The sequence below is a fragment of the Thermobia domestica genome, chromosome 10 (genome assembly GCF_964235325.1).
Source record: "Thermobia domestica chromosome 10, izTheDome1.hap1.1, whole genome shotgun sequence".
Lineage (NCBI taxonomy): Eukaryota > Metazoa > Arthropoda > Insecta > Zygentoma > Lepismatidae > Thermobia > Thermobia domestica.
The window spans coordinates 112,478,384-112,590,518 of NC_137463.1; the positions used below are offsets into that span (position 1 = coordinate 112,478,384).

The window sequence follows — 112,135 nt, forward strand, 5'->3', positions numbered from 1 at the left end:
GTAAAGGATAATATCTCGAGGAGTAATCTGTTTAGTGAAAACATATAGTCTACCAGAAAGTTTACAACAAATTATTGCCTATAAATCGCCTTGATTGAGATAGTTGGTCACTCCTTTCCTGTACCTTTCATTGTTTCTATAACACGCTTATACTTAATCTTCCCTTTAGACGGTACATATGTGTGTATTCCTGACTTATACACTACTTCATTTTTACAGAGAACTATCGTAGTGCTGCATTGTAGAACATACTTACAATATCTCTTATGTTTCACTTCTGTCTATACGATACATATATTCCTCTAACACAAAAGCTTTCCGAATTTTATGCTGATCAGAAATAACAGAGACATATTAAAAAATAACAATAAAATGTTGCTAAGGATAACAATGATAACCAATCTTCACCACTGGACTAGCACTACTTAACGAAACTGACAGCTTTTTAATGTTGTGTATAGTATTTTGTCTGAATACGAAACAAACATCTCTATATACATAGGTATCAGAATGAAAAATGCACACGATTGGACAAACGACCTGATGTTGCAAAATCATGGACTACCTTCTGTTCATATTTCAGAGGTGAAACAAACTGTGACTTTAGATTGGCTAGTTGTCGTGAAGGATCAGTTCTTATTACAGATAAGCAATTGCATTCAGGGCAGATATCAATTCTTAATTTATGTATTTCAACAAAATACACACAATATAGACGTTTTCATTTATTATTTTATTAAGTTCTTTTTTATTCTATATTCTTTGGTGTTCATTTCACTATCAGACCTGGTGTTCACCCGCTGCAATTCAAACATATCCCAGATGGATTAGAATGTAAAATATATGGCAATATGTTTGTTCAGTTAATTATGAAACTATTAAAAAGTTTAGATGTGAATGTCGTCTTGTAATGCTGAAGAAAACAAAATCGAGAAGTATTTCGTGATAATTACAACTTAAGTCAATCCGGAGTCTAGTTGTAACGAGTGGCAGTATGAAATAAATATATAGGTAAGAAATTGATAATCGTTGTTTTCGTGAATAAGGGATTTTGTATGTGAGTTAATATATATGTTGTAATGTACTATATTATATAGCAATTATATATATTAATTTTTATTGCATTCAAATATGAAAGCTCATTGCAACTAAAACGAATAGTCGTTATCTATAAAAAATGAAAAACCTTTCCGACAATTTCTTATCCTCTCGGACACATGTTAAAAATAAACACTAGTACAAGAGTGCATTATGTTATTCCCTAGACGAAGAGTGTATGACCATTAACCTTTCCGTTTGTTTGTGTTATTACTCGCTTGACAGTTCGCTTTCTATGGGTTTAATCTCTATGTTGCAGTATGCAAGTTTTTACTTTTATATTCTTTCTTGCCATATTTCGTGAGTGTTTTCAAAATGCCACCTATAAGTATTTACTTCAAGGTAATGTCCAGATGGTCTATTTCTGTTAGGTTATATTTACATTACTCTGTAACAGTGTGGAGAGAAAATAGTTTTCTCTCCTAACATATCCGAGAGACGCCAGGATCTGGGTTTAACTGCTTAGTCTTAAGTCTCTGGAAGACGGTTAATTTGTTTTGTGATCACAAGTATACCATCTTTCAACAAGAGAACGCTTGTTCATACATAACATGTGTCTCTACGAATTATGTGCATCACCATCAAAACGCCGAAAAGGTATTTTAGACTTAGACCGTTTCTCATTTTGAAAATGCTGGTGTGTACACTATAAGAGATTACTCGCCACTTGCGTATCACATAGTTATTAACAAATCATTTATAATGACTTCCTTTAAGTAAACTTATTGAAACTCTAGGGTTGCGAAAGAAGCGAACAAGAAAAATTTTACGAAATAGACAACAATATAATAGGATAAATTTACTTGGGGTGTGCGTGCGAAAATTTCCCAGGAAACTTTCTTTGGGCACTGGCTAGTTAGTTGCTAAGTGGTATAAGAATGTTCATGGTCTTGGATGGCAACCGGCTGTAGAAACAAGATGAAACATGTTGTTTTCTTTTTCTTCTTCTTCTAGTTGTGTATTGGGTAATTACTTTGGACCCCTCCGAGGGGCTCTTCTTGTGAGAGAGCATTATGATTCGACTTCGAGTTCCACCTTAAACCGTAAATTCATCTCTCTCTCTCTCTTTCTCTCTCGTACAACATTTCTTACATATTATTTTACTTCATTACATTACCAAAGCTATAATCCTGATTGAATTTTCTTGGGTTCGATTCTCGGTGAGAGAGCATTATGACTCGAGTAAGAGGTCCAACTAAGGACACCATGCAATAGATGTAAGTGCTTTCAATTCTCTCTTACGGGGGGCATGATGTCTCAATGATAGAGTGTGCTTAGGATCAGTGATTCTATCTCCGAGCGAGTACATTTGTGATGGACAACATCGTACCTGTGGAAAGACATATTTGTGAGATTTTAAACTGAAATATTTCATATCTCTCTTATATTTCAAATTAACTTGAAGATGAACGTCCCGCGATTATAACCCATCACGGAGAAACTTAATTCAACTCTAGATCGTGAAGTACCAAAATCGATTCCAGCTCCCACCAAAATGGATTTTCTGCTTAGAATCTTAAATCAAGGTTAGTTGTCTGCTTGACTTTCACTCCCCAAATAATAATAATAATAATAATAATAATAATAATAATAATAATAATAATAATAATAATAATAATAATAATAATAATAATAATAATAATAATAATAATAATAATAATAATGCGATGCTGCATTTCTTTCACTTTTATGATTGTTATTTTTCAAAAGCAATTATGCCAGGTTAGAGGAACATGTATCCACATATATCTTTTTATCACTTATATTGTTCTACTCACAAAATTAAATGGATTTCAGGATGCATGATGGCTCAGTGCTAGAACGCTCAATTCTAATGCAAGGAGTCTCTGGATCGATCCCTGGAAATGAGAGGTCATTGCTGATAACAGTGTGTTCACTCGTTTTCACATAGTTCTCATATTCTCATTCCACTGTAAATTTTTAAACGTGAATTTTTTTTAAACATCAGTATTGTTCTGATTAGAGCATATATCTTACGTACCTACAAGGATCCTGGTTCGATTCTCGGTGAGAGAGCATTATGATTCGAGTTCGAGTTGCACCGTAACTCTCTTTCTCGTACATTTCTTACGTATTATTATTTTACTTCATTACCAAACATCTAATCCTGAATGAATTTTCTTCATTTCAATCAGTGTTCAATATTTCATTTTAATTTTTGATATTTCATACAGGTACGCAAATTTTGAGATTTCCTAATTACAAAAGTTCCTAATGCATACTTTACGCATATGTTTCGTAATGTTATGAAGCCAGTAATAATGTGGTGATTCGAAATGAGGAGCTTCGAACGATGAATATCTCAACCATATTTTCACCTATCATATACTATAGTACAGGGTAACTAAGACCAATCAATATATAAGTATACAATACTATATCACATAGGAATTGTTCCCTTTAGCAACTAAGACCATTTAGGTCAAAGGACAAATCACGATCTTCGCCGGAGGGGTCCAAAGTAACTACCCAATACACAACGAGAAGAAGAAGAAGACGACGAAGAAGAACCCAACATGTTTCATCTTGTTTCTACAGCCGGTAACCATCCAAGACCATGAACATACGTGTGCCATTTAGCAACTAACCACCCAGCGCCGAGGGAACGTTCCCATGGGACATTTTCCCAAGCGAATCCCAAGTAAATTTTTCCTACTAATATTGATTTAACAGGGCGCGAATAACTTTTCGGAGGGACGCATTTTTAGCTATTTCCAAAATTTTTCCTTTCTTCTTTGTTCGGCGCCTTCTTGATATTAGCGAAAGGGGAGACTGTCCTGTGGAGACCCCTAGCTACGGCTTTTTAAACATTTATATGTTCTTGGTTTTTGTAAATCAGTCATAAATCGTTTAAATGTCGCTTTTATATTTTTTCATACATTCAAGAACATCAGCAAACTTTCCGACAGTAGAGAAAGGTCAATGTTATTTTCAATTTAGAAATTAAAGCCAAAATGTTACGGCTTATGTAAACAGAGAGGAGTAAACTTTGAAACTTCATTTACGGGCTCCAAGGTTAAGACTTGTTGAAGATGTTAGTACTTAAGCATGTAAATGGAAACTAATACACAAAGAATATGAAGTATTTACATAAAATATGTTTATCTGTATCGTCTCTTGAATGGTGGCAAGGACTATGATTTGAAGCATTAAAAACGGAAAATCTTTAATATTTTTGAAAGAGACTTTTCAATTCTTTTTATAAAATTTTCTAACGTTGATCCCTTTGAAACGGTAAAAGATATTAATTCACAGGTCCTAAAAAATATCCTGTTAATAGGGTTGTGGTCGGGCACCGTTTCAAGAAAATATAACAAAATAAAAATATAACAAAATAAGATCATATTTCAACAATTTTGAAACAAATTCTCTAAATAGAATGCGTTTTTCTGTCAGAAGAAGGGGAATTAATTCAGTTTACATAACAGTAGACCTGTTTAAATTTATTACTGCACAGCCGAGCTTCATAACTACTCTATACGTAACAAGCAAAATTTCTGTTATCCGCTTAAATCCTTCCGTTTGTTTGTCTGTCCGAAGGTGTCAGATCAAAATGGTAAAATATAACATGATACAGATATAGATTATACCCTTTCCTTTGTCTCTCTACGAAAGCTGAAAATAGTAAAAAAAAAAAATGTTATGGTTTTTATATTAGTCTCCAAATAGGAAGAAAAAGTCTGGGATAGAGGAAAGTTTTCTTTCTGATAGTTATTCGACAGATTTCAAAAGTTTTATCTCTACTCAAAATTAAAGTGGAGGAAATGTACTATTTCAGGTTTGAATTGACCACTACACTTTTAAAATTGGAATAGGTGACGATAAAAGTTTTCTTATAAGTTTCAGTACTCCACTGAAAAGTTCCTTCTCTGCTTTTATTATGTGTCTATATTGACCTAAAGTGGTTCGAATCTACTTCAATTCCTAGTTTCATTATAAATATCCTATAGTGCACAAGCGGTAAAAGATATGGCTAGATTGTAGCAAGAGTAAGTTACATTTCGATCTATATCTATCTACCCAATCCGAACATGGTTAAAATAAATGATTTCCGGTTTCAACAATAATCGCTATAGTGTAAACGAAATAGTAAAACGTACTTAGCTTTCGATTTGATTCGTTGAATGTTAACGTCTATTGTCAGCACTCATACTTTACGAGATCCCAGCTCGTATCAAATTAACTTTGTGACATAAAAATATCATGTGGGAGGGTTTTCTTCGTGTTTTCCAGTTTCCGCCCACTTTCTGCATTTTATGAGAATTGCTGTCCACGACTGGCTACAATCTCTATCAAAAGGATTCTTCCACCGAGGTATGCATGCACTTCCGAAAATACTTGCCTTGAACGTCAAGGAGACTACGTTGAAAAATAAGAGGTAAGATTTCCTTTTCATTGTTACATTTTAACATTTATTGCAGTATTAAGGTTTTCATTTGATCCACCCTCGTAGAATTTTATTCAACACTACCTTCCATAGACCGAAAACATATTGTTAAATTATATTTGTAAGAAAAAGGGAGAAATTGCTTGTGATAAAAAGTCAGCGTCTCAAGAAAAATTTTGTTCCTGATTTCGTCCTTTATTGCAATCGAAAATTACAGACCTATTGCTTTCTGTTTGGATATTGAATTCACATAGGTAATTACCAGCTCCCTTAGCCTCTGAATTCATTCGTTGGACTTTAAACAAAAAGGAATTTGCGCAGTTTGCAAGGCCGCTATAGCATTACAGTAGAATTACAGTCTGAAACTTAGCTCAATTGTTTGGGAATAGATATGAGTCTGGGCGGGGAGTGTATTGAAAGTTAGAACATAGTATGTAAAGGAAGAGTTGTCGGATAGTTAGCCAGTGTAAAACAGACAAAAAGCATTGAATGTTAGATTATTAATAAGTATGTAGCCACAATTCTAAATATAGACGAAGGTATTTTGATGTGTATTCGCTTCATTAGTTAGTGTTGTACGAAGACACAAAAATTGTGTCTATGATAGAATCTAGATGTAAATTCAGAAATTCAGGAATCTAGTCTTCGTGTTATCCTTGTTATTTCAGTATTTTTTACTTAGAAAAATATGCCTTTAGTATAGCTTGTAACTTTGAAGTTAACAATACACTTGCAACAACAACAACAAAAAAAAAGTTTGAACTTTCTTCTACAATTTACTGTACTTTGTATAGTAACAAATAAGGAGATAGATCAATTATATGCTAGTTACACGTTAAGTATAATGGTACAGATATTGGGAGAGCGCCATACAAATTAGTTAGGTGTATAGAAAAAAAAACTTGCGTTATGGAGATATCAGTCTATGAAACCGACTGGTACATACAGTGACACCAACAGACAGATACAAAATTTACCCCATTTATGCCTACAACCTTTTGTCACGATTTAAAAAATATATCACAAATCTTTTCATTTAACGCTAATAAATAACAAAATTATTACTTTGCCGATTTTAAAAAAATCAGTGGCGGGAATTCGCATGGGTCGTTAACGACCCGCTGGGCACTAGCTGCATAAAATAAATTTGTACATTGTAAATATGAGGTTAGTTTGTTAGTATATATAAGCTTAGGGTTATGCATACGTATTTTTATATTCGATGCTAAAATATGGATATTACAAAGTGAAATTTATATTATCTACTAAGCCAAAAGAACAACATTCTTTAACATAGTAATATACAGTTGGAGATCAGAAAAATGGAAACACCTGAACGAAATTGCAACTTACAAGATTAATATGGTGTCGGCCCACCTTTCGCCTTCAGAACAGCCTTGATCCGACGTGGGATGGAGGCATAGAGGTCGTGAATGGTAGCAAGTGGAATTTTACATCATTCCTCGTGCAGGGTATCGGCCAGTTCTGTAAGAGAGGATGGAGGTGGAAGTCGTCGCCGGAGTCGTGTTTCTAAGACGGACCACAGATGTTCAATTATGTTGAGATCTGGGGATTGGGCGGGCCAGGCTAGGTGTTGAACTTCATCCCGATGTTCCTCAAACCACGCTGCAACAACGCCAGCTGTGTGAATGTGTGCATTATCATCCTGGAAGATGGCGTCATTGTCCGGGAACAACATCCGGACCATAGGATGCAAATGGTCTTCTAAAATTGCGACATAATCGTTGGCAGTGATTCGTCCGCTAAGTGTGACTACAGGACCCAATGAAAACCATGGTATGGCGGCCCACAGCATCACCAAGCCGCCGCCATGTTTCACAGTTGGGCGGAGACACTGCAGATCATAAGCTTCTTTGGGCGTTCTCCACACATAATCACGGCCCGTGGTTGGGAATAGGGTGAAGGATGACTCATCCGACCATATCACACGTTTCCACTCTTCAACGGTCCAAGTTGCATGATCGCGGCACCATTTGCGGCGTGCGAAAGCGTTATGGTCCCTGATGAGCGGTTTGGCCCGTGCAACACGACCCCGTAAGTTCATGTCATGTAATTCGCGGCGGACTGTGATTGTCGAAACAGGGTGGGGGAGGTGCTGATTGAGTTCCTCCGTCACTTGCTCCGCAGTGGCACGACGGTCCTGTGTGACAATGCGCTTTAATACCCGGCGTGACCTGTCACTCATGATCCTCTTCCGCCCACTGTTCAGCTTCCCCGATTTGGTTTGTGTAGGCGTCATCACCTTCGACACTGTCCCACGCGACACACCTAACACAGTAGCCATTGCCGTCACACTCACTCCACATAACTGCACACCAACAATTTGCCCTCTTTGAAAATCTGAGAGGTCTCCCATTTTACACTACCTCCGTCTGGTGCAGCCACTGGACATTGCTGTTCCACTGCGCCTGACGTAGTATGGAGACCGACCTAACACACCACCATCAGCAGTCCGGCGCTGCGGGCGCCACGACACCACTGCCAACCCATACATCTGACGTGTTGCGAATTACAGGTGTTTCCATTTTTCCGATTACCTTCTGTATATACTAGAGAACACAATAATATAAATGCTTTCATTTTAATCTATTACTACTCTCGCTTCTTTTACTATTCGTGATAACAGTTGAAGCACCCATCATGCAATGGAACTTCACATCTTTTGCATTCTGGTCGACAAACACCGTACTCGTGGGTTTTCTCGGGGTTCTTCCGTTTCCTCCCACTTTCTTTATTCCACCATTTCACTCATTTCTCATTATCACCGTCTCCTTTAGCCTAACCGGCATAATCGTGGGACGTTAAACTTAAAGATTTCATTTCATTTCATTTGCTTTTGCATTCTTTCAGTGTGCTGTTGCTACAAATTTTGAAACGACGGCGCTTTGACCTCTAATGATCAGATGTCCCATGTGGTGAACTTGAGTTGGGTTTCCATCTTCATCAAGACCTCTTCATGAGCTTACAGTTTTTGGTGCTGCTCCGTACCTCTCCAGAAGAGTCCTAGTGCACGTCCCCCTGAATCCAGGAACATAAAGATTTTGCCCTTGAGTTCGACTGATAATAAACGCGTTATTCATCGTAACATCGAATAGCTAGAACAGCACAGGCACGTACCATTTTTTCTAATTGCTATACGAAGGTTTGATATGTTCTGATCCGCAAAGTTTACACCCCCAATGTTGTGGTTACTCGTGAAAGGCGTGGAGTTGTTGCATTGTGATTCTTTATCTTGTAAAGAGTATCAAGTTACTTTGTTTAAAGGTTTCACGCCAGTGTCATTTCACATAATAATTACTACACCATTATCTTTCCAAATAACTAAAATAAGCCTTTCAGATTTGTCAATCATGGATTCAAATTCACATCTTCTACGCTTATTAATTTCTTTTCCTGTGAGAATTGGATAGTGTTCTGTACCATTGACCCTAACAGTCCCAGTTGCATTCATGTCTTGATATGTGAAAGCATCCAATAATTTACCACTGCTAAAAAAATATCGAAAAAGAAATTGAACCTTACTCCAGGAAATTCACATTTGATTATATCCAGAAACTTCAAAACCAAAAACTCTCCCAGTCACATGTTGGTTGGTCTCTCTTCTCCTCCTCCTCATCGGCTTTGATACAAATCTGTTTGTAGATAATAGCCGTTTCATTGAGCTGCAACCAACATTTGAACCCAAACCTAATTGGCTTACAGCAGATTAATTGCGTGCATCCATATTTTCCAAACTACGGTATCATTGATTCGTCAACAGAAATATTTTTCTTCTTTCTTGCGTTTTACAGAAACAAATCATAGCGGACGAATTTCCGCAATTCGATCACTACCATGAATCGCTTCATTATCACAGGCGTGAATATAACGAGATTTCTTCTAATCGATTACATTTCATTAATTTATATACGAATACATTTTGAACGTCCTCACTTGTTCCCCAATATACTCTTCTAAGCTTCAGTGGCACATAGTTGCTTGGGTATAATATTCCTATAAAGCAATACATCTTTTGCATGCTGATATCAAAACAAGCGTTGTTTTTGGAGGAGCATACGTAACCCCATATTTAACAAGTTCTTCGATTACATCTGTACTCAAAACATTTATAAGATATCAATATGATACAAAAATCTCTTCCAAAATGGAAGATTACATATTTAATGAATTTAAGATTACATATAAAGATATTAAATTATGTTGCCTATAAAATATATACAATTCTCCCTTAAATTACTCGAAATGTACAATTCAGAATCGATGCAGTTCATGCTGAGCGGATCGTTAGCGGCCCACTGCAAAATAATCTATAATTTCGAAAAACTTATAAGTATATAATGATTGCTGTTATGTCAGTATTAACGTCTCATCTCTTGTGATTATAAATGAACCACTGAATGTAAGGTATCATCTATGATAAGATTAAAAATTACCTTGAAACATTTTTATATGGACTGTAAAATGAGATTTTGCAAACTTAGGCTTCCTGTGAATCAGCAAGTCACCCAACTAGAAAAAATACCACTTATTGTTTGGTCTGTTTTAGCAACACTCCGGTCTCATTTCAGTGTTGCAAACTCTGAAACATGAAATATCGTAAGTAGTTTTTGGGTCGATAACGACCCGATAATGAGTTAAGAATCCTAAGAATAATTTCGGAGAATGGCAAAGTGCTGCTTTATTTTGATATTTGATTAAAGTAAGCCGCAATTTCAGGTTAGCATACGTTACGCCCATCTTTAAAAGATAAATATTTAGAATATACTGGAATTATGTTGTGTATTATTCCAAAAACGAAATGTAAATATTTCAAGTAAATTTCTTTTATTTAAGTTGTTAAATGGTTCTTTTACGGGAGAAGTCATAAAGGGCATTGTAATTGGCAATTGTCCGGCCTGCCACTCCATCCCTACTCCGAATACTTTGAAAATGGATAATTTGGAGTTTAGCGTTCTTTTTCAGCACAGAGGCAATGTGAGAAAGAATCTTCTGCTTACAGGTTTAGGAATATGCATGCCGCCGAGGCAAGATGGATCAGAACTTACCGCCGCCGTGAGGAGACAGAGGTGTTCGAATAGACGATTCCATGTCAGAAGGGCCCGGACAAAAGGGCGAGGACAGAAAGGCCCGAGTCAAAACGGCCCCGCGTCAAAAGGGCCCGGGTCAAAAGGGCCCCGCGTCAAAAGGGCCCGGGTCAAAAGGGCCCCGCGTCAAAAGGGCCCCGGTCAAAAGGGCCCCGCTTCAAAAGGGCCCCGGTCAAAAGGGCCCGAGTCAAAAGGGCCCCGCGTCAAGAGGGCCCGCGTCAAAAGGGCCCGCGTCAAAAGGGCCCGAGTCAAAAGGGCCCTGCGTCAAAAGGGCCCGGGTCAAAAGGGCCCCGCGTCAAAAGGGCCCGGGTCAAAAGGGCCCCGCGAAAAAAGAGCCCGAGTCAAAAGGGCCTCACGTCAAAAGGGCCCCGCGAAAAAGGGATTGAGTGGAAAGAGCCCGGGTAGAAATGGTCCCACGGTCAGAAAGCCTGAAATCAAAACAGAAGTGGAAATCAAAGATGCACGAGGGGATAGTGCCACCTTAGTAAGTAGAAGTGATTGTCCAATAGAAGGAAGAATATCAGTGGTTATTAGAAACAAAAGGAAACTTGAATGGTGATCTTAATTTTGTTTGGTTGCTGTTTGTTCTGCAACAATCCCTATCGCTTAAGTCGGTTCTCGATGAAAGTTTGCTTTCAACCGCGTCTCTCTGAGTTTGTAGACGTGGAAGACCCGGGTTCGATTCCCGGTGGGATCTCATGTGGTTCGAATTCCACGTTAATCAGTAGGTCCACATCTGATACAGCCTCGCTGCTGAAAGGGATGCTAAAGTGAAAATCATATCATATCTCTGAGTTTGTATTCTCAAGACCAAGCCCAATCAGACTATGTATTAATGACTGTTCCCTTAGTTCTAAAATTCAATTTCTGCTTCTAAATCAAAGTAAAAAAAAATACGTATTATATGAATAATATTATCTTGAAAACATTTCTTTAATTTTGGTGTAAGAACATACATGTGGATCTCCATACAGTGTTAGTCAAAAGTATTGGGACAGAACAATAATAACGACACGCGTGGACGGAGGAAAATCAAATGTTGCAATTGGTGTTACTGCAAAAACTGCATTGGCTTGGAGTGTGGTCACCGTGGAAGCCATTTTGAATTACACTATACTGCGGATCGTACATTTTTTAATAGAAAAGGCTATAATCTTACACTTCAGTTTAGGCTTATATTTCCACAAATGTGAATGTGAACTCATTTTTGACACATTACCATTTGTTTATGAGACAGGGTGTTTGACATATGTATCTAATAGAAAAAAGTATCATGACAGGGCAGTAACAAAGACACAAATGGACAAAGGAAAAGTAAATGTTACAGGTTGGTATTGGTGTTAAAACTGCGTTAAATGATCATGGCACCCAATTTGAATTCCGCATATTATATACCATAAAATATTTTCAAATAGACAGGGGTACTTGTATCACATAAATTTAGGCTAGAATCTTGCTACAAACAATAATCTGAATTAGGGATGCGCACGAGACAAGATTTGAGGCTGTCTCGTCTCAAAAATGTACTGTAAATGTGATGTCTCGACTCGAAAAATGTGCATTTTTCTATTGGAAGAGCTGTCGACTCGGATATTCTCAGGAAAAGTCTGTCTCGACTCGTCTTGTGCGCATCCCTTACTGAGTCGACTTTTGACCGATCTCTATTCATTTACGCGATAGTATGTGCTAAGTTTGACATTTGTTTCTAGTAGAAGAAAGTATTTAGACAGGTAACTAATAAATAGTACTTCATTGTGTTCTTAACGTTTCTGTTCGTTTGCTTGCGCTTGTAAAATATTGAGAAGTTACCACATATGTATAACATATTTTAATAGTAAGTATATTTGTGATTAATTATTACTTTACGACTATAAAGCAATAGAATGCTTTTAATGTACAGTTTCGAATATTTGGTAGAGTTCAACAACGTCGTTCAAATAGTAATGGGTGATATCGATGTTTCTTCTGGTCAGTGTATTGTACCATGTAGAGTTAATACGGGAAGGATATAATGGTAGAATTGCTAGAAAGGAACCATGTATTACCCAAATTAAGAAATATAAGATACTTAAATTTTCTAGAGCTTTTGAAATTAAACCCAAAAACTGGTGGGAATGTTTTTTATCGACGAATTTAAGTTAAACCTGCATGAATATTACGGTAGAATAATAGTTTTTTGACAAGTAAATACAGAAAAAAATTTCAAGAACTTCCAGCCTACTTTAAAATACAGAAGAAATATGTCTTAACGTTCTTAGAAGGACTGCTAATTTTATCAAGATATTGATCCCAAACAAAGTATATGTTGTAAAGAAAAGATTGTTTTAAAGCTGCCCAAAAGTGCGCTAAACCCCACCACACAGTACCGGCTTTAATCCCATTGAGAATCTTTGGAACGAATTGCAACGTAAGGTCAACATATACGAGTTACGGTGAAAGAAGGTTTCAGAAAAGCATTACGTACAGATTAGAACAATATTTCCCCACACTACACCAGGAAAATTGTAACAACGATGCCGAAATGCGTAAAGAAAGTTTTAAATCGTTGTGTGTTTGCTATTAAATACTAACTGTATTAACTTGGAGGGATAAAATAATTTTAGAGGACATTTTATAGTAGTTTGTTTAATAATATCTGAATATTTATGTGATCAACAGTGTCCACATCCCCATTCAATGTAGTTTTTGCAACAACACACACTTGCAACATTTGCTTTTCCTCAGCCACATTATTATTTTATTGTCCTGATACTTTTGTCTACTACACACTAATGTCAAACATACCCCATTTTCCTCGTAAAAGAATAAGGATTGGTAAAGAATGAATCATATTCTCGTTTGTAGGAAAATTCAATCCTAAATTGATGTGCTAAACATACTCCTTACCATTTAAAAATATTATGTGATATCCAATATGGCGGAATCTAGGATGGCTGTCATTATGTCCACGCCCTCACTCAGTGCAGTTTTCGCATGAACACACCTGCAACCTTTTACTTTTCTACGTCTACGTGTCTCTTTGCCTGTTCAGATACTTTGGTCTACTAGATACAAATGTCAAACGTAGCGCCCTATCTCGCAAACGAATGAAGATAGATTTTGTTTTAAAAAATGAGTTCTTCTTCTCATCTGTGGGAACATTCTAGCCTAAATTGATGTGTCAAACCCACCTCTTTCCATTCAAAAGATATTGTGTGATATCAAATATCGCAGAATCCACCATCTGCAATATTTACTTTACCTCCGTCCACGCGTATCGTTATTACTCGTCTGTCGTAACATTTTTACTAACCCTATATATTTTTTCCACATATATGTTCTTTCAAAACAAATAAACAGGTATGTCCACGTAATATTTTTCATCTAATAAGTATTTTTATACTTCTGAAGTTTTGCAGGCTATATCTCAGATTTCTTGACGTGGGGCCTTTCTGTCAGGGGGCCCTTTCGACCGGAGCCCTTCTGACCAGGGTCCCTTTGACTCAGGCCCTTATGACTGGGGCCCTTTTTACTAAGGCCTTTCTGTCCTCGTCCTTTTGTTCGGGTCCTTCTGAAGTGACACCAGTTATAGGATAGGAAGAGATCATATACAGAGGTACAACAGTTATTTAATGCTACATTTCCGAACGTAACCCAATTTCGAAATCAATTGCCTAAGAGACCATTGAATGTTTTGCAGAAAGGTACCGCATGCGATCAGCAAGGCCGAAACAATGTAGCAATTTGGTAGTTTCTTTGAATTTACAATCTTTTGTGGAAATTCCGCATTCATTGATAACCAAAGTTGCTAACAAGCTAGGTGTTTCCCAGAGTTCAGCGCAATGAATTTTTGTACGCTATGCTCTTTATGTAAAGTCATTCTTAAGTATGATTAGTGCCATACTAAAGAGTTCGATTAACATATGTTAATTGCAGTAGTCAAACCTTTAGTATGACGCTAATCATACGTCAAAACGACTCTGCATAAGGCGGTATAAGTTTAAACCCTAGGAGAATGCGTTTAGTGCATGAAATAACGGAAGACGACTTTGATCACCGCATTGAGTTTTGCGAAGTAATGATATGAAATATCGATGACAACAATATTGTCGTAAATAACATGGTATTCTCTGGTAACTTTCAGACTGTCAGTTTAACGTCCCACATTATGCCCTTTAGGATGACGATGATTAAAGCAAGTGAATGATGATGAAAGAACGGGTGAAATCAAAAGGAAACGAGGGTACCCCGGGAAAACTCACGTATACAATATTGTCCACCACAACCTTACTTGGCCGGAAATAGAACCAGTAGTCCTACACACCCGAGCTAAGCGTTCTAAAACTGAACCACCGTGCCCCTCCGTCCGGTATTCTTTGATGAAGTGATATTTACCTTATATGGTTTGGTGAACCGAAAAAATTATCACTATTGGAGCGATGAAAACCCACATTGATGGGATGTTATTTCCAAGAACAGAAGTGCAGAAGCTACTGACAGAAATAAACTACATTCTTAATTAGAAATATTACGAATGATATAAGAGAGATGTTAAATTAAAAGTAGGAATGCAAAATATTTTTTGAATACGAACTGTGGTTTAATTAGGAATACAGATGGTAAATAATAATATTGGACTACAAAGGTATTCAGAAATGTTGCTAGAGGAAATATAAATATATTGAGATTATTATTATTATTATTATTATTATTATTATTATTATTATTATTATTATTATTGAATTGAAAATTCAATGGTGCATCTGAAATCAGGTAAAAGATCAGAAAAAGTACGTGTAGCCAACAAGCGGTAAAAATGTGTGAAGTATTAAGGGCTTGCATTGGGGGTGACAGGTAAACATGATTGGGAGCCACTGATATACGATATTGCATTGAGGACGACCCCTTCTGTACACGTCGTTCTTTGTCTAGGCCTTACTGACATGGAATCAAATAAAAAATAATGAAACAAGAAGTATATTATAAACAAAAATCCTTACTAAAAATTATTATATATATTTTCTCCACTAAATCTCATCAAATTGTATATATAGATATATATAATAGTAACAACTTGACTTCAGTGAACATTACATTATTCTTATTATATATTAACGGTGCTAACCTAACACGAAGCCTTATAATAAGGATTTAAAAACGGCTGAAAGACAAATGACAAACATTACAAACAAATAGCATTTGTTTGTATTTTCTGTTGCATCTGATCAGATTTTATACGTATATAATTATTTTACATTACAGTATATTTTTTGAACAACTTGACTTTGATTAACATTACATTATGATCATTATATTTTAGAAGTACCAATGTTGCATAAAGCCTTACAATAAGATAAAAAAAAGTGAAAAAAAATACATTACTAACAAAAAGTATTTTTGAGATAAACATATTACATTTATTATATTTGAAAAGTACTTACTTAACATGAATCCTTACAAAGAAAAATCTTCATATCTTGTCGATTAAATTATATATATAATATGTGATTCGGGTCTAAAAGGGCCAGTGTCACTTTTGGCAAAAAATGAGATGTTCGTCAAATTTTAGCGCCTATAAGTGGATATTTTCTTTTGCAAGAAAAGCAAATGTTAATATTAATAGTATATATACTCCAAACTACTTCGTGTTGACATTAGCCCTTTTAGTACCAAGTCGCAGATATATAAAGTATGTGAACCTACATTGAAAAATTCTGGCTACTTTAATCTGTTTTGAAATTCTTCCAACTTATATTGGACATAAGTTTATTATCATTTTTGCTTAACTTTCCAAATACCAAATATGGTTGACATTTGTCTCAAACTGCTTACGTGGATTGCAAATTAAAATTGTGAGCCAAGCCACGAAGATAGTTCTCTAAAGGTCTTTGAGCATACTCCTGTACAATAGTACGTATTCGACTTGCAGTTACTCTGTATGTTTTTTCTGCCGGTGGCCAATACTTGTCTAGCAACTTCTATTAATTTGATCAACAGAGTGCTGCATTAACCGTGTATATTCGACAAACGTTTGCGATAAGATAAAATTCGTTGCGCCATATAATTTTATGATAAAATTACAAGCACCTCTTTACTTTATATTTCATAGTTCTACCATATTAACTTTTTAATATTCGGCGACAGTTGCCATCGAAATTCATACAGTTATACGCATAATAATAATAATAATAATAATAATAATAATAATAATAATAATAATAATAATAATAATAATAATAATAACAGAATTACAATATCAATTACGTAAACAATACCTTCGAATAAAGAAAAAAATAACTGTCATGCTGGGATTCGAACTCGGGTCACTGAAATGGCAGTTCTCTGCTTTCACACTTGATACAAAGATAAGAAAATAAACTAGTAGCTATGTTACATAAACATAGCACACAATATTTCTACACATTGATGCAATTCAGAGAATGCGAAAATAATGTCTGCCGGCTTTTCTTCTTTAGAAATTAGAAGTTACGGTGAGGAAGAAATGCAGTAATATAAATCGGGACCAGTTAAAAACAATGAGGTAGCCTCATCTTGAAGAACGCTTCGCGATATTTTCCTCATTGACGAAGGTCTATATCACTTGTTTTTTAGTTAAAGAAGGAAACCTCGAGTAAGTCATTGTGACACTCATAAGGAACGTCTCCTTATACGAGTATTAGTACGAGTATTTTGTGTATAGTCTTACATGCAATGCTTTTAACTAGCTAATAGTTTAGGCGGAAGATGAAGTGACGAAGTGGGTAAGTGTTTAGCGCATTGAACTTATATTCGGCGGACCCGCGTTCAAATTCCGGTCAGGTTCTAACTTTTTCAAATGTTTCAATTTCAATTTCAATACATACTCAGTGTGACAAGCAAGATTTTCTCTCCTCCAGAAAGAAAAAAATGTTGGAATGAGGAGAATTGGAGAAGGTCTCTCAATGAAGGCAATCATTTACTAACTTATTTCCAGTAGTTGTTCTAGATTTGATATTTTCGTCTACTTTCAAGCATTTTCTGATTCATGTGTGATCAGTGTTTTTATTTCTTTGAATATACAGTATATAGTGAAATAATACATTACATACACAACAATATTGAGATTAACATATGATGCTCATTGGACAACAAGCTCTGAACCAGAGAGTTACATCTCAGAATGGAGAAATGTTTAGGGCGTCATCTACTCACATTTTTACTTGCATAAAGACTGGATTCAGTGCTACCAACTGTTGTCAGTGCCGAGAAAAATTACGTGTAAATTGGGTTGCATCTATCCAGGCGTTCTCACAATTGCAAATTACCTGGACCCCAAGTTATGGAATTAGAGAACTTAGGGGGAGAGACTTTTGTGGTTGGGTGTACATAGATTGTCCTAACACTAGTGACACTATCTGCTATTGATGTAAAATATTCCAAGTAATTTTTCCTCTTTCTTTTTCTTTCCTTTTTTTATTTCTTACTCCCGAATTTTGAGCCACCTTACTTCGGCAGTCAGGGCTGTTGCCCCTCTCACCCGCACCATGACACGGCACTGATCAATACCTACCTGCAACACTTTTCTCTGTTCACATGAATCGTAACTGGGCTGTCGTAATAACTTTGACTAACACTGTATACAGATCCACATGTACGTTCTTTCAACACAAATCAGGTGGTGTCCACTGAATACTTTTAATCTAATAAGCATTTTTATATTTCTCATGCATTTCAGGCTATATCTCAGGCTTTTTTGACGTGAGGCCCTTTTATCGCGGGGTCCTTTTGACTCGGGGTCCTTTGGGCGCAGGGCCTTTTTGACTCGCGCCCTTTTGCCGGGGGCCTTTATGACTGGGGCCCTTTTGACCCAGGCCCTTTTGACGCGGGGCCCTTTTGACTCGGGCCCTTATGACCGGGGCCCTTTTGACGCGGGGCCCTTTTGTCGCGGGGCCCTTTTGACCCGGGCCCTTTTGACGCGGGGCCCTTTTGACGCGGGGCCCTTTTGACTCGGGCCCTAATGACCGGGGCCCTTTTGACGCGGGGCCCTTTTGACCCGGGCAATTTTGACGCGGGGCCCTTTTGACGTGGGGCCCTTTTGACTCGGGCCCTTATGACCGGGGCCCTTTTGACGCGGGGCCCTTTTGACCCGGGCCCTTTTGACGCGGGGCCCTTTTGTCGTGGGGCCCTTTTGACTGGGGCCCTTATGACTGGGGCCCTTTTGACGCGGGGCCGTTTTGACTCGGGCCTTTTTGTCCTCGCCCTTTTGTCCGGGCCCTTCTGACGTGACACCGAATAGACACATATACACTTCTATGATATCTTTCAAGAAGAGACAGTCCGAACTCTTTCTTTTGTAGGCAAGGCTAATCAGAAACTTTCTTTACGAGTTTGTGCTCCACCTTAACTCGAGATCGAAGATGAAAACCACATGGTGGAAACAGGTGTGCAACTTACAAGGGAGGGTTACGACGTAGCTCCGCAGAGATTCAAATGAGATAATTGTGTTTGTATTTGATATATTATAACTAGACAAATCTCAAAGTTATACGTGCCACCATTATATGTCGTGTTACAACATATTTTGTAATGTAAAAGCTACAAGGCTGGCAGAATAGTTTGAATTTTGTCATTTGTTCGGAATGTGTTGGGTAAATTGAAATCTCGGCAAACACCTATCCCGGCATTTCAAGGACTCACTTTTTGGGATAAAAAAGTTTGCCCCAGAGTCCCAGACGGAGTCCAACTCAAAATTTTCAAATTGCAAATTTTGACCCACCGCCATTTTACACAAGTTGTTGTAGGAAGTCGAGACTTGCTTCATCTTCTTTCATTTAATGATAGCTTTCAAACGATATGCTACTTAACCAATCTTGCTAATTAAAAGTTTTTAGTTGGACCCCACCTTGGACCCCGTGGGGGCTCAAGGACAAGACGTTTTAACTTGAATCATTGTAATTTAAAAATAATACTACACTTCCTTTCGTGTTTTCACATTTGTCTCATCGTTTCTGATTTGTAGGGGTGGCCGTGGGCTTTTCAATTAAGTTTTCCTTAACATTTTGACCCACCGCCATTTTGCACATGGTTGTCATAGAAAGCCAAGACTTGCTCCATTTTCTTTCATTTTACAACAGCTTTCAAACGATGTGCTACTTACCCCCTTGCCATTTGAACATTTTGAGTTGCACCCCGTCTGGGATCCTGCCGGGGACCCTGAGACAAAGCTTTATATCCCCAAAAGTGTGTTCTTGAAAATGATGGGATATGTGTTCGCCGAGTTTTCCATTTTCTCAACCGTTTCCGAACAAATGAATACATTCAAACTAATCTGCCAGGTAATTTCTTGTAGTATTTTCTTTACAAAATATTCTGTAACTCACGACATTCAGCCCGGTGCGACGTATAACTTTGAGATTCGTCTAGTTATAACATATGAAATGCAAACACAATTGTCTCGTTCGGAACTTAGCGGAGCAACTTCGTGACTCTCCCTTGTTGGATAGAACGTTGAATTCAACTCTTCACTGCTATTCGTTAAAAGATCACTGATATTTTTCCGATGAGTAAAATACGTAGTGCTGATTTTCAGTGTTTGACTTCCCTTTTCTTTTAAACTGAAATAAGCCTGCAACATATTAGATGTCTGTATAAAAACAGCATATGGTGTTATGTCGTTAATCTTAAAGTAAGTTGCTTCAAGTGATACATAACAGAACAAACGAAAGTAGATTTGTGAACTTCTCATCTTGGCTAAATTTGTGTGGAAAGTGAAACATTGTCTTGATATTTTCTTTCTGTGTAAGTGAAAACTATCTGAGATGTGTATATTAGGTATCATTAGTATATTTGCGTTGTAGGAATGAGGAAAATAATTTCAGTGTGAACTCGAAAAAAGGAAGACAGGTATTTTATTTCGCTTTACACTATAATAGAGGTAAGATGAAACATTTTTCTTCAGAAATCAAAAAAGACACTTTCTAACTCATTAGCCATAACCAGAAACTTCTTTTTCTCCTGATAAGGAATCCATAAATACAAAGAGAAGAGAATAAAATTAGATTTTTTGTAAGAGCAAGTGTGAACACTCTACATCTGGGTAAATGAAACCAGACGAGAATTATACAACTACTAAACGAGACGAGAAACTTCTTTTCTTGGAATTGGAAGCATAAAGGTACCTTATCTTTGTTGGGTGAGTCTTTGGTTTGATCCCTGGTTAAGTAAATTTGTGTTCAGTCCAAAAGATTTCATATATGTAATTTCCACTTGAGAGCTCAAATAGTTCGAGACAAACTAAACCAAATATACAAGTTTCTCCCATTCTACCAAATTTAACTTCACTTCAAACACAAGTTTCGATTCTTACGTATTCTAACGAAAGAATTGGTTAGATGGTCCTGGAATACACCCCTTATATTTTGTTTTGTTGCAGGTATGATTTTATAGCAAATACACCATGTTCGTATCTTTATTTGGGCAGGATTATTTATTGTACCAATTATCGATGTAGCTTAAGAAGCGAATTTTTTTGACTTAACGTTTTCTGAGATGAATAACGATGAATGCCTTCAAATGTTCAATGCTCTCTCAACGTGAATCGAACCCGGATCCATGTAAATACTGGAGTTAATTGAATGAAATTTATTGTCACCTTTCGGTACCGTGGATAAATTATACAAAACTTCTTGCTTGAATGGGGTTTAAAAGATTATTCTAGTTTTATCCAAGGTTTGATACACTGTGTGTGTCGAGGTTGAACCAGGAACAAATCCGAAGAAAAAAATGTTTGTTAAAAATTTAACTATACTACTCTATTAGCTCTATAGTGAACAATGAACTTTAAAAAATTAGAGGAAATATTATGTTGTAGTGATAAAAAATATATTTTGAATTTCTCAAAATATATTATGAGGTTATTGATTCGAAACCGATACAACGAGATTAGAACAAGAATATGATGAAGATGATGCAAATGAAACTGAGACCGTATGTCATAAAGAGAGTTTCTTCCGAGATTTGATACACGCTATAGGCATTGAACCTACGAACAAGTCCGTAGAAAACACATTTGTTACCAACTTAACTACAAAGAAATATTAGCGCTACGCTATTTGTTCTACAGTGAGCAATAAACTTTAAAAAATAGGTAAAGTAATGTGTTACTGAATAACTGATCATGATGATCAGATCAGTACTCAGATACATTGATTTGATCTTAGTAGCAAAGGGGAATATAGCATTTCATATTTTTTGAAGACTTAGGATGAGAATTCGTATATTCAAGTTCCCCATACGCATTGAAGCTGGCCTTGGTTTGCACGTGAATATTATTTCAAATAATGCATCATCGAAATTTAGGAGATTGTAATATATGATGATGACATTATTGTTCACTATTTTGAAGACGTGATATTTCTTGAATCTTGTCCCCATATTAAAATTAGATGTTGCTATGACTAGTTTTCAAAGTCACTTTTGCAGCAAACACCGGATGAGAATTCGTGTACTCAAGTAGAATATTTTGAAGACCTTGTTTCACTATGAAAGTTCATGTGTTTGTTGAGAATCCTCTTCATAATAAGTTCTCCTTATCTTCGATTTCGTGTACGTTTTACTTTCTCCAATTGGTCTTCGATTTCGTTTACCTTGAATGTATATGTAGGTAATGAATGTGCTGTTTTTCTCGTGTTTTCCCGTGGTAGCATAATCTGAAAGATGTGAAGGAAGGTGAATATGCGAAAACTGGTAAGCGAAATATCATACCTAACAAAAGATAATTTTTAAGAAAGCTAAACCTTTACATTCATAATGGCATTGAATTGTAGTGTTAAAAAAAGACACACACATACAATACAAGATTAGTTAGAGGTTTGTGCGTTAGGTAGACTTCGTTGCTGTGTCAAGTTGCATCAAGAGAGAGAGAGACAGAAGGAGATTGGAAAAAGAATTCAATGCCGTAGCCTTTCTGATTACAAACTAATAGTAGTAAACATGATGTCAGGTTTGAGACCTGCTTTTATCATCATCTGAGCTCATGTATAAGAGATAAAGAGACTCATGTATAAGAGACTTTAAGAAAGCCAAAAATACATTAGCGATTTTTATTCGAATATTAATAAAACATTATAATCTTATTGAGATAAACAAAGTAACATTAAAAGGTTTTATTATTAAATCACTGTGCCCCTTGTTCTGGCCCATCGGGAATCAAACCCGAAGCAAACGCAAACAGTCACCTCTTCATTTATATAAATAAAAAATGCAATGTTTATTATTAGGCTACAGTTTAAAAATTGTTCCAGTATAATGCTTAGAAGTTAAGGAACACTGCAATACTATTGACGATTTAAATGTGAAAGAATTCCACGCATGTGGTGTTTGCTCACTACAAAGCTCACTTGGTACATGCTGGGATTGAACTAGAAATCTCACACACCAAAGTTGAGCGCTTTATCATTGAACTACTGCTTCCCTTAGATTGATTAATACAGCTATTTCAAACAAGCTTGGGGCCATGGTGGCTATGACAGCTTTCGTTTCCTCATTACAGAGACGGTTCTCAAGGAAAGTCAAGGACTCTTATGTAATTAGCGCACACATGTCACTGAAATTTGTCGTGTTCTCTCTCCTTGTATAATTTTGAATCTGCTGTCGGATGACAATCGACAAATCAGTTGCAGAATTTTAATCCATTCTCACTTACGTATATGTAAGTCAAAGATTTTCAGATATATTGAAATGTTCTCGTGAGACAATTTATTAAGTTGCATGCAGTGGAACGTATAAGATTGTACTGTTAGTACGTTCGTTACTCCACAAAAAAATCTTGATCTAAAGAGTTTTGCAACAATTATAGCTAGAAGGATTATCTCGTCCATTTGATTACAGAGTGAATCCATTAACATATTGACGGGTAACGATGACTACATCATATTTAAAATGATCATACCTAAGTGAATTAATAAATCATGCTAGTTTTCAAGTGTCCTTCTTTCTTTTTAATTTCATAAATCTGATCCGCTATATTAAATTTAATATGTGCACTCATGTCCAAAATGATTGTCGCATATCTATAACTGTCTTCTCGTAAGAATATAATTTGATAATGATTTTGCAGAGTACTTTTAATACTAATACTATGTGTATAATCGTTAAATGTACATTTGTGGTAAATTTGAGTTGTGCTAAGACGAAAATTAGAATGAGTAAAACAAAATGTTTTTTAAATGGACAAGAAAGTTTTATTTTCGTTTTAATGTTCTTATTTACTGCTCTTTTGAAATGAAATTTACCACATACATGATTTTGCCGATTATACACATACTAACATTATAAGAAAGACTGTCGAATTCGTTATCCAATTATATTCGTGCAACAACATATTTATAGACATGCGACAATAATTTTGGACATGAGTGTACCTTCATTGAATTTTATTATATAAAGCAATATTTAAGTTCAAATTACGTAATGAGAATTTATGCTCAAGCATGTTATTTTGTTCAACCCAATATCAATAGATATAATTGGTTGTCTAAAAACTATGGAGGGCAAAATTGAGAATACAATTAACGTGATTTGCAAATAACATAAGAAAACCACATATGCACCATTTTGATCAATAACATACTGTCATTCCTCCGGTAATACCATAGTCCCGTCGCTATAGAATCTAGTCACAAAGGTCTGACACATGGTTTTTATTAGCTTCTTTCGAAACAAACTTCATACCATTTAGGAAGTTCTACTTAGACCGAAACAAATGATAGTCAGACAGTGCAAGGTCCGGGCCTGAAAGAAAAACTTTTCATCTTAGTTGGATTATGTTGTAAAGAGAAATAAAAAATAAGTTACCTGTCTTCCTTTGTTTAAAATGTTTTACAACTAAACTCAGTAAACTAATACTCGAAAAGAAGTGAGAATACAATATACATGAACATCAATTATTTATTGACTTTAGAAAGGCCTACGACTCGATTATGAGGGAAACATTGTATAACATTGTTACAGAATTTGAAATACCGGTAAAGTTAGTTACACTAATTAAGATATGTTTAAATGAATTCCAAAGTAAGGTCCAAGTAATAAATTCTTGTTCATGAACTTTCACTTTGAGAATGGATTGAAACAATGAGATAAATTGTCATTATTATTTAACTTTGTTTTGAAGTACACTACAAAGATAATCAAAGACGTGTTGATAATGTAGATACACTAGGGGACGATAAAACAATAGAAATAAATGCAGAAATCTTCATTACTGTTTGCGGTTATATGGGCTTAGAAGTAAGTACAGAGAAGACTAAATACATGGAAGTTAGTGGGTTTCATAGTACTGTATTTTATGGATGCATTAAAACATCAAATAACACTTCGGACAAAGCGAATATTTTCAAATATCTAGGATTACTAGGAAATTTGTGTCGACTGAAAGCTGGGATTTCGTGTTATTATTCAGTTAAAAATATTTTCTCGTCACGATTACTGTTTAGGAATTTGAAGCTTAAAATATATAATACGATAATAAAGCCTGCTATGCTGGGTGGGTTCGTAAACATGATCACTGATTCTGAGAGAAAAACGCAAACTTAGAGTGATACCATTTTTGCATTTCTACTTTGTGTCACGCTGTGATAACTTAAGGAAAGCTATTGCTGCCACGGTGATACAATGGATGGTATAAAATGATGAATATCACAAAATGTGAGCCATACTTGTAAATATGTTTCCTCTCTTTCCTGAAGCGATTGTTCACTAAACGTGAATTCGAACCAAATGAGTTCACGTCGGGAATAGAATCCAGTCTCCCATACCTAAGGGGCATACGCTAACCGCCTAACCACGAATGAGTTCAAAGTGAATATTCGAATAACAAAAATTCTAGTAATTTAATAGCACTAATTTGAATCCAACGAGTTCGTGTTTTACACATTACTCAGCAATGTATTGTTCATGATATTTCTTGGTAATTTTTTCTAAAGACACTTACTGATTGGATTCATACTAGTACTGTTAAATTATTCGAATATCAAGTACAATTTAATTGTTCTACGTACTGGATATATTTTAACATCTAGTTTTAGCGAACTGATGTGAACCGGTTGAATAGCATCACTGTATGCAAGAATAAAATGGTCAGATGATATGGAAATTCTAGCTTCTATTCAGCATTTCATCGCTCCAATAGTGGGCGTAAGGTAACTGACAACAGATAGTACTTAGAAAATTGATTTACTCAAATTTATCTTTTAAGATCCAAGTTATTGCAGTGGTCATTCTAAGGTATAATTATATATACACGCAATAAAATCATAGGTCCCAAAACTGTCTGTACTCCTGTTAGAAAGTAACAAAATTTTTAACTCATCAAGCTTATTAATAAGACTTAATATTAAGATGAGTTGAAAGCAAGGTAATTCAGTGGTAGAGTTCTTACCTTTGTTGTGTGAGGTCCTTGCTTCTATCCTCAGTCAAGTAAATTTGTGATGAACATCATCGTGTTTGTGAGTTTTCCCTGATTGCTACCGTTTCCTCTCATAATATCATTCAGTCGAGTCTTCCATTATCATTCACTTGTTTCAATCATATCCCTAGCTTAAAATTAAATGAAAGATTTCAATAGATTGAGATGAGTTACGCAACACATAGAAGCGAGTAGAACAAATAAAGTTCATCAACAATGAATGGAAAAACAAACAATAGAATTCAGTCTATCAAATATTGTTATTCATCTTTCCTTGGAAAGAATTTGTAGGAGTAGGATTAGGAATTAAATTTCTGAGTTTTCTAGATCTATGGACATATTATCCCGTCGCGTATGAGGCAAGACATCCCTCAGCTATCACATTATCCTGGGAATTGTGGGGCAAGAAAAGAATTGGAAAGAAGGGCAATGGTCTTCCGATATTTGTGTAGAGACTTTTATTGTGAGTTTGTATCATTGTCATTATATTTGCATAACGTTTCTTTTTTGTTTTTAAAGGTGTGTGTGAGTGTCAGCAAGTTGAGCACCAAGAGATCCATACAAGACGGTCCTCCGGAATTCGTACAAAAAAGACAATATAACAGTAAGTTGTAAGTGTTTCAGTTGTTGTGTAGTTAGTGCAAATAAACATTTATTCATTCATCACAATTAAGCCGTTTTGTGAACATTTATTCAACAAAAGATAGAACATTGGTCAGCTCCGACCGGATCACAGTGAACTAGCGTTTGATATAAACTGTGAATGTGTATGTGAACAATTGTTACATTGCTCTTTGTTTAGTTTTGTTCGTGTGTGCAGTAACATTTATTAATTCTTCTGGAAACTATGTGAATAGACCTAAGTGATAACACGTTCATCAGTGTGGACTTGTGTGTGGACTTGTGTTTATTAGTTAGTGTGGACTTACAATATTTTTCAAGATGGAGGACTCAGACAGAAGCAAGTTAGTGAAACAACGTGGTGTGTGTAAAAGTCAACTGACAAGAATTCAAAACTACGTAAGTAATATTAATTCAACAACTACAATTAGTCAGATGAAAGTACGTAAGACTGCAATGATTGAGTTATATAAAAAGTTCGATGAAGTGCAATCACAGTTAGAAATAAATTACGAACAAGTAGAGGACGATGCATATAGAGAGGACTTTGAAACCAGTTACTATGATGTATTAGCGCAACTAGAGGATTTTATTATTCAGCGTAGCCAGGAATCTCATTCAAACAATTCCTCAAAAAATGAGAATCAGGTGTCAAATGATCAATTAAAATTGCCTCGTGTTGAATTGCCATCATTTGAAGGACGATACGAAAATTGGCTTTCATTTTCAGACAATTTTAAAGTTATGATTCATAATAACGATAACGTGTCAGTGTTGCAAAAGTTCCATTACCTTAGAAGTGCATTGAGAGGGGAGGCGTATGATTTAATAGCGAATCTGCAAGTTACAGAAGCTAATTATAAAATTGCATGGCAATTATTGAAAGACAGGTATGAAAATAAGCGTTTGATTGCAGCTACTCATGTCCGTAATTTGTTACATATTAAATGTATCACAAAGGAAACTACATCAGAATTAAGAGAATTTATTAATACAGGTACTAGTAACTTGAATGCATTACGAGCTTTAGATTTGCAGACACCACTAGAAGAGGTTTTGTTAGTTCAACATTTCGTTTCTCAATTAGACAGTAACACTAGGCGTGCGTGGGAGTTACAAATCACAGATCATTCTTTCCCTCCCTTATCAGAGTTCTTTGCTTTCTTGGAACGTAGGTGTCAAGCATTTGAAACTATAAAAAATACACCATCGCAGGAAGTGGTGTCAAGGTCAAGGGGCGATAAAAATAGACAGAGTGCTGAACCAAAACAAAAAGAAAAAACAACCAAATCATACGTGACAACAACTCAGTCTTTCTGTAACTTTTGTAAACAAAACCTAATACATCAGTTGTTTGAATGTCCTGCATTTTTAAACGCTGAAGCAAAAGAAAGACAAGACTATGTTCGAGGTAATTTATTGTGTTTCAATTGTCTCAAAAAAGAATGTAAGGTAAAGACGTGCAGATCAGGTGGCTGTAAACGATGCTCCAAAAGGCATAATACCTTGCTGCATTATGACGTAATGTCAAAATCAGATGAGAAAACCAGTGTTGCTAATTCACAATCAAGAAATTTTTCGAGTCATTCTAATACGAATAGGGAAAATATGACACAAGGTTCTTATTGCATTTTCAAGGGAAAACCAAATGTTACTGTTATGTTATCTACTGCTATAGTAAATGTACGAGATGCAAATGGTAAATTACATCCATGTAGAGTATTATTAGATTCTGCCAGTCAAAGTAATTTTGTAACTGAAGATTTAGTTCAAAGGTTGCGTCTACCTAAAAATAAACACCGAGTTCCAATTCAAGGTATTAATAGTGTGATTAGTGAAACAAAGCATTGTGTAGATGTACATATAGAATCAAGAATTCGTGAATTGGCAATTGATGTAAACTGTTTAGTTTTGCTCAAAATAACAGATAACATTCCAAGTAGGCCAATAGATCATGTGGATTGGAACTTGCCGACAGACATAGTGTATGCGGATCCTAACTTTCACCAACCAGATACTATTGACATTTTGTTAGGCGCGGAAGTGTTTTTGGACATTTTGCGATCACATAAACTAACTAGACCAGGGAATTATCCAGTAGTACAAGAGACTGAATTTGGGTACATTTTAGCGGGTAAAGTTCCTACAACAAGAGATTCTAGTATACCACAAGTGTCATTTTTTGTGCAAGAAAGTAACCTTGATAGACAGTTACAGACATTTTGGGAGCTCGAAACTATACATTCAACAGTCATGACTCAAGAAGAAAGGCAATGCGAACGACACTTTGAGGAAAACACTACCAGAGATAGCAGTGGTCGATTCGTTGTACGTCTGCCAATTAAGCCAAACCATAAACCATTAGGGGAATCATATAATTTAGCTCTCCGTAGATTTTACCAGCTAGAAAGACGGTTGCAGCAGTGTCCAGAAATTAACGAGCAGTACTGTAACTTTATGAGGGAATATGAAGAATTAGATCATATGAAACCAGTGAAAGAAGAACATGAAGATAGTGGTATGAAATGTTATCTGCCACATCATGCAGTATTGAAACCATCCAGTACCACAACAAAGCTAAGAGTGGTGTTCGACGCTTCTGCAAAGACTTTAACGGGGGTTTCATTAAACGACATACTTATGACAGGACCAACAATCCAGCAAGATTTACATTCAATTGTCACGAGATTTCGAACCTTTCCTATTGCTTTTACGGCGGATATTCAGTCAATGTATCGAATGATTAAAGTTCATGAAGATGACATTGGACTTCAAAGAATTCTGTGGAGATATTCATCAGTGGAACCAGTCAAGATTTATGAGTTGCAGCGGGTCACATATGGTGAAGCATCATCACCATATTTGGCGACGGCGTGTCTTCGAAAGTTGGCGGAAGAAGAAAGAAGTAAATATCCTCAAGCAGCGACAGTATTGGAACGTGATTTTTATATGGATGATGTAAGCTCAGGATGCCACAACGTTGAACAGGCGTTAAAGCTTCAGAAAAAACTTATTCAATTATTGCAAAGCGGTGGGTTTACTTTAAGAAAATGGTGTTCGAACGAGCCAGCATTGTTGGAAGCAGTGCCAGAAGAACATAGGGAAATTAACTTACCGTTTGAATTTGAGTCCGAGTCAGGTGTTTCAACATTGGGTTTATCGTGGAATCCTGCATCAGATAAGCTTCTCATCACCAACAAGTCAGTTAAAGAATGTCTCACGACCAACATACCAACCAAACGTCAAGTGACTTCGACCATAGCAAAAATATTTGATCCTTTAGGACTTATAAGCCCTGTAGTTACTCCGTTCAAGATTTTCTTACAACAAATGTGGATCCATAAGATCAATTGGGATGATCAAATACCATCAGAGCTCTATCAGCAATGGTTAGACCTGTGTCATCATCTTCCAAATGTTAACGAAATACTAATTGATAGATGTGTAGTATTGAAGAATTATGTTCATGTCGAGATACATGGGTTTGCTGACAGCAGTCAACTTGCGTACGGCTGTTGCATTTATGTTAAAACTGTGGACATTTCAGGCAAAACTACTGTTAAACTTTTGGGTTCTAAATCGAGAATAGCTCCTATTAAAAAGGTAACGTTACCAAGACTTGAACTTTGTGCGGCAGTACTTTTGAGCAGGCTGTATCGGAAAATAATTCCGATATTAAACATTTCAGTGAATAGTACTTACTTCTGGACCGATTCAAAAATAGTGCTTGCATGGATATCATCTCCAGCTGCCAGATGGAAGGAGTTCGTGGCAAACAGAGTTGCAGAGATACAGGAGATCACATCAGTCAACCAGTGGCATCATGTGTCGTCAATGGACAATCCAGCTGACATTATTACACGGGGAATGGATCCGAAACAGTTGAAGGAAGCAGATATTTGGTGGCATGGACCCGCATGGCTTGAATCATCTGCATGGCCCGAACAATCAGAAGTGGTAGACGAAGATGTTCCAGAAGAAAGGAAAGTAACGACCATATCTTTAGCCAGTTATGAAGGTGACATAAGCTTTCTGGAAAAATTTTCATCATTGTGGAAACTATTGCGAGTTATTTGTTTGTGTCGTCGTTTTATTTACAATTGTAAAAATCACAACGAGAAGAAAGTAGGAACTATTTCCACTACTGAAATTGGTGATACTTTACAACAATGCATTAAGTTAATTCAACAGATCAGTTATTCGCAAGAATTCAAGGACTTAGCTTCATCAGGCCAAGTTTCATCCCAAAGTGAACTTAAATCTTTGTATCCATTTATAGATAATGAACAGTTGCTACGAGTGGGAGGACGACTAAAAAACTCCGACTTACCGTATGATAGCCGACATCAGATCATCTTACCACCTAAAGAGCATCTCACCAAAGTGATAATTGAAGCGGAACATAGAAGATTGTTACATGCTGGACCGCAGTTATTGATTTCATCATTGAGGCAAAAATATTGGATCCCACGAGCTAAACAAGTCGTTCGATCTATCATTCATCAGTGTCTAGTTTGTTTTAAATTGAAAGCGTCAGCCTCAGAACAACTCATGGGTCAATTACCATCAGCACGAGTACAGCCAGCTCGAGCTTTTATTCACGTAGGGGTGGATTTCGCCGGTCCCCTAATGATTAAGCAAGGAACTAGATCTCGTAAAGTGACAAAGGCGTATGTTGCAATATTTGTGTGCTTAGCAACCAAAGCGATTCATATGGAGTTAGTGAGTGATTTGAGTAGCCAAACATTTTTAGCAGCTCTTCGAAGATTTGTATCCAGAAGAGGCAAATTTTCGAACATCTATAGTGACAACGGAACCAATTTCATTGGAGCTCAGCGAGAACTTAAGGAGCTTCAACAACTACTCAGTTCACAACAATTTCAAAACTCAATTCAAGATGTTGCAGTGCAAGAAGGATTTACATGGCATTTCATTCCACCCAGAGCAAGTCATTTTGCAGGCATTTGGGAAAGTGCAGTGAAGTCATTTGTTTCATTTAAGAAGAATAGTAGGTTGCACAATTTTGACATTTGAAGAACTCAACACAGTTATAACACAAATAGAAGCCTGTTTGAATTCAAGACCAATCACCATTCTATCCAATGATCCCGATGATCCTTCATTTTTGTCGCCAGGACATTTCCTTATTGGTGAGCCTTTGATGAGCATTCCTGAACCAGATCTAGTGGACATTCCGACCAACCGATTATCAAGATGGAATCACCTTCAGAAGATGAAGCAGCATTTTTGGAAAAGATGGTCTCAAGATTATCTACATGAACTCCAGCAGAGAAGAAAATGGACAACAAAACAACCTAATATTTCTATTGGAGATGTGGTTCTAAGCAAAGAAGACAATTCTCCTCCATTGTCATGGAAATTAGGTGTCATTCAACAAGTGTTTCCGGGAAAAGATGGACTAGTGAGAGTAGTGAGTGTAAAGTGTAAGACAGGGACTGTTAAGAGACCAATTACTAAAATTGTACCTTTACCAAAAAATGATCATGTGGATTGTGTGTAAGTTGATTGACTTGGTTCAATCAAGAGAGGGGAGAATGTAGAGACTTTTATTGTGAGTTTGTATCATTGTCATTATATTTGCATAACGTTTCTTTTTTGTTTTTAAAGGTGTGTGTGAGTGTCAGCAAGTTGAGCACCAAGAGATCCATACAAGACGGTCCTCCGGAATTCGTACAAAAAAGACAATATAACAGTAAGTTGTAAGTGTTTCAGTTGTTGTGTAGTTAGTGCAAATAAACATTTATTCATTCATCACAATTAAGCCGTTTTGTGAACATTTATTCAACAAAAGATAGAACAATTTGTCTGGTGTAACGAGGAAAACCCCGGGAAAACTCACTCAGGATGCTTGATCTGAGAAATTTTTATACTTTTTCTATCGAGTGTCCTCATCGGGATCAAACCAGGGACTATGTAAAGAATCTGTGTCTTATACACAAAGAAAAAAATATGTTCAGAAATGTGCGAAGATTATAAAATATGATGGAGCTATGTTTATATTTATTAGAACACATACAATCTCTTTCTTTTTTTCTGATATACACTGTGATCAAAAAATAATACATGAAAATGATCATAATCTGTACGATAATCATGTAATATGTTATGCTAAGAATTGCAAAAGACGACGTGTTTCGTACTCCTTGGGCTACCAATAATGTTAATGTCAAAGTTTTCGTTCCAGCAATACATGTAAATGCATATTGTAACTGAACTTCAATATAACTGAAAACCTTTCAGTAATACTAATTGTTCCCCCTAATCCTTAGGCCTGGTGTACATTTTACATTAAAACTGTAGTTAATAAAACGTTCTAATTGCACACTAATTATATTTCACTTGTTTTAGTTTGATCTCCGAACATCTCAAACTCGATCAATGCCATGTATCAATATGCAATTATTGAAGAACTTACAGTTAGTAATACCCATTGTGTGTGTGTGTGTTTTTTTTTTTTTTTTTTTGGTTTGGTTTGTTCTAGTTTAATGTCCCACGTCTTGCCATGGCGGCAAAATGAGATGTGGAGCTAGTGACTATAGTGGAATCCAAACGACTTCAATCGTCCAATGTACCCCAACCGGAAATCGAACTATGGCCACGCGAACCGAAGTCAAGCGTGTTAGCCGCTAGACCAAATCTGGAGTCCTCACATTATATTGATTAAATCATTGATTCCGTCTAGCCAGAGCCGAAGCTCAAAAAGTAGTGTGACGTTGCTCCGAAAGTAGGGAATTTGAACTATTTGTAGCTCAAATATGATTTGACTACTATGACTGGTACTAATCAAATAATTTTTAACATGGACTGGAGCATGCGCAGGACATATTCCAAGAAGAAATTATAATCAATGTATAAAAACAACTCTAGACTGGATACCACGAGACAAATGAGCCTAGGCGACGTCCGCATACAAGAAGGTATGACGAAATCTAGAACCACTGGGGAGTAACCTGGAAAATAATTGTCAAAGATAAATAGTTGTGAAGACTTGGAAAGACCTTCATCCAGCAGTGGATTGGTAACGATTGATTATGATGATGGTGAATATTTTATTATATCTGATAATCTAAATCAAGTGATAATTTCGTACTTTTACAGGAGAAGCGAAAAACCGGCCAAAAGTGACTTAGCATACTCTACCTCTAAAGTTCAGGTGTCTTTTTTATGAAAGGTAGCCTTAAAAAAGGATCCAAAATTTAATGTCGCACAGCGAAAAGAAATTTGACTATTCAATCCTTCATGTTGCAGCAAAACTACGAAAATTAATACAAAAGAAAACTACAAAGAATCGCATGCTTTTTATTTTTTATTTAACAATCATCAGATACAGCTCACAAGGGAACCTTCCGAAAATGATAGTTGCAGTGAAAGATGTGACCTATGCCAATTGAAAGAGCTGTAACAGAGATGTTCATTCCGAAAAAATTAGCTGCCCATAGCAATAGGTTCAAGAAATATAAGGGGTGGAAGTTTGGGAAACAGCAAGGTTGGACAAGGGGGGAAGTGCAAATTCCGCAAAAAAGGGGAACACGGCAAAATACAATGCTGACAGGTGATGTATAGAAAGAGACTTGTCAGAATAGGGAACAAATGAAGGCCACCAGTGGGGTTAACAGTGTTGCCAACTGCAATGAAAAGTACATGTTTTGCAAAGAGCACTATATGAAGTGAGTGCAATATTCAGGGTCAATATGTCATGTAGAACATAAGATATGGCGTGTATAATCAGTGGTACAATCTAACAAAAGAGAATAGAAAACACAGAAGTACGAAAAATACGGAAAAGACGGAGTTGGCCATAATGTGCCACATTTGATCACGAGCTGTGCATATTAGAATGAACAAAACAAGAATGCACCAACTATGCAAGAAACCGACGTACCTAGAGTCGAAAAGAAAAACGAGTTCCAAAGTTGGCAACAATGGCCATGAAAATCTAGACAATTCTAATATAGTTAGGCCACTCGCTTCACAGAAAGAAAATTCCGGCAACAGGCATTAGCCTTCGCATCATTTGTACATGCTCGTCCACATTGTACGTGCAATTGTTCGATGGACAATGGTCCAAACAGAAGATACATTTGCAGTGAGCACAGCGGAATACTGCTAATCCGTCACAATGATCGCCTGTGAATGTCTCGAAACAATACTCTAGAGGTGTCGGAACCTTTTGTAGTCTTTCTATCACATATACACACCTGTAGAAAGCAAACATAATCAAAGGCTTGATCTGCTGTGTGTTGCTGTCTGCAGTACTATCACCGCCTATATGATATATCCAGAGCGTCCCACCTAACTCTGCTACTGAAATAGTTTCAAAGCGAAAAAATGTGACACACCCAGTTGTGCAGGAATGTACCCATGTCAGCGGGCGACAAACTTCTGTGAGACTCAAGTACCCCCAAGTTCCCCATCATAGGGTCCCAGGGGCCAACTTCAAAATTTCAAATAGCACCATCGGTCAAGTTATATTTCTTTCGATAAATCTTGGAATATGCAACAACGCATATCAGAAATATTTACTATATGGGATTTCAAAATGGCCGCCAAAATATCTGCTCGGTGACAAGAACAACGTGCATTTTTGGCGGTCATTTTGAAACCCGTGCTTCATATAGCAAATGTTTCTTATAGGTGGTGTTGTATCTATCCAGAGAAATATCATCCGCCCCCTGTTCTCATTTGAAATGTTGCGGTTGACCGCTCAAGCCTTATGATGGGGGCCTGGGGACTTGCTTCTTACAAAGTTTTCTTGGCCCTCGACATGAGTACATTCCTGTGCAATTGGATTTGCAACATCTATTATCGCTTCGCAGCAATTCGAGATCACAATGTTCGATGCCATGTTAAGACACAACATATATTTGTGGCGGCTATTTTGAAAAAACATGCTTCATATAGCAAATGTTTCCTATAGGTGTTGTTGCACATTCCATGATCTATCGAGAGAGTTACCACTCGGTCCCTGTTGCCATTTGAAAGTTTGAAGTTGCCTCCTGGGGCCCTATGATGGGGACCCTAGGGCACTTGCTTCTCACAGACTTTTATTACCCCCTGACATTGGTACATTCGTGCACAACTGGATCCGTCACATTTTTGTTCCTTTCGCAAATCTTTCAGGTCACAAAGTTTGGTGGGACACCCTGTATATTCCCACATACGACCCAACCATGACATAATGTTCACTACTTCTATTATCGGTTGTTGGCTCAACCCAACCATTTCAAGTTCCCCGACTTGACATTGCCTCAATCAGTCTAGCATTGATGCATTCCGAGTGATGCCTGTTGCCGGAATTTTCTTTTTGTGAAGCGAGTGGCCTAACTACATTAGAATTGTCTGGATTTTCATGGTCAGTGTTGCCAACTTTGGAACTCGTTTTTCTTTTCGACTCTAGGTACGTCGGTTTCCTGCATAGTCGGTGCTTCTTGTTTTGTTTATTCTAATATGCACAGCTCGTGATCAAATGTGGCGCATTATGGCCAACTCCGTCTTTTCCGTATTTTTCGTACTTCTGTGTTTTCTATTTTCTTTTATTAGATTGTACCACTGATTATACACGCCATATCTTGTATTCTACATGACAGGTTGACCCTGAATATTGCACTCACTTCATATAGTGCTCTTTGCAAAACCTGTACTTTTCATTGCAGTTGGCAACACTGTTAACCCCACTGGTGGAGTTCATTTGTTCCCTATTCTGACAAGTCTCTTTCTATACATCACCTGTCAGCATTGTATTTTGTCGTGTCCCCCTTTTTTGCGGAATTTGCACTTTTCCCCCTTGTCCAACCTTGCTGTTTCCCGAACTTCCACCCTTTATATTTCTTGAACCTATTGCTATGGGCAGCTAATTTTTTGGGAATGAACATCTCTGTTACAGCTCTTTTAATTGGCATAGGCCACATCTTTCACTGCAACTATCATTTTCGGAAGGTTCCCTTGTCAGAGGTTTTTCTAAACTAGATATCTAACAACAGCAATAACAATGTGAAGGATTTGAGAAGGTGCCGGCCAAGGCCTGTTTAGTAGGTATCACTCCGGCATTTGGCTAGTAGGACAGAGGAAAACCCTGAAATACCCCAGTCAGGATGGTCGGCAGCGGGAATCGAACCCACGATCTCCCGAATACGAAGTCAAAGCTTTAACGCTTGAACTACTTTACACCGTAGTTTTGACGAGTAAGAGAAAATAGATACAGATAGCTCGAATTACTATTCACAATTAAGTTTCAATCAATATAAAATTTCAACGTAATGAAGTACTATCTTTTCTTCTAGAATAAAGATCACATACACCGATAAGAGCTCATGGATAAGGTTAATCAATGTTACAGCACTGGATATAAGCGTACGTAATGCATTACGAACTAATGAACTTGTATAAGAAACAGAATGTACTTAAAGTGAGACGCGAACTATGCGAAAAATAGGACTTCATATCTAACATTTTTGTCTATCCCTCCCGAGAACACACATAGTAAAGATGAGTGTCAGCTCCTATCATAATGTTAAGGAAGATCGTGTCATAAAGTGCCAATTAGATACGGAGAGTATATTCATATACACTTATCTTCCATATTAATGACGCAGTTCGGCGATATTTTCAACATTTTAGCAGTTCCTAATACATGATCAGTTAACAGTTTGAAGAATGGATACATCTTTTTCCGTATAGTAATGATCTTGTAAATGACACAGAAATACGATAATATATGCAGCTATTAATTACTCAGCTTTGTAAATGGACTAGAGAACATGATATATAATAAATGTTTTCCGGTTAAAAAATGCTAATTGGACAAGCAGAATACAGAAAGACCTTTAGGAAATAAAATATGCAGATCATACACGTAGAACAAGGTAATATATGGTTGGATTCATTTATATGCATGATATGTAATGCGGCAAGTGAGGCTGGTCGTTGGAGTGATTGAAAGAAAACGATGGAACGTCCCAATTCTTTTCTCAAGGTTATTATCGTTGGAATAGGGGAAAGAACACTCTCGAAACTTCTGGAAAGATTCAAGGATATAAAAATAACGATTTATTTGCATGATTAGTACAACGTATAAGAGATAAGAAACGCAAGTATACTGTTGGAAGAACAAAATTGTTACATAGAAGGCACTGGAAGAGAAACTAACACTGGAAGAGAGAAGTTATTGTAGGGACTAACTTTGTAGTTTTCTTGTATTATACTCGTTCATTTTTATATGGGAAACGGACCTTGGAAAATGAAATATATATATAAAACATTGTAATTAACGGGAGTATAAGGGGACGAAAGTGTTTGTTTTAATCGGAAAATGATTGCGGATTTTTCGGCATTGAATATCATATGACACGGTGTACTTTTATGGAAATATAATTTGACTAAGAAACAATATAATGTAATATTCAGGTTAGAGGGAATCTAGGTTATTCAATGCATCGGGACTCCAACTACTATTCTCCCAGGTGGAGTATCGTGCGCTAAACCTTTTGCTTGCAGTGCGAACTTGTTACTTATATATAGATATGAATTGTGTAAGACATAGAAGGTATATATAAATTATATTGAACAGAAATTTAGCAGAATGCGCCCCCGGGAATCAAACCAGGGCTCTTCCACGTGAAAAACCGTATGATAAATCTTTTGCTTAGCAGGTGTTGTTACTCATATATATAGCTATGAATTGTGTTAGACGTATAACTAGTATTTATAAATTATATGTTAAGAAGGAAGTTATATTGGGTAGGGAGCCATGACACTGCCTTGATTTGAACCAGAGTTGTCCCAGGTGGAGAACCTGAAACATAATGAAGAAAAGTCAAAAGAGACCGATCAAGAGTTGGAAACATTGATGAACATTGCTGCTATAATTTATAGTGCTGCCACCTACGAACTTACGTTTGATAAATTGACCTATCGAACCTTGCAGTTATACAAGGTAATTTACCCAGTCAATATGTAATAGTTTTGATAGTGAAATTGTTTCGAAATTGTGTCGTGAAGATGAGAAGTTAAAAGAGGAAAGTGTATAGTGGTTTGTATAAGGAACCGGGAGCATTGTGAGTGCGTGATTAATATTCACTAATTCTAAATTTAGAACCTTTTTATTTGTATCTTTTCGGTGAACGATAAGGTGAGTATTGGTCACCCACTTGGGAATGGCCCCGACTCCTATTACATCTAAAGGGCATCTAATTATTAGTGTTAGATTTGGTAATCTATATTTAAGTGAGATTTTGAAACTAAACGAAACTTCCAAATTTAATATAAATTATTTGAAATTGAATGAATTGTGAGAAAATAGCTAATTTTTGCCTTCCGACATTTAACTGTGATTGCGGAGCAATTTCACAAAGGAATCGGTTTGTTAGTTGTTAGAGATTTGTAAGTGTTGTCCGTTGATTTAATTGTTCTAATAAATTATATCTCAGTTGAAACTGATTCCTTCTAATTTAAACACTATTTAATAACCCTTTCACCAAGTCCTGTTTTCCGTAACCACTCGGAAAATGCAGTGTACTTGTCGTTTCTTTGACATGATTGCTCCAAACCGTACGCTAATCCTTTTGCTTACATTGTACACTATTTCAGTTATAAATGGTATATTTTTACTGTGTATGAACGTACTTCTATTGTATAGGTAGTTAGCTGAATCCGCACCGGGAATCGAACCATGGCTTTCTCACATGAAAAGCCAATATAGTTGAGAACGTTAGTGCTACGTTGAATATAATATTTTTGTAATTTGAAAAGTTGTGATTCGGTAACTAACTGCAGTTTTGTTTTTATTTTCTAGTTCATGAAGCAAATAGAAACTTTTATAATTAATAGAAACACTGGAGAATAAAACCTATTGTCGTGAATTGTTCGTTGTTTAAACATAGCTGAGGTTTTTAACGTAAAGGAGTTACAGATTGGTCTTAAAATATGGATTTAATGAAACCTTCGAATCTTAGTTGTATGAAATATCGAAAATATTGGATAATGTTTGATATGAATATTGAATACTGAAATATCGAAATATAAGTTATTTTAAGTTTTACATCCAACGAATATACTGGCTAAGCTAAAGGAGTCGGTTAAGTAAGGTACACATTTTGTAATTTACGGAAAGGAAGAAAGTAGGGAAACTACAGAACCCCGAGAAAAACCACGCACAGCATGTTTGTTTATCACAAAGCTTATTGGGCGCGAGCTGGTATTGAATTAAGGACCCCAAGCACCAGAGGTGTACGCTGTATTGCGTACCCACCACAGCTTTTCTATGTATTATATTTTGGATAAAGGAGAGTGATTAATAAAGTACGCATTTATAATTTGGTGGAAACGGAGGGTTGTAGGAGGAAACGGGAGAACTCCACACGCAATGTTTAAACTAAAAATACACTTTGAATGAGCAAAAGCATTTAGTTTCAGAAGTGACTTATTTTTATGATCAGCGCTATTTAATGTCTATTTACCATGAAAGAAACGTACTGTAGCAGTTATTGGAGAATTATACTTTTTGAAACTCTTTACACAAAACTAGATGTTCCTTTAAGTTCATACATACTAGTAAAGATGATATAGTTAATAACACGTAATGTACGTTAGGGACAATTTGACATTACATTGTATCTTAGTCAAATTATATTTCCATAAAAGTACACCGTGTCATATGATATTCAATGCCGAAAAATCCGCAATCATTTTCCGATTAAAACAAACACTTTCGTCCCCTTATACTCCCGTTAATTACAATATGTTTTACATGTATTTCATTTTCCAATGTCCGTTTCCCATATAAAAATGAACGAGTATAATACAAGAAAACTACAAAGTTAGTCCCTACAATAACTTCTCTCTTTCAGTGTTAGTTTCTCTTCCAGTGCCTTCTATGTATCAATTTTGTTCTTCCAACAGTATACTTGCGTTTCTTATCTCTTATACGTTGTAGAAATCATGCAAATAAATCGTTATTTTTATATCCTTGAATCTTTCCAGAAGTTTCGAGAGTGTTCTTTCCCCTATTCCAACGATAATAACCTTGAGAAAAGAATTGGAACGTTCCATCGTTTTCTTTCAATCACTCCAACGACCAGCCTCACTTGCCGCATTACATATCATGCATATAAATGAATCCAACAATATATTACCTTGTTCTACGTGTATGATCTGCATATTTTATTTCCTAAAGGTCTTTCTGTATTCTGCTTGTCCAATTAGCATTTTTAACCGGAATACATTTATTATGTCATTTTCTCTAGTCCATTTACAAAGCTGAGTAATTAATAGCTGCATATATTATCGTATTTTTTCTGTGTCATTTACAAGATCATTACTATACGGAAAAAAGGTGTATCCATTCTTCAAACTGTTAACCGTCCATGTATTACAAACTGCTAAAATGTTGAAAATATCGCCAGACTGCCTCATTAATATGAGCGATAAGTGTATATGAATCTACTACTGAGATGCGAAACGGTAATAAAGCATTGGAACAATTTGAACAATATATATTGCAGTAATAATTTACATTATCTGTTAAGATAATAAACGTTATATTGTGTTGTTTTAAAAAATGATTCAAGTGCTTATGTGATTCTGAGATACACTTATACCACAGAAGAGCTAATTTTACACATCTTATACCTTGCTTTGGTATCGATTCCCGAGACGTATTGTGATCCCCATTAAAATGTGTATCCGAAAGCCTCTCCTTTTATCTTTTTTCTTACCATCGCTTATCTTAAAAATAATAATTCATCGGGAAACAAGTACCGAATTTCTATGTCTTTCATCCTACCACGAAACAGGGAAGAGGTTGATCAGCGGTAGAGAGTTCAATTTTTGTGTATGGGTCCTTGGTTCCATCCTAACTCGCGTCAAGTAAACTTTGTGGGGGAAAAGTAACGTGTGCGTGGAATTCAACTTGCCGTAAATCTGTTCCCTGAAACTCAACGAAATGATGCTATTAGAAAGTTGATATTCAACTTAGAATTCAGTCATGTTTATCATTCTCATCAAATCTTGCAAAGTCGTTCACTTATTTTAAGCATCGTCTCTAAATCAATAACAGTATGTTATTAAGACAATAAGAGCCACACAATACGATTCTTATTTATTTATTGCAGAAATAAAGCCTTTACATTCAACGAAACATAGCTGTCCAGTTACAGACGTGATAAACGTTCAGCAGTGAAGCTATATGAGACATGAACCTAATAATTATCATAAAATTCGAATTACATGAGTTTTCTTCTGTGCAAACACTCTATGCGTAGCTTTTGTACGAATTCTCCCATTTTTCGCACTTTTCATTTTCCATCCGATTCGGCCTGAAATGAATCTCTACATTCTGAATCCCTCTGTGAATGCTACATAATTCCCAAGGAAATGGCCATAAAGACTACCTATGTGCAGATGAAAGGACAGTATTAAGATGGATCTCACAGAAACAGAAATACAAAGTAGAAACTGCATCCAGGTGACTAAGGACAAAAGTCAATGAAGAGCTTTGGTGAACTCGGCATTGTATCTCCGAGTTCCACAAGTCATACATTTAGTTCATTAATATTCACTATTTCGTTTTAATTTTCAACATTAGTTCCATATATATAACCCAACTACACAAATTTTAGGATTTCCTAACTACAAAAGTTCCAAATGCATAATTTACGCACATAGTTCGAAACGTTGTGAAGACTGTAATTTAGTGGCGACCATTATCACTTCTTGCAACAGTCCTTTCCCGCTGCTCTAGTGGTTAGCACGTTTGCCTTATGAACACGGTTCTGGTTTCAATTACCCCTGATAGATCGTTGAAATTATTATAAGCAAATAAGCAATTATTAAGACAGTAAGAAGAGTGATACTAAAAGTAAATAAGTAGCGCCTGTCTTCTTAAACTTCGAGGGATTCACTCTATCACCAATTTGACAAAGGTAACTTCTCTTGCTATATATTACAAAGAACAGAATTGAAAATTTCTGTTACGTTCAAGAGATATGTGAATTGACAGAAGTCAAAAGTTGAACCATCTTCCTAAACTGCAGTGGATTGACTCCATTAACAAACTCGATTGAGAAAATTCCTTCAGCTTTCAATTGCAAAACCCGTAATTCGAAAATCCTATTTCGTCAAGACTTATCGTGAGGAGTAATGTGCCACTATAACAATCTTACAAATATCAATTGTGATCTTATTAATTGAGGGATCAATTAGAAAGCTTATGCCACCCTTCTGAGTGTTATGTTCATTATGAATTTTCTTTAGTCACATGTGAAGAGTGGAAATATTGCAAATTTTTCATAAGAAAAATGCGGTACTTTACCTCGTTATTCAATGCACTGTGGTTTATAATGAGAGTAGTATGGTCTGTCACTAATTTGTCTGATTTCCCTTAAGTGTTTGAGGATCATCCCAGAACATATTTCTCTTCCGTGGTTTTCTCAATATTTTTCTGGGGCAAAATTTTAAAAATCAAGATGTTGGATTGCAGAGCAGCAACAATTTATACACCAGTTCTTTTCTCCGAGTGTATCCACCGGAAATCGAATCGAGGAATGCTCGACCAAGATTGTAAGATGACTATTGGTTATGAGTTCAACTCTCTTCATGCATCTATATAATAACTGTATTTTGGAACTCTTTGTGTCCAACTACCTTATATCATAGTTGGAGAAGCACTGACCTTAGGTTAGCAATCAAACTACTATTTGCCTGAAATGAAATATCTTGCCGCCAATTCAAGAAATCTGATAAGAAAGTTAAAAGCGTTCTATGTGAGGATCACATTAATCACAACGCGAATAGGAGTGGTACTAAGCAATCAGGTTTCTAATAACAAATTTGCCAACGTATGTCCTGGACAAACACAATATTTGATTTACGATACAGCCCGGCGACATACTTCACATTTTCAGATGAGTAAACCTCCATCTTATAAAGAAAACATCAACAGTATGTATTTGTATTATGCACACGAATATTACTGAGTATTCTGTTTTCGCAATAATTATAAATTAAAATAATCTACTATACATAAATTTATACATTAATATAATTTCATTCCAATATGAAGAGTCAAGGGAAAAGGGGGTATGTCCATTTCTACTATTTTTTCAGGAATCGATTTTTAAAGTTCAAAAACATTTTATTTTCTAAGCTAATTGTGGAAAATGCTTCAAATTTGGTTTACTTGTTCGTTATTATATTAGATACTAAGTTGCAAAATCATATGCTCAATGTATATAACTGTAAGTAAAAATATAGAAAAAACTGACATGAGGTGGTTTATACTGGAGAAAAAGGAGTTTATTGCAGGCAAAACAATGGAAAAATGTGATTGCTGTTTAAATTATTAAAAAATAAAACTAAATTGTTTTCTTCTTTTGTCGTTCTTTTCGTTTTTACTCCGCTAATTACTACTATGGGAGGTCAATGTACAAGGTTTGAGCATCTGGGCTGCATAAAACTTTCAAAACTTGCAGATCCTGCTATTTTTGTTCCGAGATAGACACCTTCCCTTTAGAAAAAATTAAAAGATCTTATAAATCATACTAATAATTCTCGTGTTGATCATAGCTTCCTATTCAAACGGTTGTCAACCAATTTAATATAGTACTTTAATGTACAATTAAAATTTTAGAAATGTACTTCTAACCTCGAATCAGTCGCAAGTATCGGAGAGTAGGGCAAGGAGAACAAGTATTGTACAAAGGTTTATTGACTTTTTGACCTGATAGACAACGTTGTATAAATGACTAACTAACATTGCTTAAATGTAAATCTAAAGTTTGTCCAAAAATCGGCATCCCCCTTTTCAACTGTAAGTGATGACAGTACCCCCTCTTTCGATTTTCCAAGGATTTTTTAAACCGCTATAGCAGGCTAACCATAAACGTTTTCCCGCTTTTTGATATATTGAATGAAACTACTCAGTGTGCTCTACAAGATGGCATGAAAATCTAAATTTCCCACAAAAGTGGACATCCCTCTGTTTCCACTGGACTCTTCTTATATTTTTAAAATGTACAACCAAATATAACATTTATATAGGTCATGAGGATATCAAAACCAAGAAAGCTCAATTTTCGACATAGTTGTAGGTGGTTCCTATATTAGTTTGTATATTAGTATCTGTAGTCAAAAGTTTCTACTGTAACATTTCTTTTACTATTCTAAAGCCTGCATCGCTTAACGATTATTTTACTTGAGTCATTTTCAGCATACTTTGAACATAAATAATATAACTTACTACTTATCATTTACATGTAGCTTTTCAAAAAACGTTTCTTTTCTTTCCTTAGAGATTCTGGAAATTCATTTTTCAAATTTTCTCTCAAAATAACTTTTTACCCAGTCTTCTACTATACATAAGTCAATGCTTTTTGTACTTATAACAGAAAGTTGAGAAATATGATTTGTAATCAAAATCATTATCATATATATTCTGCCATTATAGGCAGGCCATTTGCTCAACTGAGAAGCTTCCATGCTCCACGGTCTAGCGCTAACGTCTTCGTCTTCACGAACGATTTTTCTGTTTTGATATGTCCATTAATTGTAGTCTACTTCGCATTTTCCTCTCTTACCTGGTACCACACTCTCTAGCACGTCTCTCATGATATAGTTCTACCTTATCCAATGTCCCAACCAGTTTCTCTTTGTCTTCTTAATAATAACTAAACTGATTCTTTGATCCAACATTTTTAACACACTCTCATTCATTTTCCGCTCTACCCACTTAATTAGCTCTATTATTCTCCACACCCACATTTCGAAAGCTTCCACTCATGTTTCATCATTTTTGGGTAATGTTAATATTTCTGATCCATACGATACAATACTCCACGTAAGTGTTTTTCTCAAGTCGGTTTTGAAGGTCCCACAAAGTAATATTTTCTTTCTCCTAAAGGCTTCTTTCGCTAATGCTATCCTTATTTGTATTCTAACATTTTATTGATTTTCTTTTCAGATTCTGCAACAAACACTATATAATTTGCAGAGTTTATTCACCTATTCATTCCACATCCAACTGAAATACCTTCCTCATTTTGTAGACTTTTTTTTACTATTTCTTCTAGAGATATACTAAATAATGTAGACGAGAGACAACATCCCGGTCGCACGCCCCTTTCAATTACACTCTACTCTGACATTTCTCCCGTACTCTAATGCTTCCTTGTTGGTTCATATATGAGTATTTATGGGTCTTCGATCTTCCCATTCCAACAATACTTTATTTAAAACTTTCTAGAACAATTCCAAATTCAAGCAGTCATAAACCTTTTCTAGAGCAATAAATATCACGTACACCTATTTCCGTTTTCCTATAAATCTTTCCCCAATTACTCTTAATAATCCAACTGCATCTCTTGTGCCCTTACCTCTCCTGAACCCGAACTGTTCCTCGTGAGCTTTTGCATTTGTCCTTCCATACACTTTCTGTTCAGAATTCGAAGCAAAATTTTTACTGCGAAGATATGGGACTAATAGTTCTATAATTCTCACATCTCTTTGGATTCCATTTCTTATCTATCGGTATCATGATCGTCGTCAGAAAGCTTTTTGGCCACTCTGCTGTTTCATATATTTCATTGCACAGTGAGAATAATTCTTTCTTGCCCTTGGCTGCCACATCTTAATAAATTCGATTTTTACATTATTTTAATCTCGGTTGCCCTTTATTCCTAATCTCCAATATAGCTTTTTCAAACTCGTTCCCAAACTATACTAAACTCTGTATCAAACTCGCCTACTTCATTTTCCACTTCAGCATCTAGGTCACAGTATATATCGATATTCTCATGTAAGTCTTCAACGTATTTTTTCCATCTTCCTAAGATGGAATTTTTCACTATTTCATTATTTTTTCATTCTTATTTTCTACTGTCATCGTATTACTCTCTTGTATCCTCCGCAGTTCCATAGATTTCCCCTCCTTGCATATTTCCTCATAATTCCCAACTCTTTCCAATTCTTCTATGTACTTGCATTTTCTTAGGTAAAACTCTTCCCTTGCTCTGTCTGTTTTCTTTCGCAACTCATTGTTTAACTCCCTCTCTATCTTTGTACCCTCTTCGGTATCAAGCCGATTCCACGTTTCCCTTTCCCTCATTTTTTCAACATCTGTTCAGTAACCCGGCGTTTTGTGTTCGTGGTAACCTACTATCTCTTCTGCTAACTGCTGTATGCAAAGTTTAATATGTTTCCACCGCCTGTTACTACCTGCATCTGTCCCTTCCTGTTAGAGTATTTTTTTCGAATTTCTGAACAAAAAGTCTCCTCGTTTTTCTGCTTTTCAGTACTTAACAGCTTGTTCTCTACTTTTCTTATATTTTTTTCAGCTGAATATCTATTTCGGTCAGCACAAGGTTATGATAAGATAAAGTGTCTTCTCCTGGAAGAGTCTTCGCTCTCTTCAAGCTATTCGGATATCTCTTCTGATTAATAACGTAGTCTATTTAATATCTTCGGCTGATCATTGCGGATTTCTATGTATATATTTTTCGCTTGCGTAGACTGAACCACGTGTTCACAGTTACTAGTGAATTCTGTCTACAGAAATCGACCAGTCGCTCTCCGCTTTCATTTCTATCGCTTAAACCATATTTGCCTATTATAATATTTTCTGGTTCTTCTCCCATAACTGCATTGAAATCTCCCACTTCAATTACATATTTGTATCATGCCTTTTCTTCCTACTTATAATTTCTTTTATTTTCTCATAATTTTCCTCTACTTCTTAAACTGTACGCGAGGTCGTCCGTGCATATGCCTGTATCACTACTAAATCGTTTTCATTTGTCTTAAAATCATAACTCTAATCATAATCATAAAATCATAACACATTCTACATTCACTTCCTTCCCTTTCAAGTGATTACCACGAATTATTCCTACACCATTATGACAGCCTTTATATTACCTGAGTAAAACATTGCATATCTTTCTCTGTTCAACACCCAATTACATTCAAATCTAACTTCACAAATTCCAACCAAATCTTGATTATTTTCTCTCTTTTCCCCTCGAAGATTTTCTAACTTCTCTCCATATAACATAGGGTGTATGTTCCATGTCCTTATCCTAAATCGTTTGCTCTTACATGTTTTTTTTATCCTTTTATTTATCTATGTTCTTCAAAAGTCATTCCCCACCTGGAGATCCGAATGAGGAATATTTTACTTCCTTAATTGTATTTTGACCTTTGAAAGACTATTTACGTATGTTCTCTTTCTGCTGTCAGGAAACTAGGGAATAATAGAGCGGTGGTTTCTCGTTGCCTTCCATCCCGCAGTTTCTTAGCCGTTGAAGTCCCTCTGACCGCGCCTGGAACTAATGTCCAAGTTACTCTACCAATCATCATGAATTCCACAGCTTAGCTACAGGAGAATTGCTACCAACTACCAGAATACTCTTCGTCTGACCACTCCATTTAGACCAATTTGACAGGGTTGGCGCTTTGGTGGTGAACTACTGCCGACACAACTGAAAATTATGCTACCTTACGTCTCCCTTGAGTACTGGGTCCTGAAACAATCCCTAAAAAAACAGTTGATAACAACCTGGTTCAGAGTTCACGTCTTCTTTAAGCGCAAATTCATAACAATAAAAAACAATTGATACGACATGGGTAGCCTCAGTGGTTCGGAAATCAATATTTGACTGTATTTTGCTTTTGCACATATGTATGTTTATATACGACTTGCAAGATGATGATTCTATAAGTACTCGCACACACATAATTAACAAAGTAACTTAAACCAATTCATAATATAATGCATTCGCATTTACAGTATATGTCGTAAAAGAAAGGATACTAATAACTAGCGCAACCCAAAAGTATAGAAAGCACTAAAAGCATAACAGCAATTTACGCATATGGTTGGTATCTTGAACATGGTTGTGGTTGTTTAAGGGTCCAGAAAAAACTAAGTTTAAAAGCATAATTTTAGAAAATAAAGCATAAAGTGTAATTTAGAATATAAAACACATTTCTTGGAAAGTTTTGTTCAACTACAAGTTTAACAGTGTATTAATATTTAAAAAAAAACAATATTTACAATGCTAAATTATTGAGAACGTAACAATGCAACAATGAAAAGCTAATTTTTATTTCTTTTTTCGGTGTATTAATTTTTGATGTCGAAAAAAAGAAGAAAAGGAAAAGAAGAAAGCTTTCCGCCAACAATGAATAGTCCACAAGAACTCCACACTATATTGTTATATGCAATTCTTGAACTCGAGCACTTTCTGTACTTTTTGGTGGCATCTTTTACTTTCCCTTTCTGTATATATGCACCTCTAAGGCGCACACAAGTGATAAAAAGAACTGATTCGAGTAAAGCATACCTTTTAAAGTGTTTTAAATAGAAAGTTCAGTAAATATGAAAGAAACTGGTTGCTTAAAATATTAATAAATGGATCAAGATATTTAGAATATTTAATATGTATTAAATCTTATACATTATATACGATTAATGTAAAGCAATTGTTCAAATTAACAATAAAGCATAATTAGGAAAAAATAAAGCATAATTAAACAAAAAATAATACATAATGTGGAGTAGAATAGTTCTGGCAACACGTCTTTTAGTCCCATGGGAAACAGAGAACTCGAGGTTGAGACTACTAAGGGTTGCAGACCAACTTTAAGAATGCAGTATTTGACTAATGGATATCTCTTTAACTAATGCATATCTTAGTCCAATATAAAACAGTTTAATAAAAAGAATACATATTAGCAATTGTGGAGATTGACAATTCTGTCTGGAATATACACCGATTACAAGCGCAGTTCCCATCGTGGTTGAGGTAATAAAGACTCGATGTGTCCATCTCGCATCTGGTCTGCAATGTAACAATTTCGTATTAGAAAAGTTTCCAAGCGTTGATAATCATTTACATGAAAACTATGCACAAAATAGTCTTTGTAGCCAAACTCATGAATTGTTAACTTCACTCAAGAAAAAAAACACGTTTGCTGTTTGGAAGTATCCTGCTAATGCTCTAAACATTTAGTTCAATAAAGAACGGTTTCTTTGTATTATTGACGGCGTCAGACCGTCTAGAGAACACCTGTGTACAGAGAAAAGAAGTGGTTTCTCATCTGCGCTAAAGCGTTCAGAGCAATACAAGAAAACAACTTTTTCGTTCATTTGAATAAAATATTAATTTTGCATGATGATTCAGCGAAAATATACAGTTTGTATAATAAGTGAGTTCTTATGGCCGACATGACGGTCATAATTCACTGTAGCACGAAACCCTCCCCACCAAACACTTATGTGGCAACCTAAAATTAGTGTTCATCGGAGAGGATACTTCGTAAAATATGAAGAAAATGAGTGGTGATTTATTAAATAAAAATTCCAAACAATTACTCCAGTATTTCGCATAAAAGGAATAATTTTGTATGAAAATATTCACTCATAGATCACTACATTTTGTTGATATTAATAGTAAGTAGTGCACTCAACGGGTCGGGTCGGGTTGGGTTGAAGACAGACGTGACCCGACCCGTGATCCGTTCCGATTGACCTGACCCGACAATCCTATCCGAGCTGACCCGATTGACCCGACCCGAGCTGACCCGACCCGTTTGAGAGCACTATGGTCAGGACACTGGGTGAACGCCAAAATGCACTCCCATTAGGAATTAAACCCGGACCACGTTTAGCGAAGTCTTACAGGTTAAACACTAGCTAGATCAAGCGGGTGATTTGTATATGCATCTTAATGAATATTTGGCACTTTTGAGGTTTGGTTATTTCGTTTTATAACTGATACCAATGTCTGACGTGGGGGAAATTTATTTATTTTTCTTGCTTTAGTTCTATGTGACGAAATTTTTATTCAAGGTCAGCGTTCTCACCTGCTCGGACGGCAGGGGGTCTTCTCGGAAGGCAGTAGCAAGAGTCTCTTGATGGAGACAAAAGAAAATCGTTTAACTACAATGATAAAGTTTGAGGAAACGGGAGAACACCTGTGATTTTTCCAACCCTTCAACTTTCATTCCAAAATAGTTTCTTATGATTCCGGGACCCGCGTCACTTTGATTTTTCTTTCTCGGTAATTAAAACGTATTTTACAGTATATATAGTTGCAAATAAGAAGATACATAATATGAAGTTTGTAATTTAAAATTTTAAAATACAATATGATAATTAATTATAAAGTATTAATTTTATTTCATCACTTTCAGCCCAACAAACGAAATTCAAACAATTCGTATCCTGGGTCTTGGTCATCAATACTGCGTCTTATTCTTTGTCTTGCACTGTCAAGTCTTGGTCCTGCATTTCGTAGTCTTGGTGGTATTCCATGCTATAGAAGAGCCAAGTATGCTCGCCTCATCGGTACAAATGAAGACCAAGTGTGATTTTGATTATGGTCTTTCAAACTATACGGAAAGCAAGAAAATATGCTCATCGCTACTTGGTGATTACCAAAACAAGGCCAAGAGCAAGATTACTATGTACTTTGTCTTGCATATCCAATCTTTATATTATTCTTGTATCGATGTTCTTGGGCTTGGTGAAATAAAATGAAATATTCAGTTTAAGGTCCCTCGATTCTGCACCGAGGCTAAGGAATATGGTGATCATGAGAAATGAATGTAATGGTGGAATGAAGAAGTGGGAGGAAACAGGAGAACCCCGAGAAAACCCACTACACGGCATTTCTCCACCACAAAGCCCACTTAGCACAAGCTGGAATCGAAGCATGGACACCATGCACCAGAGATGAATTCTCTACCACTGAGCCACCGCGGCCCTGCTTGGGCCTGGTCGTCCATATCCAATCTTTCTTTTGGACTTGCTTAAACAACTTCTAGTTTTGTTCTAAATCCAGACTCTATATTGGTGTAGATATTAATATTACAGTCGATTGGTAAAATCAATCTTCCACATTTAAAAATTAAACTACACACAAGTACAAAAATAAGCAATTACCATAAAAACAAGTGCAAGTGGAAGCTGCAAACGTTCAAAATAGATTTATGGTTTCTATAAAAATCAATTGAAAATTGCTATTTTTAATTAGGCAGCTAGTGAGAAACAGCAGCTTTCTACTCCAGCCGAGTTTAAGCTCAACCTAAACTCAGTTAATCAAAGTGAACTGACCCGACTGACCCGACCCGACAACCAGACCCGAGCTGACCCGACCCCACCCGACCCGACAATCCCACCCGAGCTGACCCGACCCGTTTCAGAGCACTAAATTAGTAAGACAATATTTTAAAATAAAACAAACATATTGTCTTAGTGAAGACATTAATTTATTGTAAAGGGGAAAATCTATGTATTATCCAACTACCGTTATGTGAGGAGAACGATGCTTTCACGATCATAAAAGAGGCTGATTTAACACGTGGATAAAATGAGGTTAATTGAAGAAGTAGGGAAATAGAACGAAACAAATATTTGTGATGTATTAATGTATTCACGTGTATACCTCCATTAGGTGAGGTATCCGCATACGTGAATATTATAAAGATATGTGTTGATCGTTGGATTGCATATAATTAGTTGCAAAGTAAATAAATATGTCTAACATTGTGGGACTACGAATGCAAAGACCAGAATCTCAGACAATAAATAAATAAATAAATAAGCTATGCATTTAGAACATCAGGGATCGGCGAATGTAATTATTTCTGTATCGCAAATTCATTTCATGCCACATTGCATTTTGAGCCTTGTATCGTTTTAGCAAAAAGCATTTGAGTTTACTCAATTAATGAACAATTTCTCAAATAATAAATATGAAATATGCAATGCGGAACATAAATGGCTATTTTCCTAATCGATTCAGAGCGGTTTCTCTGCTAATGAAACTATGAACATTCTTTTTAGGCTAGGTGGTTAAATTTATAAGACGAGTAGATGCTCTCATGATTAGAAGAGACATATTTGAAGTATTGTAAATCGCAATGATTTTCTACAAGGATTTTATGTAAGGTAGAGAAGATAAGTGAATGATGATGTTCAAAAGTGTACAATATAGTAAGTGCAAAGCGAATGGTCTCTTCCTGTTAGTTACGTTTAATTTATGTTTAGAATATACATATTTTATTATGTTCTAAAAGAATAAATATAGCTGAAGCCGTTCGAAAGAGAATAATAAGGAGCGTAAACTAAAGAATTTTGAATCAGCTTTATTTTTGCAAGTACTATATATACTCACAGATTATATAAACCTATGTTATCTTTTCTCAAAGCACATGTTTCAGTTAGCTTTGGAAGGTATACTAAATTTCTTTATGTGCTTCCAAACTATACTGTAAGTAAGTAGGAAGAATTGATAACTGTACCCGTATCGGAAGCAGTATCCGTGGTAACTTATGCTCCAATATACTCTCTTGACTTTTATATTTGAAGGAATGTTTTCTAGACCGGTTCCAAAGCTTCTCGAAATTTATAACAGAAATATTCATTCAAAGGACCTTTAATATGTGTTGGCGCTCCACCGCGTGAAACCACGTTTTCAGAATTATGTCGAGTGGCACTTTGTTCGAAAGTGTGGCACATTTCCGTGAGGATCTTATAGTAGATTATGCTGTTCAACAGCAAATGTAACAAATAGGATGCAGTCAAAATGTTGCTAATTTTTATGTGCCCAGAATATGCGTAGAACCGTAGATGATATGCTAACGAAAATGTGCTCGTTATTTTCATTTCACCAGTGTTCGTTACGACTCTCTAATATTAAGTCACGCACGAAGAATTTTTCATCAATATATAATACTTAAAAGAAAGTAGTGACTTATGTGACAGAACTTGGTATGTTTGTGCAAATTCTGGAAGTTGTTGGAAATTGGTAAGAATGAAGTCTGCCAAGCTGGATGCAAAATTGGTAAAGTTTTTATGAATTTCACTAAACATTGATTGACCGTTGTATATCAGTAATTGCACCTGAAGAAGATTCACTATTTGTTTGACTTTGTGTCAAAACTATTTCATCAAATTGCGTTTGCCAGTTGTAGTTCGCTGCATCATACTTACAAACTATTGCAATGAAACCACCAACATGATTAACTGCTGTGTGTGTAAGTACAACTGACAAAAGTGTACGTCCACTATAGGGAAAAGGTCTAGTATTGCCATTTGAAGCCAAGAGGACTATAGGTAAAACGTGTAGCACGTGTTAGTTGTACTTATTGTAATATATGAGTTATTATCATTGTAGTAGACGAAGCTGAAGACATCATATAACTTCTAATTACATATGCGTACAAGTTTATACAGCCTTCTCCTCAGAATGTTGACTTATTTTGCTTTCATTCAAATCTCTCTTCACTTGCCGATTTATTTTGTTCTCGTTATCACTCTTCGTTTGTATGTAACCACATTTCAACTATTAACTATCTACACCATCAAACATCTGTTCGTGAACGTTGCCAGGTCTACAGATTATCTGTAAATCTACAGATTTTTCAAAGGAACACACACACATATACAAAAGAAATTAATTTTCGATGTGGACAACAGTTTTTTGCACCACTTTTAACTTTATACTATTGTATAGAGTTTATAACATTCTTATTCGTACACGTGAATTATCGAGAAAAATATAACATATGTATACTTTACGTTTCTTACTTTTATATCTAATATGTATGAGTAAAGGAGGTTTTGCCCAGACATTTCAATTTCAAAAACAATCCAAAATAATTTTAAACTATCCAATAATGATAATTAAAGAAAAACATCACGTTTTCATGCAACATTTCTATTCGTACATTAATATGACGTGTCGTGTTAATCGTAAATAAGCTTACCATTCACGAGCGTTCTTCGTTCTATATTCAAGCAGTGTGGATTGTGTAGATGATTCTTGTTAGTGGTAGGTGCAGAGCGTGCTTTCCTTCCACCATAATGGATCAAAATAGGCAAGCGGGCAAGTAGCAGGAACTGAGTTCCGAACTAAAAGACGTACAGTAATTATACACTTAGCACTGACAGGAAACTCTTTTCCACAAATAGTTCGCACTCCACAGTCCAGTATATAGTACACAAATGAGAAATTTAGCACGGTTCAATGAGAAATTTAGCAAGGAAACCAAACGAACATAAACTAAAAGCCCGCGAAGAAAATCTACTTTCATTCTTCAAAGGGATCGAGAAAATCTAAAATTACGTGTCCCCAAACCACCTCCATTAGTGGAAAACGTATCCAGGGAGCAGATATGTGACCAAACTGTCAGATGTGCTTTCTGGAAATATAGGTATCATGGTCGAATAGCGCAAAATATGCCGCATGTAAGTAGGAGAATTGCAAGATGTGCCTTGCATTTGTAAAACAACACTTTGATAAGAAGCAAAAATTTTGGGATGGTGTTATATGATCCGATGAGATGAAAATAAACCTTTTTCGTCAGATGGCATTTGTAGGGTATGGAGAAAACTAATTAAATAGAATAATAGTATGAACACACTCCCGACAGTTAAAATACTGGTGAGTCATTAATGGTTTGGGCTTGTATGTCATTGAAGAGTTAGCACCATCTAGTTTATGGATGGCATTATGGATATGAATGTATATTTAAAGTATTAAAGAACATTGTTAAGCAGAGTGCAAACATGGGTATGCACTATGTGTCCAGATTTCAACAAGACAATGACAGTAAACACAAGACTCGACTTAACATGCCTTGGTTGATTTGGAACGACCGAAATTACTGCAAATTCCACCTCAAAGTCCCGATTTGAACGTTATTGAATACTTGTGGACATATTTGAAAAGGAATATTCGTAAACAATGTGTGTAATCAACGGAGGAAGTAAAACGCGTTGTGTAATCAGAGGGAAATAATATAAGCCCCGAAAAGTACAAATATCTTGTAAGCTCCATGACGAGGCGGTGTCTAGCAATAACTGAGACAAACAAATATACCACAAAATATTAGATTTACCACGTTTGTGTTTTCCTGATGATTTCTTTATGGTATAATAGCCCGTGTAGGGAAGGAAAAGTTGCACGAAAACAGGGTTTCTCTCATAACTTCTTTGTATTAATTAATATTTAATTAGTTACGAATTATTTTTTTCTGTTTTTAGTTTGTAAAGCCCTGATGTTTCCAAATCTGATAATCAGCTAGCACAATATTGTAGTTTAACGGAGAAATTAAACATTTTGTTTGAAAAAAAACAACGTGTAAGAATAAGAATCTTATAAACTGTCTAAGAAACAAATACATGAACTTAACTCTTTGCTGTACTTTTATATTTTCCGAGAATGTCTATGGAGGTTTCACCTTATTTGTCAAATTACAGCATTTGGCATAGAGAAATTTGAATTTCAAAGTTAAAACCTACTACATTAACCGCACTTACTAAAACATGGGTGATAATAATGATTTAATGATTCTACTGAGGTTGTCGTAGCAAGGAAATCAAACAACTAACACTTGAAATGGGACGAAATGAACTGAAAGAAGGATGAGTTTGCTAACCGAATGGAATGAAAAAGAATAAATGTTGAGTCGCACTCGTCAAGAACTAAAAAGGACTAAAATATTTGATTGAAGAGATACACATTATTTCGTATGTCACTGAGGCTTGTAATCTCTCTAAATGCTGCAGGAAGGAATTATTTCATTTGCTCTATTTCAACGCTATCTATTAAATAGATCTGCTGTGTTAAAAAGTTGCAGAAAACTGAAGTAAATAGATTTATATAGATATTTTAATGAAAATACGATTTTTTGCAGATATAATACAGTAGATCTACATATATATCTTGGCTCTCTAACCTGGGAATGTTGTAATGAGGTATTCACTTGGAGACTACACTTTAGATTAGCAGCATTGTAGTTGCGACACCTTCACTTCGTTTTTGACTCATCTCTATGGAGATAAATACCGGTAACAGACTCACTAGGGAGTTATTTTTACAGTGTTCATACGTGCATAATTTTTACATTAATGCGTTCTGTGATTCTTATTTCTTTCAAATGGCGTTTAATCACTCTAAATGAGTCAACTAGCTAATGTAATCTGTGCATCTCTCCGGAAATTGCATCACTGGTGAAATCTAAGTTTGTAAGATTAGGGCCTATGTAAATTAGCGGAAGTTTTCCTTAATGCGGTGAAAGTCATCACTTTTTTCCATCGTTTGTCACTTTATTCTCGTAACTCTTTGTATACATTCTGAGATTAAAAACAGGCAGTTCTACCTTCATTAGGGATCCGTGGGTGTTTGCCATCCCAATGAAAAATGTATCTATATATAAACCAGAATTTTGTAACTGATTTTTAAAGCAAGACTGTTCCTGAGCTATATTACGGATGATTATACATTTTCAAACAAACTGAAAAAATCTTTGGCTTATAAGAGAAAAATTTTCTTACCAATTGGATTCTACGACAAAGTTGTTAAATCTTTTTAATGTATAAAGTTCAATGTCAGATACTGTACCTATTTTAGGAAGTTAACCTTCTTTCCTACCCTAATGGCTACAACCTGTGCTTCGACTCACGAGGCGTATTGTTCAAATTCCGGTCCAGAGTATCGAACGCACTACAATGGTCCAGATACCAGTTTCAAGTCATAGTCTTGTACGATGTAACCTGGCTGTTTACCAAATACGTAAATATCAATCTCAGTCAGTTAGTGATTCATGGAATTTGAAGATCGATTCTTGGCAAAGTAATCAAGAACAATGAGAAAAACATCTTTCATTCTTTTTCTAGTACATATTCACGTTTAATTTGTGCCATGCTATCAAATAAAAGTATGAAAATTACTCTTACGTAGGAATAACACCAAGTCTGTAAGGAGTTACAGACATATTACATGAACGTTGCTTATGAATATTTGGAATTTTTCAGTGTAAAGCAGACATGCCAGTTTAATATCTTTTAATGTTATAGTGAAATCTAAAATTCAAAGTATTTCTTATGATTCTATTGTTGTGGAGTTCTATCATAAAGCTACGTTCATAGAGGAACCATAACTTCTGGCTTCCAGTTAAATTACCTATGTATTATTCTTCTCCTTTGCATTCTTTTCCAGATAGACGGTTAATCTAACTGTTCAGAGGATGTATAATTTTATTTCAATCCAACATCAAACACTGTTGCTACTTGCATTTGAATGCCCAAGAGGAAAGTATTCTATTCAAATCACATGCTGAAAGATAGGAAAAAAATACGGTTAATACTTGAATTCATATTTCAAATATTTCTCAAGTTCAGGAGCAGGTATACATTTTTCAATTTTCTTTATTATTGTGTACACATTTGCTTATTTATCTATATACTTAAAATGAGACTTATTTAAAGCTCGCTACGTGCCTTCAGCACCATTAATATTTTGTTTCCTAGCGTATACATCATGTGGTAGCTAAAATTATAAATTAATCAGTTGTTTAAGTCCTAATAACATTAACAAAAAACATAATTACTTATTATAGATAAAGAATGTAATACTATTTAGCACATATGTAGGCTAATATTTAATTTTGAGATCCTTTTTGAAAGGACAAAAATATGAACACGTATGAAAGGCAAGAAACTACTGCAAGTGAACGATTGGTGAAGTTTCATGTAGAAAGATAATTCAATTAATTATGAATAACAAATGACACAACCCATGAATAAAGATGAACAGCAATAAAGGTAAAAGACTTCTACCAGTTTTAAATAAATGCATGTTTAATTATGATATTGTAAAGCATACGTGTATATCCTTATGGCACGTTCAACGCAAAACGAATCAAGTCCACTTTTTGTTTATTTTCGACATATTGTATATATAAAATCTAGACCTTAAGCTCCTTCCAATGCTTAAATGATTCATGCCCTGATATTCTAGGTAACTCACATATTTAAAAAAGAAAGAGTGCAAACTTCCTCACCTAATTAAATAGAGCTTACACATTTTATTTATGTTTTTCTCACGACGCTGGTAATTGAACTTGATTCTCGTATTCTCTCAATATACTAAATGTATATCAGTGTCTATACAAAATAACTTTTAGCCACATGTCCTCACCAAAATTTGAGCTGCATCAGAAATTTCGAAGGGACGTTAAGCTTTTTATGAAAGTGAATTAACGAACGTTGTCCAAACTGATCAGATTAGCATATTTAAAACACAAAAGGAAACCACATCTAATAGAATTATATAGATCTTTTAAACACATTATGGAACGAAAATTGCAATGCAGCGAGTTATGAATAAGCATAAAATTTGTCCTTAATAAAGAAACGACCACGACAATTCATTTTTAGGTATAGATTAGATCTTTAGCCTCGGGAGGTTTATATCTCTTTATTCTAGTGCAAAAGAATGGATGGGGTGAATTGAGCAGTATCCGCTGTAACCTCTGGAATATTATTGGGAATGGGATAATGAGTAAAGTGTGATAATTAATGTATCATTACCTCTAATTACCTCTAATGATAAGTAATAACATCCTAGGCATAATTCCAAGTGAATCAACTATTAGTCGAATATATGACAGAAACAATAACTTGATGTAATTTCTAGAAAAAAAGGTTGATCATTTTTATCATTAAAGAATAGAAAATTTATTTACTTATTTATTCATAGAAAAAAACGAAATAATAATTTATTAACGTTAATTTAGCTTGAATAATAAAAGCATGTAATTTTAAATTATAGCTAGTTTCCTAAAGTAAATTAATTTCCTTCCTGCTATTTTTCGATTCTTTTCTCTTCCTCACTCTTCTTTCTTCCGTTTCAATTACTGATTTCGTTTACACTATGCAACAAAATATATGACCATTCCAACCTATTAGTTCTCCTTCACAATCAATAATGGAAAAATTGGATGATATTCTCTATCATTCAGACTGAAATGATCAGAGATAGATGAGTTTCAAGCTCCCCCTTCCACCTGTAGGGTGCTCTATGGACGTTCATTTCCCAAAGAAGGAAGAGTACCGAGTTTCTTCTTTCTTTTGAACAAACTATGAAGCAATCATTGGAAAGTTGACTGAAATATGATTTCAATAATTAAATGATGCCAGGAAATTGGAATATCGTACTTAAATTTAGAGTAGGTAATGCACAAATTTTTACTAGCAAACGTAAATATCAGATTCAATATCAGATGTAAATAGCGTGTAATATCTATCTTTTATCAAGCTGTAAGTCCAACTTACAAACACATTTGGTGTCATCATAAAAGTTTTAACTTATTACCTTAAATGTGAAGACAATGCAACAAAGAAGAGATCTGCGCTACAAATTCACTTTAGTTTACTTAAACATTATGGTATTCGAACTACTAACTACTCTCTGGTATAAATAATTTCCATATTTTGAATTCTACATTGAGTCGTTATTTCAAGTTCTGTGCAAGACCGAGGTTCGGTTATAATAACACAATTAATTCAAAATGAAGAGCTCAATACTTGTTTATTTTCCTTCTATGACAATCAGACAAGGGAAAAGATGGTTTGACTATCTGTTGCTTTCTATTGAGAAAAGACTTTGTAGAATAAGTTGCAAGGCAGCACAAGAGAAACAAATCTTTCATAAGACTTGTATTTATAAATCTTTTCTGGCGTTAGTGGAGACACATAAGATGCTCCAATGAAAGGAGAAATAGGTATTAGTAAAACTCATTATGTGTAGTCAAAATTTAGGAACAGGGCGATACTCATTAAGCATAATAGAGGAAGCAATTTGTGGTATCTATTTTTAAACACCTCTAACAAGAAAAGGAAACTTGCTATATGAAAAACGAAGATTCTCCTTACTTCATACTTTTTGTCGAGTGAGGACGAAAATAGATACTGGTCAATCCTCCGCAATTCTCGTGCTCTTTGGGCACACAAGATAATGCGCACCCCAGCGTTCGACACAAGAAGTCGATACAAACGACTAGAATTCATAATCCACAAAAATAAATAGCAGATTTCTATTGCTTGCTGCCAACACCTTGATTTTCACACAACTAAACAAAAAGTGTATAAGATTTTAAAACTCTTTATTAATTATGCAACATTAAGAATAAGATATTGTTACCTTTGACAGTCTTTACACCACAGTTTATGTATCAAATTAGGGTTGTCAAGTCTCAATTCTATGACAACCTAGGTACATGTCAGGTAGATTCGCGATGTATATGATTTCTTAATATCTTCTAAGCGAATCCCTAGATGTACTTTGATTTGTAACATCTGGGGAAAGTAATTAGGATAGATTTATAAATACTAGTTCTAAATGAAAAATTGAAGCAATTATTAAGTTTGGTACTCTGCTTTTATAAAGAATTTTTAAGGTTATTAATTAACACATTTTGTTAATTAATCATTAAAGAAACTTTCCATGTTGTTAACGAGATTAATAAACCAGTGATAAAAATATCAGATTAGTTCGATAGGCAGTTTCGGCTATTTCTGTTATCTTGATCGATAAAATTTACATGACATATATTAAAAATTTCTTATTTTCCACAGTGTCATGATACACTTACTTCTCTGTGTGTGAAATAAGGGGTACTTACTGAACAATTGCACTAAAACACTATTAAAAGCTGAATTTTGAAGGTATTTTAGTTCAGTGAAGTAACAAATTGTAAAAGCAATTAGCACATAATTGTATATTTACATTCATTAAATGCTTTTTCTTTACTAGAAGCAACCTTTAATCTCACAAGGGGGGCGCGGTGGCTCGGTGGTAGAGCGTTCACCTCTGGTGCTTGGGGTCCCAGGTTCGATCCCAGCCTCTACCAAGTGAACATTGTGGTGGACAAACACCGTGCTTGTGGGTTTTCTCGGGGTTCTCCCGTTAACTCCCACTTTCTTCATTCCACCATTTTACACATCTCTCATAATCACCGTCTCCTTTAGCCTAACCGGCATAACCATGGGACCTAAAACTCAAAGATTTCTTTTTTTTTTAATCTCACAAATGCATATCGAAGAATCAAATCAACTAAACGTTACTGCTTTCTAAGAGCTACCATAGTTCAATTTGTTTTTGTTACTTTATCTCCTAGTTAAGGGAAGTGTCTAATGAGAAGAGTTTAAGCATGAAGGTTGTTGATGTTGTAAATCTGAAGCTGTGCGTACATTTAAGTACAGATTATATTGTAGGAAGTGAGAAAATTTATATATATATATATATATATATATATATATATATATATATATATCAAAATTCTCTCAATTATGGTCAGATATATTGCTAATACTTTCTGATAAATTTGACTTTAGCTTCAATATAAGTAAATTAACATATCATATTTTTACCATTATAAATTATTATATGCATGCTATAATTCGTCTCCTTTAAAATATTGCAGAAGTCTTGTTTTATTAATTTTACAGACTACATATTTATTTTTCTATTTTCTTATAAATTTTTCACGATAGGTAACTGTTGGACACTCATTCTATAGTCACTTCTTTCTCATTCCTGATACTTGACACGCATAATGATCCAAAAGTTTTTCCTGTATATTCTTTTGATTTTGGGAGTCCTGCATGAGCAAACCTGCTCCTTAGGTAAGTTTGTTGTAAATTGTATTATTTATGAAATTAATTATGACATGATTTGAAATATTTTAAGATTATTTCAAAACTTATAATACTTCTAGTTTTATAATAAATTCCAGAAACATGGAGATTTTGTTAATTTTCAAATGATAACACTGGAATAGGAATTTGTTTCAATGTAATATTTAACTAATGAATACGTACACTGTACTAGTTGAACAAGTGTACTAGTTGAAGTGTTGTTGCTATGAAGTTCGAGACTATCTATGCTATGGTGAATCGAATGTATCTAGACTAGTTAAGTAATTACTCGGTGATATATGAACAAATGTTATTCAACGAAAGTTTGAAACTTTAACGTGACTAACAATACTATGGTGTTATAGTTTGTTACTTAATTCGATATTATACATAAAACTAAAGAAATGTAATGAATATTTCAAGCATTTGAATTGATCTCCAACTATTGTCTTGGAGGTTTTCAGAAACTTGAAAGCTCTGTTTGTTTACGACTTAGAACGTAATTCTTTCAATCAGTACATGAAAATAACTTTTTGAATCAACTGATTTATTAATTTCCATAATATTAAGGTAACAAGGTTATCCACGAATTTCAAAAGAGCACTTGTCTTTTGTTAAAAAGGAAAGAATAAGATAATTTCCTTAGAGGATTCGACTGACTCTGCATACCACTACTTATCTTTATTCAATGCATAGTAACGCATAGGTAAATAGATAAATAGTTTCTAGCACAGATTCTAAGAATACCTGTTAATATTAGTTAATAAAACATAATTTCTTAATAATACTTTTCCATAAATGTGCATAAACTAAGAAGTAACGTCTCTATACGATATTAATTTTATTCCATTTTGTGTCTTTTCTGTATGAAATAAGAGCAGAAGAGGGACAGAACCAATTTCTTTAATCATGGACCCATTTCCTCATAATATTCATGCTAAAATTACAATAGTGAACCTAAAATTACACTGGTCAACAGTGAAAATGATTCGGAGATAAAAATTACCAATTCTTACTAACTTTAGGGTGCTGATTACAAATATGACATTAATTTTCGAAGATTGGTCCGGGTTTCAAAGAAGTACGTTAGCATCGGATGTGTTTCGAGGGCAAATTAAGGGCTCGTGGGAACAGGTTCTGCCTGCTTATTTCAATAAACTTTTAATGTTTGATGGTTAGTTTCATTGCTATCCTCAGCGCCGTACGCACGGGGTGAGTCCTGCGAATCTTGAAAACTCAAAATTCCTATTTTTTGTAAATTTAGTCTAATTTCAGGTGGGTCTTGCGAATCTTGAAAACTCAAAATTCCTATTTTTTTGTAAATTTAGTCTAATTTCAGGTGCAAGTTTACAAATGTTAATATAATTTAGCGTCAAATTGCATTTAGGCCCGCCGAAAAGCTTAGGACTCCTCCCGAAATAAATTCCTGCGTACCTACACGAACACGTCAGAATTCCCATGAACAGTGTTTCCATTGGAAAGTAACATTCTATGTTTTAACATTGTAACTGGTCTTACGAGCAATCTTAACATAGAAGATATCCCGATCAATGGCAGTTATTCATAGACGCATCAAAACTATTCTTCAAATATATTCTGCGTAAACTTCCAAAAATTGCTGAAGCTAAAATCAAGTAGCGAATCCTTATTGGTCCTCAAATTCACTAACTCCTCAATGATCCTGAATTTGATGCAGTGTTAGAAGATAAGGAAAGGATTGCAAGGGATTCTTTCCGAAAAGTGGTTATGAATGTTTTGGGAAATGAGCGGTCTCAGAACTATGAGGAAGTAGTGGAGCACCTAATATCTTTTATCAAGCAATGGAATGTAATATGTCAGTAAAAATGCATATATTGCACTCCCACATAGATTTCGTCCTAGAAAATTGCGAAGCAGTCATTGATGAAGGTGGGGAACATTTCTACCAAGTTATATCTATGATGGAGAAACGATATAAGGTCAACTGGAGTAAGTCTGCGCATGCCGATTGTGTTGGACAATCGCAGATGTTCCAGAACCACAATACGAGAGACAGGCAAAGATGAAACATTTGTAATATCCATGTAAGTTATGTTTTATCATTTTCATTTTATTTCTTATTCACGCTTTTTGCCAAGCATACACATAATCAATTATCATACTCTATAACCTATATGTCAAGTGATTTTTTGTCTCAAAAGTAGAAGATCTAACGTTATAACAAAAGGCATTTTTCTCTCTCTATGTACGAACATCACTTTATGTATTTTTGTTTTATATGTTACTTTTCCCAATATAAAATTTGGTACTGTCAAGCATAATTGAGAAATAATTTCCCCCATAATTATTGTAGATGTTGCAATGAAACTTGGTACATGTATTCTGTATGAACCACAATAGTTTCAAGGTATACTCCATTTTGGTACCTGTAGCTGGGGCCGTACCAGGTGGCACTACATATAAAAAAACGTTTTGGACGGAAAATTTCAATCTTACCCTAATATTCCCCTTTCCCTTGCATCTCAAGTACACACATATTCTCATGGTACCATTTGAAAGTCTGTTTTATTTTAAGGAGAATGACATATGAATCATGATACTCAAATAAGTAGTACTCTTTGGATACTTTTTAGTTTATATCTCAATTTCCTTATACGAAATTTGGTATTGTCAAGCAAAACTGAGGAATATTTGTTTGTCTCACAACTATTGTTACAATGAAACTTGGCACATCTATTACGTATAAACTACAGTAGTTTTAAAGGTATGTTACATTGGGTACCTTCAGCCGGGGCCTATTAGGTGGCTACATTAAAAAAAAGGATTTTTGGACGGGAAATTCCCAATTTTACCTTAAATTTCCTTCATCTCATACATCATGTAAACATGCGCATAGTACCATTTCCAAGCTTGGTTTATTCTGAAATGAATGACATAAGAACCACGATATTTGGATTAACAAATTTGAAGCAAAGTTACTTAAGTGATAGGCCAAATTGAAAATTCAAGAATCTAAAAGTGCTAACACTACATAACACATATTTCTATCTGTCAAACCAATTCAGTATTTGTTTTCGTTTTCGTATTCAGAATCCTTATTTGCATAAGAAAATGTATTTTTTTCTTTTCCGAAATATGAAAAAAGTTTAAATTTGTTGTCCAGTGTTATTAACGTCACCTTCATTTTTGACCAGTTAATTTCATATTTTTTTTAAGACAAGGAAAATATCGTTAGTTCTGTTCTATTTTCTCTCTGTCGCCTTAACCTCCAACCTCCGTATAGAAGCATGTTTTCATATAAATAGATAGAATTAGCTCAAGTAAATATGAATCTTATTACCAATCATAATATTTTCTTTCATACAAAATATTATCATTTCGTACGTACTGTTATGAGAATAATATGGCCTCATACTCTAAGACGAACGATTGTGATAATGAACTTACGTACCATATCCTCATGGTAATATATATATATATATATATATATATATATATATAATGGAATAAATTATAAATTATACTATACACTGGATAATTCATTGTTTGTAATTTATTCCAAATCAAGTCACATGTGTAATGATAAATTACAAATCAACAGCTCGCTAATCCAACTTGCTTACTATTTAAGCCAAACTTATAGACTTATCAAACTTCGGTTTTTGTTGAAACGACACTAACACACTGTTAACTTCTGTTGAAAAGAGAAACCAAAGGTAGAATTCAAAGAGAAGAACATAGGAGCTAATATGTTATGTGAAATTAGTTAACAATTTAATATGGTATTAGTAGAACCGAGAACAGCTGCCAACATTTTCCTAATGGTAAAATTTCCTAAAGGCCACAAATTAAGTCAAAATTCTATCAGCAAACATAAAACCCTAGATGATCCGTAGCAGCTCATTGGTAGACCCCGTCACTTGTGTTATGGGTCGATCCCTGCTCCTGCCTGTGGATTTGTAGTGAAGATACGCGTTGGTTTTCTCAAAGTAATTTCATTTTCTTTCACTTTTCATTCCACTAACTCACTCCCTTCATTGTCTGTCCAACCTGAGTCAAAGGTCTCTAAAGGACTTACAAATTAAGTTTAAATTCAACGATTCTGGTTAGGTGTAAATCATTCAACAGAAACAAAATTGGATGGTTCTGTGCGACTGAAACAATACTTAACCGTTGGGTGGTTAAATGTTAAATTATAACCATTCACCAAAAATCCTAAAAGTTATCGAAATGTTGAAATTGGAGTATATAGTACATACATTAAAAAGTAAAGTCATACTCTCTTGACTCTATGATATTTTGGTTGACTTCTTGGAATTCATATTATCCGCTGCCATAATCTTGGTTGACATTATCAAGGATGACACCTTAACTACACATTTAGAAGATAATATTTTAGAAATATCTCGTTTAGATTCGTCCTTGAATCTTTTATATTTGATTCAAAACTAACCAGTGGTTTTTACGCTATTTTGTTCTGTGGCACCACTAACATCCTTACCTACTGTTCCAGGTTCATAAGTAATTCTTAGAAGTGAAGTCTGAAAAAAGCAGTAACCTCGAAATAGTACTATCATCAAGCGATTTCTGCCAAATTATGCCAATAACCTTTAAAACCTTTCGATAGTAGAAAAGCTAACTATACCATGAAAATTCTCAACGATGGCCAGTAAATCATAGGACAAAGGACCTATAGCGCAGATCTAAAACGTAGAATTGGAGACACAAATAATGTAAAAAGTGCGAAAACCAGGAGTTTCTTCTCTGCAAAAAATAAATTAGCATCCAAGATCCAGAATTTTAATTCTTACGTTACTTGATTTAGTAACTATATGCTACTTCTAGTAATAATGGAAACTTGAAATTTGGGGTAAACGTAGGTTTGGTGACAGATATAAAGCAAAAACCCGAAAAATTATAAATATTTCTTTCGGAAGGGAAAAACAGGTATGAAACGGGAAAATTATATAATTACGTCATTTGATTCGAAACCTATCGAGCACTGTCAGTAGCCATGAGTACTTAAAATTTGGCATAAATGTAGGTTTGGTAATACGAATAAAGAGAAAATCCGAAAACTTGTGATGTTGGGAAAGAAATTAAAGTGTATACATAGGAAAAGCCTTTCAAATCCTACATTGAAACTCTTGCAAACATGAGAAGTTAAAGTGTAGCACAAACGAAAGACGCAAGCTGCAAAAGAAGTGTAAAAACACAAGAAAACTCCGAATTTCCCTTTCAATGTGAGGAATCAAAGGGAAAAGCAGAAATCGCATTTTAACGTCTCATATAAATTACATGTAAACACGATTATTAACTTAAACCATCTTTCCTCTAGATATGAAAACTTAATTCACTAACTTAATCCATTAATGTAATATTCACTTGTATCATTCACTTGTATTGAGTCACTCAGAAATACTAATTAAGACACATACCGTAAGGCATTTTCCCTCCACAGATTATTTAGAATCCCACACAAATATAAGTAATTGGTATAAGTAAAAGGCGAAATTTTTAAAAATTACAACATTACCAGTATGTAAATAATAATAGGGAAACAAGTATGATAATTGCATATTGGATTTCAGAGTTGCTGTGATTGAAAACTACTAAACGTTTATGTAGTACTTCTTAGAAACGAGAAAATTTGGAATTTATGAGGGAAAAATAAAGATTGAATATTTTTTATCATTATCACTATTTAGTATCCTAACTAATGATCTGTCTGGCGCTTTAGATACTAAGCAAATAGTTGTATTTTTTTTCAAAAGTAGTGATGTTCTACTAAATGTATAAGTGTGAAAAAAATATTGCAAACACTAGAACTTGCTTTTAGAATTAAAGTTGCAAATTAAATGTAACAATTTTCAGATTTCCATAGAGCTTAGCGTCGATTCAGAATAATTACCAGTAATTTTCATTTCTGTCAATAATAATATAAGGAAGAATTTTAACTGCAGTGAATTTCAAATTGGATCATAGAATATTTCGGAGGAGAAAATTTTCAATTTTTGAATTTTTTCCTTTATTTGAACACCAAATTTATAACTGTGCCAAATTTCAATTATCTCTGTCACAAAATAAGGAGCTTAAAGGGTTCAAGTTAAGTGACGTAAGTTTGTCCTTGCCCTCAACTTCCTATCGGAACTGAAAATTACCAATTTTCAAATTTCCATTCACTTATATCACAAACCCTTGATTTATGTCAAATTTGTATTTTCTGTTCCCACAGGAAGTACGCTACAGGTTTTGAGTTCAGTGACGCAATTGTGTCCTTGATCTTTAATTTCGCCCTTTGAACGGAAATTTCAAGTTTTCGTATTTTCCATATACTTACATCAAACACTATATCTCTGTGAATTCTCATGATTTTATGTTTACTAGTAGTACCCTACAAGTTTTTAGTCCAGTGATGTAATCTTGCCTTTGCCTCGGTTCTATATCAAGTGGCGTAATTTTGTACCTGCGTCCTAATGTTTCCTCTTGGTACTGTAACATTTCATTTTTAGAACTTTTCCTTCATTTTAATTCTAAAGCCTATAATTGTGACAAATTTAGAGTGTCTAAGTAAACGGAACAAATCCTACAGGTTTTAAGTTCAGTGATATAAGTTTGTACTTAACCCGTAATTTTCCACATTAGAGAGAGAAAATTCCAGATTTCAGAGTTCTCCCTTTACTTGTAAAACAAATAATACCATTTTTCCAAATTTCAACCTTCTATATCGACAGGAAATGTCCTATATGTTATGAGTCAATTGATAAAATGTTTGCCATTCCCCATTACATTTCCCACCTTGGAGATGAAACTTGTCAGTTATTTTACTCTTTCATTTACCTGTATAACAAATTCTGTATTGTGGAAATCTAGATTGCAAAAATTCTGGCCATCCGAAAACATTTGAGCATTTATTAAACGACTAAAACATTGGTCTGGATAAAAAAGCAGCAAGAGAAAAACTCGAAGTTTACTTATATTCTTATTATTGTAGGGGAATCCAAAATTTGCAAGTTGACATGTGTTAGTGGCACTCTGACATCATTATTTTGTGGCACTGATTAAACAACGTGATGCGGATTTCAATATATAACCTTATTTTGGGTTGCTAACACTGTTAAGCGGGTAGAATTCCATATTATGTCTAAGAAATTCTTCCTGTTGATATTTGGGTATTAAAAAATGTTATAGAATTTGATGTATTAGTTCAAAAGCCACAAGGTGTTATATATGTAAATGGTCTGCAAGACATGAACCAATGCACTGACCAATGCCTTTCCAAGAGAGAGTAGAACTTATTTACTAAGCATATCTTACCAATCACTATCTACAATTTAAAGTAATTGAATGTCTCCTTCTTTGTATTATTAGTAATTTAGTCATTTGGTAAATATGAGTTAAAATGAAATATTACGCAAATGAATTACATTTGAATTTATTGGGAGAACAATGTTCTCTTACTTTATATACTGGACAATATATTGTACATTAGAAATTTGTATCGTATTTAGTATTTAGAAATTTTTATCGTATCGCATTACAGGAATAACAAGGAAGTTAAAATGTGTTTGCGTAGTATTCAATAAGATATAATTTTGAGGTTGGATTGTTAAAAGATCAAACCAAACATGTATTGAAATTTTTTTATTAAGCGAAAAGGAAGCAGTTTGTTAAGCATTCAAAATAAGCCATTGTTATATTTTACGAATTAAAACAGTTAACAGCATGTATTGTAGTGTACGAGAAATATGTATGTCATAATATTGAAGAACGTATTATACGAGTAAAGAAAATTAAACAAGTGTTGTTTGTCGCATCGCAAGAAAGTCAGCAGATATACAGTGTGTTTGAAAAGTCCCCTGACATAGGGTTACTCTGTTATTATCAGAGTTAAAACGAAATATAAGAGGGAAAACCGTTTCCAAATATGACATTTTTAATCTAAAGTGAAGGATTTTTTTTTTAAATCGGACGAGCAGTTTGAGCTGAATACTCTTTATGCGCACAAAGTTAAATGATAATGCAACTTTGCCATTTACCTGAATTTACAACATAAGTGTATGAAGTTACTATATTTTACGGTAACGTGCCAGCCCCCATTTCAATAGCAAATGCATTCAATTATGTTGTGGGTCCAGGTAAATAGGAACGTTGCATTTTTATTTAACATTGGGCTCATAAAGAGTGTTCAGCCCAAACGACTCGTCCGATTTCAAAAATTTTTCCCCTTTAGATTGAAAACGTCATATTTAGAGACATTTCCTCTCTTACATTTTGTTGTAACTCTGATAAAAACACTTATCTTAGGTCAGGGCTCTTTTCAGACACCGTGGATATATATATATATATTGCATTATATATTTGAATATGTACCTCATGCATTTATAAAATTCCCGCTGACAAAATAACTAATATATTAAAATCACTTTTATAACAATTACGCGATGTGTCATCACTTTCATTAGACACGTTATTTACAAAGAAATCATGATTCTGGTCAAATTCTTGACACATTGCTGAAACTATAATATAATGAAATTCCTTTTATAAATTTAGTGTGTTGGTCAGTATTATGTCAATAAGTAGCAGTATGTATTGTTGCACACGACATGATATGTAATCATTGTTTTTGTTTATAGAAAACAACATCATTAATTTATCCGGTTGTGTAATTTAATATGATTGAATATTCATTGTTCCACTCAGCTAAATGGAAGGTAAAGGTTGCCTTGCTGTTCTCGACAAAACAAAAATATAAGCAGTACATATCTAATAAAATATGAAACACTTAAATGTAAAAGTTTTATTTACAAATATAAACTGACAATTACAAACAGTAGGAACGTTTATATTCAAGTATATATGTGATGAAAAATTGAGATATCAGATTATGCAAATGGTATGTAACCAATTGTGAATCGTGAGAAAATTCATATCAAAATTTTATGATTGGATTTACCAGTGAATCGATATACATACTACAAAATACTATATCTTCATTTAGACGAGGAATCATAAATGAATTGTTTCATTGCACGAATAACATTTAACGCTTTAATCCCATATCATATCTTATATTTTCAAAATTGTAACATGACACCTTCGTCCTCTAATCCCATCAATTGTATAATATTCAAGGTTTATGTATTACGTAAACAAAGAATTTATAATTAATCTTTTGATTTAAAACCACAAAAATACATATATGCAATTTAATCAATATTGTTTCGAAAATAAAGTGCACTTACCAGTGTGAGAATTACTTCAATGAATTTGGATAAAGATAATTGTGTATTATTACTAGCTATAAGCAATACATGTTTGTGGTTATTGTCCAAAACTATGTATTAAATTCGTGAACTAGATGAAATCAGATAATGAAATAAACCACAAACTTCAAGATTTATTTTATAAAGGTATACGTTTCATATTTCTTCAATGAATATGCCATTATAATATTCAACAAATGTGAAAAAAAAATTAATAAGTTATTACAGTATTACTTTCTTTAAATAATTATTGAAAATTATATAAATTTTTATTCAATCGTTAAAGGAGTAATTACCGTTTCAGCAAATGACGCATAATCAGTTTATATCTTACGAAATCATTTTATTTTCACACACAACTGAGATCTACTTTATGGTTTCGTCATGATATTCTAAGAATCACACCTACGGATTATATAAGGCAGCATATTGAAATTTGTTTATTTCTAAAACTTATATTTGTAAAGTTTGTAGTATAATAGAATTATATTCAGAAACGAGGTCAAAATGGTTTCACGAACACATTAAATATTCAAGAAAATTTATGCGCAAATTCGCTCACCAGAGCTTCTCTAAAACACGTTTATTTTAGAAACGTTTTTCAAATTAAGAAGAATACCATGTTTAAAAGTAGTGCTTATTAAGCAGAAATGATTATAACCATTTAATACACTTTCATGCTTTTATATAATTATTTTGATATTTTGCCAACTTTAGTTCCTACAGTAATTGGTTAATATTCAGTTTCATGTCCCCACGTTTCAGTTATGAAGATAATTATTTGATTCTCTTCAACATATCATTATCAATATCTTTAATCACACTACAAAGAATCACAGAACAACGACTTCTTTGTGGTATAAAAATTTCTCATACAGAACACAAACTCCAAAATTCAACACGCTTGAACTTTCTCTCTTGATTTCACGTACTTCATTTTCGTATATATTAAAACATTCTACGTTAAAGGACCTATGGCGAGAATGTCCCCAAGCTCATCAGAAAATAATCACAACCTTAATGTTAAGTAATAAGTTTACTTTCACTTTGAGAATGACACAAGATAGTAAGTATACTGGTATGAGAGTAATGATGGACGAAATAGTACCATTTATGACTTTTTCTTTTCCACACATATATTTTACCCGTTCGTGAAATTATTCGCTTTTTATTTTAAATAAATATTAGCCATTTTGCTACAAATAAGATAATAATTGAAACTTAATATAGTTATCACTATATTGCTCAATAATAAATAAAGGTGTATTACAGTCTGTCAAATTAAGCTTTTATCTTATATATAAAAGAGAACGTACAAAATCCTTTGTTCCCTCATCACGCTAATACGGCTGAACCAATTTCTTTTATTTTTGGGGGGTTATTAGGATTTGGACCCTAGATGGTTTTTATCATATCACTTTAATTTTTAATTACCAGTGTCTTGAGATAATTGACCATTCAAGTGTCCATAACGTACAAATCCTTTGTTATTAGTTCATCATAGGTAAAAATAAACGTATTTATATGCAACCCGCATGACCGTGTCACTCGGCGGGTTAACATAAATGACAGGCGATATACAGCGGAAAATAGCTTGAATCTTCTGTTTAAAATTTTTTAATTGATTTGCTTATTTTTACAGACACTTTTACAATATGCCAGCACCGGGATGACCGCAGCGAAGCGGGGCGGGTTAACATAAATGACAGGCGATATAATGTTAAGATTTACTGCAATCTTCTATGGTTTTTATCATATCACTTGAAAGCGAAAAAGTAAAAATTATCTAAGTAACAAAGTTTATTGCGTTCCGGGGTGACCGCAGCGAAGCGGGGTGAACGCTGCTAGTAGTGTATAAAGATTTTAAATGAACATGAATAAAATACATTATTGTATATACACAATTATGACTAAACAAAGACATATATACCGGTTAATATTTTGTAAGAGATCGTGTTGCTTTCACATTCTGTAATAACTAATCATGAGTCAAATTTAAATAATGTATTCTTTTTGTTAAATGTGGAAACCTACCATTCACGATAAATATATAAATCCATCATATATATTTGCAAAATACCAATGCCGGCAAATGTTATCAATCTTTGCACGACTAAACAAAGACATATATACCGGTTAATATTTTGTAAGAGATCGTGTTGCTTTCACATTCTGTAATAACTAATCATGAGTCAAATTTAAATAATGTATTCTTTTTGTCAAATGTGGAAACCTACCATTCACGATAAATATATAAATCCATCATATATATTTGCAAAATACCAATGCCGGCAAATGTTATCAATCTTTGCACTTATATTACTAACATTATGTAAAATCTTAAGAATCTCTGCAGAGGATGACAAATCTTTTTTTTTTTTTTTTTTTTTTTTTACAGAATTGCCAACGCCTTCACAATTATTGATCTGAATAGAATCAAATCTTACATTTTATTACATTTACACCAAACATACTATGACCACAAACATTTAATTTACACTGCTGTTTTTAACAAGTAACATTTTTCGTTGTGTTACAACAATATTATTAATACTATTACATGAAAGAATATAAAATAAAAATGTTTGACTACCGAGATTTTTATTGAATGTATCATGTTATAAGCAAAATATCTTATATCAAGAAGTAAGTGTTATGTAGAACCAAGATTGACCCCGGTGCTAAGAATATAAACTAAGCGGATATCATAAACGTTTCTATAGAGTAAAACATTATTTACTTCTAAAGTAAACCTTTTTCTCACTTAATTTTATATAAGCATATATTACATTAATAATATGAAGAAATAGATCTCCTTTCCTCGGATCTCATAGGAATATACTTACATAAATTTCAGAATTTGTAAGAGAATTGTTTAATGTGCATTTGCTTTAACATGAGGATGTTACATTTAAGACAATATTGAACTACTTATACTTTGTAAGTTATATCATGCTAATCTACAACTAAAAATTTTCGATTTATGTGGAAACCTTTCAAAGTCATTATCAATAAAGTTCACATCTCAGCAAACATTAATGAAACATAATACTTTCTTCAACATCTAAAAATATCATCTGTTTTAGACTCATGAAGCACACGACTCCTGAATTTCCAAAATATATGAATATGTATAGTGTAACAAACATTTATATCATTAGATATAACTCAAATTACAAAGATTTGTGAAAATTATTTGCATTCACGTGAAACATGTAACTGATAACACTCTGATATCAACACCATTAGAAACAAAACTTTTAGTTTCTATAGGTATCGAAGTTACAATTATACAGGGTGAACCGGGAACACCCGTGGTTTCGAATTTAAAGGAGCTTCAAGAGAGAGTGTAAATATTTATTTTTTTTTAGAAAGCAGCATTCTTCTTGTCATGAAGAATTAACATGTAGCGTTATTTCTTAAAAACAATATTTAGTAAAGCACTCATTATCCAAATTAGCACTAACCTGTATTGTGTCAGTGGAAATGACCCAACGTGTTGCCATTTTAGATTTGTTCATAGAATTTTCGATCAATTCACATAAGATGATTACAGCAAGAAAGGGATATTAGTGTTTACCTACATATGCAAAGAGTAGAAATGTGTTTCGTCTGACATTCATAACCTATTCCTAAGGTACGATAATGCGACTATGCATAAGTACCAAGAACGCATTGCCAGTTTAAAAATGCTTTCTCTTATCCAGTACAGTAAGATTATGAACAAGTTTGATCTTGCAAATTGATAGTGAAGACCTTTATGCAGGATTCAGTGAACAGCAGTGTTGTTCCTACCCAAGTTTGACGTCTTGGGGCCGAGATGACAGTTAAAATATACTTAAAATAATATTGCGTATATGATTTGCGTTTTTCGGTGTACATATCGAAGGAGAACGTCTTGCAGGTTTGGTGCCCTAGTTCACATATCAATATTCAGAGACAGATTATTGCGACTAGGAATATCACGTCAAATTCGTGTCTACAGTTGCGTTGTTGTGTCATCAAAGACTCTATAAATAGTCTAGGAGCTATACTACTACCGACTGTTGCATGGAGGTATATAGAGAATTTATCTTCAAAACTTGTTTCCTATACGTCAAAGAATAGTTTTTTGCTTGGGTACGCGTTTCTGGTGTGGGAAGGTTTCTCCCAAAATGGCCGCCAATATGGTATGCAGCTACTGTTTAACGTTGGTGGAAATAGCCTATATCACGGAAACTATTGCTTTTAGCTCAAAATTCTAAAGGATCAAAATTAATGAGCATATATTTTTGGATAATATGCAAACAGTTTTAAAAGAAAAAATATTTTTAAAGTTCATAAAAAGTTTTATTAATGAAAACATTGCATTCTTTGCAACATTACTAAAATAAAATATATATTTTGATAACTTATACATTCTTAACCGAAGGAATGATTATAATTATTCCTATTAAAAAGCAAAAGCAGTAAATAGATATTAATGAGGTATAATCTCTATATGCAATATAACAGAGGCTAATTCTAATCATTGTGGCAATTTGAAAGTTTACAAATACAGAACCTGGAAGACGCTATTACATTCTTCTGACAAGTAGAAATGTGAGGGATGTCAGGAGGAAGCTGTTGTGCGGTAATTTGAGAAATACAACCTGTTTCAAATTCCACATATTCATATTCAATATGATTATGTATACCGCGTGCATCTGTTAACAGACTGTACCATCAGTTAGCTTGTAAATATGCCCTCTAGATATGTAATGTCGTACTAGATGATGTTGCTGGAAGGTTTGTGAAGTCTAAAGTTTACAATTGATGGTATTTTATGATTTTTAAGTCATCTATTTTCCTAAACTCTTTAGAGAACATCCTTGCCAAAAACTCTTCAACATTTTCTGTGATTGCTTTTCTGAAGTCAAAGAGTGAGTGGTCTGCTGCCAGCTTTAAAGCTGATTGTTTTGTACCAAATTTGCTGGTACTATCACATCCATTCAGACAACGAATCACAAGTAGTACTTCAATAATTTGTACTGAAACAGTTTGACATAAATCGTATAATGGGATACATCTCTTAGATTGTTCTTCGGAGAAAAGGTCCCAAATGCGTTTACAACATTCGGTTAAAACCCTTTATGAAAATAATAAAAAAGCACACAAACACATCTGTGTCTAATAATGCTATTAACACACTCTCAACGGTACTTGCAATATGATTTATGTAAAGAAATATTCTTCCATCGGCTTCTTGAAGGGCATTACACTGAGATGTTCTATTGCTTCCTTCTAATTTGTGAGTTTGTTCTCCATCCATACCACTAAAACAAACTATTTTACTTGAAAGTCTGTAATTTCGTTGATTAAAATATTCTACAGAAATGTTGAAATTGTGTTTTGGTTTTAATTGAAGCACAAAATACATCCATGTCTTTAGGCAAAGGTGTAACACTGCTTGATATTGTTATGTTAATTGGGTCCTTTTAATTAGTCTCAATCTTTTTGCAGCTTTTATACTATAATTTTTGTATATATAAAATACAATATCATCTCTTTTGGATGATTTGGAGAGGTAAATTATCCTCTTTAACATACTCTCAGAGAAATTGCCAAAGCTTTTCATTGAATTTACAGCAGTAGCAGCTATGCAGCGAGCATGACCCATAAAAGCAAATACTATGCAGGATGTGTTTGAATGATATTGGAAAGTAGTTTTTATTTTTATTTCAAGCTCTTTTACAAATTCTAATTTGTTTGGTTTTATCAGATTACCATTTTTGGCCAAAGAATGACGCTGGTGTTAGCTCAAATGTTAAAAGTTTATTAATTGAGTAGCCACGATATCTTCAAATATTAATTTTGCTCTCAGCATTAGATGTTTGCACTTTCACATTAACAATTTTTGGTTTTTCTTTACTCTGGTGACCTCTTCTCAGATTTCATGAAAAACAGTTGAAACTGAATTCACTATACAGCTTCTACGATTATGTTCATCTCACGAACTTCTCAATAGTAATGATTTCCTTGCACTGCACTTTCGACTGCTATAGGACCAAATACTTCAGTTTCCACTAATGCTTCAAATATTTCACTACATTTGAGATATATCCCAAAATAGGTTGTTATAATTTTAGTTGTATGAAATTAACCCAGTCCAAAAATATAGTTTCAAACTTATTATTGAACTACAACTGTAGTTCCTTGGCTAAATGATATAATCCTTAGTCACTCCACAGAGTTCCACACTCTTGATTTACATGTATCAAAAAGTCCTGAAAATTTACCACGGTTGTGTATATAGATGTTCGATTGGTAGCTGGAAAAGGGAGAATGGGAAGAGATGCTGAATAGTTTTTAGAAACTTCTTTTAGTAATTAACTGAGCTAAAAGCGCTTCACGAAGCCAGAACAACTAACTAGTAGATAATCCATAACTCGATAAAGAATGGTGTCAAGGATAATGAAAACTCTAATTTTGATGTTGAAACTGCTGTTTTCGTCCCTGGAGTAGTTACTGGACATAAATTATAATCAACTTTCTCTCTCCTTTAGGGTTGTTAAATAGCACGAGCTTTTAACTGCTTAAAGCATCATTCAGTTTTTGAATGTGTTTACAAAACGCAAAACTATTCAAATCTAAGCTCTGAATTACTATGTCATCATGTGCATTCTGAAATAGTACCAGAACGGTGTCATGTGAATTACCAATGCCTATTTTGTGTCCTCTTGAAAGTCAAAGTCATCCATGGCTGCTCGAAACGAAATATTTCTGTCTAAGTGTGTTGACAATGGGACCCAGAAATCCATCGTTATTTCGGCACTGTTGCTACAAAACAATGATAAATTCCTCGAAAAGTGTCATATTTATTGCATAAACCAACGTGGTTCAAATGTGTTACTAAAGGTTTAGATTTGCATTCTCCAAAAATTGCCTCTAGACTACAGATATAAAATAGGGTCTTACATGTGACACATATTTCAAAACTACTGATTTTCTTCTGTCGCTTTGGTGGTGGAGTATGTAGCAATGTTTTATCATCTTTATTTTTCGTTTTACAGATGCAGCTTTCTGAAATCCTAAAACATAAAACAAATCAAATAATTAATTTCACATATTTAAAGGTTTCTTACCAAGTTTAATTAATAGTTTCAAATAAAAAATTATATCCATTATCAATATAAAACTATATGTAATTCATATAAAAATGGCGAGTGTAATTTAAACTAATGTGCTGATTAATTTTGGACCTTTGAAAGTTTGTGCTAAGAGCAATAGTTTCGGAGATATAGGCTATTTTGCACCAACCTTGCACTTTGGATGGTCAGCCATATTGGAAGAAACCTCCCCAAACCAGAAATGCATACCAAAGCAAGAAACTATTGTTAGACAGAGTTTTGAAGAGAAATTCTCTATACACTTCCGTGCAGCATCGTCAGTAGTATGGCTCCTGCACTAAACTCCTTTATTGCCAGAATGTGCTGTTGAAAATTCCTCTAAACCACCTCTACTGAACATGAAAGTAATAATGATAGTAGTGTAAATTTTTACAGCGACGCATCTATTCTGTTCTGGAAGTAAGAGAATAAAATCAATCAGGAGCGTTTTTTAAGCTTATCCTGTACAAACGAACATCTACATTTAAATATAGAATACTTGTTATACGTATATATATATATATATATATACAGTTATAAATATCAATGTAATAGATTTATGTAAAATTTGAGATCCGTTCACTGAGTATATTTTATTACTGTTCTCTTATGTGTACTGATAGCATACAACATCATAATATTGTTATAAACTTAATAGTAAATATACGCAATCCACTTTCACATCATTGCTTTTTCGTAGACGCTAATATTGGTAAGTTGCAGTCTTGCTCCAAAATATCAATGTAGTATACTATTTCCCAAGTCTGCCATGTTCGAAGCCAAAAATTCTCGTCTACGCTAATATATTCCAAAAATTCCCATTTGCGGACAAACACACAGATAAACTGGACGCTTTCAGTACAGTAACGTACTTGTAAAATATTCCACTATCACATTGTTGTTTAAATGTGATAATGGCGGTGCTAAAACAGTCAAGATACGTTCAGTTTATAGTGCCAGAAAGAGCAAACATATTCTTTCACATCATTGTGGTCTTTAAGGCGAATAATTTTCTCAACTGTAAACTTAGCAGAGGTATTGAATTGTTAATTTTCTTTGTTATGATGATCGTTCATTCTATTTTTATTTTATGTTTCAATTTGCTATCTATATATATAAAAGAGAACGTACAAAATCCTTTGTCCGCTCATCACGCTAATACGGCTGAACCAATTTCTTTCATTTTTGGGGGGTTATTAGGATTTGGACCCTAGATGGTTTTTATCATATCACTTTAATTTTTAATTACCAGTGTCTTGAGATAATTGACCATTCAAGTGTCCATAACGTACAAATCCTTTGTTATTAGTTCATCATAGGTAAAAATAAACGTATTTATATGCAACCCGCATGACCGTGTCACTCGGCGGGTTAACATAAATGACAGGCGATATACAGCGGAAAATAGCTTGAATCTTCTGTTTAAAATTTTTTAATTGATTTGCTTATTTTTACAGACACTTTTACAATATGCCAGCACCGGGATGACCGCAGCGAAGCGGGGCGGGTTAACATAAATGACAGGCGATATAATGTTAAGATTTACTGCAATCTTCTATGGTTTTTATCATATCAGTTGAAAGCGAAAAAGTAAAAATTATCTAAGTAACAAAGTTTATTGCGTTCCGGGGTGACCGCAGCGAAGCGGGGTGAACGCTGCTAGTTGACAATATCTATGTTTAATTCTTAATAGACCAACAAATTACATATTAAAATATATATTAAAATGTTAATTTACATATTATATATCTGCACAAAAACTAACTCTAATTAACATCCCTAGACAAACATGTAGATAATATATTAAATTAGTTTGTACTAAAATATAACTATTGCAGGTTTCTTCTAAGAATAAGGGGATAAATTAAAGTGTGGAAATATAAATGACAAGGATAGGTAACAAAGGAAAACTTGAAATATTTCATTTTCGCAAAGTATCTTCAATTCCAATTTTTGTTTACTAGAAACGTACTGTGATTTGTTGGTTAGTCAGTATCATTATATACAAATAGTCTCTCTTTAGAATAATTACATTGTATTTAATTTAAATTAAGAATTGCGTATAAGCACAAAAAAAACTTTGAGAAAATATTAGATAATTATTATTTTTGACATTTTTCAGTTTTCTTTAAAATTTAGATTCCCAGATTCTTTCGGTAGAGAAAAATGGATAGATAGAAATACTGTCTTGCAGCATTGACATGAGTGGAAACGGAATGTGACTGATCTAGATATAAATAAATATTGTAAACATCAATAATATTCAAAAATATTTAGCAGTGTGAAACAGCTTAATTCTTAGACTGCCATTTAAATAAATAAATATATCATGATTTACGTAATAAACTTTCATTTTAATTTACGCTTTGAGCATGTACAATGAAAAATTACCTTAAATTAATTGACTATCTGCATAAATTGGGAGAATAAAGTATTTAATTGCTGAAATTTTTTCAATTATTATTTTAATGTATTGATTTTTTTACTATATATTAAAGTATTTTAGTAATAATGTTATTCTAATATAAAATTATACAAAATGCGTTTATGTATGAGAAGGTAATTGTACTGAAATATAAATTTAGATAAAAATTGTATAGAGAAATACGAGGATGATTCACAAAGTGATACCTTCAAATCCACTACTTAGCCAATGTAACTGCATACATTCTGAACTGTTTCTCATTAATACACTGAGATTTAAAATATAGAATGACACTTGCTTCACCTTCCTATCTCTTTTTGTTCCTATGTAGTGAAGTAATCCATGGTAGCTAGTGGTGAGTCCGGTTGGAATGTACGGCTGTCATTGAATTTCTGACTGTGGATGTTTGTACGCCCAGGAACATTCACAACAGGCAACAAATCGTGGATACATCATTAAGACCGGAAGAAGAAAGGTTGGTCGTTAGAGTACCACCCCATATCCTCTCCGCCGCCAAAAACTACAAAGTTGTACCATCTGCTGGCAAAGCGTTGTTGATATTCCACCTCATCCTGCCTATAGTCCGGATCTTGCGCCCTGCGACTTTTGGAATTTTCCCAAACTTAAGGATCACCTCACATTAAAGGGCAACGCTATAGTTGTGATGTTGAGGTGGAAGCAGCAGTTCGACAATGGTGTCGTCACGACCCACTACAATTCTTCCTCGATGGCATGAAATCTTTGTTCCGTCTTGCCCGTAATGGAGGCTATGTTGAAAAGTGACAATACCATTGATAGCTTGCACTACAAGCTTCTCATTGATACCTGTATAGGTGCTATCTGTCAAACATAAAGAAAGGTATCACCTTGGAGGCATTACTTTCTGAATCATTTATTTTCTTTGAAATAAAGTTAAATTTATCTCCGTACAAATCTATTGTAACCTAATATCCGTCAAATAAGAAGTTTACTATTATTATTATTATTATTATTATTATTATTATTATTATTATTATTATTATTATTATTATTATTATTATTGAAAAGAAGAAGAAAACGAGAGAGAAAAAAGAAGCCAGAATATACTAAAAGTAAGGATTTTAGAAGATATATGAATTGTGCTTTGAACTTCAATAATAAATATGATATTTCACATTGTTGAAAAGTCTGTAATATGACCAAAAGTACAGAAATTAAAATGTTAATTAACAGGACATGATAAGTTATTTACTCACTAATTTGACCTATTTAATTGCCTAGTTATGGCGGAAAATTATTAGTGATATTCTGAATTTAAATAACAAAGTGAAAGATAATTATTTGAACATATGACTGATATTTATCATCAAGTTTATAATTATTCATGTTAGAAAATATTTACATGAGGATAAAACTTCAGTACTTCATTATTTAAAAATTCAACTTAAAATTCTCTTAGCATAAATATTATTTCACCAATTGAATTTCCACCTGATAAGCTTCTTTTTATGCTGTAACGTTGTTTTTTATATAAATTTGTAGTTAAATATTCTACTGAAAAATGTTTTATTAGGTCAGTATGTATTTCCATTTTTTTATATATTTACGAAATTTACAAGTCGTATGAATTCTTCTCATGTAGGTTTTTGGTGAAATGTAGGCTAAAGTTATTTTTAATTAGTGTTGGCGTTTATGAACATTTCTTATTAGTATTTTGTGCTATTAAGTAAAGACTACTGTTCGTACATTTTCGACACATTGAACAATATCACTATTTGGCATTATTCCGCATTATAGCAAATTTATGAGTTTTATACATGATGTTTTCCTTTTGAGTTAGACAATAAATGTAATAAGAGTTGTGTACATTAATACGAATATACATCTTTGAAGTATAATGATTATTTTACTTCAAATTATGTTTTCGTAAGGCATATCAGTTTAATGTGAAGAAGTTTAAAGTAAACAATGTACCTAGAATGGAGGATCAATACTTGATAGCATGAAAAGAACAAAAGGCATGTAAATCTACATATTAGTTTTAATATTCGCACTAGTCATATTCCAATTGAACGAAGACTGTTAAATTAAATGTTACCAATCATAATTGTTCTAATGTCATATACAAGCACTGAAAGTATCAAAGATGCGATACCAAAAGAATAGGTTGATTATTATTTGGACAAATTGGATTGGAAGTAGTATAATTCCATAACGAATATTTTTCTTATACACTTTTCTTTTATGGTTGCAACCAAAAATAAAATTACGAAGTTTATTTTCTAACGCTGATAGTCAGCGATATTCTTCTTCTGCGATTTAAATTAGATGTTGAAGTTCAAAGTTGTCTCCTGAAAAATTTCGAAGTCAGACCATTTGGCACTCAAGGAGTCCAATTCTACTTAGGAAGATGATCAAAATAATAATTAATATTGTTATTGAAGATGAAGTCAAGTCTTACCGGAAAGTTTTATGTAACTTGTTGTTATTTTAATAGGTTAAAGCCAAGAGAAATGAACATTACAAATCCCTGTCATTTGAGAAGTTCAAATAAAATGCTAATTTGTAATAAAAATTATATGTGACGGTAGAAATAAATTGCGTATTTACATATCTAATACACGAGTTTATGCTTTATTCGAAAAGAATATTACATTGCATATGATTAGTAATTTTGTATTGCAATGTTTTGTATTATATATATAATGTTAAAGGAAGTTTACACAAACATATTTGTGAGAATCATCATTTATTTGTTTTAGTATTACATTTAGTATTATTTGAAATAATTTTAGAAATAATCATTGAAACTAGGGTTTGTTCTGCCACTTACGTATGAAAATGTGCGGTTAGAAAGTAAAGAAAACCATAATTAAATGCTACATATGTGATAAGGATGCACGGGAACACAATTAGCTGTTGGTCAAACCTGTACTACTTTCAGATAGAATTACATGACTCATCAATAATTTAAAAATTAATAATGGATAAATTTTTATACTTTATAATATTCACTTCCTTGGGCGACCATAAAGGAAAATATATGACGACAAATATCCGTTGCAAACTTACAATATACGTTCATGAGTATTTAGACGGTACATTGAGAGTAGCTGAGAATATACTGAACTTCTCCTTGATGTCTATCAAACAATTCTTTTATATGCCTGGCTGTTCCTGTTGATGTATTGTCATCCTGAGTATCTTCGTTCATTTTAAAGAAAATCTTTTGTATCATAGGTCTCACGTACTTACCTAACTAGCTTATAGCATCCATGACAGAAAATCTGTTCTTTAAGAATAGTTATATAAGAACAAAATATCTCGACATAACAGATCATTGTAACTCATAGAAGTACTTGTTCAAATCAATACAGTAGCTAGTATGAACCTGGTAATATCTTATCGTTAATGTCTAACATGTATAAACTGTTCGTTGGCTGGAACAAAAATGAATATTAATAATCTTACCACAACAATATCTTCAAATTGCTTGTGATATGCCTTTTATGTCCCAGGTGACAAATTTTCCATGAGTTCGAGTCTGCAGCTATTATAGAAATTTCCAAATCTTAACTAGATCGTGAATAATGAATCTATGGCCTTCAACGGAAGTGTGATCCTAGAATATCATTCCGCTGTTAGAATTCTCCACGCAGTTGTGTCCCATTAGCACACGGTTCTTTGAGGGGATAGTCTTTAATGTTCCACGATCTATCTCACTTAATATAAGTTTCCGTAAATTTTCTTGTTTCTGATGATATTTTCCGTCGTTTTTAGCTTGGATACTACACCTATTATTACTTTAGTAATCTACAAGTCTTTCAGGCATTGGTACAAACTAACCACACATATAAAATTTACCAACATTTGCAGTGGGATACGTTTCACATTGTACATCACCAACGTCTGGTGTATTGCACGTGCGAATCCGCACTACACTGAGTTGGATACTTATCATTATCACATATGACACTTCAAAAACAGGGAATTGCAGTGTAAGAACTTATAGGTTTAATAATTCATAAAGATGTCGTGACCTTTCACATAGTTGTTTCTATTATTTTGATATCCATACACAAATATTTTAAAAACCAACACCATACATAATAAAGTCATGTGAAAATTATTTAATATTTAGAATAATCAGGATGACCAAAAATATAAAAATAAGTTATAAACATTATATTTAAACATTTGTGTAAGTTAACGCAAGATAAATTTGATAATTTTAGTCAGAGCTACGTGTATTCTAGTTTATTATTATATCAGAAAGTTCATATTTTCAATATAATATGGTAGCCACAATTAAGAAGTCAATATGTAATATTTTAAAAGATGAAAAATAAAATAACATTGTAATATATTTGACGTTTTCTGAATAAAAATGTTTACGTTGAGGTAAAATGTAATCAGTTATGTATTTGTTTTTTTTTTCGAAAAGAATAAATTAGCGTAAGAACACTTTATATATTTCAAAAATTTTCGAATGTTTATGTAAATATTACAATTTTGCATCCAATATTTTTACATTTCTTATTGTATTCGATAATCGTTTTCATTTAACGGTACTTATTATCTTATTCAAAATAATAACTTATATATATATATATATATATATATATATATATATATATATATATATATATAATTGCACATAACTAGTTTACCCTAACACATCTAAGCAATATTGAAATATTTTGTACTCAGACCCTTCATTAAATATATTTAAGCTGCTTTTAAAAGAAGTATGGATTCATCATTTATATCATTTGATTTGTTTTGCACAAATTAACTTTTTTCTTCTTTTTGTATTATTAAAGTTGTTATGACCTCTATTCAAAATAAGCTTATATTATTATATGGTGCATAGAATAACAATATTCTAATGAAACAACTGAAATAATATTAAATAATTTCAAGAGACAATGAAAATTGTAAAGACATAAATTTTAGAAACACAATACATACTTATTATAATATAACAAATAATAAATACCATTCATATCTAGAGTGAGATGAGGGAACTTATTTAAAGCACGTTTGAATTATGTTTATTAACGGACATGGAAAGTAAACAAATATTATATCTTGGTAAGTGAATAAAATAGTAACTGGTCAATATATAAAATTAAATCATAATTTTAAAAGACGCGATGTATATTTTTTTTAAATATTTTACTTATGGTTTTGTTAGTACGTCTACTAAGGTAATAAGTTTGTGATAACTTGAATCACTGATACTTTTTCTTACAACATATTACAGTTAATTTCCAACATTAGTGATACAAATATTTAAGTATTACACAATCTAATATCTCTTGAAAATACTTTTCTAACTAATGGAAACAATTGCTTACTTATCATGAGATAGGTTATCAAAAACCTCGTAGAAAATATTAATTTCGTAAAGAATTGATCACACAATTCATAACTGATGGCCAGAAGATATATTCTACAATTACTCGTGTATTACAAGACTCACTTTCTTCCTGAATGATAACTGTTTGAAAAATGAGAACCAGAATTGACCATATGATATTGATATCCTAAGATTTTGATGCCAAGGAAGTTGTTGTAATTCCTTCTTATAGTTATTTCAACGGGTTGTGCATCGTGAATTTCTGCACTTATTGAGCAGTTGCACTATAGTAGCACTATAGAGCATATGCATTCTAGTGTTCAATCTTATTGTGCACTACCAATCTGAGTTTCTTCAAATTGTGAGAGGTAGTTCACTGAGTTGAGTTGATTTTGAGTTTTATATCCCTTTCATGAGTAAAGCTATATGAGGCAGGATCTGCAGATCAACGTTGAATCCAAACTACATAAGCTCCCACCGGGAATCGAACCCGAGCCCCCACGCCCAAGGTGCGTAAGCTAACCGCTTAACCACGAAAGACCTTAGAGGTAGTTTACATGCTTCTTTTAGTACATAAGTAGGCTCCATGTTGCCTGAAACGCTACAGATTAGCAACTAATACAATAATAACTGTCAGTCATTGCACATGCATTGTCAGCGTTATTCTTTCATTTATGTATTGTAACGTTAGGCATTTCAATTAAATTAATAAGCACTTGCATGAGTACAAATGTAGTTGTCAACTACATTAGTTTTTCTCGTATGCTTCTGAGGTAATGACACAATGAATTTTTATAATATGTTATATAACTAATGAGGAACATCAGGACCAATGAAACTTAAGTTAAATGATGTTATAGTTAGAAAAAGGAAGCGCGTGCGAAATAATTGAAGTGGCACTTGACATTTACCAGACAGGATAAAAAATCTCACTCTCACACAAATTTTAGAAATCAGAATATATCTTGTATTTTTTAATAACAGTCCCTGATTGTAAAAGAGCATACTTTTAATACCTAAACTTCATGTAATAATAACATTGAATTATATTGTTATTTTCAAAAACTAAGTACTTTGTACTTGAACATTATTAATTCAGTACAACAAGCTAATTCTAAGAAAAATTTCAAAATGTATAAACTTTTCTCACAATAAAATAATTTTAATTACTTTATAAAGGTGAAAAGACTATCCGCGCCTAACAATGCCAATATTATAATGGCACTACTACTATTTGATAGTTAACAAATTACTAAACATGCATAAGAGAGCATTTCAGTAAACATTTTAACATAACACATTCCCGAAAAATATTAACATGTTTATGACATTCAAAATACTAATAACTTATTAATATTTATTCAACGAAATTAAGTAGCTTAATAATATATTTAATTATTAATCAAAGTAATATAACTTTAAGAATTCATACTATGAATAGTATGACATTATTATCATTTTCAGTATTTCAGTATTTGAATGAACAATTACACCCACGACCAAACAAATTTTGATTAAGGCATCAAAATCAGTATGACTGGATTCTGCTTTGGTGCATATACAGGAATCTGTTATATGCAAATATTCATCCCGTACAACAAGATATATATCTTAGAAGAATAGAAACGAACAAGAAAAGTGCACTGCTTTCTTTGTAAACTCGGAAAACCGTGAAAAAGCATTAGTGAGGTTGTCTTTTGAATGACATTTTAAACACTAATATTTGCCATCAAAATGGAAAGGTGTTATACTGTATTACTGTCTCTTTCCTGACCTGGCCCAATTCACTTGTTTAGCCTTGATCATTTAGAAGCACATGTGGTTAATACTGAATTGCTATTTAGCATTCACCGCTAAACTTCCTTAATCAGCATGGCTGTACAGTACTTGTTTATTAGTGAGAATTGGAGACCACCACGTGATTTCAAGAATATGGAGTAATTAGAATCCAATGTAAGTGCACTCTCTGACGCCGCATTCGGTTTAAACGCAACACAACTATAAATTATTCCCTTTGGAAGCATAGTACGTTTAGTGGAAAAGAGGATCAAATCCAATTATTGGTGCTTTTGGACTGGTTTCATCTTTAGTATCTCTACCTGAAGCTCGTCTCCATACATTCTAAATAAATCTTTTAATGTAAGAAAATATAAACTTTTCCATACAGTTAGGTGTACCGTACAAACTTAACCGAATCCGAAGTAGAACTTTAATATTATTAAGATATATATATATATATATATATATATATATATATATATATATATATATATATATATATATATATATAATTTCATATTACTAATACAATTAAAATCCTAAAAGGCGATCCACGTTAAAAATCCGATGAGGTAAACTTTAACATTTGATAAGAACAGTGTAAAAGATTAAATATGTTTCTAACTTCACCTTTATTTCTTTTTAATCTTTTATTATAGAAACAATATATAGTCCCTATAACTTTCTCTTTCTGAATAATTATCATGTATGTCTGAACGAATGAACGACTATAGTTTAATTGAGGGCGTCAATAATAAAACTATTTAAATTCAATCACGATAAGGTCAAGGGACACATTCTGAGAAGTTCAGTTTGAAAATTTTGGTTTGAAAGTTTTAAATTTGAAAATTTAATTAAAATTTTGTTTGTTTGAAATTCTTTTAGTTAAATATTTTATTTTTATAATCCTTGATAAATGTGATCAAAGAATCAAAAACCTTTTATTTGTTACTCTAATAGTTGAAAGCCTGATAAGTTTGACGGCTAACTGTGAAACATTAAGTTCTTCATGATTTAATCTGATTGTGTGATCAATAAAAAGATCTTTTTCAAATCTTTTGTCAAAATTTATGTTTGACACCTTTCAATCAGTTTGAAATGCTTTAAATTATAAATATTGTCGTTATGATGCAATATTACATATCAGAATATGATTATGTAGCTACAGTAGCATTGTATAGCATTCATTTATGATTAATAGTTTTCGATTTTACTTGAAATGAAAAACGCAAGTAAACTAAAATGATGGTTTTTTACTTATAAACACATGCACACTGCTCTGTACATCCATGCCAGATAAAGAAACTGGATATTTTTGATACAATTTATTTTGCATTTCTAGCACCAGTTTGTCCTTAATATCTAATAATATCCTTAGTACTTACCTTGTTAGTATTCTTAGTAACTTCAACTGAAGTCTTCTGAGGTCAATAGCAATGTCTGTAGGTGGAAAATCATTGTCCGTATTGTCAAAAATAAACTGCCTAGAAATGCACGTATATATCCACGAAAGCTGTTGACAGGTTAAACATAATATATACAGTTTTGTGCAATATGCATTACATTTCTCAAAATAGTACTTTCTAAGAAATATACTTTTGGAGCGAATGTTAACACAATGTTTCACATACTTGAATGCATTTATGAATTTGATCCAATCAGTTTGGGATAGATACACAATATTGAGAGGAACATATAACGTACTTTTCTTATGTGACAACACATTTTCTTCCCAACGATTGTAGGTAGCATCACTTCATAGTTTGTGCCTAATGATTCCACAATTGTCACATTCAATTTACCATGAATATAATTAATAATTTGATCAACTTGTGTACGTAATGTTACCAATACTTCAAAGTTCAATTGCATATCAAACTGTTCTGCTTTTCTAAATCTAACCACAGGTTCAAATGAAATATCAGTGATACCAATCATTATATGTTTTGATTTAAATATACTTATGGGTGAAATAATAGCTGGTATACATGAATTCTTTATCGTTAGCAGTACAAATCTTTCAAACCAGAATTCTTTCGCTACAATGATTTAATCACAAATTAGAGAATTGCTAGTGGGACGTTACTGGATTGGAATTTGTTGATGTTATAAGATACAAAGAACAAAAGCAAATTTACTAAACATTGAGACTGGATTGTGTAGCAATTTGGTATTGATTACCCCTTACAACAAATGCCTTGTGAAACAAGTTTACAGATTTGGTGTTTAAGAAGCATAATAGTTCTTGTTTTGTAGCCTTTATGATTAAAAATATGGTAAAATAGTATTTTTAACACTTTCAAGAACTGATACAATTCCTAGTCTAAATTTGTAGAAATCATTTCGATAGATATAATTTTATAAGATACATTCTGTTGGAAATTGGTGATCTTGGTAAATGATTTCATCACATCACCCGCTAAAAACTGTAGACAAATAGTCATGATGTTATAATGGAAACTGTTTCAAACGATACTTGTGCATGAGTATGTCATTGTTGAATGTGAAGAGACTCTTCTAAAGTTACATAAACATGTACTGACACGTACTATTCTACAATAATGAAGTAATGTTTTCAGATTTATTTCCCCGGACAGTTCTGATTCTGCAGAAACAATTTGTTTGTAACTTTTTCGATGAGTGTAAATACTTTGAAATTGAAAACTTTCAAACTAAGATATTCAAATTAAATTTTTAACAATGTTTTCAAACAAAAAATAAACTAACTTTGTAACTCAAAATATTCTAACTAAAATTTTCAAATCAAAATTTTCAAAACCGACATTTTTCAAAGCAACGATTACCAAAAAATTTGAAACTAAAAGAAACTAAAAAATATTTTCGACCAAAATAATTCAAATCAAAATTTTCGAACTAAAGAAATTTGAAACCAAAGTTTCCAAACTATTGTTTTTAAAAAATAAAATGTTAAACTAAAAGATTATACAAAATTTTCAATCCAAGATTTTTTCAAATTACACATTTTCAAAATAAAATTTGAATATGAAATTTTAAAATTGAAAAGTGATAAAAACTGGCTTACTTGCCACTTTTGCATCTTTTTAAACATAAACTATTCGAGAATTTCAAAATACATCAGCGAGTCAAAATGCACCAAGAATAACTTACAATTTATCAGCCAATCATATCGCACAAGAAATAACGAATTTATATCTTGTGTTATAACTTTAAATCTAAGCTTCAAATATTTATAAACAAATCAAAAAAAATTAAAAATCTGAAAGTGATCAGCCAATTATGCTGTATCAAAAATAGTTTTGATTCATCAACCATCAGATTGTACAGTCAGGAAAGAAAAAAATGTGTTGAAAAAATTTCTTTTCCTAAAAGCTTAACAATAAATTAACCTATTAGAGTACCGATATTGGCAACTTATCCAATTATCATTGTTCTAAGGATAACAACAAAAAAGATCCAAATTAATGAATTTATTCCCGAGCTATTGGCAAAAGAAAATTTGTCAACTGTCAAATGCTTTCTTTTCTAGGTGTACCAAGCTCCGTCAAAGTGTCTGTTTGACCAACAACGTTCAAGGATAAATCTCGGTCAAATGGTGGGTAAACTTGGTTTTAGCTCGAACGGCCGAATTTGGGGGTTTAAACTTTGTTGATCCAATTCAGTCTGTTTACATTCAATATTGTCTTTGTATTTTAACAATAATGAAATTACAATACATTTCACGTGTTCAGAAACATTGTTTACTTGTCGTTTCATTATTTTGTTCATCAAAATTACGGTCAATGAAATTAGACTACTCACAACTCTATGCACGCAAAATGCTTTCTTCATTTGTTATTTTGTTAAACGAAAATTAGAGACAAAAGACAACTACAAGTCAGAGTCTATTTTAGGAATTGTCGGAAGTTTACTTAAACGAGATGTACTGAACTTCGACTTTTAATGGTGCAGCATACGTTCTGGAACAACGCTTAACTTGAAAGTTTAATGTTGAATGCGTTTGAATGGACGCTCGTTTGAACTTCGTTTGTGCACACGGCTGTTTGAGAGTGAGTTGTGACTGAAGTTCAAAGTGTTCTTGCATATCAATTGATTTATAAGGGATCATGTGTTAATATTTTTCACACTAACAATCTTATCCTATCAGTCTATAAAAGTAATATTCAAAATCTAAAATTGCCAACGTGTAAACAAGTTACTTATAAGGTTTCAAGTCCAAAATTTAAACCAACAGGTAGAATTCAAGCAACCACATTGCACCAAGAATGTTGATTTTAATCTGTGAGTTGTGGCTTAAGTTCAAAGTGTAAATTTGAGATCAAATACTTCCAAGTTTTGATTTTTAGCATTTCTATAACTTTGAAAGGACATAAATTTGATCATCAAAATTTACCTGAGTCCTAGAGAACAATTACGAACTTTTATTTATTTTGACAATTCCAATTGTTAAAGATGAATGAAGTGTACTTCTCTGACTATCTATATTGAACGAATGCCAATGAGAACTTGTATTGCTAAAGTTAAACATTACTCTAGTGAACGTTAAGCACAACATTCAATCTTTGTACCTCATACTAGAACTTTTAGCAAGTTTTGTGTTATCGCAATTCTCAAATTTAAGAAGTCTCCGCCAAGATTTAAAACGAAAGCGTTCGTATGTTAATATCACATGAAAGATAATTTAAAATCATATTTTGTAAACCCATATCTAAGAAGATAAGTTAGTCCAATAAATGACTACGTGGTAATATAAATACTTTTATAATATTTTACTCATAGAAAAGAATCAGCATGACCATCCAAATTTCTGTAAGTTCTAGAGAATGTTTACCAATTATTGCTTTACAACTATACCCAAATTTAAGTGTTGGATCAATTTAACGCATCCAAAATTTAAGAATATGTACAAAGATATTGATTTCCTATGAAAGCAAATATATCCCTGTACATCCATATAATTATATAATGTAGTGAAATCTTCATCAAAGGAATAAATTATATAAAGTTCTTTAAATTTTGAATTTTTGCAATTTTTATATTCCAAGTTAGGAGTATGGACCACCAAGTTTACAACGATATATATTAAGGTTCTTGAAAACATTTATCAATTATTCCTTTTGATTAGTCCTAAATTTAAGAGGTGACCTTAAGTACATCTCCCAAAATTTAAAGGGGTGTACCAATCCATCATATCTTGTGAAAGGGAACAGACCCCTGTATGTATCAATATAATCAAAAAAGGTAATAGACAACATCAAAGAAGATAAATTAGATCGAGAACCGATCTCTTCGATAAACGAGATGTATTCGCAAAACTTACGAAAGCACGTACCCTTGTCCGAAAGTACAATTTCAAATTTTGAAAGTTTGTAATCCCAGTATTTAATGGGAGTACGTTTAGATACCTCTCTCAAAATTAAGGGTTCATCAAAGGCATTTACGTCTTATAAAACGATATAGATCCCTCTACATATGGATACTACCATATAAGGTAATAAAGGCTCATCAAAGAGGATAGGTAAAAGAACATCTGAAATTTACATTTTTGGCATTTTTTACACATGAAGTGAAGTGGATCGATCAAACACAACGTAAAGTAATCAGAAATCTTTCCGCAATTTACAATCCCATTCCAGTTAAGAAGGTGTTGTCTAATTCTCACATCAATATTCAAATAACTATTTTGTAGCTTGTAGTATTAATCTATGAGTGTTATATAGCCACAATTTAAAATTTGAAACTGACGAACGATAACTCATATCCAATAATTCAAAGGAAGAACTTCATTCAAAAATCTTACTGTACTTTAATGGATATTTTAACAGAACCATATTTCATATTTGAAATAAGCACCATTTTTTTCTAAGTAGGTTCGTACCTTCCCACAGGTCATTTTATAGACATATATTTTTTATGTCAGGTGTCCTGGACAATTCTAGTAGTTAACCAAAATCCAGGTATAATCCTGCTAGTAGTAACTACTTTTAGACAGAGTCCAAAACTAAAGTTTACACTCACTATGTTACAGTGTGTATTACTTTCTGATACGCCTGATCTATCTAAAAGGAAATTTTGCTTTGAAATTAAACGTCGTCTCATCACATTGCAGTTCATAATACTATATTACCAGTATTATTCTTTTCAATCGCTTATGCTTCAAGTCTTCTGTTTTGTAGTATCCTTGTACTTCATTCCTGAATGAAGTAAATGTGCTACAACATACTTCTATATTTATAGGTCTCAACATCAAACATCGGTGAGAAATGATTATTTGTTTTAAATAAAGGTTTCAGTTACAAAGGAGTTATACAAATTTAGATAACTCACAGCTTATGTGGTAATCGCATTCATCATATAGTAAATTTATTATTATAATTGTAATCATATATTAAAATTATAACTTTGTATTTAGGTTTCCACCTGCCGGTGAAATTGAGGAAACTCCCAGTTGGTAACGAATAAAGAGTATCGCTTGGGAATGTATTTATATAAGAATGTACTATTATAGTTTAGGTGATAATATCTCAACTACAAGTAAAACCTTTACAAAAGTCTTTTAATTGGCGTACAGAACATATTAAAAGTAAAAGTATGCACATAAGAACTATCATGTTTTTCTCACTTTAAAATTCATCATGAAGAATGTATTAAACAAATTTTATAGCATGTTTGCACATTTATAAAATAAACTGTTTGGATCGTTCATTATTCATTACATAAATATATAGATATTATCATGCATTTTATGATTTACTTAATGCATTATAAATTAATTATCGACACGCATTATTTCTACAAAAGATGTAATAAACCATTTGTTTGCTTTTTATTGACAGTAAATAGATCTCGTCCTGTGAAACAGTTTATTGAAATCAACTGTAGAAGAGTAAAAACATTCAGATTAGACTGTAACACATGCCGTTGTCCAAGGAAAATAAACTCGGCCTGCTCAAGACTGCCATGCTTAAGTACACAAAGTTGCAAAATGCCAGACAGTATGTTTCGTGAAGGGGATGTAAAGGGTATATGTGATGGAAAGTGCAGACTGTTTTCGCATATAACATGAGCAGTGAAACCAAATATGTCTACTGATAACTGATAATATAGTTTAATTAAAATGTCAACGTGAGGGCTTATTCCCTAATAATGAGAGTAATTTTTAATTACTTTTTCTTAGCTATTGATTGTGGACAATTTAACTATTATATTATATATTATTAGCATTTAAACGAGGAAGAAACTGATTAATCAAAAATAAGTATTGTTTTAACAACAAATGAATCTCTGTTCGCTTAAAGGACTATATATTGCTTACATTTGAAGTCATTACATAAGTATCACGGGTACTTTTATGAGAATTAAAATGTGTGTGAATGTTATTCTACTATTGTATAAATGGTGTATTTTCAAGATTATTATTGAACGAAAAGAACCATTCTCTCGAGACCATTAAGGTAATATAGCTTTAAAATATGAATATTTTCAACTTTGAACTTAGAAACCAATCAAATCGAAACTTGTGGCTAACGGTTCAACTACACTCTTCAAAATTGAACTAATGTACAATTTTGCTAATGTACAATTCACTCCTAACTATTCATTGAATTGTTCATTCCTAAGTACTCAAACAATTCATGTTAATATATATATAATAAAATACATACTGTAATATATGTTAATTAGAGGGGATGCTGCTGGAGAAATAAATGCACACGATTTCTTTAACGGTGGTAGCTTGCATGTTGCTGTCTACAATGATGTTAGACTCTGCTACCACTAAGCGGCATCATACAATTTAGATTATACATAGTGCAAGGAAACGATAATTGTAAAAACAATATTGTAAATATACTCAGGTACTTTGAGTAAAAGTTATTGGTTGATTTTAAGCAACACGGTTGTAATCAATCAAAATGGTCTAATATGTTGTTACAAATCGCACACTGAAGCTTAAAGTAGGACTGATACATATATATATGGAATTGCAATTAAGTTTCATCATCAAATGTTTTAGCATCCAATAAAAGAAATAATCATAGCTCAAATATATTGTTATAGTTAGACTATTACTAGAACAAATAACATAATGATACTTCTCATAGTTTCATAGAAATATGTAGATAAAAGAAAAATGTGCTTTTGAGAAAAACATATGTAAAGAGTAGTAGAATATCATATTATGTTCCAAATTCCGAGCATATAGATTGCACTCTATCCAAATTATTCTTAATATTTCTGTTCCGACTTTCATTTTTATTTGCTTCTTTGTCAGTACTTCCATAGGTACAGATACTTTCTTGAAACGTTTCCTATCAGTTCTCTTGAAAATAGCTGTTGTGTAAAACATCGTATCAAACACATGTTTTTAAAGACTTCAAGTCTTATGAGAAAATTCCTATTAAAATACAAAATGATTTTATCTGCAGCTGTTTGTGCTACTCAGCACTAGAAAACGGACTTTTGCAACGGTGTTGTCAAATTATATACTCTTGTGTTTTCACTTGGGTTCTGAGTTTGGATAAAGACGTTGCTTGAGAATCATCTGTTCAGCAAATATCCCGAAATAAGGCTTGCAATACATTCATCATAACATCCGGTAGGAAATGTTTGCATTGTTACTCTGGAGTTTCTCATTGATCGAAATGCATACCAGGTCTTGAATACAGCACGTGTATTGGTTTCTCATACATTAATACGGTAAATGATAGTTTGTACAATCTTAAGTTTTCCTTAATATGTTTCAAATTTATTCTTATGCGTTTTCACAATATAATTACAAGACATTCTTTTGTTTGCTAACATCCTTTCATTTATATTTTATCTCATTTTTTGAAGAGACGCCTTAGTCTGCCACTCATTCTTTATTATACTTCCCCACTACATACTACTTTTCCTATTTCTCACTCATCCCATAGAGTTTACTTTCTGTCATCGACCTTAAACTCCTATACTGGTCATCGTTATAAATGTAAGAGGCAAGACCTGAACTATATAAAAAAGGAAAATGTTTATTCAAATCAAACTTTAAAATATAAAATTATCTTACAGACTACATGCAACTTAACGTGCATTCTTGAAGATCTCTTACATTAGACACGTCATTTAGCATTTAACTTCACATGTTGTAATTGTACTTCAAGGTAATGCTTACTTACTGGAGAAAGCTCGAAGATCTTGAACCAAGCTGTAAACATTATTTGTTTAGAAAATAATTACATGTTATATATTTGCAGATGAAGTTTATATTTTGTATATTTTGTTTCTTTCTGTAACCGTATTTCGTGTGTGTATTATGTCTAAGTATCTTGATTTAATATCATGCAATATGTATAGCTAATATACCTGTAATGCCACTGAACAGTAACTTTTTGAATTGTGTTATTGTTCTCGCTCCGAATATAAAATTTGAGGATGGTAAATACGATCATCCGCTTTTACCTATGATAAAATTAGCTTTGTAATTATAACGAATTTAAAATTAAACTGTTCTAATATACCCACTCTATCTCTATTCTCTGACTTTACAGCGTATCCAAATAACTTTTAGTCTAACTAATTTGTTCATTATTTTCTAAATACTTATTAAACTACTGAGTATAACACAAGTACTCAATACAAGTAAATTTCAAATACTGAGATACCAATGTGTGAATTATGTTATTAAATTTCATAACGCAAAAGTTAGATAAGAATATGTTAATATTATTATAGAGAAGAAGTGAAACGTACGTATTTTATTAGAAGATTTATTAAAAAATAACAGACTTTTCTTCATTACAATTTTATGTTAGTCCCCTTGTGCTGCTTCACATTTCTTCCAACAGTTCTGCCACTGTTACAAGCAGCTTTGGCCGTATCTTTTGGAGTTGCGCGTACCATGTCCGACGAAGTCTACATAATATCTCCGCTGGACGAAACTATGGTTGATTTTCGGCGGTGGCGGTGGCCTTTCAGCTTGGGGAGAAGCCAGAAGTCACATGGAGGCGAATGGGGATAGTATTGAGCCAGACGAAGCATAGTGTTGTGCTTCGGAAGCAAATATGAAAGAACGGTGTTTGTACTGTTCAATTTGGTATCAATTGCTTCATTCCTGAAGGTCTGTCAACTCTATCTGGTCGATTTACTAGGGATTCTCCAAGTTGACAAAAAAAGGTTGAATGCAAACCGTTGTTTATTTTTTAATCACTTTGTCAAAAAGTTCCGACGAGAGTCTCTTACACCTTAATTATGGCCGGTATGATGGTAACTCGGAGAAAATCAACAGGAATGCACATTGGTACCACAGACATTCATGAATAAAATCAAATACCTCTAACCACATTGGTTTATACCAAAAAATTAAAGTTGGATACTTTTTTGAATAAACCTACTACACTGTTGTTTTCGTATGTGATATTGGCATCTTTTTTGAATTCTTGAAATAAGGATTGGAAAAATATGCATTGTATTAGTTATAAGAGTTAATCCAGATGCCACTTTTGTTTCCTATATTCCCTTATGCAATCACTGTCAAATATACTGAATAAAGACGAAACCCAATACAATTCAAATGTGTGTATGTTGGATCGGTTTCTGTATGCAAAAAGCGAAAGGTAAGCAGATAATACAAGTATTAAATGATTTCATCTTTTAATGAATAAGCTTTACTGCTAAATTACCTATGCAGGCAGCATCTTGAGGAAATAGAAAGTTTTTTTGACGATTCGTTTCACACGCGGCCAGAAACATGGAGAAAGGGAAATGCAAACAGCAGAACCTAATATTCAAGAGCCTAACCAAACGAAAATCAATCGTTATAAAGTCACTGGCGAAACACAAATCTTCGGATGTAATTGAACGGCCGACTGTGTTAATTTTAGGGAAAACTTATGCAATTAGGTACATCAACTCACACTGATTATTGGGAATGATGAGGAAGTGCCAGAAGAATGGAAGGAATCAATCATTGCTCCAGCTGACAGCAAAGGCGACAAGACTGTAATAATTATCGAGGCATCTGTCTTCTGTAAACATCTTATGAAATCCGCTCAAATATTTTAGTAGCAAGATTGGTCTCATATGCAGATGAAATTAATGGATATCATCATTGCGAATACAGGCAAGATCGATCAACTATCGACCAAATATTTACCATTCGAAAATATTCAGAAAGAAATTGGAATACTCCGGTGCGTCAATTATTTATTGATTATCGATAGACCTGCGTCTTGGTTAGCAGGTAAATATTGTACGATATTCTTACAGAATTTCAAATACCGAGAAATCTGGTTACCTTATTAAGATGTGTTAGAAGAATCCGAGTAATGAAGTTTTTGTCGGCGAGCCTTAACATCAAAAATGGCCTGAAACAAGGAGATGCGTTGTAGCCATTATTTGTTTGGAGTGTGCTATAAAGAATATCAAAGATAGCAACCAGTATCTAGAGTTCAATGGTATTTACCTTGTAATTGGTTGTGCTGATGAAGTAAATTTGGATGGGATTATAGAAAAGGATTAGAAAAAAACACTGATGTCCTACCAAATGTTGCAGCGATATGGGATTAGAACTAATTCAAATAAAACTTTGTTGGGTTCGTGATACTGCAAATTATGGATTTATCAAAATATCAAATAATATTTTTGACAATGTGTAAACTCTTATTCTGGGATCAGTATTAACAGACCAAAACCATATTCACGAAGACATTAAATGTCGACTGAAAGCAGGGTATACTCGTTACTATTCAGTTCACAAACTTTTCGTCGTGGCGAATTCTGTCGACGAATTTGAAGCTTAAAATTTATAAATAGATAATCATTCACGTTGTGCTGTATGGTTGCGAGACATAGTCGTTTACTCTGAGGAAAGAACGCAGCCTGATAATATTTCAGAATAAAATTCCGATACTGATATACGGACGTGCGAGGAACGGGAATTAGGAATGAGGGAAACTTCATAACTAGGAACTACATAATTTATACAGTTTACCAGACATTGATATGGTCATTAAATCTAGAAGCCTCAGGTGGTCAGGTCATGAAGCTGGAATGGAAGAAAGTAAAAATGCTTTCAAAAATTTAACTGGAAATCAAATTGGAAACAACCATTAGGGATATCTAGGCACAGATGGAAGGGCAATATTAAGATGAATCTTACATAAATACGAATACAAATTAGAACTGGGTGCAGATGGCTAAGGACATAATTCTATGGGTTGCTTTTCTAAACAGAACCTTGGTCTCCATCGGCCAAAGATTTATTTACATAGTTTGTTCGTTATTTTGCTTTGATCGTAAAGGTGTTTGGAGTAATAAGAATCATATTTTAACTTCAAATAGTAGTTGCGAAGCACTAAAATATGAGGTGTAAAATTACAATTTAATGTCTCTTAAGAAAATGAGCACTGTCTACGTAAATTATGTTAGGGTTGAGTCTATATTACATTATTTTCGTAACCTCGTAAGTACCGCGTAATACTCAAGTCACACTTTCACAAGAATTTTTCAGGTTTACGACAGAATAATAAAGCCATATATATTAATTAATTTGACTAAAAACAATGTCATTTTATCACAATTAAGTACATTTCCGGAATAGTTAAACTTCGTAATTGTACATAAGTTTCATTTTACAATAAAGTTGTTTTAAAGAGAACGAATGATTTTACTTTCATAACTTTTTCTCGTAGCTTTTTCTTTTCAAAATATTTACAAGGAATCTAATGTAAACCGATTTCCATTAAAATTTAGTGGTTTCTCTTCTTAATTCCTGCAGAAAATCGTTGGTTGGGCTCAGGAAATTGAAATGGTCGACAAAGTTACAGAAAGAAAATGAACGAAGCGAACTAAATTTCACACATAGATAGTAGAAATAAAATATAATATTGTATTTTCCTTGACAAAATGGTTGGGTGTCCCAACAGGTTCTACAGACACATGAGTATACAAAACATCAAAATTTCTGGTCAGGTAATTCAGTAATACTTTAATTACGTAGTGGATTGTAGTTAAACTACTCATAAAGACTACATATAAAGCAAGCAAATGTATGTTTCTTTATTTTGTGCAGAAAAACTGTTTTGGAGTAAAAGCCAACCCCGTAAAGTTTGGAAATTGGCGTCACAAGCGGGACGAAAATTAGACTGAAGTGAATTGAATGGCGCACAGATATAGTTGACGTAAAATCAGGGAATATAAGTTTCATAATTTACTCGACAAAACGATTAGGTAGAAAAATAGTATCTCCGAGTTTATGACGACAAAATACCATAATATCTAATGATATTTCAATAATACTTACGTACATGCAGATTTAAAGATTTCAATAATACTTACAGACGCAATACGCAAAATAAGTTAATATACGTCTTTTTTACTTTGTTCAGAAGCAAAACTGTTTTTAATGCAAAATCGCCACCCGAACTTTGTAAAGAGATATGAAGAGCCAGGAAAGAAATAGACCAGTGCCTTTAAAACGCTCACATATATAGGAAACTTAAAAATGAGGGAATATGTGATTCGTATTTTCCTTTAAAACACTCCGGTGGGTCATGTTCGTCCCAATTCATGGCTCCAAATTACCTTAATTTGTAATGAATGTAGTTTCGAAGTAGTTAAAGTAGGTGAAGGATTCTAACCAAACGGCATACAAAGATAATATACTCAAAATTATCTAATAGTGTTTTCTCTCTGTGGAAAAAATGTTTTCTGGGTCAAAAGCCTGCACCCAAAAAATTGCAAATGGATGTCAAGATCGCAGGAAGAAGTATACTGAAGTGAAACCACACACAGATATAAATGATTGAAAATAAGGACGTATTTTCCTTGAGAAAATCGTTGGATTTGCAAGTATTCCTTCATACTTTTGCCTACGAAATATATTTTCTGATGGTGGAAGTTGAGAAATACCTAAAGTACACGAACAGTTGAAGTAGTTTGGCGGAGATACAGGGAGGCTGTATTTTCTCACTTTTTTAAAAAAAAATCCATTTGAAATTTTGAAGGCGTCCGCAAAGCATTCTTTATTATCGAGGGCCACACTGCTGTTTGAAATTTGCTATCTGACCAATTCTAAAGCCAGTAATCATACTAGTATACCTACTTAATTCTTAGGTACCAACTTATTTTTATGTGTTTTAGAGGTGCTGATGAAAGATGTTCTTTTGGCACTTTAATGATGCAAAAATTGAGTGTTATATCTGAAGTTTGACACTAACATTAACTACAACGTAATAGATTTGTTAGAGTAAAAAACAAAGTTATTATGCATTTATAGCGTATTTTGAATATTTTCAGTAATGTACATAATAAAAATGCTTTATGTGTTAAGTACACTGAATCAACAAGTGTGTATTAGATGTACCAAAATAGCAGTAATGTGCCAGTTTTTATTTTCCTCCACAATTATCAGAGAACAAAATAAGATTCTGGCAATAAACACCATTTGAGGAAAAATATTTTAACAAGTAATTGTCAATTTTATCACACCCCATGCATGCAACATTTTTGTCACAAAGAAACATGTAGCGAACATTTATCCCACAATAGTGTATTCTATTCGATTGGCATTAAACTTGTATCGCTATAGTTATGAGGAACGAAGTAGTAAAAAGTAAACTATGACAATTAGGCTTATGGACCTTAATATTTGAATTAAAATTGATAATACTTAATTGATCAACATCTTAGAATACTGTTCTTACCCCATTAACTTATTATGTTAACAGTTTATATATGCATAATAGTATAGTGAGAAGTCAAAGAGAATTAACACTGAAAATCAAACGTAAGATTTATTCAAATTAGATACTAAAATATTTAACATCTCATAGCCTTTATTATTCATATCTGTCACTTTATTTCGGGATGAACGGCGTAAAACCTAATGCTATTATAAAGTTCAATAATTAATCACAATTATCATAGTCCATCTTTATATTGAGAATTAAGTGATTAGTGGTCCTTACAAAACTCTAAGTGGATACAAAAAAGAAACAGACACAATTAACTGAGAAATTACTGGACCAACCAGTTTGAAACGAATGTGAACATTTAACATTATAACATTAAAAACTACAAAGTTACAAACTATCAATACCAAAGTTACAAGCTCAAACCTTTCATATTATGAAATATAGTCCTGGCATATTGGTCTAAGTTTCTGAGGAATACTTAACATAACTGTACTACTACTGATTGTCATTTAGTACAATAAAATAGAAAACAGTAAATACACCAACTTATATTTTTTAATTCATACTGGAATATCCAATACATAGTGGTAATAGAAATTATTCTCAAAGCGTGACTGACTAACTCGAGTACGAATACGACAGAGACAATATGTGAGACTGAATGAAAAAGAATACGAATGGCGATTCAAGAATGACTACTGGTTGAAAATGCCAGTTATTTTATACATCTCTTGTTTACTATTTTCATTGTCGTGTCCTTTCTTCCTGGACTTTTCTAGACCAAGATGATTGTGTCTTCATGACGCTTCTTCCAGGAAGTCCATGTTTTACAGTTGCAACAAAAATATATTTGCCAAATGTGTATTTTCATCACACAAATGTTATGGTATTGTCATATTTGCTTCTGACCTTCACCAAACATGTTTTCACTTTCAAACAACAGTTTTTCTATTGTTATTTCCGTCGTTGGGAATAGGCTGATGAAATATTGTTATAAATAAATTGTAATGTTGGTTAGTTGTCAAAAAATTTAAAATCATGAGAATATCCCGTGGAAACACGCCCTTCCGAATCAGTGTAGAACAAAGAGAAATTAGAGAGATTGCTAAATTTAAGTATCTGGGAAGTATTTTGACGAGAGAAGTTTACTGCACAAAAGAGTCCAGGTCAAGAATTGCAATAGCAAAAGAAGCATTCAACAAGAAATGTCACTCTTAATTAACATCCTTAATATTTGACTAAGGAAAAATATGAAGCATATATGAAGTATTTCATAGTATGGTTCAGAGACTTGAACATTACTGAAGTTAGAGGAAAATATTTAGAGAGCTTCGAAATGTAGTGTTCGAGGAAGATGGAGAAGACAGTGGACAGAAGGGGTAACAAACGTGGATGTTTTATAACGGATAGGAGAGAAGAGGACACTTCTAAACACTATCCTTGGTAGAAAGGCCAAATGGATTGGACACATCTTGCGAAGAAATTGTCCTCTTCATACCGCAATAGAAGGAAAGATGGAACGAAAGCGAGGAATAGGAAGAATACAGGTTATCGACGATTTGAAAAATAAAAGAAAATATTCGGAATTAAAAGAGGAAGCTGAAGATAGAAAATGTGAAAGAAACATTTCCAGGTAAAAACCTCAATAAATAAGTAAATAAATAAAATGCTCATAAGTTCCAGGATCTGTCAACTGCCAGAGCCTGCCAGGACTTAATAACAATAATGGTGTATTCCAACGTTGTAAGTTCATAATTTTCGCGAAAAACACTAATCTACAAGTCAGTTTTGGAATTGGTAAAGTTTGTTGTAAGTCAACAAATATAACATGAAAAGATGGATTTTCACAAGTAGCCTTTGAATATTCTTAAATCTTTTCTTGAAATGCTTCCTCGCGACGTAAATGTACATAATTCATTTTTAAGCAATACAATCTTTTTTGTTGTTTGTTGTCAGAATTCTCAATAATACACAGTAAACGATCACATATTTTGCACCGGTATGATGCAGGAATTTTCAATCCGATGTTATGGTCTTCAAACAAAGTTCGTCTGTTACGTTTTGCTTACCACTTTCTTCACATATTTACTATATAGTTTATAAAGTTTTGATACTCTCTCTGTTTTTCTCGACTGTAATAAGATGTCTATTCTAGTATCCACTTAATATATTCATGTGTACCCCCTAAAGGCTCATGAGAGATTTGGTTTGTTCTATTTTTGTAATTCCCATGTGTATCACGCGGAGGTGATGACTCTCCCAACTTTATCCTTGTTGATACTGCCTCTGTTTCTGCCAAACAGACATACTTAGAAATTATTTTTTACACATCCTGCATATTGTCTAATCCATTTTTACTTTTAAAATAACAGTGTTACGTTTGTAGTAATCAAAAATATAATTCTTCTGCCATCAGTTGAAGGAATAAACATATAGTACAAATATTATTGTGAAGCAGCAGAATTCATACCATGAGTAGTGATGGGTAAATTCCCGGGAAGATATTTTTCGGGAATATTTCCAGGGAATATTCCCGGAAAGATTCCCAAAATGGGAATTGTTCCGGGAATGTATATACAATCACAAAGAAAAGTGCATTGTATTACTATATTAAGATTTCGAAGTTAAATTCGTTTTTTTATCACAGTATATTATTACACTTGTCTCCAGGGGATTCTTTAAAATGTATATTCTGAGCGCTACTATGTTGCTTTATTAATATTTTATTATGTTTAAATAATACGCATAAATGTATATTTACTTACAATATGCTCTATGAAAGTAAATATGTGGAAAAATGGTATAGCAAGTCCACATATTTTTACACCGCTAAACAGTTTAAATTTATAAAAAGTGGCTTTTCTATACTTGACTCTACTACTGATATTATAAACATATTAAATTTTTAAATGTTATAAACAAATTAGATTGGGTAACTGCCGTAAGATACATGTCTCACCAATTTACCAACATTTGCGCATACTTATTTATGTTCACAAAATTTGCAACATACTGATTTATCTTTATAATTTAGCATGTAACATTGCCGTACACGACCTTTCTTTCTACCTATTTCTCGAAATTTCATGCATTAAATCACATGTAAGAGAAGTCCGAGTACCTCTTCAGAAATTCGAGTCAGAGAGAGGTGACAGACCGACGTCTTTACTAACGGTGGTTCAGGGTTTATCAATAGTACTTCATCTCTATTTCTACATAGTTCTACATTACTTTACAAAATGGTTCCTTTTCATCATTTGTAAATTAGTACTTTGCTAACTTTGCCTATTGTTTAACATTGGGGGCCAGCTTTTGCACCTACTTTTTTTGTGCTATTCTATTCCGATGCGGTTGTTTTATGGTTTCATACGTTAAATTACGTTATCAATATTAAATTCAGACAGCACTGCAGAGCGAGCGTTACCGAGTGAAGGCGGGTTAGAGCCCCGCATGGCACGTAGTTTTATATCTTCGTTAACAACAATTCACTATCTTTTCTCACATAAATCACTTCCACTTACCTTTACGGTTTGTACAAATCCCCTACTGCCCTAAAAAAATGTGTTCGATACTTTCTTGACTACTTGAACACCACTATCAACTAGTTTCTTCCGTAAATCACCCTAATTTTTGCTAGTTTTCGCCCCCTAATATTAGTATTATTATTACAATTACCATACTTTTTTAGTGCAAACGGAAATGGAACTTAAACATTCATATTATTAGTTATATAAAGTACAGTCAAAGAATTTTTATGTTTGTAACCTCCAAATTCTTTAAAACCTAGAAGTAAATCATAATATATTAAAATTAAGTAATTTGTCATATGGTTCTTATAATTTGGATGATAAAGTAAACAAATGGAAATAAATTCCTTCCCGGGAATTTATAGGCCAGGGAAAAAACCCGGGAATATTCCCATTTTTTAAATTCCTTGCCACCGGGAATATTCCCACTCCCCATCATTAAATCATGAGAGGTAGCCAACTTATTTTTTGAACAAAATGTAGCTTGAAACTATCTTCGCCGACCCCTTCAGTTGCAAAGAAATTTCGTACGAAACGGAAAAGCGAATTGTTTATTTTTATTTTATGCAGAAAGATAGTTGGTAGTGGGACGAGCCCTCGTCGAAGAAATGTGATAGCAAGAGCAAAAGCAGAGGAGGGAGGAAGAAGAAAAGGAATGGAATATATATATATATATATATATATATATAATTATTGTGGCGCAAAAGTAGGTAACAGTACCGTATTGATCAGCTCATTGCATTTTATTATTATTATCCATCAAGTAGACTAGTTTTCTTTATTATTTGTTCCTAATGTGTTTTACTTATATCTTAAGCTCGGAAGAGCCCAAGCAAATCAACCCATCAACTAAAATGTTATATTTGATTAATGCAAAGGTGTATACCTATTTTTGTGCCACCCTTTTATATATATGAAAATTAAGAGGTAAAAAGAGCACCTTATTTGTGAAATAGCATACACGTCTAAGAAGGTAGTTCCAAAAGTACTTAACGTAACAAGGCAAATACACAAATGTTTGGGAGGACACATCTTTATTGCTCCTCATAGTCTTACTTTAGTTCGATACACTGTTTTCAGCGATGTTCAATCATTTATATACCCTGTTTCTAGTGTGAACCATCAAGCTTCTTAAAATAGTCATTAGCCGCAGAGTCCACAAGTTTATTGTTGGCGAATCTTTAGCCGCCGAATATTTTTAAAGCTCCTAAAGATAAAATGATTATAGTGTGCGAAATTTGGCGAATAGGGTGGGTGAGTATGCAATTCGAACTCATTAATTTTGCTCATCGCGATAACAAACGTATGAACTGGCGCATTGTCTTCGTGAAACAACACTACCTTTCTCGCCAAATGTGGCCGTTTTTTATTTCGTTCTTCACTCCAATTCTGCAAAAAGTTTGCATTTTGGAAGGAAAATTTGTCAAACGTAGTGCTCACAAACTATACACATTCAGTTCGAAGATCAAACTAACTTCTCACTTAAGCGAAAAAGCTGTCTAAGTAACACTAAATAAAGAATAACTTGAAAATGAATTGTCCTTAATTTTCTAATTAATCCTTAAAGTGAGAAAGATGAACGTGCGTACATATACAAGCCATCATATTCCCTCAGTAGCTTTAAGTCTGCCTCCGAATTTAGAGTGGCAGGCTGGCTTAAAGCTCTACTTTTGAATTGCCTGATTACCATTGACAAGATAGCTAGCTAGTTAAAACTACACGGGATAAGGTAGATTGTATGAAGGAGAGTTCCTCTCACAAGAGAAATTAAGCGCCTTCAGCACAGGCTCAGTTTGAGGTTAGGTTAACTAAACTAAAGCTTTAAGCACCCTAAAGCTGAAACTCTAATTTCACACTACGCCACACAGAGCAAAATTACGATTTTTTTTAAAAAAAAATGAACCTCATAAACAAGGCCCTCAAGAATACAATAAAAAAACTCTAAACTGTTTCGTTACCCCGGAGACCAAGTATTACTAGAATTCTTAGTTACAAACAAAAAATGAATCAACATCCAAAATGGACAAGGCTGTTGTTAGAAATGTTATCACGCAAACCAATTTCAAAGTAAAGCTTTCAAATATCCACAACAAACAGGCTCCAAAGACCACTTGGAGCCTCGTCTTGTATATGTTCCGAAAGATTCCTCTCTCCAGAACAGAGACAGATGGTAGAAGTTTAAGAAAACCTATGTAAAAAATTTATACAGTCTATCTCAGAGTTTATTTTACTGGATCTGATATCCAAACCCTCCATTCTCTATCAACCAGAATTGCTAACGAAGCTAGCTAAAAAAAATCACTGAATTGGTATTTTCTTTTGGCCAGAAACAGATGTATATAAATGATCCTCTACTAAAATTATAAAAACATTAACAGCTAATAAAATAAACATACTTGCATATTAAGCATAATAAGATGATTGAAAATAATGCAAACCAATTATGATATATGAACCAATATAGCTATAAACAGTAGCGGTACACCCGCTTAATAATATAAAATTACTTAATAATATAAAATATATATTTAATGATACATAACTTGCATATAGTTATATGCATTTAGTATAAAATAAAGTAAATAACAAGGACTTCATAATGCGTCTTTGCACCCATTTTTTAAATATATTCGTTCATGATACATGAATTTTGAGTCCTCAGTGGAGTACTTAGAATTACTTATATTAAGTTTTATGGAAATGTTTCTATTGACCTGTTGTACAGATATTTTTAATAATAGTTAAATTAGATTCCGTACTATGAGTAAATTTCTACCATTAGCATAAGTAGCAGTTCTTTACAAAACTTTAAAGTAAAGAAATCGTGCCGTAATTAATCTAAGCATAAAAATCGTACACCTTCTATAGACAATGATATTATTCTGTCCTATATCTAGTCAAAAGTATACGTTTCGCCCAGAAGAATTATAGATTGTCTCCTTGGCCAATCTTAAATGCCAATACTAGAGATATATGGTAAGTTGTAAGTGTATATATGAGTCGCCCAATTGTAGTGGTAAAACTGTACTGCTATTAAAATTCAGAGAGTAAACTAGTACCTAAATGCGAAAAATTGAAATCAAACATGAAAAGAGCACCGATTTTAAGCTGCATTGAGTGCTACATCTCCTCATCCTTAGTTTTGGTCTTTTTTTAAAAGTTTTATTTATGTATTTTTTTTAGAAAATTTAAGGTTTTTTTTATTCTAACAGTTTCAGTTCTGTTAAGGGAGCACCTTTTAAATGTGCATTACACATTTTCTCAAAGTCGTTCTTGTCCTAAGCCTATCGTTTATGTACATGATTTGTACATATTTCAAAATCCAGTGCAAAACATTTTGGACGGTTTCCAAGCGTAAGAAAAGACATAATGGCATCTATAAAACAACTCCTTATCCCTTTTTCTTGTTATAGGAGAACACTTTCATAAAATGTGAAGTTGCTTACTCTAATACTTGCAGAAATCTTCTGAACTTTTCGAGCCACCTTTACCACAGTACTAAACATATTTAATAAAACTTCTTCTTATTTTCAGTTTGAAATTCAAAGAATATGATTGTTCAAACTCCACGTTCCTCTCTGAACTACTTTCCTAAATATGGTTAACATCAAAAAGGAAGGTTCAACTACCCTTTTCTTGCGTACTGATCACATTTCCTTAAAAAAATCATTTTGTTGTCTGCACAACAGAATTCAAGAATATTGATGCAAAATTTTCAAGTGATTGCACAACAGTTTCAGAGATCTTATGAATGGCAAATAATACTATGAATTTCCGTTTCTATTAAGGTTGCTTTTTTTCTGCATGTTTGCGTAATTATTAGCCTGAGCTCTTTAGCCCAAAAAGTATTTGTAATCCTCAAATGTTTCGATAATTCTGTGATATTTGAAAAAAACGTTAACTCCATAGTCAGTTCATTTCGCAGTACTCCTTACCTTCCGCAGCCTGTTGTTTAAGGAGAACATTTATACAAAATTGCACTTTGCTAAAATCAACAATTTCATGCATGGAAAGTATTGAGTAAGGGCCCATTTTACCTTTTAAGAGTCCGCATTGTAAATATGCATCTTAAGGCTAGATGTTAATGGGAACTTTTCTATAACAATTGAGGTTTCTACAATAGAATTCTGTTTATCGTACTTTCTCTTTCTCTCTCTTTTGGGACTCAATTTTTACTAATAACCTATCCTAACATCAATGTAGCATTCGAGAAAACAGTCTCAATCTTTAAGTTCATATGCCCCACGACTTCGAATATATTACTCTGTAACTGCCCAAATAGAGTAATTCAACACTAATTTCCACAAGTAACATGCAGAAATGATACTCACTAAAAGATAAAGACTTTATTGGTAATAGTGAGAAGGTTTCGCTGTGTTCGTCTTTACGATGATTAAATATTATTTTGCAAAGTGAACAATTATTTTTACACATTGCAAATAAATTACTAATTACACATTTATTGAATACTATCCTGAACGAGTATATACAGTGTATACTAAGTAGACCATTGTTTAATGAACCTAACCATTTATTTTGTATACTGTGTAATCCAAATTTTGTCGATTCCTTTATTCATAATAGAAAGTAAAATATATTTTTATATCTTATTGACAGATCCTGATCCACTGACGGTCAAGCAGTTCGTCTCAATTCATTGTCCAACTCCTTCAGCGTATTTCTGGAAAAAAGACTGCAACAATTGCGGTTGTACAGATAATGGAGAATTATTTTGCACAAAAAAGGAATGTCCTAAAAGAGATTCGAGTTGCAAACCACTTGCTACTGAATACCGAAGTGATGGAGAGTGTATATGCAACGAGAGTGGAGAATATTTAATATGCTTTACAAATCCAAACATGGGAGAGAAATTGACTGATAAAGACAGTGCATTTAACAAGGATGAAAGGCCTCCATACCCTACTTCAAACAATAGTTTAAAGACAAGATTGCTTTCTTAACTCTTCTGGTGTGTTATTGTCAATATTGTTTTTTCAAAAAAAAACGAGCTTTTTAAATTATAAATAGAAATAAAATCTTACAAAAAATTAAGTAATTTGATGCTTGAACATTCCTTAGAGGAAAACTGAAATTTATTTTTGAATCCTAGAGAGAAATATCAGATATCATCTCAACTTCGTATAAATATTATATATTAAACATTGTTCCTCATTCGTGTAGCTGACAACTTCCACATACGAAATACGATCATTAAAGTTCGCGAAATGTAAGCAATATACGAGAGCGGTCAATATATTTTCGCCGTCGTATATAGAAATATAGATAAATGTTTTAGTTATTTGTACAAAATGCTGCAATTTCTGATGTGTAAATCCTATTCTTCTAGGTCCAAAACTCTTGAAGATTTGTCGTCTAGAACGAGTAAAAGTGTAAGAGTTGCAAAAGTGGAATATCGCTCGGTTATAAACTTCCTCCATCTAAAGGAGATGAAAGCAGACACCTATACAGAGATGAAAACTGATTATGGTGAAAAGTGCCCATCGTTAAGCACTATTAAAATATGGAAGAGACAGCTGAAATGTGGACGGATGAGTTTGGATGACAAATCTAGAGAAGGTAGACCGTGTTTAGCGATTGATGATAACATGATTCTGAAAGTGGAACTCCTAGTGATGGACGACAGACGAATAACCATAAATACTATTGTTAATGAGTTTAAGATTTCGCATGGCTCAGTATTCACTATCTTGCATAATCATCTGCCCCTATCCAAAGTGTCCACACGGTGGGTTCCCGGGTTACTCACTCTTTTTCAAGAACAGCAACGCATCGGAAGTGTTTGCTCTCTGGGTACCCAATGAGAGCAACTTTTCCGATCATCTCGTGACAATAGATATATGTTGGTCTATTAATTTGACACAGA

At 33.6% G+C, this 112,135-nt stretch overlaps 1 protein-coding gene across 1 annotated transcript; it reads left to right on the plus strand.

The window, feature by feature from the left end:
* Positions 1–28,261: 28,261 nt before the first annotated feature.
* On the plus strand, positions 28,262–111,212 carry LOC145661582 (uncharacterized). Its single transcript, XM_081726900.1, has 2 exons — positions 28,262–30,671; positions 110,869–111,212. Exons 1-2 carry the CDS (start codon positions 28,262–28,264, stop codon positions 111,210–111,212), a joined length of 2,754 nt encoding a protein of 917 aa, XP_081583026.1.
* The last annotated feature ends 923 nt before the right edge of the window (positions 111,213–112,135 follow it).

Excerpts from the sequence above, each read along its gene's own strand:
- LOC145661582 (XM_081726900.1), top strand. The coding sequence starts at position 28,262 with ATGACACAAGGTTCTTATTGCATTTTCAAGGGAAAACCAAATGTTACT. Across the intron at positions 30,672-110,868 it reads ATCTTTAGCCAGTTATGAAG|ATCCTGATCCACTGACGGTC; the intron begins GTGACATAAGCT and ends TCTTATTGACAG.